The sequence below is a fragment of the Electrophorus electricus genome, chromosome 8 (assembly GCF_013358815.1).
Source record: "Electrophorus electricus isolate fEleEle1 chromosome 8, fEleEle1.pri, whole genome shotgun sequence".
Taxonomy (NCBI): Eukaryota; Metazoa; Chordata; class Actinopteri; order Gymnotiformes; family Gymnotidae; genus Electrophorus; species Electrophorus electricus.
In genome coordinates, this window is record NC_049542.1 from 21235204 (window position 1) to 21379382 (window position 144179).

Genomic DNA, 144179 nt, shown 5'->3' on the forward strand with positions numbered 1-144179 from the left:
AGGGATTTCACTTGTTTATTTCTACATGTAGCTCTTTATTAGAACATCTGTCTTTTGGTTTCTTAGAGTTTGGGTGTCATAAAAATGTTTAGTGGTACCATGTCATTTTTATGTTAATAATAATTATTGCACACATTTGGAAAGTGATGACATTTTGTTATGGAGGTCTGTGTGTCTTGCTCTTGAGCGAGGTGAGAACAACTAACTGAGAGCATGTTCCAACCCTTAGGATAGATCCCACTGGTACTAGCCTGTAATCTAACACTGTTGTCTTTCATTTAAGTCAGGAAAAGAGGAGATTCCCTTTACCTGTTAATGCTGTTTTTAATGTGGTTTTAATCCAGTTTGAGACCTTTAGCCAGGCCACATTTTTGTGTCCCATCTCTCAACCTTCTTAAATCATATAATCAAGGGACACACAACTTCTGATCACCTAGCTCAGTGTGTTGGGAGGTAGAATAGACATGTGTGCATTGTCCAGGTCTCCAAAGGCCACACTAGGAACCACTAAATGTAATAAAGTTACATTTTCTCTGTGTTGCTGTAGGCTTGAGCACACCCTGCTTCATTTGCTTTCCTGTAGCGTTAGTCTTATGTTGCTCCACTGCTGCCCATTATTCAGCCAGACCAAGTCCATGTAAGGACTAGGGATTAGAAATTACACTGAAATCGTAATGTAAAAGCACTATAAATTGATAGGTTGCAATGATTCCTTGTCTACCAATAGAGCTGTGTGAAATATCGTGTCATTTCTGCAGGTGTCAACAATTTGTAAGAGATATTTTAATTATATTTTATGCTTATATAGGAAAACCTTGATGGAATATATATAGATTTTTTGTCTTGAAGGAGCGATTCAGAGATGCGTATTTTAATAATGTATACATAAAGTGAACATTCCAAAATATACATAATATATTGTAGTTAGAGTAATGTGGAAGATGCTGTTGTGGTTGTTTAAGGCTTGGGCCAGCAGGCATTTTCCTGTCAGTACACAAAATTTGTGTAACACTAAAGGCTTGTGCTTCGAAGCTGCTGTAATCCAGGATCTTGCTGCTTTAGTCTAAGATCTTGCTGATCTCTCCCCCACTTGTTTTAAAAGCACTTTTCCCCCCATGGAGATGGTGTTTTTCTGGAGCTTTTGTTTTCTGTCCCAAAATGTTTAGTGTACCAGAGATGTTTTTAAAAAGCACTCACTTTCTTACATGTCCACAATATTTGACAGTGACGTCTTTGTCAGGACTGCAGGCAAAATGATCTAAAGCTTGTAAAACTGAATATATAGAGTGTAATTTTACACTATGCATTTTTGTTTTTGACATCATTGTTTAGTGCAGTACTTGACCTGTTGTGTGATCTTGAAGCTGCATTTCCTTAAATATGTAGGTGCCCTTGTTTCATTATTTACTTTTTTCCTTTGAAGGCCAACTATTTGTAAATGTAAAAGGATGCTTTTCTCTGAATGTGTTACATTGACTCTGTGTAATAACTGTTTTTACCCATGCCAGCAGAAAAAGTCAGCTTGCACGTGCTGTTTTGTATGTCTGCTGCTAAATAAAGCACAAGTTATATATTCAGAGTTCTTCATTCTTTTAAATGACCGCCAAGTTAGGCAATGTACAGCTACACTTCGTGTGTTGCGTTACTTTTATAGAACACTAGATGGCAGTCTAATGTATGCAACCAGGCCTTTCTTTTTTTTAATCGTTCCGTTAATGCGCTTTCTGCAGCAATTTACAAAAGAGCTGCACCTGGCCTCCCATTTAACATATCAAGGCCTGAAATTAATTCATTTACAAATTAGAAATGTTAATCATATTAGCAATAATGGAGTCTATAGAATGATCTGGTCCTCTGGTTACCATGTTTGTGTACATACCATCTGTGCAACACAAAAAGAATGACGGATCCCCTGGCCAATCAGAAGAATGGAAAGTAAAGCTTTTGAATATAGCATTGACCAATAACAGAATGAGATTGTGTAGTAGGTGTGAAGACATTCTGTATTCTGTCATATGAATACATATGTGTACAATACGCAAATGAATATGACCAAGATTATACAGGAGATAAAACAATATATGTGACTATTCTCAAATAGGGAAGCCATAAACACTGTTGACATTTGTAAATCACTAGGGATCAATGTATAACTCTACCCTCAATTAAATTATTAATGAGGGAAGGTGGTATTATGAGCCCCAGATCACCTTCAGAATGTTAGCAGGATACTGTAGGACACTTAATGCAACATTTCTTTTGTATATTGGTGGGTTTTTATGGCCCTAGCACTGGTTACAGTGTTATCAGTCCTATCTGTGCATGATGAAATGTTCAGTCAAACCCCTTTGTCTTCATAAAAAATAAATAATGCCTGGGATGGACACATTGAGTCTGGAAAAAGTGCATGATCTCCAGAATATCCACCAAGCCATTAGCATTAAGAAATCATTATCAGCTATAGCATATGTGTAAGCCCCATATTGTCTGTCATATAGTTACTTTGTGTATTAATAACTTATTGCAGGGCAGTTTTTGGTATTTTATCATAAAGTGTTAAATATTATCATTTTTGTGGAAATACCTTTTGTTTTAATATTCGATGTATGCCAGCACATAAATTACTTTTCACTATCTTTTTAATTTTACTAAATACAGAATGATCCATGATCGCAATGAATCCAACGTGGGTTTTCTTTTCTTTCCCATGTAGCAAGACAATTATTATCCAGCCTGGCTAATCAGAGTGGACTGCACCATTGTGTTATTGGTGTGTAGATAAATGAATACACTAGAGCAAACACAGTGTACTAAACAGCTGCCAAAAGCTTTTATTGTTCTGTGACCAGTACGTCTGAGCTCCTAGTAACAAGAGCATCTCTGAAAGGTCATATTTACACCAAAAGAAACATCAACAGCGGCACTGACAAGCACCAGGACACTGTCACCGTAGCACGAATACAACGGCAGTCTCTATGTACACACAGCTTTGAGTAAAAACTAGCACAGCCTGTGAGTGAGGCGATAACAGTCACTAAGTGCGTTCTCTTCCAAGAGAACAAGAATTAAAAAAGTAACCAAAAAAGAAGGAATAAAGCAGGGGTTCCCAAACATTTTATTCAGACAAATCTTTATATCCCAGTTCATGCCAAAATGCTTTCAGGATGGAGGTCTGTTTGTGGGATTAATTTTTACAATTCAGTTGTGAGCTCTAAATTGCACTGACAGATAGAAATATCCACTAACAATATTTTAGCTAAAAAGTTCAAAAACGTTTTAAGAAGTGTCATATATTTTTCTCTCCTGTTTTGCTGGAGAACCTTGCCTCTGCCTGCTGAGAGCCTGGAGTCCCCAGTTCAGTTTGGGAACCACTGCAACACAATTAACAAGAGATATTGTACACAAGTGCTTCTGTTTGTAGTTGGTATTGCATTTACCTTAACAATCCTAGATAAGAGGGGGAAAAAGCATCTCTTACACTGTCAACTCTCGGTCATGACTGTCCAACCTTTTCTTCTAGATTGGCCTGTGAATGTATGAAGTGCGTATTAATTTGAATTTAAGGAAATTGAATTGAAAATTTGTCTAGGTTGGTCCAGGTGTACCTGCACTAAAAGCAATGAATTGCAAATTTTATAAGTGGAACAGTAATGCTGTGTGATTAAGTCTATTAAAATATTGCTCTACTATGCTGTGCAAATGTTTAACACAAATGTTTAACACCACTTTTGATTACAGGACTACAATTTTGATTTCACTGAATTGTTACTGAAACTTCTGAACTGTATTCATTAGCATTCATCATCTTTCGAAGAAATGTCTGTGGAACTCTAACCCACAGTAACCCATGTCTTCTGTTATGTCTTCTGCTGATACTGAGAATGAAGAGAGAGCAGAAATGAGAGTGCATTCCATGATGGTTCACGTGGCCCCAAGACAAGCGCTCTCTTAGCACAGGGCCCCTGGGAGCACATAGGCATGTCATTCAATGCAGAGGTGCAGCAGACACATCCTTGTGCTCACTGTGTGAAGCCCAGGATAAGGTAACCTTAGTGCAAGGAGATCCACTCAAGTGGTGGTGCTGTTCCCTCAATGACAGCTGCACACACCCTAGTATTTAACAGGCTGAGGAAGCGACCCATTGTTCTAGAGCACTTACTGCTTCAGGGAGTGAGTCAGAGAGTCAGAAAACCTAAACACAGGTTCCTTGGGGAGAGCCAGGTGAGGGCACTGTTAATGAGTAGCTGGGGTGAGCAGAGGTCCCTGCAGAGCAGACGCCACAAGTCTCACCATGCCCAGGCATTCTAAATGGCCAGTATAAGCCACATATCTAATGCATCTGCAACCCCAAACTTGAGCCACTGCTTTAAAAGGCAGACACAGAAGCCCCATTTCTGTATGTGGAAGCATGCCAGGAGTTGATTTTGTTTGGCTGTGTGACATATAACAATGCTCACAGCAAACAGTATAATGTGCTCTAAGTTTAGCTGAAATGTTTAGTTACTGCCACAGCTTGCACAACATTTCTGCTCCATGTAGACATGAATCTACACCTAAAATGCCTCTCAGCCGAGTTAAATTGATCTGTTTCTTCTGTGGCCGTCTACTTTACCAGCAACAACACCAGGACAAAACAGAGTATAACATCTGAATAATATTTGGAGTTGCCATCTGGTGTTGTGGAGTATAATAGGTCACTAATAAAATATCAGAAACAAAAAAACAAAAACAAAGAGATGAAGAACACAACTGTGCATGCAAAAGAGCCTTAGCTAGATGCAGTCAATGGTTTGTGTTCTTGTAACCTGCGTGAACTTTATATTTCTACAGTTGTGGGTGAATACCCACGGTGTAAACAGAAATTACTGTCCATTTGTGGCTTTCATAATGGATTCAAACAAATACCTGTAATATTTTAACATTGTGAAAAATATTGAAAATATTCTACTTAAATAAAACTGAATTTTAAAACAAACATTGCATTGAGTTGACAGTGTTTGAGAAGCCAGTTCACAAGGGTTTTGGGGTCCATAATCTTTGCTTTTTCTCCAAGGTTTCTGAGGAAGTGGCCCATAAATATGCTGTTCTGAAAATTGAAAGTTTCCATTACTGTAAAATATGTAGAGAAAACAGCTTGTCCATGTGAAAGCATTTAACAGCTGTTAAATGTGAATGATATATGAATATGTGATGAACTAATTGCTTTCTTGGTTCAACTCAGCATTGTGTTTGAGGGATGTTTGAGGTGCTGGGGTGTAATAAACTTGGTAAACACCAAGGGCCACTCTAAAGAGTTGGCTTCTATGGCTTTAGGGTTCTATTGCAGCAACTATATATGGCATGTAATGATGAAAAGCTCTCTTTTTGTCCCAGTTTGCTGTAAACACAGTATACCCACATGTGCACAGAGCATCATATGCTCCCTCTACTCTATTCCATTTGTAGTGCTTCAAATGTACTTCCAAAGGAGTAACAGTAGAACAAAGATAAAATAAAAATGTTTCTTAAAGCCTAGTTTGGACTCGCCACAGAGAAGGAGCAGGAGCAGGCAGTTGCCATTATGTAGTCATACATATGTCGTGGTCCTCTGTTTTATCAGCCCTAGTGAGCAGTACTTATGGGTTCCCTTTCTGAGTCCACTGTAATCACTTCACCCAGTAAGGATATATGTCATATCTTTTATCATCGGCAGGCTTTTATGGCAGCTACATCTTATTTGTTTATTGCTCCACCACACCCCCACCCACACCATCACCACATGTCATGAAATCACTCAATTCATGCCCATGCTGTTAGATATAGAGTGGGCTTAAAAATGGAGCCAGTGAGCTCTGGCCTTTTGCCCAAACCTTAGACAATGGCAACTACTGGCATAGAGGACCTACAGTTCCTGTACAATTATGTACTGCATCCTGCCTGCTCTTTGCCCGTTTTGTAGACAAAACACAGTATACACATTTATAAATTCAGTTCATATTTCTATTTTCTTCAGCATGCACATGCAGTATTAAAAATACAGTCCAAGTATGTTAAAAAGTGTAAAAATCCAGTGCGACAGTCTTTGAGTTCTTGAGGTTAACATGGTCATTGACAAGAGCAGCGACATAATTCATTACAGATTACCATGCCTACAGTTCCCATGCTTCATTGGTTGTGGGAATCTTATTTTTTTAGATATCAAGTATTTGATATAAATTGCAATGCAGTATAATTGTGACAATATAGGCAAGTTTTATTAAATTCCTGTCACTTCAACAGGCAGATAAAAGAGACACTATAGCCCAAAGATATATTTAATTTTCAAATATGTACCAACTTGCCTATGAAGTCCAATGAGTGTACTGAGAGACACAAGTAAGTCTTTGGGTTTGAGAGGGCCTGTCACTGTGCTTACCTCACTACTGCATGGCTGCATTGCTTCTGTAAGGCGTGTTTCTGACTACAATGAATGATCTCACTGATTTAACATCTTGTAGGAAAAAAGTCTTCTGCGTTCCCAAAACATAGACATCATAAACCAACTCAGCATAGATCAAAATGCCGATTTAAACATATCTATGTTTTGGAATCCAGATAAACACAACAAAGAACTACAGTACTGCAGTTGAAACGTGATTACAAAGCACAAGTGGGGAAAAGACACCCCTTAGCATTACAATTGTGAAAATGTTTTCACTAAAAAACTAAAGAAAAGAGAAAATGGGCTCCTACATCCACCCAGTTTAATTAGTACAAAATGAAGAACTCAGACAAGCCGACACTTGTATACATTCCTTTGCTTTCTGTGCATGTCCACACACACGTCAATCCTTACCAAGGCACAATTAGGCTCCAGTGTGTCCCCAAATACCACATTCCTGACAGCGGACAGCGGTGCAGCCCTCAGCCACACACACACCCCAGTGAGATCCTCTGATCCCCTCGCTGAGCAAAAACAGGCAGCCACATCAAGACTTAGTCATGTTCATTTGGGACATGGAGGCCAATACGTTGGTTGAATGCATTGCAGAACCCCATCACAAGTCATATTCAGCCTTTTTAAAGGCACTACCATGACAGCTGCGATTTGAAGCCCTCTACAACACTGAGAAGTTTATTCTGGTGGTAAACTGGGACGGTGCAGCTCGTTTTGAACAGAAAAGTACTCTCAAGGCTTTGCCTTTCACATTTGTCACACATGCACACCTTTTTTGTATGCTCAAGGACACACGCACGCACACACACACACTCACACTCATTTTCTTTAACACTTTCTATGGCCTCATCTCATGTTTGTAGTTTGCTAAGGTTGATGTGCACTCTCACACAAACACAAACACACACAGTTATGTAAGGAAAGAGCTGTGAAGCCAAAGGGCTCCATCCTGCCAGGGGTGTAGAGGCAGCCAGAGTAACTACTGTCCTCTGGTTGCAATGCCTGCATCAGGCTAACTCAAACAAGGCCATGCACATGAAACCTGAACAACTGCACAAATCATACGGTGATAGCAGTGGAAAATGCATGCAAAGGTTTGGCTTTAGATCAGGTTACATTTGAGTCGGGTAAAAATCCACAATGGCAAAATGATAATTATATATAGAGAGCTCATAGTCACATACATGTAGAAGTCACTTATACATTGAATAAACAGTCATATTTTGAATAGGAGATTAGTATGATTTGTTAAACCTTGGATATTACGCTGTATTTTTTAAAAAAAAAAATTTTTTTACACAGAGTAACAGAAGAAGTGATTTGGAAGGCTTGAGATAAGTGAGACTAAAAGCTTTTATCGCATTTGGCAATTTCTGCTTCATACTGCACATGTGACATGGACCAAAGCTGCTGTTTTAGTGGACCACACTAGTATTAAAAATGGCTGTTTAATATGTAGCTATATAGGAATATCTACTGTAGTTACATGATATATACCACAACCTGTCATAGTCAGGATATTTGTTACAATGGTAGAGTACAGACAGGGTGAGAAATAGGAAGAATGCAAATATGGAAAGAAACCGTGTTGTTGCTTGAAAACTTTACTTAAGATGGACGTTAATCATGTTTATTTTCATGTACTTCAGAGTAACAGAGGCTGTTGCACATAGGAACACCTCTACTGAAAGAAAGGAACTAGCAATGACTGACAACTGGTGGCCAGCTAATGAAATGGCAGTCAAAACATATATAAACACCATGATGACAGATAGGGCTATGTGACATATCATGAGAAAATCAGTATTTATATTGCAATTTTTAGTGACAGAATCACCCAACAGCTAATCCACGGTAGGTGCCATTATCTCTAGGTTGGTATTCATAGCAATAATGTATCCCAACTAATGTGAGAGAGCACCCAAGCTTAACCTCGTGATTTCAGTGAAATTTCATAAATAGTTGAGATGGTTTAAAGTTTTTTTCCGTGTAAACAATAGAGCATGCCTGCTTGCCCCGTACATTAACACCTGTGAGGGGCGTCAGCCCCTTTGGTCTATGGTAGCACCAGGGGACCAGTAAGGGGTAGCGTTAGGTAGCAAGCACCAGCTTCTATGGCATTCTCCACACACTGACCTCTGTCAAAACTTCTCAAAGCTAATCATACTGTATATATCAGAAGAATATAAGACCATAAACACTGCAGCAAGGTTAAGTTCTAAGGCTAATTCTGAAGAGTTCTGATGCCACTGATGCCACAGTGATAGAGCCCTTGAATAGCTCTCGTGGGTTTGACTTTAATATAGCTCTGTTTGCACTATATGTTCAGAACTTGCCCAACAAGAAGGCAAGGAGGACTAGGATTACAATTCTGGAATTCAGTCAGAAGAATGGGGAAAAAATGTAAACAGAAAAAAGGAGAAATTTATGAAAGCAAGATGCAAAAACAGGCAAAGTATGACTTATCATTTAGAGATAACATATAAACATGAATTCTGCACTTTATATTTATATATAGGTATATATACTTTCTTAAAGCAACAAAGAAATTCACATATAATGGCAGTTTTCTTTTATCTTAAAGTATTATGTACTCTGTAACATCATTTAAAATGAATGCATAATGATTTTTGAGAAACAAATTTTCATTCAAAATTATCTTTAACAAAGAAACACACGCCTTTTTTGTTCACTTGGTGCAATAACCTGTCTCTGCTACTTCCGAGGAAAGACATTTAGCTTAGATTAGGACGACATACGTAAACATCCTGAGAGGGATAAAGAACCATTTCAGGGCTAAAGGAGAAGTGATATGGATGAAGGGCTGAGGGACAAAGCTGTAGTGTCTGTGTATCTGTGTGTGTGAATGTGTGTGTGTGTGTGTGTGTGTGTGTGTGTGTGTGTGTGTGTGTACATATGAAGTGAGATTCCAAGCTGGTGCGACTGCAGTGTGTTTTGGATGGTTTCACGCGATACTGCATTGTAGCAAAAACAGCGCCAGAGGACTTACAACTGCCTGCTAAGCAGCCATTTTCTTCTTGCATAAAACTTGAGGAGAGACTTCGGTGCTGGCATCACCAAGGCCATGGGCCCCAGGAGGAAGTGCAGCCACAGGACTGCCCTAAGCTGTTTTTTTTGTGCAGTCCCCATCGTCCGGAGTACTGTGTAGGAAGGCCCTCTGTGAACAAGGCCCTCTCCTCCTGTCGCGAGTGCAGCAAGCGGTGCAGTAACACAATGCTCCTCAATCACAGGTGAATAAGAAAACTTTGCTTCCAGCATCACGCTTGGAGCTCACACGCTGGCAGGGGTAGAGGCAGGGGAGGGGCTGGCCTGGGGCAGACGTGGCAAGTGCTGCAACTTTTATTACTTCCTGTTTAAATTGTGAGGTCAGGTTAAGGGTGAGAGGAGGGGGAGCTCTTCGACCCAGAGAGGCACGGGGGCCACCTCTCAAAGCCCCCAGCACATGCAAAACCACGCGCTCAGGCCAGGTGGTTGAATGTCTGTGGGTGGCGACACCAGGCTGCTGTGCTGGGGTGTAATCAGCGTATCAGACTTTGCACTTTATCATATATAACCAAGTACAGAAACAAAAAGCAAAAAAGAAAAATGGCACATCAAACAAACAAAAAATACTAAAAACAATCCTTTTTGGTTGCAGGTAGACACTCCTGTGACACAAAAACCATTACCTTCACTGTTGTTAAATGTAGCTGCTGGTTTTGCTTTCACTGATTGCATCCCTGAAAGAAATTATAAATATAATACTGAGATAGAAAATGATCTTTCCCTCATGGGTCTAATTGCTTGTGATGATATGGAAGAAAGAGAGAAGCTGAAAGTGTCATATCCACTTTGCATTTTTTTTTGTATTGTTTTGTTTTGTTTTTTTGCATCGATCCTTTTCCACTAGAGGGAGCTCTCTCTCCCATCTCCCCTACCCCACCATACCCTCAAAAGTCCCCAAAGAAGAACAGGGACTCTAGTGGAGTCTGACTGGCAAACCATGAGTTTTGCTGAAATGTAGGCGTGGAAAAGTGTTCAGGGAAAACAAGAACCCCACACACCCCTCCACCCCAACTTCATCTTTTAACACTCTCAAAGAAAGTCTTTTCTTTCAGAAATAAATTCGGCAGTGATTGGTCCCACCACTGGTTCCTCTGCAACTCACAAGAATGTTTTATAGCCAGAGCTTCAAAAACAAAAAGAAAAAAGACAAAGAGATCACATGACGTTTTCTCAGGTTTTTTTTTCGTTTGTTTTTTGATTTTGTTTTTTTTTTTGCAGAGCTGCTCGCTTCTCTCTCCATTTTGGTGGGAGGGGCAGAAGCACTGGATAGGGAGGGAATGTTTGAAGAAGAACACAGGTCCTGGTTCCAGGCCAGGAAGTGAGGGAACACGGTGTAGGAGGCGGGGCAGAAACAGAGTTACAAGGGTTTGAGTGAAGCTATGCATGCAAGAGAAGCCCCACCCCCACTTCCGTGGCAGCCAGACCCGGCTTAGTCCACAAACCTCTGGCAGGCTTTCTTCCAGCGGCAAGCAGTGCACCACATGTCTCTGTTTTCCATCCCGTACACCTTACGGCATTTCTTACCCTCGCCCCGGGACTTCCTGCTGGATAAAACCGAAAAGACAACAATCCTCAGAGCCCCAACCAGTGAGAGAAAACACTGCACAGACACGTCTCAACCAGCATGGTCTACACAAAATACACAAAGTGCAGTTGGAGGTGCTGACAAGTGCAGAAGTAGCAGTGCAGAAGTGTGTGCGTGTGTGTGTGAGTGAGTTCGGGAGGGCAGTACCTGAGTGAGCCTGCAGCTCGTGGGGGAGACGAGAGCACAGTGATGGTCTGAGAGCGCTGTTCACTGAAGCCCTGTGTCCGGCCATGAGTGGGAGAGGCCTGTAACACAATCCAGCTTATTTACTATAGCCGGGACAGACTGCTGTTTACTGAATGGACAAGGCATAGAGGTGAGCTTCTAAAAACCTTTCATCTCACAAAACTGAATGGGAAAAGTCTATCAATTAAAACAACTATGAGCAAATGTACATAGTACTGACTATGTGAACATCTTACTCAAAAGTGGTGTAGAGAAACACTGGAATTTGCACTTGGTTAAAGCATATATGGGTACGACAGCAGGGTAACCAACTGGCCCTGGCTTTGAGCCTTGGTGACCCCGATATTGTTATCTCACAGACTACACTACAGTTCAGCTGTGATGGCCTCTGTGTGCGGAGATGATGAGCACTAAGGTGAGCCTAGTTCCAAGACTGCGCTCAGAGGTTCTGTGATGGGGATCGAGTCGCATGGGCACATTGGATACTGGCAGAGCAGCAGTGAGCATCCATGAGTGCGCCCGTCTTCTTAGGTCTGGGTCAGGGTGACCTACCGCAGGGAGCGGTGAAGGCCACACAACGGGAGTCCTTGCGAATGTATGCATGCCAGACAGGACACACAGGAAGACAACCGCAACCTGGGTAGTGTTGTGGGTGCTTGAGTGTGTCTGATCGTGAGCTTGTGTACTCACAGGTGTGCCAGTGAAGGTGACGGGTGGGGACTGCCAGGAGATGCTGCAGCTGGTGGAGGGGGTGAAGCCAGCGGTGTGGGTGGAGGGGGTGGAGCAAGCAGTGCTAGTGCAGGGGATGTTGACAGGGGCTGTGGCCTGTGAAGGGGACAGCAAGGGGCTGCAAGTCACACTGAGCTATGCTGGCCTACATTGGGGCAGAGCTAAGCAAAGCTGTTGGGCAAGCTCTCCCAGTAACTCCCTGTTCCAGCAGGACAGGCTACTTAGGACTGCTTGGTTTGTCATGATTGTCTACCCAGTTTTGTCTAAAGCTGTGATTTATATCTTAATACTATGTTGTGGAAATCACTCCAAAAAGAATTACAGAAAAAGAGATGATGTGTGACTATCTGAGTGTGATTTTAGTAACGCACTACTTAGGCAAACAACTCACTACAGGCATTAACCTGTGCCTGAGATGAGATAATTTACTTGTTATGACAGGGTTGGCAGAGCTGGTTTTACATTAACTTCAAAGTATACCAGCTGAATCTTAAACACCAAAATAAAGGGTCTTGATTTCAAAGTTAAAAAAGAATAAACTCTTTAATTCTTTAATGCCATGGCTCCTGTGTGCTGCATTCAGAAGATTCAATAGTACAGCAGTTCAGAACGTTCAGGGTCAGGGATGCCCATTTAGGTGCTCTGAGCTAGTGAGTCGTAATGAAGTGTGCTCAAAGTGAATGCTCACAAGGGTGCTTGGGTGTTACCTGGTAGGCGTGGTCTGCATGCACCAGGTACAGCGTGCTGGGGGCGGAGCGGCTCAGTGGAGTGGAGCTGCTGCTCTCGTTCCTGGACCCGGCTGTGCTGCCGGAAGTGTCGGGCTTCCTATGCTCAAAAGAGGGCGGTGGAGACAGCACAGACGGAGACACAGGGGACAGGCTGCTCAGGCCGTCTGCCACCGAATCAGTGTTGAGCTTGATCTCGGTGTAGTAAAAATCCTCCTCGCCATCACTGCACTCAGAGTCGCAGTTGCGGCTAAGGAGGACAGGGAGAACACCATCTCATTAGTGCACTGATTCATTTGGCTCTCTACTCTAATTAGTTTTATGACCAGCACGTCATTTTCCATCATCAATTATTTGGCAATTACTCTCAGTTTAACGGGTGTCTACTATTAGAGCCTATATTAAACTATAGGCAAATACAATTAAAAGGCTTTGAATGTTTTGTAAGGTACAGTGTATTTCATTAAAACTGTGAGGAAAATCTCTTATATGCCTTAAGTGCCACAACACGATGCACTTAAAGCCTTCATGAAATCATGAAGTATTCATTTAATACTGTTCTGCTGGAGGTAAACTATAGATGGATGTAGCATGTTATTAGTGTGTCCTTGACTTACAATATCCTGTCATTACTCTACTTTGCAGGTGTCAAACCCGAGTTCTACAGTGGCAGTGTAGCACAGCATATCATACTCCTTGAATCAACACACTTGACTTATTAGGGGCTCTGTAATGATCTCATATGCTTAATCAAATGTGTTGAAGCAGAGACACTAAACTAAGCCTTACTGACTATTGTGCAATGCCCTGACCCTCACTGGACTACTGCACACTGTTCCGACCCTCACTGGAGAGCTGTGCAGTGTTCTGACCCTCAACTGAGTATTGTGTAGTGTTCTGATCCTCACTGCTACACACAGCCCTGAGCTTCTAGCACTGGAGTTCTGACACTCCTGCTATCGTACAGCCATCTGTAAAACTGTAACTGCTTGAATCTTTTGACACACATTGATAAGGAACAGTGTGCAGAATTTCTCTCTATAAAATGTATCAAGAGTTCACTGTGATGACTGTCAGTTAGTTCTCATTTCCTAGCTGTGTGTGTGTGTGTGTGTATGTGTGTACCTGATCATGACAGTAAGCACATTATTTCTACTGCAAGTTTACTCACTATGATTTTTTTTTAATTAAATGTCTAATAAAAAGATTTGTGCATCCTTTAGTATTGGAGTGATGGCTTTAGATTTGTTTCCATTATGCAATGAGCTTGAGGGCTGTAATACACCATACTGTACCCGTGCGTCTTACCCAAGATGGACAGTGCGAATGTGCCTTTGGATGCCTGCCGCTGTGCTCAGGACCTTGCCGCAGTTCTTCCACAGACACTTGAACATCACCTTCATGGAGTTCTGCCCGAAACAAAGGATCAGTGTAGCAGTGTGAGCCCACCTTTCTGCTCCAGAGCCCCCACTCCCCTGCTCCCCCTCTCCCGCTGTACTTCCACACAAAGGAGGGTTGCGAAGAAAGAGGCACTTCATCTCATTCTTCCTCCAGTAGCCCCTGGAGCTCAGAGAGTGGGGCAGACGCCTGCCCTACTGCGGCCGGAGAGCCTGCTAATTGGCGGGCAGCAAGATTGACACTACACGTGCGGCCGTCATAACCCATGTGACTTCTAGCCCAACCTGGCCACACTAATTACAGTGGCCCCTTTGAGGAACCACTGCTTCTATACACACCAATTGGTTTTTTTTTGCTGAAAGCCAGAAGGACAAAGAATACCTCAGTCCCCGACCATATGCTATTGTGATGTGCATCACACTGCTACCTGTTTACTGTGTCGAGGCACTAATTTAATTTCCACGAGGAGGTGACGGTTCTAGTTGGAAACACAAAGCAGTCATTTCTTGTTCCTGGGTGACAAAAACACTCCAGCTCCCACTGCCAGGTTAATGGCATCTAATTAATAGATGAAAACCCAAACCAAGTGTTTTCTTGTGCAAAACCTAGCACTGCATGACAGGGAAGGTAGAACTTATGCTGAAAGAAACACCAAAGAAACACACTAGAGGACATCACTGGCCTGTGGCAGCAAATGAACTCAGTCTTTTTTATGGATTTAGCAACTACAAAAAAGTGTCTTTTTTTCCTTCATTTTGGTGCAATAAGGTGATTTATTAAGCCGAGATAAGGACTGTTACTTTCCCCTGAATTTCACTATCGCTTCCTAGCTCTCTCTCTCTCTCTCTCTCTCTCTCTCTCTCTCTCTCTCTATCACTTCTTTAAGATCAGCATATCAGCATTTATTTACATCCTCAACAGGCAGGGGAGCACTTTACTGATCTGGATGAATCTCCAAGTGCAATTTAATGTTTGCTACGGAAGATCAACAGCAAGACGGCTGCTGCCCCATGTTACGGTGCCTGAGATGAGGCAGGGACAAAGGAGCCGTTCACTTCCATAAATAAAGGAAGAGAGGCAGAAGCTGGGATCAATGTGAGGGAAGCTGAGATCAGTGTAACGGAAGCTGGCATCAGTGTGACCGAAGCTGGCATCAGTATGACATAAGGTGGCATCAGCATGATGAAAGCTGGAATGCTTCAAGCCTTCCAGTCTGCCCCTCTGCACTCTGCATAAGGGGGGCATTGATATTCGAAAGTTGGTTGTCACAGGGAGTGGCCCGCACCCTCCACAGCTTCACATCACCTCACTAACATGAGCTTATGACAGCAGGAAACACAGCTTCAACTTGCAACACCCCACAACTGTACTGAAGAAGGAGGGGTGATCATGCATAAAAGAAGAGAAATACACACACACACACACACACACACACACACACACACACACAAAAACACATACATTCTGGGCTCCCTCACAATACATATAATAATAAAACTGACTGATTCAAAATGAACTTTGTCTCTTTCAAAATTACATTAGCATTTCAATACTTCCCGATCAGGGTGTAGTAGCAGGGATGGTAGAACTCCACGTTGCCGCGGTGCTGATCATTATTATGCAAACTATTCTTCCTCCCAGTTCACTTAGTGATGGGAAGGGGGGGGGGGGGGGTCACCTTGCGCTTGCGGGGAATGGGCTCGTCAAACAGCAGGCTCCCTGCATCCTGCTCGTCCAGCGCGTCGTCAGGTGGCCCACTGAGACTGCCTGCACGGAAGGGCTTGAAGCTGTCAGCTGACAGCGGCGGCGAGGGTGTGGAGGGGTTGGAGTGGTCGCTCGGAGCACTCCAGCTCCAGTAGCCGCTGCTGCTGTAGCTGGATGGCATAAAGCCTCCATCCTTCCAGGAGCCATTTAGACCCTCTGCAGGAGGATAGCAGATACATGATTTGGTCATGGAAAGAGCTCTGTCATTCATATAATAACAGCCTATATTTTGGTTCTTATCCAGTAGAAACAAAACATGTGCAAAAACATGGTGTATTAAAACCAGGTTAAAAGGCTAAGTGTAGTTTATTTTAAACTTACAGAAATATATATATATATATATTCCAAGTGCTGTCTAGTCAACAAGGAATTTTTCCTGAAATGATTCTGTCATAGCAGTAGCAGCTAAATCATAAGGGGAAGAACCAGCTCCAGTGTGCAGCAGGGTCAAGGCTGCATTAGAGCACAAACAGGAAACTGCTGAGGGGAAACCCTGTGCTGCTCTATGTGCTGCTGCTGAGTGCAGGAGGGGGTCAGGTCGTGTAAGCTGGCTTTTCTGCCAGTGCAGTGCACTTACCACCCATTTTTACTGGGGGACTCCGCACCAGGGGGCTAGTGGACAGGCTGGTCAACACCATGGCAGCAGTCACTTTGTCCATGTCCACCTCCTCCTCTGATTTCCTGTTAAAAGAACACAAAAGAAACTTGGGTTTACTGTAGCATAGATCACTTTTTTTCAGAATGAAAAAACGCTCATCTGTGCATTTGTGCAACAGATTCACAGAAGAGTATTCTGTACTCTTTTTGAAAATTTTGTGATAGAATGATTGAGAATTTGTGCCAGCATATGATGCAACTTCACACTGCCATAGCATCATACCATTTCTATGCCATTACAATTAAAAGTGAAGATTTCCTTCAGGTAAACAAGACCTGGTCCAGATTTAAGCCTGGCTTACATGAAAAACAAAGTGGAGAACAAGGAACAAGGTCGTCAGGCAGTTTTCTAATGCAGGGAAGGTCGCCACCAAGCTGCACACTGGCGCATGCTTTATTGTTATCAAAGGACGGTGAATGGAGCCATCGGTGTGTGAAGACTGTAATCAATCTGGTCACCTGTCAGCTCTCACAAACACAGTGTCCCATGGGACCCCCGAGCCGACTCTGTCAGCAGTAGAGCAGTGGCTACCTGGGTCTGGGGCCTGGGGCCTGAGGCTTAGGGCACGGGGCAAAGATAAAGACCACGGGCTAGCAAACAAGTTTGTGAACCTCGATTAAATTTATGTGCCCCTCGCAGGATGAAAATGTCATTATAGTGTCTGTATAAATAAGCACAGGCAGCTGTGCATTCGCATAGGTAGATTCTGTGTGTTTTTGCACAGATAGCTGTGTGTTTGCGCTGGCACTGTTCCCAGGACCCCATCACTATGCCACTTCCTGGTCACCTTGGGAAGGGGGTGCTGAGGGTGGAACAACAAAACCCAGCCTTGAGTTGCCAGAAGCGTCCCTGAACAGCACCTAATTAGCACCCTCAATACCCCTGCGCCACTGATATATTGTACAGAAATACAATAGATTCTTTGTAATTAACATGTGATTTATTGCTACCCTCCAAAACAGGTATTTAAAGGTCCCTATCACATTTGACTTTAGTGGCCCTATAAAGACATATGGAGCGACCCATCACCGTACTTATGAGATGGTCATTAAAAAACTTGGTGAGTGAAACATCTAGCTGTACATGATGCTTTCAACAAGTGCTGTCTGTGATGGGAGTATGAATCCCAGTTAGTATGATGGTTGATTTTAGATGGAATAGAGTGGTCTGGCACGGGAAGATTTTTTACATTTCAAAATTTCTGGAGGCTTTGTGACATCATCTAAATTAAACATTAATATGTGTAACATATTAATATGTGTAACATATGTGTAACATTGAGAGGTGGGGCCAGGGAACCCCACTCTTCCCTTACAGCAAACTGGAAACAGACATCAACCCTTTCATTTTACGTCAGCCTTCTCCTTCTTTGATGGGGGGGGGGGGGGGGGGGGGACAACAGAACTGACATGCTCTCATCATACACAGATCCCACCAGCACCCAAACCTTATACCCTCTCGCCATCAAACAACTCACAGAGGTATGAAATAATGACCCAAGGGAAAAATAAGTGCAGGTATAAATTACCCAAGGGTGCATGCCCAAGGCCGCCCCTCTAGTGCAGCAGGCCAAGTGTGTGGTGCGTGCTCTGTTGTGGGGGGGGTTGGGGGCGAGTGTTTTGGCAGAGGACATAAACAGGCAAGATGGCAGTCTGCTGACATCTGCTGCAGCATGTCAGGCAGATGTGTCGACTTTCTGTGCCTGTCCAAACTCCCAAGACAAACGGCAGAAGCTGGCAACGGGTGAAATGCAATCCCTGCACCCCCATCCCAACACACTGCCTTCGCAGACATCTGGGCCTTTGTGTGTAAGGGTCCCTTTGAGGAGCCCAGAGCCCCCCATGCCATGGAGCTAGGGAGAGGGCTCCAGTTCCAAGAACAGCACTGGCTCTGGGGGGGAGATAATAACAACAAGGACTGATTGTGTTACCATGGTCCCAGCTTTCTGTCACCTGTTGTATCTCCACCACCGATAGTGTTTGTACTATGCTCGAGAAGAGAACACAAGAAGAGGCGCATGCACCACCAACCCACCCACATAAACCCTGGCAAGGCTCACAGTATGACAGTGTCATTATTTTTACATAAGAACGCACTTATTTCAACTTTGAGTTCCCTGCGTAGCCTTTCCAGACAGACTATGGCAACCTCACAATGTAAGGTTCAACATAATAGCTTCTGTGATGTCATGTACTTCATGTAATTTTAACATCACCCTTTAGAACACATTTCATATTTTTCATATGAAAAACATATATATCAGTGTTCATTCAGAATCATATCTTTGCTATTCTTCAACACTCCTGAATGCTCATTGCTTAAAAATAACAACAGGGGATTCCCCTGAAATCCCAACCATCATGCCTGCCCCTCCCCCTCCCCCTCCACCCCTACTCCACCCACCTCCACCCACACAACCACCTCCACCCACACCTCCACCTACACCTCCACTCCTCCCCCTCCATCCTACTCCACCTCCACCCACACCTCCACTCCTCCTCCACACCGCTTTAATTTGAGAGAAGAAGCAAAGAGCAGGAGGCAGGAACATTTGAAGCCCACTTTGGCTGCGACAGCCATCGCTCATTACAGCCACTGGGCTATGACGCTCATTTCCTCCTGAATAATGGATAATAAATCTGAGCCATCCAACAAGGCCACCTCAGGCCTCCTACATTTTTGTTAGAACAGTTGTGATACAGCCATCCACACTCCAAACTCTACATATTACACAGACCAAAACTGCAATGAAGGATAAACCGTTACAATTAATGAAGAGAGCGTAGGTCTCTGCGCTGAAGCAGCAAATCATTTAAATGGCAATGTTTCATGTATAAGACATTTACAACCAATTTTTAAAATTTCTTGTAGAGTTGCACTATCATTGCAAAAGCAAGTTTTGGAATAAAGCTGGTAGAGATTTCTCTTCTTCTTGAAGAGTCAGCATACTGTGACATATATAACAAGTCCATCAGTGCACAAAGTATTTCATTCACCCCAGTTCACTTAACACATAAAAGGATTATGTCTTTTTTTTTCCTTTCATGAGATGCACATATTGAGGTGCGAGTTGTAGAAACTCGGTGCAGGATCAAGTGTTTGCAGAGGAATGTACCCAGCCACACACTGGACCTCACGCTGTGCCACATGCCATAGGGCTGGGGGAAATAAAAGCCAGGACACATGCAGGGGTAGCTCATGCACAGGATGGTGCTAACCGCCATACCAGGTTGCACACGGCCATGTTTTCCATGTCGGGAACGTTAACCAAGGCTTTTATTGCCCCTCTGGAACCAACAAGTATCTGTTAAGAGATGGTGAACAATCTCCAGTTTAACTGACTGTAAGAACCCATCCCACCCTCTGATCCACTACCAGACAACCAACCCATTTCTGTGGTACATGCTGGTGCTTTCCTCATATGTGCATTATATGCTGAAACCTGCTACACTCATGTTTAGAGTCTCATATGACAAAATTACCATCATGAGAAAAAGAAAATCAACACAGAAGACATGAGGTGAGGTAACATAATTCGAAGCCAGCCTGAATCCAAACTACCAAATGGCTCCATTGAGAGAATAGTTAATCCAAAGAATCTGTGAGTCTCACTCATAATATCCCCTCTGCAAGGTCTGGTTAAAACAAGGATTAATGAATTCATTAGCTATTAACTCGCATTACTGAAGGCCTCCCCTGGCATGTTCCCACAGAGAACAGAAGTGTATATCTGCTCTTTGTTCCCAGTGCCCTGTTTGGCACAGGTCTGTCCCTACCCCACCACATCCCACCCTTGCACAGTGCCCCCCAGAGACTTTCTCCCGCGCATACTGGCAGAGGGACAGCATACGCCTGCACAGAGCACAGGGCCCTGGGGATACTGCTGATCATCACACGGCAGCTCAAGGACACAACACATGCAGTGACATGCAGTCAGATGGAGTTCACCCTAGCAGGGATGAACTGTGGGGCTGGAAGCCTCAAGCCGAACAAAGATTTCATTTTAAGATTTGATATGCTTGTGTTCTTTCCGATCTGCAGGCAGTCAAAACACAGCACAGCTCTGTGCTGTCTTGCTTGGCCTCTATTTATAATCCACTCCCTCCCCCACACCCCCACCGGTGCTGTTTTCGCCATCAGCCGCACACTCATTGCGAACGGCGCAGTGTCATTCACGAGCCCTCAGCTCTCCGATTTCCAAAGACGCAGGAAACGGAAGGCTGGTGCTGGCGCTGGTGCACACACTCAGAGAGCAGCACGCTGAACTCGCTGGGCAGCTTGGCGGTGACATCACACTCGAGAGTGAACAAAGAAATGACAGCTTGTGTTATGGATCATTCGGCATCAAAACAGCTCAGCAATAGAAGCCAACGCCTGAAGCCTTGTAGAACAAAACAAAAACTACAGTGAAAACACAGATATATGACACACGAGCAAAAATGACCAAGTCCATTAAAAATAAGGGCCAATTATTCCTCAGGTGAACATTTTAGTGGACAGGCATGTGGATAAACACATACATCCATGATATATTAAAGGACGGATGTGTATGAAAGCTGATATGTATTACACACCACAACAAGATGTCACACTAGCCCACTTATCAGTCTCCCACCTAACGCGGTTCACAACAGGGACAGCTTTGATAAAGCATGCCACCAATAGCAGGAGTGGAGGGGCAGCCCTGCTGGGGCCGCCACTCTTGGGCCGCAGCGCATGCTGTGTCTGTGGCTCAGCGGACTACCTGAAGGCTGGAAACAAAGCAAGCTCTGGGGCCGTGTAGCACGGCAAAGTCGCTTCCTTCAGAGATCTGCAGACAATGAATGTTTCTGTCTGGCTTAATGAGCAGTGGGAATACGGAGCCGAATCTGCTGTGAGCAGTTCGCTCGGCCGGCACTTTTGCTCCTGAGGGGGGAGGGGGAAGGGGGGTGAGAAAGACAAGAAGAGGGAGATGGGCAGAAAGGCAGCGATGGGAACAAAGGCAACGGCTGAACGCGTCATTATGATGTCGCTGGAAACTGCTGCTCCCACACTCTCACACCCAAGGCAGCGCTGCCTCCCCATAACAGAGCTGACCCTCTGACCTGCGTGCTGCAGGCCGAGAGCAGCCGAGAAGCTGGTGTCACCAGCCCTCACCTCGTTCCAGGGCTGTGTGATGGATGTGAGCACATGCAGCAGTGGCCGTGTCACCCTTATTCTTCCCGCGCTCCAACAGATTGACAGCCTGATTGCAACGCCCCTTCACCTCTCACCCTTTGGTCTCTGGAGCCTGCTCTCCTGTTAATAGCCTGGTCTCTTTGCCAGGCAGACCGAACACCCATGACCTCTCTGTAACAACATGCTGGTTCTAAAACCCTCAGCACCCCACACCCCCCAACACCCCAAGAGAGTCATCTCTGGGATGTAGAGGTGGGGGTTGCAGCATAGGAGCTTGAAAGTGCCTCATAAAACATGCTCAGACTCCATCACACAGGGGAGGGCACGTTATGGCTTCTATCTAACAGTATCATATCCACATTGACTGTGTCAGGACAAAGATCCTGTCATTTACATTTATCTACAGGATAAGGGCTTTTTCTAACAGGTTATGTGTTCTGTAAGGGATGTTACTGTGGCTGCTTCAGGGCTTAATGTGTCCCACTCCCTGCACAAAGTCGCCTTCAGGGTGTGGTGAAGATAGCAGCAATACATTTAGTGGTGAAGAGTCGCCTATGATTTGAACCAGCAGTGGGAATACGGGAATATGATTTGAACCTCTGCTTCTATCCAGGAGAGATCACCATATGATTAATTTACCATCACTGGAAGAGACCACTACCCCCATTCAGCCCAACCCCCACCCACCCCACCTAAGCACAGCCAATAGCAGCACAATGCTGAGATTTATCTACTGTTGCTTAGGGTTTCGGTGGAGTCCATGTACTCAATGGGGGTGAGAGAGCACCAACAACGAGCAGTGCCTTGAAGAAGACACTTATCATCCAGTTATTGCTAACCAGCGAGCTCTGGGTGGCTTTCAGTGTTCAAAATCACCTGATCCCTCCATCTTTACAAAGCACAATTTTTTAAAAAAAATTGCAGGGAGACGATAGTGAGTGAAAAACATCACATAAATGACAGCGAAAACAAAAACGGCAACTTAGCAATGCGGGCAAGCTAGTGTGTTGACGCTGGTGCTAATCGGCAGCAGATGCAGCGGTCAAGGTGCCGCCAGGAGGCTGGTGCTCCCGCCCGGCACCCCGGGGGAGATACACGGGGTAGAGGAGGCGCGGCACGACGTCCCGCACAGTGGAGGACAAATGCCTCTCCTGCAGAGCAGGAAAACGTGAGCCAGGAGACAAAGGGAGAGAGGGAGCAAGAGAGGAAAGGGAGAGAGAAGGAGGAAGGAGGGGCAATTCATCCACACTGTTGGAGATAGGGAGGTAAGGAGGGAGGGAGGGTGGGAGAAAGAGAGCGGGAGAGAGGGAAGGAGGAGGGTCCGCAGCTCTTATTGTCTCGGATTGCGCCTGCACGAAGATGGGTGATGTTTTTATGGCCACCACGTCCTGGCTGTCTCTGTGAGACAACGAGCTGAGACGACGATGAGAGGTGCTGAGCTGGACGCGAGCCTCTGACGAACTTGGCCACCAGAGCGACACGAAACAAAACACACTTGACCAGGGCATGACTCTCGCTACAATCAAAAATCCAGCATGGCAGCAGTAGCCCTGTTTGTGCATATGGTGGTGTTTGTATAAAAGAGAGCGACTGTAGGAGTGAGCAGGTGAATAAGAACGTGACTACACAGTGTGAAAAGGTTTTTGATATATACCAACTCGGTATGGTGTTGCAGCAAGCACATGTGCCAGCGTGGAAAGTGTGTGCGTGCTCGCAGGACAGCAGAACAAAAACCTGCACAACAGCGACAGTGACATGTCAACACAGCTGTCAAGCACATGCAACATAGGGTGTAGTGGGTGAACAAGTGACAGGGAAAAGAAGAAGAAAGGTGGGACAAAGAAAAAGAAAAAGAGGGCAAAATGAAGCAGAGGAGCGAGCGGGGCGGCGCCTCCTGCCACGGCACGCTTTGGGGGAATGCCAAAGCCCCCTCCCTTTCAGCTCCTTCGGTTCCACAGGCACCATCAACACACACAGCCACCCTGCGCTCTGAAAGGAGGCTGTGCTCTAGTTTGGCATGGTGCACACAGCATTGCTTCCAAGCAGAGCAAAGTTCAGCATGTGCACCAAAGCCACTGCCCCTTCCACACGCGCGTGCACATGCAGACACACACAAATGCACACACTCATTCACAGAAACACGAATTCACACACACACACACACACACACACACACACACACACACACACACACACCAAAACACACACACGCGTGCGCTGCTGCTGCCTCTGTTCCTCCTCACGTGACTGCTCCATTGTTTACTTGGCTGAGATGATCCAGTTGCAGTCAGCTCGGACAAGCCTCGTCGCTCGGTGGGGAGGAACACAAGGTGGCCTGTATATAAAGTGGGGCATGGGGGACCGGCAACAGCTGTCACCTCCACTGAACCAGGCCATGGTAAAAGCACCTCACTGGAAACCAATGTGATCATAAACAGACGAGCGATGACACAGGCAACTCAGGGGCAGCACAGGCCATCGAAATGCTAACTCACCCTCACCCTATGTCCCTGTTGCCATGGCACTCCCCTTCACTGACTCTTAGAGGAAATCTGGGTGAGGAAGGTCAGGGCAGCCCAGAGAATGGAGGAGGGGATGTATATTTCTCTCCTATAACCATACAAACACACACGAGAAGGTGAGCACCTTGGATCTCACACCCACCAACCCACCCACCCACACACACAAAGACACACACTATTTCTTCCTGCTCTGTCAGCCATTTCCATATTTGAATTTCAGTTCACATTAAATATTTATGTTATACTCCAAAGTCAACTTACTACATAAAACATCTTAAATTTGCACAAGAAAGAAAAAAAAACCCAACATGATCACTTTACTAAGCCATGAAATGCTTCATTACATGTGGGCTCTGTCACTGGTCTCTGTTGCTAAACAATTTTCCTGTCTGAACAAAAGGGGAAAAGACCTTAAACAAAGGCTTTGTATTCCACAGAACCAAAATCAATACATATACATTTATTCATGTATATACATGCATAAATGCATATACATACACACATACAATGTCATGTATATGCATTTATTCATATCTACACTTCTTGACCTTTAGTGCTCTCGTATATAATCACGTCACTGCAATTTGAGTTATACTCTGCACCTGTAGATCCTCCTCCAAAGAAAATGTTGTACTCTCCTTCAGAAGCCTTTCTCTATGTCCCTCTCTGCTGGGAGTATTCATCTGTACACTTGCCATTTAACACATTCTGTACCACAAACTGTAGGTAGTTTATCACAGGCAGTTGGCTGACCTTTTTTTTTTTTCATGGTCCGAATCATGTCATCCACAGAAACAAAAAGACGCTCCATATGTAAATGGAGCAAAGATCAATATCTTCACTGCAAATGTTAGAGAAACGAGGCTTTGACACACAGGAAAACACAATCAGTACATGTGATTGTCAGTTAGGCTAAGTCCAGGGAATCCTGTCTGTGTGATTGTGCAATAGAAAAAAGTCAAAGGAACCAAAAGCAGAATTGGCTGCTGTCAAGTAGCCATTGCTCAACACGCTAGACCAATGCATCTCTCAGTGACCCTGAGCCCTGAGTACAGAACCAGCCATAATGAGAGCTGTCTGCAAAGGCCATTGGCTTACGTTTAATGCATAAGCCATTCCAGCAAGTATTCTCCTAACATCTGGCACATTACTCTTCCTACATGCTTCCTACTAAGTTGTTTATGGTCTTGACACTTTCATGTGCTCAAGTAGGGTAACCTTGACCTGTGCGGGTTATGATGAGAGCCTCCTGAAGGGGGTCCTCCCTAAAGCCACTGGCTGTGTGTGTGACTAATGTCAAGGTTGAGTTACAGAGCCCCCTTTACCCCAGTACATATAAATAAATCGAGTCTATAAACATGCAGTGTTTAAACAACCGCCAGTGTCCATTTAGCACATCGTACCTTGGTTTCTAAATACACATGTGAGGGAGGAGTACTGATCTCTGACATGCTGTTCTTATCACTTGAACATGCCCGATGCCTGCATCTTAGCCTCCCTAGCAAAGGCGTCACTAATGAGTATAAAGTAGGGGTCTGAAACCCTCTCTGTTTCATGTGATAATTTCTGAGATACCATAAGAGGAATTCAATTTATTGCAGTTAATTATTTTCTCTGGCCTTTATGAAATCAGCTATGCAGCTGGATAAAGATAATGTCATAAAAATACATATTTTTAAAAAAAGATGGTATACTCAGGGTTAACATTTTTATTTGTGAAAACTTAAGGAACCTATAAACTCCTCTGATGTGGCATTCTTCTTAGTGTAAGCAGAGGTATTCCACTTAGTGGGACCAGCATCTGGTCAAAGGGCCCTCTCAATGCAATCCGCATGGGCACCCTCTCAATGCTGGACTGTTCTTCTGGAGACCTCTCCGCTCTCAGCCTGCCAAGCTGTGATAAAAATTGATGAGGGAAACCTAAATTAAATGGAAGTCAATTATGACAGTCACATGTAGTGATCTTAATTAGTATATCTCCATTTAATTAATAAAGGCCATCAATTTGACAGAGATCAATAATTTGTGTCACCAACTATGCTGTCAAAATTGAAAGGTATAATTAGAAATGGCAAAACTGTTTTGCAGGTTTTGTATGAACAAGATTTGTGCAACCTGACAAAATGCCAAATTGCCAGGCTGACTTTGCCCCAAACTCAGAGCTCAGTCCACATGTCTAGTACTGGACTGGCCTGGGCATGTTCTGTACATACTAAGTATTTTCTGCTGATGTAATGAACAGCTAAATACAGAGAACCTCACACCCTTGTCACCTTTTTCTGTGACAGAACAATAAATAAAACAGCAAAGTACATACAGCAAATAAAATCAGCATTTTTATACTTGCCTGACTAAGGTGCACAAATGCATTGAGAATACAGCTTTCACAGCTGCGGTTTCTATCCATGTTTCAAGCACTAGAACATGATCTCATAATTGATGTGATAAAGCATACCTAGTAGGTTTCCCAGAGCTGACCATTAAAATTGTCCGTCTGTGTGACAATTTACTGCATTACTTTGTATTTAATTCATATATTGTATTTAAAATATCCATTAAACAGACACTGGTTATTTCAAAATTTGCATCTTAATAAAGCATCTTATTAACTATCATAACTAAATATGTACTAAGGCAGTATTCAGTTAATCAGAATCTTTTGTGAAAAAAACTGTGAGAGTGAAAATGTTGATGGGCAGGCACTATGCTCTGCTAATAAACTAACTGAATTAATAGTGTGAATACTGATGATGAAATGTCTGGCCTGTTACACTATGTTAATCATTAAGCAAATGCATCTTACATATCCAAACTAGGAGCACACAAGACATTAAACTACTTTATGATTCCCAGCACCTTTAAATTTATTTCCATAATTAGTTTATAGTTTATTTCCAGAATTATATAAACTGTTATTTTTTAATCAAGCAATAAGGTAGCCTTATAATTTATTGACATTTCTATAAATGTATTAGTTTTTATGAAGTAGTTTCAAAGCAGTTAGCTGAACGATATTTCTACCTTCCTGGTTACTTTTAAGTAGCCTGATATAATGGCAATGTCATTATATCTAAAAGCCTCTATACAGCCTTCTACTCAGCTACCAGAACCTCAAATTTAAAAAATGACATTATTGCTCAGTGATATGAGAGGAATTCTTCAGGAACAGCCTTCCTGGCCTCAGTTTTAAGATCATAAAAGCAACTTGTTTTAAGCAATTCTGCATATTTGAAAATCTTCTGTTTAATGTTTTATTGTATTGTTTTGAATCATGCAATCATAATATGAACAATCATAATATAAACAGCAGAACTGTAGCCAACAGCCACCAGCCTTAATGATGAGAGTCTTTACTTTCAGTCTGATGTTCAGGTTGTGGTCTACCATGTATTTTTCACAGCTTCTTGTGGGCAGATCCGATCTGATACAGACTTCAAAAATATTTCAATCATGGTACAATTCAGAGAAGTCACTTAAGGGAGAAAAAATAGCATTAAAAAAAGGACCAAAAGAAGCCCTGCACTAGTGGGCTGCTGAGGAGTTTTCTGGGAGTGAACTGTAACGTGTCCAGCATCAAAGAACTCCAGGCTTTGGAGAATGAGGGGCTTTTCAGATGCTAATCACATGCTCCCCAACCCTGCGCTCCAAGCACAGTCCCCCTCTTAGAGGGAAATTATTTTCTTTGGCAGAGGCTGAACTGCTCTTCTGAGAAACCACACTGCTCAGGCCGAGCCTCCCCTTTCTCCGTCTGATTCACACTCCTCTTTTAACACTGTATGTCTCACCACTGTGGCAGGGCAGAGAAAAGATAAAAGGAAAAGAAAAAGAAAATCCTAGTTGTGAAGGAGAAGAGGGGAATAACAAAGCTGTCACCACATTACCGTGGTTGCAGAGGTTGTAAGAGATCTCATGACGGGGTACCTTTCTTTCCTGAGCTTACCACTGTGCAGCTAAATAGCAGTCTTAGCAAAGGATGTTTTTTCAAAGGGTCTTGAATGCTGTGGATCTGTGCCAACCAATTACCGGTTACTGTATAATCCTACATTTTAAGTTACCTCTGATATACTGTATAGTTTTAATTTTAATTTGACTCTGGGTTAACAGAACTGCAAAGGAGATATAATAAAAAAGAACAATTTCAGTAGGTCAGATTAAAGAATAACGCACATGACACACACGGCCCCATATGTGCAGCAGAAAGCCGAAAGACATCTGCTCCAGCCTCAAACCTGAGAGCTGAGAGCCTGTTGCTGTTTCTACTTCTCAAAACCAAGTTGTGCATTTTCAGTACTTCCCCTAAACCATGCTTCACTTCCTCCACTTGCAATTAGTTGTCTGAAAGCCATTCATCAAAATTTCAGAGCTAGTATGCCACAAGTCAGGTCATCAGCTCTCATTACAATTGGTCATTTCCTGCTATGGGTAAAACACATAACCAAGGGCCCACATCTGCCCCAGAGGAAGGGCATATCTACAGAGCCAGCATGCTTTGGGTAGATTAATACAAAGTATCGAATTATGGACAAACAGAAAACAGTAAACCTCAAATTAGACCACGTTCATATTTTAAAGATGCTACAATTTAATAAAATATTTTCATAAAATTCTCTCTCTAGGGAAGACAGTCAAAGGAAAAAATAGGTCAGTCATCAAACGGAGTCTATTGATTTTTTTCCTGCTGTCAAAATGCTGAATTAGTGTAAACAAATATGACGATCAAAGTTGTACAGCTAAATAACAAGAGCCAAAAAAAAAAGAAAAGAAAGAAAAGCTGACAATGGAGTAAAAGTGAAAGTTGCACATTCACCTCTCCATGGCCATGCAGGACTAGCGTCTGCACAAACATGCATTCTTCCCCATTTGTGCAGTAATTGAACACACCTCAAGCAGCCCCACACTGCTGCCCACTGAGGTTAAAGTGCCTCAGTATCTAGGTTACCGATGGCTGGTATGCAATCACAAGCTCAAGGGTGTGTGGCCGAATCTTTTTAGTCACAATCAGAGAGGGCAAAGTGCACTTAAATTCCTCACGGTCCTATACCTCTAAGGTTCCCGGGCGCCAGTGTTCTAATCTATGCACTCAAAATTCCATCCCTTCTGCACCAAGGTGGATGCAATGCTCATTTCAGAGCAATAGATCATGGTTTCAGGGTAATAATAGTCATCCACTCCTGAGATTACTCCTGAGGTCAGACGAGATGAACTTGAACTTAAATCTGCTCCTTGTGATTATCAAGGGACTCTAGCCATTCTTTCATTCAAGTGCTGTGCGCTCATGTAATTTCACAAAAACCACCAGAACCTCAAGGGCTTGAGCCCACACATTGATCACTCTCCATGTTTCAAACACAAAACAGTGTAAAACTCTGCTTATGGATATGGATGTGTGACAGATGTACTCTGCTCTCTAGTAGTTCTATTGCAACAGGAACTGGGAAAGAACAGAAAACTGAAAAACACACCAATGTATCCATTGCTAAGTCTGTGTTTGTCTGATGCTTCATGCCAGGGGAAAGCCACAATTGTCCATGTGGGAAGTGATAATTGGGATATGGTCCTGTAACTCATCCAAAACTATGTCAGAAAGACTACAAGGGCTTCTGTACACATATTTTAGAGATTCCCATTGGCCAAAAATAGCCAGGTCCTCACTGGTGAAATCTGGTTCTTCACTAAAGTGAGCCACCAAGAGACTGAATGACTGTCATTTTTGTGTAAAGCTTGCACATGTTTCAAAGCTGGTGTGGGAAAGACTGAAATGACACATGATTATGGAATGTGATCCAAATGAAACATGGAAGGGAACACTGGATCTAAACCCAGTGAATGATACAGGCTGCCCTATTAGACCCAAACATAAAAATATGTTACAATTGGCTCAGATATAATTAAATGATTTGATAATTGCTCTGTTCTAGCTCTAACATTGTTCATTTGTGCAGCACCAAACTGTATCAAAACATCAAAGCATAATAAGTCACATAATGAATTTAAAACAGGGACCACTGAAATAATGGGTTGGATTCCTTAGGTTGGATTCCTTCAACTTTAGTTGGTGGCTCAAAGTAAGTCATTATTCAAGGCTTTTTGTGAGGTAAAATCCAGGAAATTGTTTGGAATAACCTGATTACTATTTGTGCTGGATATGTATTTATTTCTTTTATGGTACAGCTTCTAAGCCAATACTCAAGGATATGCTAGTTCAGGACACAGAGCATCCTAAAATTATATTTGTACTGTTCTGGGTCAAACAATTTGGTGGATGTGGATAGTTAAAAATGTATACCTTACTAATAAACTTGGGTAAAATAATTAACATCTCTACACATAAAACAAACACACTCACTTGACATTTTATTACAAAAACACTATTTGCAAACACTAAAATCTAAAATCTAAAAGCCATCTGGAGCCAAATACAATTTGTGTTAGCCATCCTCATGCCATTCTTCGGTGGTCAGCTCGTGAAAGTAGGACCAGTGCAGATATTTTTGGATGTTAGACCTCTCTTAACATAGCACGATTTATATCATCTATCGACTAGCTATTAATCAATGGCTTGGACTATTGGATGTTTTTTGGCAACAGGCCACTGTTAGTTAGCAGCAACACTAACACATGTTTAAAAAAAAAACAATAAACAAGCAAAGAAACAAACAAAAAGCAAGAAATCCAGAAAGATCAGTGTCTGACAAAAGTGTCTACCTCAACACCTACAGTTATGCTGCTACCATGATAGCATTAATGCTGAGATGAGAATGGTTTGTCATCATAGCAACACACATAGCAACACACAATTCATTTAATGGATCAACAGAAAGTGAATTGTGCAAGGAGATCAATACTTCATCAACAAATAGATATCCTGAACTGAATTAAAGTAAGAGACTTGCATATCTATATATTATTTATATATGATTTATATATTATTCTTCTTTGCTGAATTGCACACAACATCAAAAAATAGAGAGATTCTAAAAACCCAAACAGCCACCAGTTTAGACAATAACTTAAAGTTCATACTGATGTAGGGGCCTTGAGTGAGAGCTGTCCTGTTCTAAACTAATCTGTGGCCATATCAGTGTTGCCAGTGTAATGGAAAACAACAGCAGGAGGGTGAATGACTGAGCTTTAATGAAATGCAACATGCCTCTTCCCCTGCATGTACTGCACACCTCATAGCCCACAACTAATCAATCATTCACACAGGCCTCTACCTTCCACATAGCTCTTTTTAACTGGGTCCAATACATGATATGTATTGTTGAGTCTTTTCATCTTAATTAGCAAAAATTTAAGATTAAGCAACTGTTTTTGGTGCCGAGGTCTGACACAGTTGTTTACAGCAAATCTTTGAGCATAAAGTTTTTTAAGCATAAAACTTTGAGTTCAATAATAGAATAATTACTACCATGTTTTGCTGTATTTCAACAAAATCAACCATGATGGAGGACCAAACTTTAAAAATCATTAGAAAAAAGTTTTAGACAATCTGTGGAAGATAACCCATATTTTAATCTTTGAATCCAATTTATTAAAGTATTAAAAGCAAATGTTAAACACAAATATACATTAAATAATTTAAGAATCTTTAGAATACTGTAATGAGGCTGATTTTTTCTGTACTAAAAATACTTTTGTCTGCAAATATTTTTTCCTGTCCTTTACTCAGACATTTACAATGAACAAGTATATACTGTATTTATACACATCTATAGATACAAAGATGTTTATAAGATGCTTATGAAAAGATGTTTATAAAACCTCCTCTCAGGCAGGTTATATACAGAAGGCAGGTCAAAATAGATCAGCCTTAGTATCAGCATCACTCTTACAATTCTTATGCCTGCCTGTGAGGAACGCTGTGTCTGTTGCGTGATCCTACCTGGCATGGGGCACATCGATGCTGGAGGAGACCACCTTGCGCTTCTGCTCCAGCAAAGAGACAGAACGGGTGTGGTCCTTGTCCTGCTCGGGTGCCCGGCCCAGCCGCCTGGGTTCTTCAGGGCCCTCGCGTCCAAGCGGGGTGCTCTCGCTCCTCTGCACACTTGGGCACACTGCTGGCCCATCCCGCTGGCTGCCGTTACAGGAATTCTGCAGAGGGAAACAGACGCAGTCCAGTGAGTGGAAGAAAACATCTCCCGCCCATGCAACATCCGCCACAAACACTTTCTCCCCTGTAAGCGGTGCCAGGCACTACAGGCTTGTTTACCTTTCTGGCAAGTAATGATCCAATCGCCTACTACAGCTCGTTTGTTTGCAAATGCAAGGCTGAGAGAGACATACACCAGCAAATTCACTGCTGTGGGGGCCATTAATGTTTTAATACTAATAGTGTTCAATACTCACACTGGAGCAAGAAACTGGATCAAGACATTTCCTTCCCCAGACAGCAGACCTATTTGTTCAGTGCAGAGCATCTGCGCAGATCGCTGCACTGCTGACAAAGAGAGATTAAATCCCTCTGCACTCCCACTTCCCCGCTGTGCACAAAAGCCGTCGGTGGCGCCGCTGTGGCCGAGCCGAGCACTCCTCTTCTCCTCTGCGCCCACTCACCACAGCAACCATGCACGCCTCAACTACATCCGTGACTAACCCTCATGGGGTCCCAAGACAGCCCCCCCCCCGCCCCACACAGCACCCAGAACCACTGATCCTATTGCAAGGACCACACCATCCAGATCATTATCTCCTATTAATGAGATGAGTGTGACACAGGGTAAAGCCTTAGACAGTTCATCATGCAATACCTTGAGCTTTTTTGAGTTTGATTTAATAAAATAAAAAGGAATAGAAGGCTGTACACAAAAAACTCACCCATATACCAGATTGCTGCACTAAAGCATACACATTACTCATTCAGTGAGAGGGCTGTTGATCTTAAAGACATTATACTGGATGTCCATATGTTTAACTCCATCATACAGCTCCCAGGGAATAAGCATAACGATATTTCATAAAAGTAAGAAATTAAAGAACATTGGGTTCCAAGATCAGGTTAGGCATGTCAAAACTGTCCTCTACTGTGAAACATGTATGTCAAAACATAAAAGAGTTTGCAAGTTCATATTTATATTTATCACGCCATCAGTCTCAGTTCTACTGCAACTCTCTCCCTCCCTCCCTAACTCTTTCTCTACCACCCAAAATGACAGTCAAAAATACTTCATTCCTTACCCTCCCTCAGGTAAAACTTTGTACCAACCAGAGTGTACACACTTTAAAATGATCAAATGGGCCTGTGTCATAATTTAATTGTGTCAGTCAATCAATTCGTAATCCAATGTGCACAGACAGATTTTGTTTATCAAGTTTGAATTAAATTAAACACATTTTAATTCTATAGATTTAATTGGACTTGAGTGCATGATGCATATAGATGAGTGTTCCATTTATAATTTTTAATTCCATTTATAATCTTCATTTATAATTTATAGATTAAACAAAGAAAAGCATGCCCTCGTTGTACATTTCTCACATAGGTTACTGTGGCACGCATTTCCAGACAGAACATACTGGGAACACACTTAATGCTGGTTAGAGACCACCCTCATTTCGGTCAGACACCACCCTCCATTTTGGCTCAGACTTTGATTTAATCTAACAAAGAAGCACTTAAGACTTGCAACTAAATATTTATTTCTCTCTCTCAGTTGAGCAAGCCTTCACCCTAGCAATGGGTTATGGTTATGGTCTATAGTAAAGTCTAGCAATGGGTTATGGTTATGGTCTATAGTAAATCTAGCTGTTAAGGCACATCAATGACCACAGCGCTGTCCGTCTGCCGTGGTCAGATCACTCATCCATCACGGCCCAGTCTAGGCTCACACCCCATGCATGCTGTTCTGTGCCTTAACAATGACATGCAGAAAGAAGCATCACTTCCCAAAGCCCATTAATGGAATTACACAGTGGAAATGAAAACAGGGACAAAACAACAACAACTGTCCTCCTTTGTCTTGAGGGCTTGCATATATCGACATTCGAAGCAAAGCCCCTCCCCACACGAGTCAACAAGTGGCATTCCCCTAGGCTGAACAAGGCTGAGGCAGGCTTCCGGGCACCCTGCCAGGGACACGGGCTCCCACACACACGCCCAATGAAGCGCTTCGCCTTGCTGGCACACCACAGCTGCTGCTCTGGGACGCCCTGTCCCACCTGAGTTTCACATCCTCAGTCATCCCCCTTCTCATTGTGCTTCCTATAGTCCGACTTTTAATTTGGCCCTAGCACTACAGCACAAAAACAGTGAACTTTGAATAGACCACAGCTCCTAAGCACACGCAAAGTAGTGCCTAGTTTGCTGGCGGGCAATCCAACATGTCTCGTTTGAGGTTCAACTCCAGGGATGTCTGGACTAATGTACCTTTAATCAATGTTGCTTTTAATGTTAATCACGGGAGGGAGCCATAGTGCTCCATGAACAAATAAACCAAAAATACAAACCAAATTTGGCACCTCAAATGTGCCTGTCTGAATGTTGGTAATGATTCTTTGCAATCATGGAACCCATAATGAGACACTGACAAATGTCCAACAGTTGCTGTGATCAAGTGGCATTTTGGTTATTTATAGTTAGCCATTTTTATTACATTTTTGCTCATCGTTGTTTTGACCTTTTGTGAGACAACATGCTGCACCTTTAAAATTAAGTCAATTGGGTCATTTAAAGTCTTTGTTTAGCTATCAATTCCAGACTAAGTGCCGTCCTACACTTGGTTAAGCTTGCAAACATCACCATGCATTACAATTCCTGAACACATAACTTGCTTTTTGTTATTAAAAGATGGATTAATAATGTCTAACACAAAATATTATAACTACAGCAGTAAGAAATTAGATCTTTTACAAGAAACAAAATCATAACTAGCCGGTTTCGATGTGAGGAGGAAGATGAGAATGGAGGTTGTTATGAACAAACATAGATGCTGTTGTTGTCCAGAATGCTGCAGAGCGTGTTTGCCAGTTATCTACCCAGTAGGTCAAAAATAAACAGCACAGAGCTCATAGGACACTTCTCGCAATATCAACTGTTACACGTTACTCTAAAGATTTTTTACAATGTATTACTAGCATACGTTGCTCCATTAAGTACAAACACCGCTCTCATTGTTAAAGTATAAGGCAGCCCAGTGCAACGGCGAGTACAGTGACCGATGCGTAGACTGGCACAAGGCTCGGTGTAGATAATGCTGCAAAACAAAAACAAGCTGAGGTGGTCACACACCTTCAAGCTCGACTTCAGCGGTCCCTTTGCGGCCATCTGAGCAGATCCAATGGCAATTTCTTCTTCGGAATACTCTTTCAGGCTTCCGTCTTGCATGAGCACGGTATAAACATTGCACCGATGTCCGGCTGAAGCGTCTCTGTTGTCTTGTTTGACAGCCTGCACCACTCCGGTGAGCGGCGCCGCGTCCCCCGTTGGACCCGGCGCGTAGACTCGGCTTCCGATTATAGAGCGTTTTACGAGGCGCCTGGTATGCATAGCTAGATTATGATGTCCTAAATCACAAATTTTAAACGTGTTGATGAGTACACACGTTGTTTTAATACGGGGAAGTGTCGAAATTAAGATGGCAAAACCGCAGCTGAATGAATGCGCGCTCTTCAAATGCAAAACGAACACAGGACGACAACATTTTTAGCGGCATTCGTTTCGCCATTTGATCCGAGCTACAATAAGGCGCCTATAATGTAAAGGGGCTTTTTAATTAATGCAAAATGCTATGCAAAATTCGGATACATAAGCTAGCAGTTCTTTGCTCGATAACCCCTTCGTCCGACCGGCAACCGATCTTTTTTCTTTCGACCTGTTTGTTTTCCTAGCCGTCCCCTTAAACTCGCGAGATTACAAGAAAACACGGAACGGCAAATTCGTTTCGGACCGCAAAGGACATTACATGAGTTTACCAGTGAAAAGTGTAGGCTGGTAATATAAACTGCGTCGAATACCAGACTTCAGACTTGTACAAAACATCGGCGATTCAATGAGATGTCATTCGTCCTGCAATGGCATGCAGTATGTAGTCTAACTCCGGACGCAAACGAAGAAAGGCTCCATTCCGTACTGTCGTCCACGAGCCTGTGTCTCTACCGGCGGAATTCTGGCTACGAACATGTGCGGTTTCGCGGCAGACATGCGCTTCCATTGGCTGAGTGCGCACACGCCTCCGCGGGTTTACGCTCTCCTCCGTGTGTCAGTTTCCCTCCTGATACAAAGTAACGGAAGGCAGAACGGGAGCTCCATTCAAAACAATGACGCAAGGCCAGAGCGGAGCTTAGGTGCAAGGGCGAAGCAATGCACAACATGTTAACACGTTCATCCGCCTCGACTAGACTAGGTATGTCCAATTCGAGGCGATAGTACATGAACTTTGGCTTCAGCGAATGAATGACAAGCTCCTGGTATTGGAATCACTAACGTTTTCGGTGTTAAAGCTGTAGATGTTTTTATCTACGCAACTGATTCTGTCGTACGCTTGTTCACCTGCAGGGGAAGTGGTAGTATAAAGCGCTGTTTCGAGTATTAAACAGCCCTGTTTCGAAGGCCTACTGAACAGATATAAAAATCATAAACATTACGGTTAGTCATGTTTATATTGGCTACTAAATTATTACTAAGGGTATTCGATATTTTTTTTAATATGTAAGATTTGCACCATACCCATAAATTTAATTGCAGTAAATTTAACTGCATTAAATTGCATTACATTTACGTTACAGGTAATGTACTTCTAGAAGTTAAAAATCATTATGTCTACAATCTATTATGTGTCCCATGTTGTGCAAGACTGTAATACCTGGCTTTATGGAGCACAAACTGCAAAAGTTATGTTCTGAGAGAACAGACACTAAAGAATTTGTCTTCTTGTTTTAGTACTTTTTATAGTGCAGTAGGTGTGGACATATAAAACACTGGTATTAGTCCAACATGGCTGCAGTATTTATTTGGCAAACAATACTTTAAAAAGATTATGATATAATCAAATGTAATCATACATACGTTTTACAATGAAGATACACTGAATTCACAAGCAAAACGTTTCACCATGATATTAGATAAAGGAAGTACCCTCACAATGCAGAATTTGTACCAAAAAAGTGTACCATTATTGCAAAACAATGACAGACAACACTGCATTTCACCAAACAGGATCCAATGTATAGTGCACCTGATCTATCAATCATACTTCAGGCAGTGTATGTATATATTTTTTTGATGTTCACAAAACGTGCAGAATTCCCTTTAGGCAATCATAGCACATCCACAATACTATGCCAGTATGTGTGCTTCACCAGCCAGAGAGAAACACAAAACACACTGAAACCTTTATTTAGAGTCAAATGATTAAACTGTTCATATATCATACTATGTTAAAACCAATCAAAGTTATAGGTAAACAAGTCTGAGCATGTTTTTGCCACATGCAGTGTCTATGTAGGATATGATTTTGAATCTGAAATTAAAACAGCTCATCAACAGGGACTATTTAAACTGAACATGAACATATAGTTGCCAGATGATTGTTATGTAGCAGTACCATGGAGTTTCTTTGTTTTACAGCTTTAGAATTTTACCCATTTTAGGCAACAGAAATGTCTCAAAATAGTGAATGTATTCGATACATTTAATCAATACTGCTAAATTAAACAACTTTGATTATTCTTTTTTCACACACACACACACACACACACACACTTCCAAATACATTCAACATCACAAATAATTTATGAATAGTTTACAGAATTCTAAAACTTACCAGCAGGAAATATGGTTTTACCATGATTATCAGCCTTGAAAAAATAAGCAGTTCTGTATGTACCATAAGAGGTGATTTTATAATCAGCACCTCTCACTTTGAACTCCACGGACACATTGTGACCGCAAATGACACATTTAAAAAAAACAAAAACCAAAAACAAACAAACAAAAAAAAAACATGGTTTAATTTATATTCATTGCATGCTCTATGTTTTAAATGCCTTCTGCACATAGACTAGCTGTATGTTGGTGCTGCGGCAGGGAGCGGGCGGGTGGGCAGCCCAGCCTGGGTCAGAGCACAGAGCACAACTTGGCTCCTCTATCAGAGAGCACACTTATCAGTGTGCAGTGCATGAATAAAGCGTCGTAATGACAGCACAGCATCCCTTTGTAGTACCCAAATATTCACATAACCATCACACTAAAATTCTTTAAGATAGTTGTGGCAGTCACAAAACTGAAGCTTCTGTATCAAAATGGAATGAAAAACAAATAATCAAGAATCCATTTGTGCTACTAATGGCATATTAACCAGTGGCCCCACTGAAAAAGAAACTCATTGCCCCCTGCTCCCATAAATATATATGGGGCCCAAATATATGTATGTATGTATGTATGTATGTATGTATAATGAACAAAAAAGGTGTAATTTGCTTATTTTCTTGCTATTTTTGTAAAGTCTATTTAAGTCAATGCTCTTAAGGCCTGCACTCGCTGAGTTGAAGTTCATGTGATGTGTCTTGTACTCAGCAAAATCATCCAATAGACTTCAAGTCCAAATTCCAGTCTCTGACATTTTCAATTCAATTCAACAGTTGTACTCTCTCCTGGCTACTGAAGCAAGCATCTATTTTAAGAAGCTTGTTTAATTCAGTCATGCTTTTCGCTTATGAGCTCTGCTTTTGTGGCTGGATTTACTTAGCATCTTCAAAGCTACTACCAGTACAGCACAGAATACATAAAAATTCAAAGCCTCCATTAACCTAAATGTTAACCTAAATGTTTGAGCTAGACTACTTATTTGAATTGCAATAAATATATATGTCATTGCTAATGTGATTCTGGCCAAATAAGTATTTTTCTGAGAATTACTATGCTATGTGCATATTTTCATAAAATACATATTTTGATATATTTTAATGGAATTACTTTCATGTTTTAGGATTTTGGAGTTCTAAACAATGAATATATCATGTTTGAAAGAACAATTTGACCATTTGTCTACCATGGATGAGACACTTTATGAAGGGCATAAATGAATGTCAGGGCAGGCTGGTGAGGGATATTATTAAGTTTAAGGATCTGACTGGGCATTATACATGTTTGGTCCTGCATGTTTTCCCTGACGGAAAACATCCATCTGGAATAGTAACGAGCCCATTCACCCCCGTGTAACGTGTGTTACACTACTGGCCACAGCACATCAGATCAGAAAGATGTCTTGGGTCAAATCATTTCTTATTAGGAAACGAACACAATGCGTGTGGCAGCATGACCTCAAAGTATGTAGCAATGTATAATTACTTGGGTGGGTAAGTGCTAAACTGAGTCAGTACGAGTAGAAATCCCGTTTTTGAACACGAAGGCCTGCTGACAGGCAGTGCTGTGTTGCCCTCAGAGGCGGGATGTCTCCCTGTTCAGGCCCAGCTCTCCCACGGTCTCATAGTCAGGTTCCGCCTGCCCGTTTGCCTGCTGCTCTTCCTCTGGAGCCTTGGGAATCCTGATGGTTTCATATCCAGGGTCCACGCTCTCCACAGCCTCCTCGAGGGGTTGCTCGCCTGGTGGCGATGGGCACACATCCCTCACAGTGGCGTACAGGTCGCTGGAGGTGGACTCTGACCCCAGACCTGTGATATCTGCGATGCAGCTGTAGTCGTGCTCTTTCTCCTCTGCCACTGGCTTATCTACTGTGGAGTAAACAGCTGAGAGCTGCATGTGAAGAGGAAGGAGACGTGAGTAAGGAATCTTTCCCTGAGGAGCCAAATCCTCTTCTGGCCTCTCTGTCTAATTCATTTATAGAGACCATACAGGACAGGAAGTAAAGTAAAGGTGGCACGCTATTACTCTGTTGGTTTACACTGGCAATTATTGACTTTATTTCTGTTTTAATAGGCCTAACACTTTATTTTAATACACCATAAATACTTAATCTCTGGGCAGCTCGAGATCTAAATCAGTATAAAACAAGGACTTAAACAGAAAACGGCTCAGAGGTAACCTACCTCGTGGTCTGAAGATACAAAATCCTCGGGGTCTTGAGGGCTTGACAATAGTGAATGTGACTGTAAAACAATAACACATTACCTCATTAGTGAGAATTTATCTCCATTTTATCTGTTTACACACAGCAAAGGAAGCCTTATACACACACTTCTATTCAGCTCTCATTAAAGTGAACTGTAGTGACACATTCCTTATTTAACAGTCTCCTGTACTTGAATACTCATTCCCTATCTTGGCGATCGTCATTGTACCCACACAAAGGAGATCGATATGTGAGTCATTAATTAAGAAACTAAATCCTACAGTCAGTCAATAATGAACACCTTGCATGTCTGCAAAGGTATATCAATTTTGGAGCCAGTGATTTGCCCATCATGGAATATACAGTTAAAGTGCACTTTGCTGTCAGTGTGCTGAGATTAACAATGGCTTAATACGAAAATACGAAATTCAGTTTCTCACAAAGTAGCAGGGAAGGGTCATTTGTGAGATTAAGGCACCTTGTCTCAGTGAACTTGAAAGTGTGTTTACATGGATACAAATTATCCAAAGTGCACAGGCTCAGAGATGTGCTTTGATATTGGTTCAATTAGCAAACCAATTAATTTAATAGCCTGTGATATGCTTGGCTGTGGAAAAGGGGCATGTGTGAAAGAGATGAGAGACAGGCCATTAGGAATGACAGGCCGATGTAGGAGAGCATTGGGTAAGGGGACCGTGCCTGGAATAATGCTTTCAGCTATGTCAGTTAATGAAAATAAAAGTCTGGTTTTCACACTGATATAAGAACACATGCTCATATATGGCAGCACAGTGTGCTCAGGCAATGACAAACTGGAGTCCTGACATGGTGATATGCAGTATAATGTGAGGGGCATCACAGATGGTGGGGGGAGAAGGGGTCCCTGCATCACAGCCCACAACCTGCCACACTTTTTACATCACCACCACACAGCGTTTATGCTAGAAATAAATAAAATAACTTCTCCTCCACTCTGCAGCTTCATGACAGTTTTATTGGTTTGGTTCGTTGGTTACAGAACTACAGAGGCACAGTTCCATCCGACAGGTGGGCCACCTGCCAGCATGCCCAAAAAGTAAATCTTGATGAGCCATTCTGCAAAGGTGCATTTGATGTTGGTTTTTAATAAACGAAGGGATTCCCTTGCCGTGCCAACCACCCCTTGAGCTGCAGCTCATTAAGAAGTTCTCCCACCAGCAACCCACACAGCCATACACCCCTAAATCTCACATACACTCCTACACATACACATTATTCACACCTGGTCTATGCTGTTGTGTGGCTTTTTAATTTCCCCTTGCTGTTTGAAATGTGTATGACCTGGTGAATATGGAAACTAAGCAATGTATGAATGAGAAGTAGTTTGTGAAGGAGGCAACGCCCTTATATGAGGACTGTAAACTTAATTTCACACAACCTTTCAAAATCCTGGCATCCTTGAACGAGTTCTCATGAGAATATATGATGGAACACTGATCAGCTTAACATGAAGCTATTACTCTTATGCGTGTTTCTGTGTGTGCACCTGTGTACTTGTGTACACAGCACTCCTGATGCCGTGTGTGTGTGTGTGTGTGTGTGTGTGTGTGTGTCCCACTGCTATTTGACAAGGTCTCACACACAAACACGGACCCCACACGCAGAAACACTCCTCCATCCCATTCATCATGGAGGCAGGCTGTCAGTCAGACGGCAGGGCTGCTCCAGGGGCTGCGTGCAAGCCCGACGCTTGTCCAGAGCGCTCCAAAAGCCTGGCTAGCACAAGACTCCCTCCCAGCCACAAGATCACATCTCTAGGGCTGCTGATTAGGTGTGAATGTGATTACTAACAGAGGACATTGCCTTTGATTCAGAGCAGCATTGCTGTTGCGAAAAAGGATCACTGTGGGAGAGAATTTGAGACGTAACAAGCAGTCTTGTAATGCTTCATATACACTGAAAAATCCTCCAACTGCAACAGGACTGCACTGTGCCCTAACCCCAGCTAAAGATCCCCACATACTGCAGTGCTCCAAATGAGCTGGCTAGCATCTTGCCATGTGACATTAATATGTTCCCAACACACACGAGCACACACTACAAAATCACCACCAGTCCTCTCATGCATGCATGCAGACATCGCAGTAAAGGTCAAGCCTAAACGCAGCGCAGGCCGTATGGGTGCGGAGGGAGGGGAAGCAAGCACGGACTGCACCGCGCAACGGAGGGAAGTGCTGACTTTATAGCACATGAGGTCCACGAGGGGGGAAGTCATGCTGGAAAGCATCAGGTGCCCATGTGCAGGAACAAGAGCAGAGGGGCAGGCCTGGCTGTCAGACCGCCAAATCCTTTATTACCAATGAACTAATTGGATAGAGGAACGAAGACAAAAGTGGGAAGGAGGGCCGGAGACAAAGGGAAGACCAAAGCTATTTTGGTGCCAATGGAGGGATGTGGGGTTTTTTGTGTGTGTGTGTGTGTGTGTGTGTGTGTGTGTGTGTGTGTGTCTGTGCATGTGTGTGTGCGCGTGTATGTGCATGCATATGTCTGTGTGTGTGTGTGTGTGTGTGTGTGTGTGTGTGTGTGTCTGTGTGTGTGCACGCACAGGCATTTTTGGGCCTAAAGCCCATCCCAAGAACCCCACACAGTTCTGCTGGCAGGTGCAGGAGGAGGTGTCCTCACCCCTCTGCAGATGGCTTCATTCAGAAACTGCAGCCATGTAAAAGCTTGTAATTAAGCAGCTGGTGCGAGCTATTGTTCTCTATTCACATCGAACTCCAGCTCCCACCGCTGTGGGACAGAAGAAACCCTAACTCCACCAACAACCATGTTCTCTGCCTGCACGGATGCCATACACCGCTCCAGGCTCCCTCACCTGGCCGTTGTGCAGGCCATTGATCTGCTGGCTCTCGGTCTTGTCCAGCACTTTGTGCGGTATGGGTGGAGGTTTCTCTTCCTCTGGCTCCTCAGGAGGCATACTGGCTGCTGAGCGCCGTGCTTCCACCTCAGCACTGTAGCGGCTCTTCTTTTTGAGGTTGACAGAGGCGTATTCAGCACCATTGGGTAGGGCATGGTGCTCGGGCGTAGCCGGCGCATGACTTGGGAGATCATTGGCCAGGTCAGCAGGGTCTTCCGCAGCACTGGGTGGAGCCAGGCCCTTCAGCTCCTTCACTGTTTCATAGAGGGAGTCCTCAACACTGGCATCGCGCGATGTGCCATCCTTCAGCACCTCATAGGTGCCATCACCGGAGGCCCCGGGCCCATTGGTTGGCACCACCGACCCCTGCAGGGTGCTGGAGGCTGGAATGCTGGGCAGCTCGCGGTCCTGAGGGCACTTGGAGGAGCGGAGCTCCGACAGGCTGGACAGCATCTCCTCTGAAGGGTGCGGACTGGTGTCCATGGCGTCGGTGAGTACTACCGCCAAAGAAGAAAACAAAGACTGAAATTGAAGCAGGTCCAGTTCAAACCAGCAACAAGTATCAATCTCTTCCTCACACCACTGTATTAAAAATACTTTGTACTTGTACACCTGCAACCATGCTACCTTATTGAGAATGGTCCAGCACCTAATAATACCAGCCACAGTGCTCCTGCAGTCAGAAACTAACCAGTGACGAATAGAGCAGAGGGTGGCTGACAAGTTTGGCATGCTAATAGAAAACTAAGAATCAGAAAACTAATCAGTCTAATCAAATACAAAAACAGGTGTATCCCTTCCAAAGGTCAGTGAGTATAGGTACAAGTTGGGTGGCTCTCAAAGTGGCTGTTGAATTTGCTTGAGTCAGAGCAGGGCACATGCATATTGTGTGTATAATAAGAAAATTGTACTTGGAAATATTATGAATTAATAAGGGCATTTTACCTGTACCACTTGTAAGAGGTCCATTGTGGGAGCTACTGGCCACCAGATCAGTGCCATGACTGCCTGTTTCTGCTGACTGGCTACATGTCTCTTTTTCTGATACCTGCATTAAGACATTAAGATTGATGAAGTCAAATCAAATGGTATCCTTACTGTTAGAAATCCACACAGCCTAAAAAACAATTAGGACAAAAGCAAGAAGATGAAGTGTTTTGTTTTCAAACCGTAGCCAGAAAGTGACTCTGGCTCCACCTAGTGGCACTGCTAGCAGGGTGATTAAGTCCCACTGAGGCTGGAGATTAAAGCAAATAGGCACTCTGCTCGTCAGGGGAAGACAAAGACCCCATTTAACCCATCATCCTGTGACAGACACTGCCATTTAAAAGAACACTTCCTCAGCATTTTCCATGACGAGGCATACATTATTATATAAAGGCTGCCCACTAGATATCCATCACTATTAAAAAAAGGTTTCCACTCCCTTTGGGCTTCGTATTCACATACTACAGGGTGTGATTAGAGAGAGATTACATCAAATTCTCACCAAAGGCTTTACCACTGTCCATACAACCTCACTTTACATTATCCTGGCATGGTCCTTTAGCCACCTAAATCTTGCAACTTAATTCCATATTTACATAAAACAGAAAATACTTAAGATAAATAAGAAAATAATTTTAAGACTGACATAGGCTGTGGAGCTGGCAGCAAAACAGTGTGGTAAATGTCAGTATGTATGACCAAAAGGTGAGAGGGTTTCTTCCTTCATATGTGAGACTCCTTTCTTTATCGGTCCGTAATATGTCTCCTCAGAAGAATCTTACCAAAATGTTTTGGTGGCAGGTAGCACTGAGCTGAGCCCATAGTCCCCATTCAGTAGACAGTCATCAGAAAATTAACCACTTAGAGATGGTTATGGCCAACAACTAAACATCTCTCTCTCTCTCTGTCTCTGTGTGTGTGTGTGTGTGTGTGTGTGTGTGTGTGTGTGTGTGTGTGTGTGTCTCTGTCTGTGTGTGTGTGTGTCTGTGTGTGTGTGTGTGTGTGTAAGTGAGCGAGAGAAAGAAAAAAGTCCAATGTGATTGTCATAGATGCTCCCTGCTGAACAGTGCTGAACCTTCGCCTCCCTGCAGAAGACTCACCCTCATGGACAGGCTTCTCAAACCCAAGCTTGTCCTGGCCAAACCATGAAGCAAAGTAAACTTTCCTGCCTCATGCTTTTACCCTGGGCAAGAGCTTCAGGAAGTCCCATCATTCTGTCCCCAATCTGCAAACCCTCCACCCCACGTGCCCACCACAACAGGACCAGCCCCTCACTACTGTACAACACCACAGATCAACTCTCTCCCCATGCAGCTCAAACACGCCCTTTGCCAGGGCCCTTTAATCATAATCCTTTTTGGAAAATGCCTTTGCGCTGATGAGAAGAAAAGTACTTCATAAGGTATGACGAGCCTCAGTCAGCACAGAGTGAGCTGAAATGCAGAAAATCCTTGATGTGAAATGTGCCCCAAAATACCCCATTCATCAGGTTCTCATGGTCTCCAGGAAGTTGGTTTGCCTTCTTCTGCCTGGGGAAAAAAAAAGAGAAGGACGACTACTGAAAAAACATTGATTAAACCTGTAATTTGAACCTATAGGATGCTGCCCTAGCACATGTGGATTAATTACCTTGATCCATACGTTTGAAGATAAAGAACTAGTTTGGAATTACATGCCAATTTGCCTGTACCAATTTTCCAATGGGCATGTACTATAGTAATACTGAATTGCTTACAGTAAATGTGATGCAGTGTACAGGGATGGTGTACCATGTACAACGTGGTACACTATTCAGTTCCATTGAACTGTCTATTGTTAAATGTACTTTAAAAATACATTGTTCATAAGCAGCTTTAGGAACCAGAGCCAGAACCCCAGGAAGGCAGGTCCACACACTTTATGGAAGAGGTTAGACCATGTGTGCTGAAGCTGTGGATGTCCACACTGACTGGTGGAGCTGGGCGGGTACTCACCCCTGGCATCCAGCACACAGAAGCAGGAGCAAGGTGAGGAGCAGGAAAGCCGAGAGCACGGCAAGCGGGCCCACCAGAGCAAGCTCTCTGCTGGCCGGTGCCGTCCATCCGCCAACCTCTGACCCTGTGACCTCTGATCCCCATGGAGTGCCCAGTGCAGGAGCCATTACACATCACAGTGAGGAGCAAAGTGCACCTGCCAAGCAGAGCTTACTGGAGAAGCTAAAGGGGGGTGGGGGGAGAAAGAGAGAAAGAAAGAGAGAGAGACAAATTTAAACAAAAGTGAAGTCAAGTAAACATTTATCACATGTCAAATAGGCTACATCATTCACATCATCATGTGCTCCATCAGCATGAACATTTAGCACATCACAGTAAATATTTACATCAGGTACTTTTGGCCATGGTGAGAAAACCACAGTTCCTGTCTGAAACTTCCATTTCAGGAAGGTATTAAATTAACATTTAAACATCACCATGCAATATAGGTGTTGTTTGCAAATCATATTTCATTTACCACAAGGGGGAGCACAAAGGCAGACCCAGTACACGAGTCTCAAAAATGCCATGCGTAGCCCTTATGCCATATATTGCAGTCTAAGAATCCACCTAAACAAATGGCTGCTGGGTGTTTCAACAAGCAGCCCCCACACGTAGGCCAGTTTGAACTGACAATGGTCCAAAGGCTCAGGGCAGTCTCAATAGAGCTGCTGTTGCGGGTTATTTTTAGGCAGGGAGGGTAGCAGAGAATACCCCACCTCCATAAACTGAATGAACAGATAAGGATCAGATGGCAGGCATCCCAGAGAGTGGCAGAGGCCCAAGCTCTTTTGTGTCAGAGCTGAGAGAGAAGAGGAAGACAGCAAGGCAGGATCTGTGAGGAAAGAGCCTGTCCTGGGCATGGCTGCTCCCGCGCTCCCTCACCCTCTTCAACATTAGAGTGCAGGGAGCAGACAGCCTTGGAAAACATCATTAAAATCCCACAAAGCACTGGCAGCTTGGCAGCTGACAGCCTTATTTTAATATATTTGGCTTTTTGGTTCTAAATAGAAAGCTCACTTGGGTTGTGTGTGTGTTTTGAAAAAGCCTATTATACTACTCAAGAATGTATGCAAATGTAGCAGGAAGATTCGATATGTACACTCACATCAAGCAAAGATCACAACACAGTATGTCAACAAAAAGCCCAAAGAAGGTTTCTAAAAACCTGACATATGCCTTGTTCTTCCAGTTACTTGAATATGAACAGAGGACATTAGCAAAGCTTGGACATTTAAGGATATACATATATAGTGCAAGATAAACAAGAGCAATGTTTGGTTAAATCAGCTTCAAAACAATTTTACATACCGACATATATACATGTATTGGTGTGTGAGTACATATGCATACATGTGTTAAGTTCTTGTTGAAGTCAATAAAGGCATTGTTGGGGGGTGCTTCAAAGCAGAACATTTCCTTGAACACCTACCATCACAGATTCTTCCATTAAAGAGAGGAGATCATGCTAGATACATACCAGATGCATCCATTACAGCAAAAAAAACCAAAACAAAAACACAGTCTCCTGCACAAGCTAGGAAATGTCTTTGCCATCCTACACAGACACTCAGTTGGCTAAGATATAGGCAGATAAAGCCGATTCGTGGCCGGGAGAAGCTTAGCACAAGGCAGTGCCCAGCAGAAAGCCGGCCACCCTGCCTGGCCCGACGAGTCACAGTGATGGATGCCCTGATATGATAACAACATGACATCATGCGGTTCTGCATCTTCCCTGATGGTACGGGCTCTCTGCGAGTAATGAAAACACTTCCTCTAGGGCCCAGGATGAGGGTGCTGCCAAAGCTGTGTGGGGCACCATGTTCTCAAGCTCGCAGCATGCGCTCACCTCCGTCTGCTAAGAACCATGTACGAGAGCCACTGTGTCACATGTGTGTCCATAAACAGATTTGTGTTCATGAATGTGTGCATGTGCATGTAAGAGGGAGACATTACTAAAGAAAAAGCACTGAACAGCTTGTTCATAAGTCCTCTGGTACAGATACAGAATTGCCATAGTGACGATGCACTAATCATAGCTCCTGCAATCATTTGCTCTAATGAATGTGCTATATCACACTGGAAGGAATGCACCACAACTGCTGAACAAAATAAATACAGTGTGTGTGTCTACATGCATATTTATTGCAAGACTTACAACCCAAGAGTTCATAGAGGAAGCGGACTTTTTTCCTTGGGAACATCATAACAGTACTTTTCATGCCATTGAAAATAAGAGAATGTAAAAGCCATTTGAGAAGGAATGTTTGGAGAGACTGAGATCTGTAGCTGGGGTTCCCCCCAACACAGGGCATACAGACAGCTTGTTCCAGCCCCACCTCTGCCCCAACCCAACCACACCACCCAGAACACTTGCAAGAACCAGCCCCTCTCTGGAACTCTTTCCTTTAGGCTGCTAGTCTCTTCTAAGCTTTGGATTTGTCAGCATGCTGGGTGTTGGCTGTAGTGGATTAGAAGATATGAAGTGTGAAAACGTGCTGTGTTTGGGAATGCCTACAACACCCCATCCAAGCCTCCCAGAGTGCAACCATGGAGTGAGTGTGTGAGGGTTTAGTGGAAGAGCCCAGCTGGACAGCCCCTGAGAACACATCCGCTGCAGTGTTCTCATATTACCACCACATGCATGTCTGGAATAAATAACTGGATTTGGGGAGGGGTAACATAATAAGCATTTTTAGCTTCATTATTTTAAGATTTGCTGATGTCCCACATTACAGGCACAAGGCTTAATCTAAAAGCCCAAGTAATGCACTTCAGTCAAGTTCTACTAGTGAAATATAAGCAATATCTCTGTCGTTAGGAGATCTCATAGACCAAGAGAGCAAATCCAGTAAGCAGCAGGTACCCTAGCTGGTTTTTCCCGGTGGTAAATGGTTTCTGTGGGTTGTGAGGGAGAATGCCAGTCACCTCCTCTTTCCCCTCATGTGTTTGAACTGGATTTTTAAAAAAGAGACAGCTATAAGATCTGGTTTACCATTCTCCTGCTGTGATTGGGTGAGAGCAGAGAGCAAGGGAGGGGTGGAGGAGACCATGTCCCACCTTGCGACTCTGCCTGTTAGATGTTTGCATGCAGACAGGGGTTGTGGCCTTGGCGAGTGCTGTCCAAAACGCTCCCATCACATTGCTTAATGAACTTTGGCTGGTTTCATTATGAGCATTGCCTCTGTGTGGTCCAGAGGGCAGGGAGAGAACTCTGGCAAGTGACCCGCCAATCAGCGTCCCCCTTGCGTAAGCATTGTGTCGGGCGCTTCCAATTAAAACTGCTCCCATTAAGGCAGCTGCCTCTTTGTTTCCATGGCAATGGCGCTCATCCCAGGGGTTAATCATCTGGTGTGAAAATTGATCCCCCAATGGCATGCATGTGACGGGAGGCTGTGTACATTGTTTCCACCTCCTCATTAGTGAGCTGATCCACGTGGAGGTCAGAGCGCATGGATCTGAGGGGTCACAGCACAGGGAGCACAGCTGAATGGGGAGAATGAGCAAACAGGCACTTGTTGAAGGCTTCTACCAGGACTAGCCAGAGCCAGGAGTCCCTGCTCATCTTTGACATGCCCATCATAACACTGAAAAGGGGGAAGCGGGAATATCTCCATGCTGAAGACAGCAGCTGTGCTTGCATGAGAGTAGAAGAATTGCTGAAGCAGATATGCAATTTCCCCACAGAGACTAGGAGAGGCGAAGTGTTAATCACACTCAGCTACCACGAGTGCTTCATTCTGTGGCACTTGGCGGAGCAGTGTTGCTTTATAATACTATGCACCCATAGTAGTGACTGATAAACACTGACATATTGCCATGGTTAATCCAACTGCTCCCTTATAACACACTCAGATGGCATAAGAGTTATTAATAAACCATCCCAACTATCCAAAAGATTTGGCAAAACTTTTGCTTGTTTGATTGTTTCAAACAGGCTCCAGAAAGGCAGCAGATGGGGAGAGAGATGAGACGTGATGAGCTGGCACTGGCTTCACCTTTGAACTCTACATGTGCAGAGTGCTAAAGCTTCCCATACTGATAGAGCACCTGTGTCTACACATGATCAGAACCACAACTCATTATCTGGCAGTATAAAGTCCCTTGACAGTGGCGGTGGTGACAGGCTTTGAGACAGACTGCGTACCTCCTCTCCCATGCTCTTTAATGCAAAATGGAGATGAGAGGCAGAGAGAGGGGGCTGTGCGTGCCCCAGCCAGGCCTCCTCACCCTCCCTTATCAGGGGTGCAGCTGGGCAGAAAAAGGGATTAGTGGCCCTTATAGCAGGAGCCTGTGCTTTCCACTCTTCACATGGAAGGCCACTGAGTGGATGAATTGCAATGCATCCTCCAGTGCTGTACCTGCACTTTCAAGCAACACTAGCACCCTGCTATGGCTGTGATATCATCAGCATCATCCAAACTAGCCACAAACCAAGTGTCTCAACGCCTGCCTCTGTAGACTGGAGGGAAGTACTGGGGGAAGTGAAAAGGGAGTGCAAAGACGAAATGGAAATGTGATACTGTTTTACATCCAGCCAATGTGCATCAAAGCAATTTATTAAAGCTCACAGAACTCTCTGTAGAGGTATATAGTGCACTGGAATTACAACCCCTGGGTTATTAGTTATTCCCATAGAGACATATCCACCTTACAAAATAGAACTGCACTAAATAGAAATGCATTAATTGTGATCTTTTGTAATCAGCTCGTTAACTGGGAAATTAGTTTAAAAAAAATCCCAGTTTTGATTGATGCATGATTACCTGGGCAGTCTATGGTGAGAGCATTACAAGGTTTTATTTGAATTCAGTGGAGAACGGAGGGCCATGTCACCTCTCCCCTCCTCCAGGGCTGATCTGAGATGGGGGTGGAGCCGCCCTGCACTGCGAGGAGTATTCCCACCCCCGCTTGATTTATTTAACTTGGGACACAGCGAGAAGGGTGTCAGCGAAATAAGTGTATTTGTGCATGCCAGGTATAGGGGTGTAGGGAGGGTTACTGCATAGCTGATGCTTACAGTGACCTTTCTAGCACACCATTTATCAGAGATCCTCCACAGGGAAGGAATCCATAATGTGCTTATTTGAATGTCTTTCTCTTCTCTTGCAGCACATTCTAACATTGCACAATATGCATCAGTGAATAATTCTGTTCATCACCCTGTGAAATTATGGTCGGATATGGAGGCTGTTGCACTGTGGCGTAACCAGCGGAACAAATCCGGGGTTGACTGAATGACAAAGAGGGACCCAGGCACGGCTGAAGACCTGAAGCACTCCTCTATTAACAAATCCACTCCATTGCATATATGCCTTTTTAAAATGTGTTGCTTTCAAATACCTCCATCTCTAAATTGCAGCTATGGCTGTGTGGCTTTCTTCCACTGCAGTAAACACATAATGCTTAGATAAGACACAACTGAACACTTGCAGAAAGCATTAGTGGGTAAACAGAATGAAAACTGCTCAGACCCAATAAAATGGAGCAGTTATGGTGAGGTGGCAAAGGCATCTCAGAATAGAAATGAACCAATTAGAAGAGGCGTCTGCCACACAGCTATGCATGTGCAGCAGAATACATTAGCAAGCCGTGTCAGCCATGCAGGTTCATGGGACTCTTAAGTGTTGTGGTGGCTGCAGGCAAAGCCAAGGATAGGCATCTGGGGCTTATGGAGCAGTTAGAGAAGGGGACAAGTTTTGGGAGGCTCAGGCTCACAAGTGGGCCTGTGGTGCTCCCCATCTTGCTGCCTGGGTAGCTCAGCGACAGATCTCCTCTAGTCCTGCCTGCAGCTGCCCTGCCCGACAGCTCCTAATCACCTCTCTATGTGCCTGCAACTCATTCATTAGTAGTAATTACCTGTCAATCGGCTATCGTCTTTTTTCATTAGAGCATTAAGGCCAAATAAATTCAGCACACACACAAACACACACAAATCTGCAGTCAATATTTCCCTTTCTCCTTTGGCAATGACATATAGGCCCATCATGTCTGTCTGGCTGACTGCCTGATCGCTCTATCAGAGTGTAATTTGAGCCCGAACTCAGAGACAAAGTCGTTAGCATGAAATATGATGAAACACCAGAGCCATGCTGCACTATCCAGCAGCAATGCTCTTTTTCATACATCTCTCAACCCTCCCGTGGGGTCATCAATAATTCTCTTAGAATGGGTACACAGTGGCTATCACGAACTCATCGGCTTAAGCTGTAGAATCTCATCTTTGTTGAGGTTGTAACCTCAAGATGGGATGGAGCCGTGCTCTCCAAGTGTGAAGCATGTTGGGAACAGCACGTAAAGAGGAAGGAAATTGTGAATGGGCTTTGAGGGGTGAAGGTGAGGTCAGACTTTCTCCCGAGTTACTCTATAAAATCGTTATCAAAACATAAGCAATCAACGGGGAAATTCTAATTAAGCATTGCGAAGAATAATCACTTTTTTTTCTTGTCATAAGCTGCCTGTTTCTCAGAAAGGGCAAATATATTCCCTGAAATAATTCCAAAGAAAATAAGTGAAATCCTTAGGAAAACACTGCCATATAAACAACATTTAACATAAATACATAAGTGCCACAGACAGGCAGAGCCTACTACTCTTATGGTGACTGTATTGATTGGATTCTATACACAGAGAGCTTGACTGCACTACTACATGTTTATCCATTAAAATTCCTTGGGGCTGGACACAAGAAGGCAAACAGCATGATAGAGGTGCTTCTCACAGAGCTGTCCCTGCCCACAGAGCTGCTGTAGATGGCTTGGTTATGGTGGAGTGAGCCATCTATATGCCCATGCTAGCATGAACATTTTCTTCAGCTGTTCCAAGCTCTCAGACGGTCATCTTCCAGCCCAAGGGCTTAGGGAGGTATTTCAATCAACTGGACAGGGTTCAGGCCACAGGAAGCACTGGCCAAGATGCAGGCAGAATTCCCTCCTCAAAAACAAGCTCCCCCCCCCCCCCCATGTCCCAGAGAAGGACATGAATGGGATCAGGACCACAATTTGGCTGTAGCAATTGCGGGACCTTGCCATGTGTTCAGTCCATAGCTGAGAGCTTCTGTACCACTGATGTATCAGCAGGTAGAAAGGATATATGGAAGAACCGCTTTGGTGAAACAAAGAACTGGAGCTTCCCTTTTCTTCTTTTGTTTTGCTATGCAGCTTTTATTTTACAATCTGATACTAATATGTTTCAATTTATACATGCAGAACCAGTTCCTTTTTCAGTTGGGGTCATTGCACCACATTTCTAAAAGAGAACAAGTCAGTGCTCTGAAGTGCCATGTTGTAAAGCCATGTCTGTGTGGACTGGGATTATGAGTGCATTCTGCTAGGCAACAGCCACCATATTTTTTTAATGCCAAAAACAATTGGTGTGACTCTACAGTCAAGTAAACCTCATAGGTTAATTACCTAAAATTATGATTTTAACCAATATCTTCTTCTATGGCTAATTACAAAATGGGACAATTGGCACTGGAAAAATTCTGTAAAAAATACCTCAGCATATATAAACTTTATTCTTTCATTAATTCATTTTAGATGTCACAGTTTATCAAACCAAAAAGGTTTTAAAAGATTAAACTCATCAATTTCCAACTTTGGATGTGTAATCAAAATTCACGAAAGCAAATAAATATCATGTACACAATCATTTTGTCCTGGAACCTGGGTTAATGCAATAACTCACCCCCAAGCTTTTCTGGCACTATTCCACATGTGCATGCTTCTCAATATACTGTCACAAAGTTCACACGCTCATTACTTGTAAAAATAATTTTCAAATTCACTGTGCTGTTCTACATCAAATGAACACCAGAAGGTTGTATACAGAGTTAATTGAACAGCTGCATAATCACAACCAGGTGTGGTGTGTCTGACAGAAAATCTTAAGAGTGGCAGTAAAAATCTCCACCTGTAACAAGGACTAAGAGAAGGCTTTGATGTCGGGCCTTCAAGATGAGAATGCGGGAGCAGCAGAGAGAAACAGAAGAGTAGGAAAACATATGTGGGAGAGAGACAGAAAGAAAGAAAAGTGGGAGAGAGCCAAAGAGAGAGATCGTGCAAGACTTAGATGCTGAGCAAGGCTTATTTAAGTTCCCTTCAAAATGAGAGAAGGAAAGACAGACATGAAACTACCACAACTGCTGGCCTTTGCCAGATTTCACTTCTCACCAAATAAACAGATCACATGTTCAGGATATATTTTGCTGCTTAACGTGGGGAAATGCAAATCATTTGAGTAATTTTTAGTTTACCCACTAAAAACTCACAGATGTCAATAGCTCAATGCTGGTGAAATGTTGCAGGGCAGGTATCTTAAAGTGAATGTAAATACTAAAAGAGCTATTCAAGTCTGTTTGCACATCAAATAAAAACAAGTTTTACATCCCTCATTTGAGTCATGGTTATGACTCTTGGACACCAAACATCAACATAACCTTACATAACTAAACTATGAGGTCATATAGTAATAAATGCAAATATGCTTAAGGAAGTAGGACCTAATGGCAACCAACAGTTCGCCTATTTACATCAGTCAAGGGTAGCTTCTGTACACCAAGACCATGTGACAGGCTGCATAGTGAACAGGACAGCTAAAACAGATGTCAAGCCCCTCAAAAATCCATGAGATTGTGCTCCTTGGTGTCAGTTCTTATATGAGTGACCAGACAATTTTCTTTTTTTCACCATCCCTCTTCCTCATTCTGATGGGTTTGTTGACTGCTGGGAATGTGTGTAAAATGGCATGTAAAGATGACCCCACACTGAGGGCCTTGGGGAAGAACATCAAAGCTTTCCAGTGCATTTATGCACAGTCATTATGAGTAAACAGCCATAATCGCTGAAAGACATGAAATCACACACTGCTTCCTGCCCGCAGAGGAAATGTGTGCAGTAAAAAAAAAAATTTAAAAAAAGCCACACTATTATTCTTCACTGCATTGTGATTGCTGCCATCAAAGTGTTCCACTGTGAATAACTATTGAATTGCAAAGTATTTGAAAGAAACCAGGTTGCTGCATAGCAAGCTCTGCAGGTTATGTAAGGTTATAAGATGACTTTCCCAGCACATTCCACATCGATATGGAAGCAACAAATAGGAGTGACCAGGCAACAGCTATATAATCTGCACCATCCAGTCACCTGGAACCTTTTGCTTTGCCTGACACAAACTAACCTCCTGGAAAGAACCAATGCCAATGCTTATTCATAACAGTCCTGAAAAAAAGGTGACGAGTGATGAGTTTAGAAAACCCAACCTGATGCAGGTGAGGCCTAAGGCATCCTCACCAGTCAGAATCTTCTGGTGGACATGAGATTAAAATACACAGAAGAAATATGTGGCTCAGGCAAGGAAGAAAGTTAAGTAAAAATAAGGCATGGTCACAATCTTATTGGCAAAACCCAGTTAGTTATAAACTACAGCTATACAAACACACTGAAAAAGTAGCAATTAAAGATATAAAATAAAGAAAACAACAAATGTGGGTTTTAATTAGGTGTTTATGTGTATAAGAATATTTTCAAACATCTGAGATCTCTTTAGCTACCAATTCTGAATGAAGCACTGTAGTAGGCTTCTTGTTCTTTTGTTACACCTTAACTTGTGCAGCACTTGCCTCAATTTTCTGTCCACCTTAAATCTCACAGAAGATACAACTAAATAGTCAACTTTAGTTTCATGAATGACACAAAATGTATTTGAAATGGTAGGACAGAAATATATTTGCTTCAAATGGCTTACTCTTTCTGACAGACCAACTGTAAGGTGCTGCCAAAAAAAATCTAACAACTCTAATACAATTACTAATGCAAATAATACTACCTACAGAATTCTCAACTAGGACAGGATATAAACAATATTAACCTCATATTTTAAAGGCAAGTGAAAACACTGAGTAAAAAAATCTGTTCCTTCTTGACCACACCCTGTGCACTGGCAGCTTGTGCTAGGCCTTATTGCTGTGGGCTGGTCTCATCTCTCACTCTTCCTCCAAGTGGCTCAGTGAGGTCCCATGTACTGACTGGCATGCAACTGGCACCAATCTGACCATCCGTCACCCAGCAATTCCGTCACTCGGAGTCAGCATGAAAAACGGATCAGTCTGAGTCCTACTGAACACTCCCTACCAGCTATAATCCAGATGGACTGGGTTGCTTCTGAATCCCAATAAGGCCAGGATTCACTCTACACACATCAATAAGGAAATATTTGTCAACTGAGATCAGTGTGGAAATGTACCATTTCACAAACATCAGTTAAATATCAATAATACTATGCACACCAGATAGTTTATTGTATTTTCAGATCATCTTTAGTTGATATTGAAAATGTACTATTAAGAGGTTTTGTTCAGGTCTTGGCCCTATTTGAATTCTGATCTTCCAGCCACTCAATCACTGTGACTTTCTGATGGCATCTGTGCCTTGTGCTGGTCATTCTGCTGTGGGACTGTCACTGGGAGCCTAGCCCAAAAGCACTGCCTGGAGCTTCTGTGTCAATTATTTTGCCTCATTACTACTAGAGCGGCTGCAGCAACTGGGATGGAGCTGAAGGGACGAGAGAAAAAAAAGGGGTAGAGAGAGAGAGAGAGAGAGAGAGAGAGAGAGAGAGAGAGAGAGAGAGATGCATGAACTGACTGCTATGTAAATCATTTATAGACACTGTGGTGACTATGGCTTATTGAGCTACTGGTGAGCCATGGTAAAAAGGTTACTAGAAGATCTGCATGGCTTCACAACAATTTGCATAGTATTTTTTTTTCTATTATTGGCCACAAACTATTCAATCACAGGCATCAGTTCCCAGGCTTATAAAGTCTGATTTAGGCTGTGCCTGTGTCATCTGTATGGATGCCAGAGAGAAAAGGTCTCTAAGGAACAGACAGGAATTTACTGAGGCATGAAAGAGAAGAGTGTAAAATGGTTGGAGAACTGCACATATTCACAGACGTTTCATGTCTCAAATGGTAAAGAAAAGTGATAGCTTAATCAATCCCTATAATGAATAAAATGAAAAGGAAAGTTAGTTGATGGTTCCACCATTAATGTGAGAATCCCATGAACTATACACAAACCAAGTGCCATGATTCCTTTAGCAAATCTGTCAAAATGGTCCTGCAGCACATGGCCTATTCAACTGGCAACCTTCTGCATATCGTGACATGTACATCTCTCCTCCTAATTCCCTTATGTATCCAAGATGGGGCTGCATCTCAGCGGTCTCTCCCAGCACATTCCATTACAAGAGGGATTTCACATCCTGTTCCAGTGTGCTTTCTACAGGCACTTCCCACAACTTTCCTGGGACCTTGGTTTGCCTTGCAGCAGCCACTCTCAAGTCCCTGCTAGGCCTCTTATTTCCTGTTCACCAGTTGTTTTCCATCTGCCACCATACGTCTGCAGTCCCACTGTCATGCCACATGCCACCTCCTGCTCTTTCTTTCTTCCTTTCAATGTTTTGTGCTAGCCACTCTTGGTCAGTCCCCAGCACATGGTAGTTAGCATCATGTGACCACACATGGCTCCCTTGCACATTTGCAATGCATGGTGCATGGCCACTACTAATCATGAATCAGCTGCCTAGGCCATTCAGGGGTCATTAAGCAGCTGCTGGGCTAACTTCTTTGCTACTCACTATTCCCTATGGTTCTGTGTGCCAGTAAGAATTTAAAATCATCGTCACCATTTCTCTTCACTGTACCAGCACAGCTTTCACTCTCACTTCACTTCTAATTTTCCACTTTTGTCTACCCCAACACTTCTACACTGAGATCAGCACTTTGCTGGAAGACATAATCTCTTCCCTCTAGGTCATTTTGCTACAAATCCATCTTTCTCCCCTCTGGACATTTCAAGCTGTCTGGCCTCCATATTAGATGGAGATTTAGCTTTCCAGGATTATTAAAAGTTAACAGTTATTCACTCTTGGCAAAGTGGTGAGGCCAGAGAATGTGAGCGCCTTTTTTCCTGTGGAATTCTAAAAATGGCAATACTCTGACAAATGATTTAAAAGTGCAAAGAGTCAAATCTCATGAGATCCAGGTTTCATGGAAGGTGGAGGTTTTGTTGCAGCATAAATTCAAATGAGGCAGCCAGAAACAGAAGACTGCACTCTTTTGGGTCTGGCGCATCTATCAGATCCATGTAGACAGATGAAAGAGCCTAAAGCGAGTGAGCAAGCGAGCGAGTGAGAGATGGGCACTCCACTGGCCCCCAATGCGCCCTCACTGACAGCAGTTTCATTTGGATAGAATATTCTGACAGACACTCATAAGACAGACACGAGAGAGAGAGAGGGAGAGAGAGAGATGCCTTTCTTATTCACATAATCACATTGGCATAATCCTCTCTCTCATATATTACAGCCTTCCTTTAACATGACTGCTTATTATGATGGTGAGAGGCTATAATAACAGGATAGATAAACAGTGACTGTAATTATGGTAATAATGACTATGAAGCAGGGGGTGTCAGCAAAATCAGCCTGCACACAAAAAGCTCCATAGAAGGATTTTTATAGCTACTATTGCTCAGAGAACAAATACGGTACAAGGTACTTTAAGATTTAAAATAACTGACTCACTAAAGACATTTCATATCAAGGAATCACCATGGTTCCCCTTTTGTCTCTCTTCTATGAAAATGAAAACTAAGAGAAAAGAAAATAAGACAAAGTCAGTGGTGTGTTATTTTCTCATCTTCAGAGCCTGGCCATTCAAAACATGTCCTCCATGGGACTAGGTCTTCCTTGGAACATTACCACCTATAATTTTACTAAAAAAGTGATTCTCAACACTGACATCTTTGGAGACAGTGTTAATATCCTGCCTGTCCACAGCCTATGAGACAGGCACAAAATACTGAATAAAATTGTTCATTTAATTATTATGGGACCTAATCACACAGAGCTGCCACGCTGCCATTTCTGGTGTGCTCTTAGACCGAACTTGGTAAGCAGTCAAAAGAGAGGAGTTCCCTTGTGACCTGTCAGGCTTCAATAAGAATATTCAGTAGCAGGTCATGTCTTGTGGCAGAGTAATGTCTGTGTGAGTGGATAGTGGGTTTGTTTCCATGAAGATGTGGGCTGAGGTGATGGGCTTAGAGCATATGTTATGGATTCTCTACAGTTACAACCACTCATTGGTGCGCTTTAACCTCAGTACTCAGACTCAAATCAGAGGCATTTTTCTCATGATGACACAAACCATAAACTATTTTTAAACATCTCTAAGCAATGTGTCAGAGCTGAAGCTATGTTTCTCCTTTCTTTTTTTAAAGTAAACTTTCTGTTCTTGATAAAACCTCCTAAGAATACATCTCAAGAGTGTTCTTTAAAGGTGGCTGAGCACAAACCTCTGGCAGCCTTTTGTTAGGTGCCTAATGTATTTTTGAGGTTTTTTTAATTAATATGCCCTTTGCAGATAAAAAGCCCATTTCCTAAATACTTGCAGTGAACAGGAAGGGGGAGGGCCAGGTTAATTGTGAAAAGTGTATTTTGGGTAGAGCAAAAATATTAGACGTGCCCTTTCACTTCCACCCATCCAAGGCTGAGCTGCCAGAGATGAGGGTGACTGGGAAGCTTCAGGGAGTGCCACAGGGAGTGGAGTAAAGTCCACATGCCCCATTGATGAGCCACTTACCCAACCATCACATGACTTATCTGGTCTCCCTCTCTTTGCCACTTCAACATATCTGAACTTTGACCTTATGTGATTTTGACCTTATGTAACCTTGTCTCACTCTGAGGACATTCTGCTGTGGGCGAGTACGTAAATATGTTCCCCTCCCCCGATCTCCTCTGAAAACAAACACAACACAAAGACATCGGTATGACAGTCATACGCCATAGCTTCAAGGGAAGTGTTGATTTGCATTTAGGATCCTCAATCTTCAAGAATAGCAACTGGTGCTACATTAAAAAAAACAAAATGACAATGACATCCTCTGTTTATCCACTTCCATCAGCAGTGACACAAGTGACGGACATGCCAGTGTCTCAGGCTCAGTGCTGCATGCTTGCAGCTAAGGCCCACCTGTGTGACCCACAACCATGCAGAAACAGGAATCTGACACACAGCCCTGAATCTGTGGAGCTGGCTAGCATGCTGCATGATCAGAAGTGGAATCAGTTAGCTATGGTGTGCCTGGGAGAGAGCTGTGCAGCAGGACAGGGGCCTCATGGGGCCCCAAGGCTGTCCTTCTTAGAACATGCTCTGCAGAGCAGAGGCCTCCATCACTTTTGCATCCTGCACTTTTGCATTCGTGAAATCACAACAGCAGGGAGGCTGAAGACAGCTTTCTGCTATTCAGGACAGTTGTTAAGGGAGAAAGTGACATTGCGGTTACATTAAAAATGTTTATTTTACTTGTTTTAGTGGAATCAATTCTTCAGTTGATTTCATATTTAGTATCTACAACAAGAGCACTCACTGCAGAATGATTACAAAATCAATGCTACATAGAAAAAGATATTAATGTGAAATCTACTTGTGTTGTATTACGGGAATGAGATAATGATGACACATTCTGCAATCACACCCAAAGAGGAACCACCGGTAATTCCCTCAATCGTTGCCTGCGGCTTTGTAATACTACAGTTAACATCTCGAGTGTATGCAGGATTACTGCCAGACCCTGCCCCAGTGACCATGAGACAGAGGCTATTGACGTGTGGGGTGTGTGTGCGCGCTGGGTGTCAATATGTCAAGAGATGCAACTCCCCCAGGGGCCCATCCTATTTCCCCACACCACTCTGCCAATTTGCTTTAAACAAATTTGCTTTTTTCACTGGAAAACTCTCGCACTGGCTCTACAGAATGTTGGTCTGAGATGTGAAAACCAAGAGCAGCCAACAAAATAATAATCAGCCACAATTCACATATGTCTGTGGTTCTGAGAAAATTGCTATGGGACCCTTGCTTGATAACAGAGCATGCACTGCTGAGCAAGCTTAGACCTGTTGTGTCTGGACAACCTTGTCTGACTGCCACCGACCTTGTCAGCATTACATGTAATCATCAGTGAATCAACATTCCAGTATTATATCTGAGTACCTAATTAAGCTAGGCATCTACAAGGCCCTTGCTGAACAAGTCCAGTGACTCAAGTCTTCTCTCTGCACCTGCTGTTTGGCACTGACTGTGCAGTTGTTTCCCTTGCATATTATATTAAAAATACTTTCAAGTCTGTGAAGTCATCCAGGTCACTGAATCTGGTAAACTTAATATAGTTCCCTTGAATCACATAGGCAATTTAATTTATGTTTCACAGAATATTTTCATATTTCACACATCGTGTAAAAAAATGATATCCATGCCCATACATCAGACATGATTTGTAGTTCACAAAAAATTGTGTTGTCTTGTTTAATTTAGTACTTGAATAATGTTCTACTTAATTCACTTGTGGTGCTGTTGCTGACTTCAAGTTACACATTTAAATGAAGTGAGGAGTGAAGAGAGGTCAGTTGATTCAGTTGCATGAAGAACCATTTACTTTGAGACACTATATACAAATGTTCAGTGTAGTTTCCCTGGGAGATCATATTTGAAATTTCTGTACATTAGCCCTCAGATATATTTGTGTATCTGTAGCATTTGATTCTGTTGCCTTGGATACCAAACAGCTGTGACTCATCCCCATTTCCCCATAAGAAATTTTACTTCAAATGTATTCAAAATCATCATGAATATCATGAATACTGCATATTAAATGAATGAAAACTAAACTAAAATAGGTGGACACTATGGTAGATTTTACACTGAATTCAAATTTGGATTTAGAATATTTCTATTGCATATGGTTTTTAGACAGGGCAATTCAATTTTATATTACTTATTCATAAATAAGCCTGTAATTAAATGTAAAATATGTGCAAGTCTACTTCTAAATGTAAAATGTATGGTTATTTCTGATATTAGGTCTCAGGAACATCCCTCTTCACTATCCAGCAGTAGTCTGCCAACATAGAGGGGATCCACTTTATGTGGTATTGCTTTTCCTTACTATATATAATGATACAAGAGTGTACTGGAACAAACAAACTATTGGTATTAGAGAAAATCTTATAACATATTTGTATCCAGTGTTCAAATATACATAATAAACAAATAAGTAAATAATAATAATAATAATAATAACAAGCAAAATCATTGCATTCAGCTAAAATATTGCAGTCATCTTTCAAAGGGCTTTTTTGCTGGCATTGTTAGGTTATTTTCAGATGCACGACTGGAAACGAACCCTTGCTAGATGCATACGTTGCGGTGAACTCCCCAATTTTAATGTGTTAGTTTTGTTTCCATGACTGAGTGCACACACAGCATTAGTTTTCTGCACCTGTCTAGGTGCTCTAGTAATCATTACATGGCAGACACATCAAAATTTCTATCTAACATATTTGCATCGAGACAAAGATAGGACTCAGCAGATGACATTTTACTACAGCAGTGTTGTCTAGAACACTCTTTACTTATTTAAATACACACTGTGGCATTTAAAAACGGGAGGACAGTGTTCTTCCAAATTTCAAAGCCAATAAAAAAAATCAATCTGCCATGAGTCAATAATTTTGAGACGATTCTGAAGTGCATCAGCCCAATCAATGCTTCATCTAAGGAACATCATTAAGTGTCTCTCCCTGGGCTTAAGGTCCTCTGCTTCTGGTTACTTCTGCATACCAATGATTCAGTTCTGGAACAACTGTGGTGCTACAGAAATAACCTGTTAGTGTCATATATATTGTGTGCGCAGAAATATTTTACTGTGAATATCTTTAAAGAGCATACTTTTTTGTTGTCAAAAATGTAAAATGTCCTCCCGAGGTTTTTTTTTTTTATTAATGGTATTTACAGTACAAAAATGCTCACATAGCATATTTTAAATAGTACACATTTTTATTACTTGTAATTATCATCATCATCATCATGATCATCTTATTAGCTTGGGCATTGCAGACAATGTAACTGAGGAAGTATAGAATTTAATAGCTCAAGAGTACTTCCCATTTCCGTGACTACTGCAGTACTGGGGACATTCACTGGGTGGCTGCCAAACCAAAACACCGTCAGGTCACACCTGGCTGAGTGTGGATGTTCTCACTGAGCACTGAGTAATGAGTAAAAATGTCATTCACAGCGAATTTCACTGAAGCTTTTGCACACTGTTTGCCATTTCACTACCTCGACGTGGATTATATTCAAATTTAGAAGTAATTCAAAATACTTTGTGTTTTCCAAAAGAAAGAGCCAGAGAGGCTCGTGTTAAGCACTGGGACGCAGTTCACTGTTAATACACAGTATGTCCCTTCATGTGTTGTGGTTAAAATTGCATTCAAACACATTACCCATCACTGTGTGCCAAAAGCCCACTTTGGCAGCTTTTAGCAGCCTCCTGCTAACTGCTAAACCCAATCTGAGAAACCCTCTTAAAGAAAATGTGTCACAGCTGGAGAAACATCCAGGCAAATACATGCAGTTGGGCTTGACACAGGCAGAGTGTTCAGCCACAAGAATGTACAAAGGCCTCAGCTGCTGCTCAGAAAAGCTTAGTCTGTAAACTTTCTCAGCACATAGTTTATGAGCAAAGAAGTTCTCAATAAGCACATTATTCATCATTATATATTTTACATGTGGTAAACTAAGATCACTGTTAACACAAGGGCTGATCCTTTCAAAAGGAAGCCCTGACCAGTTCTCAGATACATTCCACAACTGATGTTAAAGAAATTTGGCAAGAAACCCAAGCTCTCTTACACCTTCATTTCTACTTGATGTTTCACTGTAGCTGCAGTAGCCAGTCTTTCCCCTGCCTGACAGGCCTATAATAAGGACCACTGAGTTTTGGTTTCAATCCTCGGCAACATGACACAACACAAACCTAAAAAAAAAAAAAAAAGTATTAATCTTTCTCAAAACCATTAAATCTGGTCCTTGCGATATAACCATTTGTAAGGAGATCAGTGTAAATTACTGAAGTGGCTTAATGTCTTTAAACTACCAACCAGAAAGACAGGTGCAGTTGCTGAGTGTGTGAAACCCTCCAGCACAGCAGAGCACACAGTGCCAGCAGAGCAAATAAGCCTGCAGCCCAGCTCTGTCAAGCAAAACAGCACCACAGGCCTAATAAGGCTGAGGGGACGGCCCCCGGCAAATCTCCAGCATGACCCCAATCCCACAGTTTTGTTTTTCAGCGCTCCAGTGATGTGGGAAAAATGAGCGGGGTTTAAGAGAATCCACTGTTAGCCGACTTAAACAGACCAGACAGCAGGTTTATTGAGCAGTTACTCCACATATAAGTAATCTAATGTATTTAATTATTTAGTTTTACCGATATAACATGATCTGTTGTACTGGCCATAACAAACCAGCAAATAAGCTGCGTAGACTGACAATGTGTGTGAAGCATTTGCTTTGAGACATGATAAACTATCAGTAATTATTCTTTTTCAGAGAACCAAGGGACCCAATGATTAACAGATTTTAAAAACAGCATTCGATTTATTAGTAGACTAAAATAAGAATCAAAATTTTTCATAACTTTTTATTCTCCTAACATTTTAAACAGGAACTGCATTACTTTTCTCTCCATTTTTTGATTAATATATCAAACTAAATAGGCAATATTTTTAGATGAGCTATGTTCACCTGAATTTTACAATAGTAAATTTTATATATAGTTTAATTCGTTTTACATCTCTAAGACTCTAAGAAACAATTCTTAGCAGATTCGTTAAAAATTTTCAGCTTTAGTAGGCATGGTGTTTTTAAATGAAACAATACAGCCAAACGCCTCTATAGGCAAACTTGGTATTTTATATACCAAAGTGTTACTGTAGCTTATAAGAACTCCATCAATGTCACCAAGAACTGCCGATCACCAGGCCTTCCAATAGTTACACAGCTATATTGCAATTCTCGTGGATATTTTTGAATAATCTGTCACCAAGACAGAATTACAATTCCACAGCATTCCATAACATTTATAGGTGGGTGTGTAAGGAATAATGAATTCACACACAGCACTGCGCTTTGCCGAAGAGCGCGCTCCTTTCTGGAATGCTGCGGCACAAAATGAACATGGTGAAACTGTACCTCACTTGTCGTAGGAGTCCCGTGTGCGATTGTTACCGTTATGATTATTTTCATGAATTTGTTTAAAAATTTGACTTTTTCTGCTAGGTTATTTAGAATATATAGGAGATCACTCACCCCAAACGACCATCCATAGAACCGCGAACAGCTGCGACTCTAATAAGTGCGATCCCGTTAGACCACCCAACAACAGTTAAAATCTTATTTGTAAAAATCGGTCGTCTGTTTTCACTGCGTTACACAGGAGGACAGGGCAGTTGTTCTGAGAGCTGAGGCACGCAAACCAACGCGTCCTAGACATACCATACCGGTGCTGAGCTACGCAGACTCTAGCCAGCCTACTCTGCCAGTGCTCTGATATAGGGCTGGAGTGACGTGTTGCAGCCGCGCAATGGTTTTTGGTATGTGGAGTTTTAATGCCTATATACACGGTCGGCACGGCAGGCTATATTTTAATTACACCAGCCATATTTTTCTGTGCATAGCCCTACATAGGTCTAAGTTAACAAATGAACAAATGAAAACAATAAAGGTAAATCATGTTTTAAGGTGACTTTAAGCTGACATTTTAAGTACTGCTTTTAAGGAATGCATAAACATTGCGTTGCTTGCTTCTAAGACCTTATTGTTGCATATTGAAACTACTGTGAAAGCATCAAACCCTACTCAGATACAGATAATTTCAGAAGGTCTCATCCTGCTGAACTGGCCGCACATTGCCTGTTCATTAAATGGAAGTGGCAGATTTCTGGCTTTCTGACATGCTCCTATAGTAGAGAGGAGTGGCTAGAGAGTGAATCAGCGACTGAAAATATATTTAGCACATAAAGCATTGAAAATCAACCCCTATTCTTAAAGGCTGACCCCAAATACTAAGAGTGTGGATGCATTGTTTGTGGGTCTTTTTGGCTGCTTAACCTTAACTCATTTTGGACAATATGAAGCAACTCCCAGTAGTACTAATTATTATTGTTTTTGAGAAGAGGAACTAGCTTACAGAGGCTGTTTCATAGGAAACACGGTCTTCAGCACTTGTTCTAAATATAGTTCTTATTATGGGCACATACAAGGGACCTTGGTTATCAGAAACTATGACACACATGGGGTAGGCCAAGTAGAAAACTACGGTGTGGGGAGTGACAAAAGCTTTTTTTCAACAATACAAATTACCTTTGTTGTGAAGAATGCAACTAACTAACTAAATTCATTCATTCCTTCATTAGTTTTAAATTATGATAAATAACAATAAAGTTCAAATAAGGTTTTTATTTGTTGGTGAACACACCACTTTCATTAAGTCTCATTTGTGTGCTGTATTAGAACCATATTGGTGGATATACAATGATAAAAATAAACAGGGCTATCATGTGTTATCATAAATTCCAGTGAAGTTTACATTTAGTGTGATTTTACTGTGGGAGCTGAATGAAAGAAGAATGGAACAAAATGCACAAAGGAGGAAGGCAGTGAGTCCCATCTTGTCATCTCCTGTCGGTATTTAATTCATCTAGAAAATGCCTGACTTTCTTTCTGCCAAATAGAATGACTAGTACTGCTACAGTGGTGCTATTTCTCCTGGAACTTAGAACAAGTGGGGTGGTGCAACCATAGTCTTACTTGAGTTTAGATCATTACAATGATTAGGATGTAAAGATACGTTTGTTTTCTGAATTTGGTGCCATGCTTTGTATGTGATTACACATATATATATATATATATATATATATATATATATATATATATATATATATATATATATATATATATATATATATATATATATATATATATTTATCCTGATGTGTTTGCATATTTTACCACTACTCTATCTTAGGGCATCACTACAACACTACTCCAATGAGCTCACCTCAACCAAACATAGTATGAATTCACTTTTAGACATTTTAGATTTATTTTAGACTGTTTTGCATCTTGCCTGTTTTATTATTCACTTTTTTTATTTGGGTATTGAAATTTTGTATTCACCACACAGTATTACCTATTCCAAGAAAAGATCGTTTTTTGCATTGCAGAGCCTAAATTCAGCACTATTGACATGTAATTAAGACCTAACAAAATATTTTGAGGGAACACGCCAAGCACCAACACAATATTTTACAAATTTGCAATGAGATAACTTAGGAAATGGACTATACCTTGTGGCATGTGGAATTAGCTGATAGGGTAAATAAATTGATTATACTCAGTATTAGTAAAATTCAAAAGAAAGAGAATGCAACAGGTCTGTCAAATACAGGTAATGATTCGCAATTTTCTTTTGCCACAATAAAGGTTACGTTCAGTTGTTAAAAACATTTTTGATAAAGAAACACGGGAAGGCACGTCATGTAATATGCTATGTAACTTGCGTCATCTAGTGGTCACGACCCTTACTAACAAAGCCCGCGTTGGATACCACGCACTTTTTTACGTCTAATACATTTAATGTTCTGTTATGTTAACATTTAACAAATATACGTAAGCTACGTCTACAAGTCAAATGTACATTCATTAAAGTCTTATATTTCTGAAAACCTAAAAGCTTCTCTGTCTAAATCAGCAAGCGCTTTCGTGAAGCTTTCTGGATCCGAAAACATCATAGTTCAAAGTTCACAGACAAGAAAGATGGCAGCTTCCAGGGGAGCTGTGGTGCTAAAAGCGGTTAAGAAAATAGTTGTGCAGTTCTGCCCATTTGAATCCAATGTTTGTTCGACACGGTAAGAATGCACGTTTGTTAATCAAATATATCTGAAATTTGTGTCATGTGTTAATAGGATATTTATCGTGGAAGAAATTGGCTGCTGGGTTTTCATCGTGTCAACCTTCAGCTTGGTTCGCTAGCTCGTTGTAGTGCGTGAAAGTCTGTTTAATTAACCTCGAGAGTTTTGCATTTGATGAACGATCGCTTATGGGAATTACGGGGGATAAAGTATGCATACTATAATTTATTTAATGTATAGTGTATGTAATCTTAGCGTTAGGTTAGCTAACATAGCTATCGTTATAGTTCCGCGACGTGGTTAGCTACTTTAGCTAGCTAGTGGACGTCGTCGCTATTTTTTTTATAGCAGCTTTGCATTGAACCAGTGGGAGAATCTCATTGTCTCTTTTGCTTGCTTGTGTATATGCTTAAGTTCATAATTAAGTCAAGGCTGTCGAGTACATTGCTCCGGATCAGCTTGGCGTTGGCTCCTCCTTTACAGCAAGTTATTAATTAAGTTAGAATTTTTGCGGTTCACATTGAATGATGCTGCAAATACGATATTTCGCCTGTAGAAGGCACTCATTAATCATTTTCAAGCAACTAATCGGCGCCGTGGTCTAACGCAGAAAGGCCATCATTAGGGTTGCAAGCATAGACTGTATATACAGTTTATGGACCCAGGCAAGAAGTGTTTGTAATCTGTGTGTGTGTGTGCGCGGGCTCACAGCAATCACCCAACTCATTGAAATTAAATTAAACAGGATATGATGCACATACACAAATAATGCCAATTAATTGTGACTTAATTTGTAAAAAAAAAAAAAAAAAAGAAAATCTTACCTTGAATACTTTGTATTATTATTTGAATATATCTTAAATATCTTCACATTATAGCTCTTCACACTCAGCACAGCATCATACACTCATCAGTACTGTTGTAATTGAATTTTTTAAATTAATTTTTAGATGCCACCTTTATAATTGCATAAAGGTTGTGTCCATTTTTATGAACACTAAATTATTGTGAATATTTGGATCCTTATCACACATTTTCTGATGAGGTCATTTTAAGAAAAAAACTGTTTTGTTTTGGGTTTTGTTTCCATGGTTTGCTGTGACTTATATCATATGCTGCTATTGTTCCCCAGGAGACTGGGTTAAAGAGTATGACACAAGTCACGAGCAGACAGGAACTGTAACCTTAACTATAGGTAGGGACCTAACTACTAACCTCAAGTACATAAGTCTGAGTATGCACATCAATCTTTGCAGACCTTCATCAGTAGGGAGCATTATAAAATGAATATGACTTTTCCAAACCACCCAAAATGCATGAACTCCTAAGATAAAATTCATAGCTTCACTAATCTTCATTGTCACTATCCAAATACTTATGAACCTAACTGTAAGTGACAATTTAGTGAGCATTGATGTGGAATATTTTTTGAGAGTCACCTTCGATACTGTGTTGGAGTTTGTCAAACCTTTGCTGCCACATAGAGTTGATGGTTAGGTATGCACACCACTGAGCTGCATTGGCAGCATCATTTACACAGTAGGCTATGTAATCTTTTGATCACTAAAATATTTTGAAAATCTTCCATTGTTAGAAAAAATGTAAAACCATCAGATGCATGAGATTTATGGTTATGGGCTTCTAATGTCATAGTATTGCTTTGTTCCTTAGAGACTTTCTCATTTTTGTTGGATCTGAAAAGGCTAGAGCTACGAATATGAACTGTGATATCATAACAGAAGTGAAACATGACCAGTCAGAGCCTGTGATTGATGTCACATTCAGTGAGTGAACTGAAATTGTTTTTTTTCTTCATGTATACTCGAACACGGTAATAACAGTCTTAGGATAGCCTAATAATTGATTGTACATAAATGTTGATTATTCACTTTTGTGTATTTGTAACATATTTGTACTTTTTTGCAGTTGATGGAGAAAGATTAGTGATGAAAGGATCCAAACTGACAAGCCAAGAGATGCTTGCTGCCTTACAGACACGATGCAGGGCAAAGGATCCCCAGTCTAAGAAATAAATATGCTTTATATTTTGTAAAAAAAAAAAAAAAAAAAATCATTAAATGCAATGACTGTGTCTGAAGTTGTTTGTATTATGTAAGATTAAAAGAATAAATAATGAAACAAACATTTCAGGTGTGTATGTGTCTGAAGTTGTTTGTATTACGTAGGATTAAAAGAATAAAAAAACAAAACAAACATTACAGTTTGTGTGTGTCTCTCTCTCTCTCTCTCGCTCTCTCTCTCTCTCTCTCTCTCTCTGTGTATGTGTTAGTGTGTGTTAGTGTGTGCGCGCGCGTGCGCTCGTCTTATTGAGAGTTAGAAAAATTTCTATTGCTTTCCGGTGAATAATCAAATGTGCAAGTCAACATTTATGTTCACGCAGTACACTTGTTTTGTACGCGCGTAACCTATTGACCTGTTTTGTGACACAAAAATTGACTTACGTGAAACTTTCCTTCGTCTTTCATTGCCGTGCGCGTAAAAGAATGAGGAATACTCTTAAATGACGTTAAAAGCGTTGATTGGGTCGCTTAATCGCTCACGTGCAATAGAAACGCCATAAAAGCATAGAGCCACTGTCCGGCTGGTCAGTTTGTGTCGTGTGAGTTACCGTAGAGTTAGGTCTCTATTATCAACAATCCAGGTGTAAAGATGGTTGAGAATTTTGTGGGATCTTGGAAGATGATTACCAGCGAGAACTTTGACGAATATATGAAGGCTCTGGGTATGATCAGTTTTTAAAAATCTATATATCCAGACTAACCTTAAATTAAACTTAGGTAACTAAAGATGTTTGATCTGTGCGGTACATTTCTTGTCACTATTAAAAAAAAATTTCCCCGGGTGGGACTGCCGTAAAAATTGTATAGATATTAATTATTTTAACTGTTCAAGACTAGACACATTAAGCCGTATGTGTGACATGATATGTTTTAGGTGTGGGTTTTGCCACCCGTCAAGTAGGGAACAGGACCAAGCCCAACCTTATAGTTGGAGTGGACGGTGATGGATGGATATGCATGAAGACACAGAGCGCATTCAAAAATACCGAGATAAAGTTCAGACTAAATGAGGCATTTGAGGAGACCACTGCTGACGACAGAAAGACAACGGTCAGCTGTCAGATATTTTGGAGAAGTAGCTTAACCTGTGCCTTGTATGGACTTGACGGAGATTCCCTTTCTTTATCTGCAGACTATTGTAACCCTTGAGAATGGCAAACTTGTGCAAAAACAGTCCTGGGACGGCAAAGAGACAGCAATAGAGAGGGAAATGATTGACGGAAAATTAATAGCGGTAAGAATATTTTAAATTGGATTCATTTATAATCTATTTATGAGACTTATGTTGAGCTTTCGATTTCTTATATTTGGACTAATACATTAATATGCTATCCATATAGTATACTGTAGCCTGAAGTAAATACAGTTTTGAGGTTATTGTTGTTGGTTTTTTGTTGTTGTTTGTTTTTTGGTAATTTAAGATTGTGCTCTCATTTGGTGGGTTGGTTGTAATGATCTCTTCATATCTTATGTTACCTGTATTGAAGTGTTGGTCTGAGACATATAGCTGCGGCACTGACTTTCTATTTTAACATCTCTTTTCCTACAGACATGCAAGATGGGAAACGTGGTGGCAGTGAGAACTTATGAGAGAGAGAAAACACGTTAACGCCTGATTTGATTTGAGGATGCCTGGCTCAGTTTAATGAGCAGTAAGACCACAGGGTCCTTTTATCTCTCTTGTTTCTTTGTTTTTTTTTTCATCTTTGACAACAAAGCCAATGCATGCAGTGCATTTTTAAGACACATTTAGCATTAAATCTGATGTCTTAAATAAAAGTTTTATTTTACTGGTGTTTACTGGTAGTGTTTATTCTGTTATAAAATCTGTCTTAATCTGTTTTAAACTGTTTTAAGACAATCTAAAGAAAGCTAAAAGATTTAAGATGCTTTGAAGCATAAGCCTTTCACATCTAAGATGAAAATTTAATATATATGCTTAATAGACCTTACGATTAAATAATTCACGCACACTTTTATTGTACTAGCCTAGAAAATGTTGAATGAAGAACACTATAAAGTGAATCATAATGATAATACCTGAAAGCCACTATAACCAGTATTTGGTGGTTATCTGCTCATTGTAGCGAAATATACATTCGATGTTGTAGTGTTTTCCAGTGTTTCAGACATCAAACTAATCAACCCAAACTATCAGTATTTACCTTGATTTCCAAAATATACATTATTTTTAAAATTCTATTGGAAAATGGGGATTAACTGGTTAACTCTCTTTCTGGGGTCTCACATTCTGTACTCAAACACATTTAGTGTCCGGAGTCCATAAGTATTTTTAAACAGTTCATAGTACAGTAGTTAAAGTTAAAAAAACAGGCTTACAGTACTTTATTATAAGTTCATAATCAGGCTAACAGTACTTTATTATAAGTTCATAATCAGACTAACATTATTATAAGTTGCAGTGATGAAAGATGCCTTTTATTTTTGCAACACATTAATAGCAACAAAGTGCCTTCGCAACTTGGTCAACATTTGGCATTGGTGACCACTAGTCAGGGGAGTGAAAATGTCTCAATACATCTATGAAGAGGTGCCATTATACAAATTGAGGTGCATTGGTCAATAGGGGGCACTACAGCATGGACAAAAAAGCTCATGCACACCCATGCCTGATCCTCTCTAAAATGAACAAGTCAATCTGGTTTTAGGCTGGCACAAGGTGGTATAATAATTATAAACTATTTTACAATATGATACTCAGATCAATCAGGTAAAGTGAATAAAAGCTGAATAGTGATTTAATTAGTGGTGGACAGAAACAAATTATATGTACTTCATTACTATATTCAAATACTATCTTGATGTATTTAATTAACTTTTACATTTACATTTCACAATACAAATTTATACTTTTTACCCCGTTACATTTATGTAACACCTTTTGTTCCTTGTTACTTTTTAAGTGAAAATTAATTGTATAAACAGTGGATGTTAATGATTATCATGCTCTTGCAAACTAAAGAACACCAATCAGGGCACAGCATATGTTTTTTAATTGGCTAACTTGCTTTTGCATGTTCAACAGCAGCCTAACTGCTTGGGCAACACATGACATCATACAAGCCTACTTGGAAGTTTGATAAAAGCTTAGAAAAAAAAAATCAGAATATCCAGCATCTTCCTCATGTCATTATAAGGGGTTTTTCAATTAATAAAAATTGTGAATATAAATGGTTTAAAAAGTAAACCACAGTTCACTAGCACCAAGATGAAATAGAATTAGCTGCTGCTCAGTCAGCAGACAATCATCAAGTGACTACAACTCCCATCTCACCAACCTCTACCTTCTGTTCTACACCCACCTAAATACAGGAAGCCCCACCCTGGGCTAAACCAATATCTCAGGCAGGTGGCTCTACAGAAGAACAATAAAATCAGTCTCAATATATTACAAAGTTTCAATGTCCCGTGCACTCTACAGCTGCTCTACTAGAAAGGTTTGGAATGAACGTATGGTACCAGCCAACCAGTCCCAGAAATGATGGCACTCTCCTCTTGGTCGTTGGCGCAGGGCACCCCTTCACTCCCTTGACTTGCAGGAGGATGACTCCTCCCCCTAGGACATAAACCAGGTTTGCCCCTTGCGAGGTGACACTTGGTTGGGTTAGCTGTCAACTCCATGTGTGCGATCCGCTGCAGTACTGTCCCTACATGTTGTACATGTTCAGCCCACATCATGCTGTAGATGACATCATCAATATATGTGGCTGCAAAGTCTTCTGTGCCTTTGAGCACCTTGTTTATTAGCTGCTGAAATGTCGTTGCTGCTCCATGAAGGATGAAATACAAAACCATGAAGTTGTACAGGCCACTTGGTGTGCAGAATACTGTCAATTCTTTTGCTTTTGGCATCAGTGGAACTTGCCAATATCCCTTACACAGGTCTAATGTCATCAAATACTTCACCACCAGACTACACCACTCACTCCATGATGGCTCACAGCTAAAGCATTGTTTCTACCTATTTCTTAAGCTCTGGCTTCAGGTGTGCTGGCACTCTGCACTTCACCTGTCTCATGGGCTCGTCCTTTAGAAGACATATTTCAAATCAAATCAGTTTGTCACATACATAGTCATACACAGTATAATTGGCAGTGAAATGTTGTGCTGCATGACATCAGTCTTGCCTGGCTCTGAAGAGATCTGATGGGATGACTCTTTGTTGTGGCTTTAGGTGTGACAGGTCGAGTGACATACTCTCCCCTCCTTTTGAAGGAAAGTATTGCTCCCACGACTCTTCTTCCATGGATCTAATCCACATTTGCTCTGCAACATCTTTTCTGGGCTCTTTCCATGCTCTGAGCATGTTAATGTGGAATGTCTATTTCTACTTCTTTTGGTCAGGAAGAAGTAGCTTGTATGACATCTGTTCAATCTGCTGCAAGACCTTGTATGGTCACTGCCACTTTGCTAGGAGGCTGGTGTCTGATGGCAAAAGAACAAAGGCTTTTTCTCCTGGAATGAGCTTTCTGTTCTTCACTGCTCTGTCCTACCCCTCCTTTTGATGATTCTGGGCTTTCTCTGTGTTCTCATGGACCCTCTCTGTCAGTGATACCATCTTCTCCCTCATCTTAAGAATATAGGACAGGCTGTTGAGTTTTTGGTTCATGTTGTGACCTTCCCATGCCTCTTTCAGTATATCCAGTGGACCTCTAACTTCACTGCCATGGAGCATTTGGAACAGAGAGAATCTGGTGGATTGTGGCACTTCTTTGTAAGCAAAGAACAAATATGGGAGTCATGTATCCCAGTCGGTGCCTGTATCTGCAACAAACTTCTTCAGCATGCTCTTGTTGAATCTTTCAATGAGGCTGTTGGTCTGAATGTGGTAAGGTATAGTTCTTATCCCCTTTATCCCTAGTATCTTAAACACCTCCCTGAACTGCTTGGATGTCAAATTAGTGCCTTGGTCTGTGAATGTTTCTCTTGGTATCCCTACTCAGGAAAAGAACTGCATCAGATCACTGACTAACTGGTGTGTTTTTACTTTCCTTAGAGGAAATGCTTCTGGGTAGCGAGTTGTAGTCAAAGATTATTAGTATGTATTGGTTTCCTGACTGGCTTCTTGGTAAGGGACAGACTATATCCATCGCAATCCGGGTGAATGGAGTCTTTTATGGGTAGGTTTATCAGTGGTACTCTGTCTGATTTTTTTGCTGGAGCTGTAAGTTAGCACTCTGGGCAAGTCCTGCAGAACTACCTATTGACTAAGCCAGTAAAAGCTACATGCTGCTCTGTCAAGTGTTTTAGTGTGTCCTAAATGTCCTGCCCATGGTTCTGAATGTGCTAGTCTTATGACGTCCAGCTTTTTGGTACTTGGTCACCTTTAACCCTGTAGAGGATGTTGTCTTTTAAAATGAGACAGTTTTGCACTTTAGCTTGTCTATGACACATTTTAAATGCGACTCATCTTGGCTCTGCAGCTGTGCTGAATTATTTGGTAGAACCTCATTCTGTATACTTGTGTTCTAAATTTTCAACCAAAACTGTGCCCTATACGTTGTCTTGCCTTTGATCTCTTTTTAGTTTTTCTTCTAGGCTCTTCTAGTTTTCTTCTAGTTTTTGTTCTAGACTCTGTGCTGAATGGAATTTCCTTCAGCTAAGCTTTGTTTTCTTGTTTTCTGAGCCTTTTCCCTTTAGGTTTGTAGCCTGGTTGCTACCATCACATCAGTTACTCTCTGTTGCTCAGTTAAAAGATCTACTAAGGTTGGTACATCTCTTCATAAAATGACAGCATATGAGAAGCTCTGCATAGTCCCTACCCTAAGAATGTATGTTTGGCCCTTAATTTCTATGCTGATATTAGATGCTGGGTAAACTTGCTCATCCCCATGTATACATTTTACCCTTATTGTACCAGAATAGTTCAGCTCAGTCTCAGGTAAACAGTCCATTGAAACCATAGACTGGCTAGGGCTTTTAATTGTTTCCCTCTGATTTTTACAGGCACAATGCTATCTGTACTTTTTTTCATGTAGCTCGACACTTCTTTCCGTTTTAGGGATAAAACACAGTCTATTAAATTTATTCTCAAGCTTAGGGCATATCTCACAATTATAAAACCTTACTGTCCCTTCTGCTTATTGGTGTTTGTTACGACCCTATCGCTATTTCTACAGGTACAGCAGCAACCCTGAGTAATGAAGTGGTCTGTTGTTGCTTCCAAACTGATATTCTCCCTTGGTTTGTCTGGTCCCCAGGAATGCTTCTGTCATCTCCATAGCTTGGTCTTCCGAAGTTGGGCTGAGCTTTTATCCAGTTCTTCTCAGTTCTGGTTTCACCATGCTCGGGTATTTTTCCAGGATGATGGTGTCTCCAGCTTCTTCCTTGGATTTTTCTTTCAGCATCATCTACTTCTCATAGAGACCCTTTAACCTTGTGTAGAGCTCTCTTGGCATCTTTAACGGTAAAGTTCCAGACTCATTGTCAGTAGATTTCTTTATTTCATATTTCTTTAATATTGACTCCTTGACAATGTCAAAATTGTCAAATTTTTTTGGAACTAGGTGTAGTCCCCATATCTCCTTCAGCCATCTTGTAACTTGCACTATCTGCACGAACATCGTGAGGAAGGCTGAATGTCGTCTATTTGAGTGTTGGCATTCTCGATGTAAGTAGCATTGTGTGTAAATCTTGGAGATTCATTCCAACTTTGCCATGTTCTTGGTGTCTCATCTCTGCTTTGTAGGATCTGAGTGCTCGAAGACCCCATGACTTCTCCACTTTTACTCTCCTCATGTTGCCTTTCAGGCAGGTTCCTCCTCAGTTCCTCCTGAAACAGCCCAAACTGGTGATGCAGTGAATGCCGTCTTTGATCATGCTTCACTGCTTCACGTTGAAGGTGTTCGTCCTTTTCCTGTTGCACTCTGTAGGCCATTTGCAGGGATGTCTGTGTCATAACATCTTCCAATCTTCAACACTGCTGCCACCAACTGTGAAAAATTCCCCATCAGAGGATGATATAATCCTTAGGAATCCCAGGATTTATGCATGGTTTTGCATCAAGGACGGAATACAGGGTTCAAAACACCAAAGGTACAGGACACCTCCAGATAAGTGTAGTGTGTTCAATTTATTAGTAAAATCTGTGAAAACAAAGAAAAAACATAATAAATAGATTTAAAAGTAAACAGTTCAGTAGGACTCTAATGTTCCTCAAACAACAGTCCTATTAACACTGTGTAATATCTTTTCATGGGGCCCAAAATCCCTGGTGACACCCTTATCAAGCAATATGGCATATTGAGCAATATTGAATAAAGAATTAATTGTTTGTTCATTATGTGTACTCCAACACATTTAAACTGCTGCGTTGACTTTCTAGGATCTCTTTCCCTGCAGACAAGGAAGATGCGGAATGTGCCACAGTGAGGACCTATGAGAGAAAGCCAAGATGTTAACCCGCATTGATGTCAAAGCATGCAGTATATTGTAAGATGAATTGTGGTGCTTTAAATAAATGCTTAATTTAACTGGTGTGTTGCTTTACATAGTCTATTTTAGCCCTTGTCAGAAGGAAGGATGCTTTGAATCCTTTCATATCTAAGAAAGCTGACCTTTATTTTTATAATTATTTTTATTTTTTATAATTATTTTTAACCACTCACTTTTTTGTGTGCTAGTGTAGAAAATATTGTGCAAATTGATAGAACAGATGATTAACAGGTTAAATCTCATTATCAGTTCTGATTGGCTCTAATTTAGATTTAATGTCTCAAACACTTGCTGTTATCGAGCTTTTAATGAGATGAACCATATCCCAAAAATGGTGAGTCCCTTGAACTAGAGTCAATAAGGTTTCTTCTTTTTTTTCTTTTTAAACAGTTTATTATACAGTAGTCAAACTACAAAAAAACTGGCTTACAGTATTTTTTTTTAACAGTCATGTTAAGAGGCATTTTATTTTTCTATCCCATCAGTACCAACATATGTATTCAGTACAGTAATGCATTTTATTGAGTGCCTGTATTTAAAACATAGTTGAAAGCATGTGGCTAACTTGTGTTTTGATTTAGCTTAGACTGAGACCACTAGTAGCACATAAAAACAGAGCCATGAAAGTATGATGTGTTGAGTGCCACAGAGGATGCCCTTTTCTTTCCTGGGAGGTGATGGTGGGAGGTGCTGGAAACCATAGCTTAACTCATGATAATAGAGGACGTGTCACATTTTGCAGCGTTTGATTGCATAAGTCTGTTAGAGTCTCTTATCCATGCTGAGATCAAAGGAAGAGAACATATGAACTTGATTTGCTTCAGAGATATCTGTTGTGCTATTGCAATGGAGACCCATTAAAGAATGCGAGATTGCTACTGATGTATCTTAGGACAATATGGTGTATGCGTGCTTTTGCAGAATTAAGTAAAATGTAACGTGAGAGTTTGGTGGGAGTTTGTGATGCAAGTCAGCAGTCAGAAAGAACATTATATGTTAGAGTTAAGAGGTATATTTTAGAAGAAAAAGGGAAAACACATTTTTAAGATGGAGGAGAGGGTAATAAACTAAAGAGAATATTCCATATTCTCTTTCTTTTTAAAGATGTAATAACAATATGGTCCCTATATGGGCAGTGGTAGCTCAATGGTTAAGGTACTTCACTTGCAATTGGAAGGTTTCTGGTTCAAGCCCCACCACTGCTAAGATGCCACTGTTGGGCCCCTGAGCAAGACCCTTAACCCTCAATTGTTCAAGTTATACACAGTCATAATTGTAAGTTTCTTTGGATAAAAGCATCAGATAAATGTAAAGAATTCTTGCAAGAACAAATATTTAGCCTACAAAATAAATATGCCCTATTTCTTTCTTTATTTTTAATTCACACTGGTAAAAAAAGGACTAAAGGTACACTATACTGTGAATATATTTTGTAGTTATATCTATTGTCAGCACTGCAATTAGAGATATCATTGGGGGACATTTTCTTTAAGAAATGTTTTATTGGTTTGACTTTATATAATGACAGACTTCTATTATTAAGAGACCATTTCAAAAATGTTGCAAAACATTCTACACAGTGCACCTCTATCTAATCTGTGCATCGCACCATAGGATTACACACATGGCAGGATGTTGAGGTATTGTGTGTTATTGACACAGTAGTGTACTGTTTTATCACTTTGACTTGAAATCTGTTTTGCCTGGACCCATAGTAGCCTATGGGAATGAAGTCATATCCTTTGGGTAACATCTGGTGGGCTGCTCTGCAGGACATCATGTACACCCTTCCCGTGAACTTCCTTAATCTCAGTTACACAATGCTGTTATACAACCAAGTGTGGCTGTGTCTAAGGATGAGGCCAAGGCTACTGTCTTCCATCCTTCAGTTTCCCAGCATCCTCTGGTCATAAAGTTCATAAAGGCCTCAAGCATTGTTAGATTATTATTATTACCTGTGCATGTTCAATAATCCTACAATGTCCTTTAATGAAGTAAATGTCCAAATTAAATACCTGTTAACCTCTCTGTAGTATACTTTTAATTATGTTAACATCAGTCATGAAAACATTTAGCTCAACATTCATGTCTTGGGTGATTGGGTGACTTAGTCAACAAATGAATAGAAAAGGCTTTCACTTCCTTTTAGTTACACACTGAGAGCCAGTGACAAAGACTGCTGTGTCATTTATGGTGCTGTCTCTTTCAGCAGGACTGCTGGGTAGCTTGTTACCATGCAACAAGCCTTTATTGTCCTCTAAAGGCAGTTACATGGGAGATGGCAACTGAGCACTATAACAGATTTGAAAACACTCTTCAATCTGTTTAAGGAAAAGGGGTCTCTTCCAACATGAAGCACTCTAGTGCTATAGTCATGCACTAAATTAGTTTTTTAGGCCCCTACATATACTATAGGAAAGGTACCTCCAATGTCATGGAAGTATCTTGAAAGATTCTTTGGTATTTTGATCAAGGTCAGTTATGGTGATGTTTTTAAGCTTTAATGCAAATTTGAGAATGACTGGTTGACACAGGAATACCTAAAGTATTTGTGATGAATGAGACCAAGCCCTTAAATGTTTTACCCTTGATAATGGAATTATTTTCCGTGTTACTGGGAATAAAAGAAAATTATGCTCTTGAATTCACTTCCCACTTTCAGTCATGGGATATTATCAATAACCCTCTGTATGTGGTTAGTGCAGCATGTATCTGTTCTGTTCTTTGGTCACTGTATACTAAAACAACACCATAGGAGTACAGAACAGTGCAGACAGAACAATAGCATTGTGGTACAGACTCCATTTACTTCAAAGTGGGTGCCCTCCCACCACTTTAATTTACATGACAAGCTTGATTTTACTATAATCTATAAAGGAAAACCTTTAATATTTCATAGGTCTACATCCATTTAAATATTTTGGAATCTCTCAAGAGCAGTGCTTTGATGGAAAATTTGTCACTTAATTTATGCTCATGTTTTAAAGGAAACATTTGCTGTCGCTGGCTCTAACAACTTTTGAGCTAAATAACATGTCAGGACTTTCAATTCTGATGCTGGAAATTGGTGTCATAACAGCTATGAGAAAGACATGCAGGTGAATTGTCACACATTCTCCACTTATGTGGGTGTTTTTCAGCACAGGTTTACTTTATATAAAAACAGGCAAGTTTTAAACTTTTGGCAAAAAGTGTCATGGTTAAGGAAATATAATGCCTGTGACAATTTGTCCCAGTTCCTTTAAGGCTTTGGTTACCTGAATAATAATAATAATAATAATAATAATAATAATAATAATAATAATAATAATAATAATAATAATATATTTAAAACTAGAGACACATATGAACTATAAATCAGTAATGGACCAGAAAATCTAATAATCTTATCAGATAATGAACAGAAAGCTGAGTGAGTTTTCTTAAATCACATAAGCATTGCAAAAATAAACGTAACAAAACAATGCACAAGGATCATCTGAGGACATTTGATTGCATTTTATTTTTTGGGTGGGGTAATTCCTTAGTCCACCATAAAGTTTTTGGAATAAAGAAAGTGATCTGTTGTCCATGCTTCACTGTGTTGTTGCATATAAGAATGCAGAATCCATGCCAGAATGACTCAACAGCATCTCCTGATGCCTATCAGTATTATAGAACTGCAGTGTGGAACAAAAGGCAGCGGAGATGGATATGGGAAATGCACGACTGTATTCAGACTGTCCAAGCATACTGCCCGCTTCACTCCGCTGTCAGGGAACGCTCGCCTCTCACGAGTCACGTGGTTTGCCGCGTGCAGTGGGAGGGTATTGTTTGTTTATTTGTAACCTCGCCTGCACACACATACACCTGGTTAGTGTTTTGGCTTTGTGTATTTAAACCCATGTCATTGTGTGCAGCGCTGTCGGTCATTGCCGTTGTTCAAGTTCATGGCGTTTAAATGCTTCTTCTCGTTGTCAATGTTAAACGTATTCGCATTCATATTCACCGCTTGTGTTATATGTGAGTGCCGTTGTCTTCGTATGTCAATAAATATCTGTCCACGTCGATGGAGTCTGTGCATCCTGCTCCTCGCCCTGCGGCACTTAGGCCGTCACATCAACAGTGATTAACTTCTAATTTGGTTATGTGCCCCCGGGCACAGTAGTGTTTGTGCCCACAAGAGATGTATGTTTGAATAACTGCAAATAAAAAGTTTACTATAACTATTAGTTAGTTTGATAGCAAATAGTTACAGCTGACGTGTATGCTGCCAGTGTTGAACTATATTGCTGAATGATTTTAAAATCTTTAAAATATATTTTGTAATATATTAAAACGACGACTAATGTGTTTTGCAATACAAGTTTAAGATCCTGTGGGACCTCTAGATCTGGGTAATAAGTAAGTGTTGGCAAACCAACTAGACATTGTTATATTAAATAAGATGCAGAAAATAGAAGATGTGGTAGTCTCAGGTGATGTAAACATTAAAGGAAAGGAATATGAAAAGGTGGGAAAATAACAGTGACTGAACAAAGAAACAGAGAAAACGTGGAATGAGAACAAGAATATGAAATGCACATTTTTTTTCTGTGAACTTTGTAACTAGTGAGATTGTGTCAGCAGAGGTCTGTGGGCTGTCTGGTCATAGGGGTTTGGGGAAGAACACATCAGGTCTCACAGACTTTCTCTGCCTCAGAGGACTAATCTGGTTGTACCACATGTGTGCAAATCATTCAGCAAATCAGGTAATACTGTTGGCCAGTTTGATGCAAATTAAATGCTGCCGAGCTACTTGAGAAGCAAAGAAAGGTGAATATTGTGTAGCATCAGACACTTTTCAGATATTTTCTCTTCCAGAGAGCCAGGATGTTTTGGACAGAGATCCCTTCTTGCTTGCAAAGCTAATGAAATACTACTGTCAGAAACATCTTGTTTATCTGGAAACATGATTTCACTTTGTCATTTTGGGTCATTGCTTAGACTGATGTGTAAAAATGGCACCTATATACATTCAAAATCAATTCCACAAGACAATAAACTGTGTAGCAAGTAAAGGGCTGTACAACAATGAGACTAAATGAAGAGCCTTAGAACTGTTGAACTGGAAGTGCTGTCATGTGTGATGGAATTTTGTGGGGGGGATATTGTTGGCATATATGTTCACTGCGAATGGTTCTAAGGAAGCACTCTGGCCCACACACTGCAGCAGATAAGGCAAAAGGGAGGAACCTGAGGAATCTGGCATGTTTTGGGGAATATGGTAGTTTGGCAGGAAAGACTACACAACAATCTCAGCCTTACAAAACAATCTTGACTTACTGTCAAAATAGGCACCAAGAAAAAATAAGAAATGTAAATAAACTGACATAATAACGCAAAGATTTTCCCATTGAAAGGGCCATTTAAAATGAGCCTATCACAACCAATGGAAATCTCTATTTTTTACCTTAAACCAAGCACAGTGAAATCATATTTTGCACAGAAATATACAATTACTATAACTTTTGTGGGAGTTCCCACTTAAAATAGTCAGCTGCTATACAATGTCCTAATGAAATCATCTACATTATGGATACATCTTCGTATTTTGTTTGAGAATGTGAAAAGCAGGAAAAATGCGAGAACAGCAGTTGCTCAGAGCCATAAAATACAGAACTTTATATATTACATTTAACTTTGCATGTGAAAGCCATCATCAACTACAAAATGGAAAAGCAGTAAAAGTGTGTTTATCCAGTTAATAGTTTTAATTCCACTAGCAGTGAACTGTTTGATACTGCACATCGTCACTCTGACTGTACTTGTTACAGGATTTAGTCTCTTTCTTCTTTGTCTTCTTTTTCTGTGGTCTCCTCTGCTATATTTTGTTACACCCACCACGCTACATGATGGCAATCCACAAATGTAGAATTTTAAACATCAGGAATTAAGTGTTTATGTTTGTAACTACTATACACTCTACACTGTGGCAGAACTCGATTTTGCCACTGACCCTACTGACCTTATACATGTGGACAGTATGGATGTCTAACTGAACTTAAATCCAATCCAGTTCATTATCATAATTCTTCCAGTTGCTGGAAAATGCAGCACTGAAGGAGAGCATAGGTGCTAGTCATGACAGCACAATAACAAGCACTAAGCACTAAGTCAATAGAAGTAGATACACCAAACATGACACATGGTACACATTGTAATAAGAAGCCCCTGTGACAATCCAGCATCTAGTAGTAGGGTGCAAGATGCTTGTGGGAACAACATACACTGAGAGACAAGTGGCAGGAATCATATATAGAAACATGTGCAAAGCAAATGAGCTGGACAGCCCCAAAGAGCTCCCTAAATAGAAGCAACCACTGAGTGGTGAAACAGCAAAAGACCCTGTGGATCCTACAGACAACCCTGTAATAGAGAACCATCTAGTGAAAGTAGAAAACAGAAAATGCAGAAAACAGCAGTTGAAATACACATGGTAATCCCAAGTGATGGAAACACACAAAGCAATATGCTAAAAGAAGAAATGTGGAAGTGACCAAAGAATGTGAACGGTTAATAGCAGGAATGTGAAAGGTTAATAGCAAGGTTGTCCCTGTAGTGATAGGGGTACTTGGGGCTCTGATCTCTGAGATGGAGGAGTGGCTCCAACAGATCCCAGGAATGCAAACATCAATCTCAATCCAGAAGAATGCAATCCTGGAAACAGCAAAAATACTGCAGCGCACCCTCAAACTCCCATGCTCCCATCCCCTTGTCACTGGTTTCAATAATAACTAAACCACACTGACCAAACCTATACTCATCCTTGCAGGTCATTGTCAGGAAGATGTAAGAGCCCCGATGCTTGTTACACAAGCCTGAATTTATCTTTTCTTTTTTAGAATGAATGTCCCTGAGAATCTAATACTAGACACCAATGAGTTAAAGCTAATTACTAATTACACAAATTATACATCACACCATTTTATTCAGTGCCTTTGTTTTACTGATTCCAGTTCAAATAATTAATAAGATATTTTTCCTGTAGGAAAGAGAAACAAAATATGTGCAAGTTAACATGTAAATATACAGTCGGTGTGTTTTTCCTTGTTATTGATACCTTTCAATACACTTGTGAATAGTAGTAATCTTAACCTTTACTATAAATAAAATCCTGAGTTTGAAAACAATGGTTCTGTGAACACCCCCCCCCCCCTTCGATTACTCTGCTACACAACACGCACTTCCACACACTGTGTGGGAAAGATAACATTGGCTTGTGATAGTTTAGAGGAAATAGGAAGCCATCAGTCATTTACTAACTTTCATTTCCTTGCTTATGATTAAGACTGACCATTCTCCATTTAAACTGCAACTCTAATTTAACATCACAAACAAAACTACTTTGGTCTGGGGCATCCACTGCAAAGAAAATAAATAAGTTAAGTCAGAAATGCAACATGGCCCATTGCTCAAGAGAATGACTTACAGCAGCATGTCTGACACAGCACACTGACAAGCTCTTTGAAATGAAGGCTACTCAAGTTTCACTACAGCACAGCTGTGAGTAAAAAAAACAAACATCATTGTCAGTGGCTCAGAAGCTTCAGGGTGCTCTTTGGCTTATTTCTGTGGCTTTTGATCCAGAAAAGAAGGGGGAAGGAGTGGCTCATGTGACTTCCATACAGACAGGCCCACATGTAGGGCAGCATGCAGCTTTCGCAAGATCAAAAAAGGAGGTTGTGGGAGGTATATATGAGCTCTGACCATGGGATGCTAACTAAGAATAGTGCTTGCCTCTGATTCTTGAGAACCAGAGTTCAGTTAATTGTGGATTTGTGTCAAAGGTACATGGGAGGTATACATTTCGAAATTACTTTTCTCAAATTGAAAATGTACTCAGTTGGGTAACCAAAGTTTTGTTTTTCAGTTTTCTTTATAAATAGTATATCAAAAACCTTTAAACATAGCAATGGTCTAGTAGGTATAGAATAAACACAATCCTTTATGTTTTCTAACTACTAGTATAAATGAGTAGATACTGAACAAGGTTGCAGGAAAAAAAGAATGAATGTAGTTGTGTTGATATGTTTTAAAATTACGAATATGAAAGTTTTTTTTCTGAGTTTAAAGTATTTGAAATTAGCCACATTATGCAGCTTTATGGATTGCTTATTCAAGTTGGATTAATTTCCATGGGATTCCTCTGAAAGAGTCTGTAAGGGTCAATAATGAAGAAGTAGCATTTAATTTGTATCAATTTGTGGCCAACAGTAATACCCAAATTGCTGAATGATTTGCACACATGTGACACAACAGATGAGGCCTAGAGAAAGTATGTGAGACCTGGTGTGTTCTTCCCCACACCCCTATGACCAGACAGCCCACAGACCTCTGCTGACACAATCTCACTAGTTACAAAGTTCACAGAAGAAAATAAAAAAGTATTTCACAAACATTTGTCTCTCATCTGGATTCTTATCCTCAGTTGTAGTTTTGAAGATGAAAAGATTTAACCACAGTGCTCTGACCATTATCAACTTTAAGCTCAGTCACTATGATTGACAGAATCTCAACAGCAAACACACACACACACACACACACACACACACACACACACACACACACACACACACAGACACACACACACACACAAATAAATTAAAAATAAATAAATAAATATTATTCATCCATAATCCTCGGCCGTTGGACGGTTCCATTCAGTGTTTGTTGGACCACTTTTTCCTTTTACCTCGATTATTTACATGCAAGTCACCCATGGTTACTTCTCGCCCTATTAACTGAGTCATTATGCCTACAGTCAAATGTAAAAGGGAAGTGTATAGTTATTTATATACATTCTGCATGCGAATAAAGGAAATCGGTGAGTGCTGGGTGAATCGCGCTCTCGCATTTAAAAATGTGCTCAGGACAGTTACCAGGGAAATAACATGCACAAGTGATACTGAGGCTACGTCTATTAATAGGACTAGATCTTAGGTGTAGGCCTCCCAGGCTATAAACAATTGGGCTGGAATTCCCACCAGCTAAACTGAATCTCTGGTCTACAACACGAAATGATTAATAGCTAATTTTTGCATACCACATATCATTTTTTATTCTATGGCTTCCTTTCGTTGAGTTTAGATAAAGCTCGTATTCAAACGTATGTACCAGAATATGAAATACCCAAATACCCATAAGGTAACCTAGGAAAGACACTACTGCCCCCTTGCGGTTATCCCCTAAAAGAATTAAGCATTATAACTACGTTTCACTTGTTTGTTTGTTTGTTTTATTGAATTGATTGATAAGTTTAACTTGTTTGTTTGATTTTTTTAAAGTAACCCTGTGGTTTACATTGGTCTCATCGAGTTCCTTCGTTAATTTTCATTCGTATTTCTTGAACAATTAACTGTTTGATTTCAGCACATTTCGATATTTTATCACTTAAATTTCCTGTAACGTCCACTTTCGGTAATCTATTTGGAAAGAAGGGAAAATGTACGTTTGTGAAAATGTCTGTGGTCTACACCATTGATAACTCTTACAGGTGTGCCATTCAATTTGAGTGTTTGTAAAACATTGTCTTTATTTCTTCGCCCACAGTTTGTTATACATTTTATTTTAATTTTGTCAAACTTGAACTTTAAGAATACGACAATAGTCCCATGTGCGGACAGTCTACTTACGATAGTTATCTATTTATTCAACAAAAAAAAAAACATGGTAGCGTCCAAGTCGGAGCGAGGATTAGCATGGCCGATGCTGGTAGTGCGATTAGCTTCTCGTTTGAGGTAACGGTAATCAGTAACATTTAAACTGACTAAGAATGGCTACAATGAAAACTGAAGAGGAAAGAAAAACGGATGGCGACAGACTCAACGGAGATAATCATATTTCAAGAACAGACTACTGCAGGAAGTTACAAGAGTGGATGTGGCACTATTACTGTGGCTATGCTAACTGGCAGAGCTGGATGTTTATGTCGGCGCTTCCATTCCCTCCTTGTTATCCGCCGCCACAAGGGAGCCAGGCGTCCAACACGGCTCACTATCCATTTGTCCCGACCTCCTCAGACATCGCCCGCTGGTATAATCATCTTACCAATCCAACTCAAACTAATAACACGTCTGGTTCTCAGTCTGGGAGCCCCTTGTCCACAACCCCAGCGGCTACAAGCACAGCACAGCCAAATGGAAATGCTGCCCCGCAAGCAGGTAACAACTTAGTTGCTAGCTAGCCAGATAGCCGGTCAGTTAGCTAGCTAGCTATCTAGCAACTAAGTCAGGTGTCTGTCTGGCTAGCTAAAGTAGCTAACCTAGCTATCTAGCTTTTCACAATGTTGAATATTGCCAAGTAGTTAGTAGCTAGCTAGCTAAGTTGTCTAGCTAGTTAGCCAACTTGGTTAGCTAGATGACTAAATGTTAACTGTTAAAACTAGACTATAGCTAGCTAACTACCCAATAAAATGAAGGGGAACTCAAAATAGATAACCAGTTAATGTGGTTATCTATAGCACGTTTTCTGGATATAGCCTAGGTATGAATATTTGAGGTAGGAGTGGCTAACCTTGAAGCCTCCAGCCACCTGGATTTCGGGGACGTGGTATTTAATCTGACTATACGAGTAATGTCCAAGGCAAGGGTCGTTTTTGTTTTGGTTTGCCCACCCATATTGTTTTTTCTGTTTTAGGTAGAGAATACAATATTCCCTCCCCTTTACACAGATTTCTAGCTGAAATGGTAGACTTCTTCATCCTCTTCTGTGTTAAAGCTACCATAGTTTTGTGGATCATGCACCTAAGTGGAATGAAGTAAGTCACAATTTACAATACTTTCCTGTCACTTCTCATAAAAGCAAAAACTGCTGGTGTTATGCCAGTGGAATGATGCTTATTCCATCATTATTGAACATTATTAAGAACTGTGTTTTCATGAGTAGTTAACACACGTTTAGCTAACCACTATGATCATGTCTGTCATCAGGGACATTTCCAAAATTGTAATGCAGTTTGTAGTTGAAGAGATAGATGAGAACACCTCTCTGGAGGACCTGCAGAAAATGATGGCAGTGGCTCTGGTGTACAGAGTTCTGGTTTGTTTCTATGAGGTGAGTGAGGGGCCTGAGGGCATGCTTCTCTCTCATTCAAGTACTTCAAAGCTGTAACTTGATCTTCATGCTCTGTGTAAAGCTGCTATTTTAGCATACACCATGAGTGTGTCTATAGAATAATTTAAACTGAATTGCACATACACTGAACATATTTAATATGACCAGATATCACAGACGTTTGTCAAGTAGTTATATAAATAAAAGGCAAATCAGTCTTTTGTTTTATATTGTGCTTACAACTTTTCAGAAATTTCCTCTGCATTTCTAACAAATCTTTAATAGTTGTCTCATTTATAGTGTTCCCTTGCTATGTTTCACTTATGTGAACTGTATCTATGAAGCCATTTGTGTTTTGATTAGGTCTCTTGAGTTTTGTATGGTAATTCACACTCAATTATATGCTTATATAATGTTTTATTTTTTAAGACACTTATTGTATTTGTGCCTATAATGATACAGTGTGATGTATGTTTAATTTTCAGGGTCCTTAAACAGATGTTAACTTTCTATCTTCACTTTTCTCCCCTGAAGATCATCTGTATTTGGGGAGCAGGCGGAGCCACTCCTGGGAAATTTCTGCTTGGTCTGCGAGTTGTCACCTGTGACTCTATAGTCTTGGTACGACCCAACCGTGTCCTGGTGGTACCAGCGTCTAATGTCACCTTATCCGCGTGAGTAAAATCGTCACAGCTATAAGGGTTCCATCATGTGGTCAAAGTATCATCACTATCTACAACAAATCACTATCTACAACAAATGTGATATGTTTTACAGTGTATTAAAAACAGAGCAATGAACTGTTTCTGTGATTGGCCAAGTATATTTCTGATTATTTAAGTTTTGTTTAATCAGAACGCTGTTGAAACACTTTCAAGATTGTGACTTGTCAGAATGGTCATAGATCACCAAAAAAGTAATTTGTTAGTGGATGTATTTGCATATTGTGGCCTACTACAATATCAGTATTGAAAAGGCCAAGATTATGCCAGTGATTTAACAAATGATGTACAGTCTATCCCTTTTTAATGTGTACAAATCCGCTAACAAGAGATTACATTTCTGCATTAATGCTTGCACTGATTTTGCAATAACCTGTTTCGTCCTATGGCTGTTTTTCACCCACAGTTCCACAGTACGCGCTTTGAATAAGAACTTATCCATCGCATTCCTCTTCCCAGTCTTCATCACACTGCTCTTCTTCCAGCACAACAGGACTGTGTATGACATTGTGGCCGGAACTATCGTGGTCCGGCGTAGGGGCGCTAGATGACCAGGGCTGGGGATCCAAAACAGACCTATCTAAATATATCTTTATAGTGTTGATGATGAGGGAGTCATAACTTTACTGAAGCCAAACGGGGCTTCAGGGTTTTTGACAGTATTTTGATGTATTAGATAGGGATATAACAATATACATGTTTTAAATGTTCCAAATGATTTTTGATTCTGACGTCATGAATTCGTTCAAATTTTGTTATAAAATGTTATTGATTCTACAGAGTTGTCATTATATACTACATAATTTGTTTTGGCTCAATATATACATTTAATTTTGAAAACAAAAGATGGCAAAGTATAACCTAGTGCAAAAAAGTAATAAATCTTATAACTATAAAAATGCAAGAACCTTTGCTGCCTGGTATAAGACCTTTTATATACAATATGAGAGGCCCTCAAAAGAGAATGAGGAGAGCACTGAAAATACAGCTAAAGTTATTCTTCTGTTCTTTGAAACTTTTGCTTGTTTCACTATTTGTATTTGATAAGTGCATACTATTGTAAGTTAATGATTAACATTTTAGTTGTTAAATGCTATGGTGCTTGTTATTTCTAGCACCAAAAATATTTGAAAAAGAAACTTTTAATGGATGGGTCATAAATATGCTTTGCCTGTTTATGTAGGTTTCATGATGAAAGTTGTGGATAATGCATATATCTGAAATGGATAAACAGTTTACACTTTATTTACCAATGAGGTTGCATTAGTATTATCCAGGGTCTGACCATACAGCCTGACCAGACCCAGCTATTATTTATTGTACTGAAGTTGGGGAGTTTAGCCTGACATCTGGTAAATGTCTGCCTGGCCCCTGCCTTCAGTTTGTGGAATATATTACTTCTTTCAACTGCCACTGTCTGGAGTGTTCTTCTCTTGTAAAGGCCAATAATGTTTGGGAGGCTGTGAACATGGCTGCCTGCCTACCCCATTGTATCTTGTATGCTCTCTCTATTCAAAAGCTCTATAACACAAACAGCAGTGTGTTGCATGTATATTGTTCCCTTTAGGAAGCTCACTAAAGTGGTTGCTGATGATTATTCTGGATTGCAGTGTACATGATCTGTTGGCACAACTTTTATGGGTTCTTTTTTTTTTTTTTGCTAATGATGTTTCAAGATAATAAATGCATAATATAAGGAACTCATTATTTCACTCTTGATTTGTGCACTGTAGTAAAAGAGAGGGGGGGGGGGGGGGTTTGTTGTTTTTTTATAATGAACCAGAGTGCATTAACCAGTGGAAAATCCTGTTCCCTGTTTACTGTAAACTGATTTTAATTTTTTTCTTGTTTATCCTTCAGCAGATTTTCTTTAGATTTCAATTTGGAAAGTGAGCATTGTAATTCTTTGTCAGTTCAGGAGCTAAAGAAAAATAATATTGCCCCTGTGTGAACCAATATATGATGGATATATATACAGCAGTTAAAGCTTAGAAAAGTGTTGCTACCTGTATTTGCATCTAGAGCTCTGCTGTAAATTTTGATTTTCCAGCTTTAACACAATTGGAATTAGTTGTGTGGTGGGGGAGGTTCATTCTGAATGATACTATAATCTGTCTCATTTGAGTCAGTATGAAGTCTCACAATGTTACTTTGATATACACTAGGGGGTGATATTTACACATAAGTTGCCAAAAGGCTCTTTGGGTTAACATTCAAATGCCTTGCTGTAACAGACTCAATTTGCCATGTCCATTGTGACATCTCTGAATCAAGCCTACAAAATAAGCTTTCCTTTTCCTATAATGACAAATCAGGAAGAATTACTGTGAAAGCAATTCTTAATATTTTGACATAAAGAATCCTTAATCTAGCATGCTTGCTTTATTTTTCTTCGGTTTCCCTAGACTTTCTGGAGATCTCTCATTCCTTCTCAGGGGTCAGATGAAGAAAATGGGGACAGGTGCTTTAAAACATCAGTCATTTGTATACAGTAACAGAAATATGAAGTTATTTGCTATGGCTGCAAATCAACATGTAAATGGGACAAAAATTACTAATCTGTTGCCATATATTGTGCATTTGCATTAATCTAATACATTTAGCTCATTTGCATTATTCATCTAAGAGCTTTTATGCATGCATCAAGTTGGCTGCTTTACAAATGTATTAGACATGCTTGGATCTCTATCACCATCTAGTATGTACTGTAGGTGATGCAGCATGCATTCTGATAACTACAGGGGATTTTTCTCATTTGATAATCTCAACTAAACAACCTGTACACCACCCACTACGCCATCAATTTTTTTCTAATAAGCATTCTTACGGAACTGAACATCTCCTTGATCATGGAGCCAGGAAGGACTGCTTTATTTCCAGTTGCTGGTTCATTCCTTGTCATCATTGTTGGGGTTTAAAGTTGTCCCAGTAGGCAGTGCTTCAGATGGCATATTTCAATGTACAATTACAAATGCTTTTTATAATCTACATAAGGGGTAAAATAAATGCCCGAACCTGTGAATGCCTTGTGATTAATGATGGTTTATTTTACATGTTCTGCATCAAGCCCCTACAAATACAATAGTGTCTTGCAAAAGTACTCAATACCATTTAAAGTCATAGGATTCATCTGGATTACCAATGACACTGTGTTGTGTCAAAATTATTTTTAATCTATCCATAAAAGGTGACTAAAAGTTCATCTTTTTTAGATAGAAGGCACCTTTAATTTAAGGATTGTTTGTCAGAAAGTCAGTCTTATGGAAAATGATGACCAAAGAGACCTGTGGAAATTAGATATAGACATGCACAAGATAGGACAAGACTACACAACAGGAAATCCAAGTGTTTGGATAGCCACCTGATCAACTGGGTGAAAAATGGAAGTTGTATCATACTACCCATATGCTGCATAGACAAGGCTGTCCCTCAAATCACAGGTAGAACAAGAAGACATATGAAGGAAGCCACAGAGAGGCCAACAATTACTTTAAAGGTGATAGAGTTCAGTGACAGACGAGCTCTACACACAACTTGTCTCTATGGTCGTATGGATAGAAAGGAGCCATTACTAAAGAAAAACACATCGAAGCACATTTGGAGTTTGCTGGAAACATCAGAGTGACCCAGATAAAATGTGGGTTAAGATTATGTGTTTGGAGAAGGAAAAAAACTGAGCTATTTGACCAAAATTCAAAACACCATGTGCAATGCAAACCTAGAACTGCCCTTTCCTCAACAAATATAATCATCCCAACAGTGAAGTGTGTGTCAGTGTCATGAGCAGTCATGAAGGCAGCGGAGTCTGCTGAGGATGCTTTTCCTCACCAGACTGAGCATCTCATTAAAAGCTCAAAATACAGGGAGATACAGCGAGACGAACTGCTTTGGTCTGCTAAAAAAAAAAAAAAAAAAGTTTGGGAGAAACTTCACCTTTTGACAGGACAATGTTCCCAAGAACAAGGCTAAAGCAACACAGTAGGCATTGAACATTAAAAAGGTGAATGTTCTGCATTCTAAAGGCCAGATCTCAGTGCAATCGAGCATCTTTTGCACTATCCAACCAACCTGAACAACTTCAAGCAAATCTGCAAGAAGAATGTACAAAATGACTTCCAAACATTATTCAAAGCTGATAGTAACTTAACCTAACAGACTTAAAACTACTACAATTACTACAGCAAAAAAAAAAGTGGTTCTTCCGAGTACTGGTCTGAAAGGGTTTACTATTTATGCAAGCAGCATTTTTAGTTCTTATTATTTAAGCTATATCATATCTGCCAACAAGCAACAAATTTTGAAGAATTGCTTTAACAGCATATAGGTTTGCAATAAACATACTGTTTGAACAATGTATATGTTTGTAATCCAGACTAATCTGTTTGTAAGGGAAGTTGAATAATTCTGCAAGACACATTTCATGCTGTTTTTGTTTCAGCAGTTGTCATCTTACTTGATTTAATATCTGAACAGTGAATTCCTAGAATGTGATATGCAATTATCTTAAAATATTAAAAAATATTTACTTTGTCAGTAAGAACATTAAATATGTCATGTGCCTTATGTATAGTGAGTTTCCAGAGAGCTCACTTAACCTTTTCCTTGTTTAAACATGGCAACATGTCATCAAATGAAGATTCAATTAGATCTGTTTCTGAAATAGTTGAAAAGGTCTCATTAAACTGACTATTGTTTTATGTTGTGGCATTGTGTGTTATCATCTGTCAGGTAAGAGGAGCATTCCAGAGAATGGTCTAATCAGGAGATATCACAGAGGTGATAATGAGAAATTCTCTGACAATAACAACTCCTCCCAACACAGGAAGGAACTATCCTGCACGAAATTCCCCTGGAAGTGCTGATACAACAATCCAAGCTATTTACTGAGGCCTCTAATTATCTAACTCTTTCTTATAGTGGAGAATAATATGGAGCAGATCTTTACATGACTAACATGCTTTATTTGATCCCATTTGTCTGTGGCAGAAAGCATGTGCAGCATCACCAGTAAGTTAACTGGTTAATCTTGAATTCTGATGAAACTTTATGTGTGTCTTAGTTCTTCATAATCACCAAATTATCTTTATTTTATAGTAATCAAATCATTTTCTCTCTCATACACACAGTAAAGTCAAAGCCTCAAATCCATACTGCCTTTCACAAACCTCCCTTTACCTGATGTAGACCAGGCCATTGTGGCCAACTGTCAGTGAGCTCTTCCTGCAAAACTGTGGATTACTCTTCTCTAGCTGAAAAGCAGAACTGGTGGGCTCAAGTCTCCTCAAGTTGCTTGCTGTGAGACAGGATAGGGATTCAAGCCTCTGTCAAAGGAACGAGTCGTGGGTGAAAGACCTGTAACACTGGGCTGTGCTGATGATGCCCTCATGAGGCTGATCTGGCTTACATCCTCCACCCTATGCACTGCTGGCTTAAAAGAGGAGAGTGGTATCAGACCCAAGTATTTTTAAGCGTCCAGAGCCACAGACAGCCTTGTCAGACACAGGAAAAAGTATACCCTGTGATAAGACAGCTCCCAAAGTTAGACCCCCAGAATCCTAATGAGACTGTGAGCAGGAGTCTGCTCCCTCACCCACAGTGTACACTGGCAGAATGGGAGTGCACTACTCTGATAGGCATCCAGGCGCCTGCCTCTCTATGGCACTCGCACCCAGGGATACAGCTCACCCTGGAGCTCCTGTAGGTGACAAAGTATTTGTTGTCATCCCTCACACAAATACAAATGGTTGGTTGGTCCTCTGTGATTGTGGGTCAAATAAGGAAAAAGAGCAGAGAATGCCCAAAAGTAAAGCTGAAAAATGAACTGGGCTAAACAGGCTGGTAGCTGCACAGTAATATTCTCTTCGGTCTTGTAGCTGGGAAAACAGAAGGTGTGGAATGTCCTGCACAGAAACATTAAGATTCAGGGAGATCATGAAAGCTGACAGTTACATAAGAATTGAATGCAAGTCAGTTCTGCCTCTGCCTTATTCAATAATATGTGCTTTGTGAAGATTTGGGAATAGAAAGGGGCTACAATTAGAAATGAAGTGCTGTAGACTCACGGATTTTTCTTCTATACCTGACCGTGTAACGTTGACCGGTAAGGAGGCGGACACGTGCGGAGAAGAGCGATATTTAATAGGGGCAAACCCAAAATCAGAGTCGTTAAGGCAGTCCAGGGTCAAAGAGCCGACAAGGAAAGTACGTGGATATAACTAAGGCTAGGAAAACACTCGGGGCTAAACAAGACAGGCTAACAAAAATTAAGGCTTTGGAACACAGAGTCCAGAAACAACCACAACGAAACACATTCACAAATTCAAATGAACTGCCAAACAGTGGGCTCCAGACAGGGTTTAAATACATGAACTTAATACTAGAAATGAGGGACAGGTTTAGAAAATCAAACGAGGGGAGGAGAAAACGAAACCATGGAACCCGGGAGGGACTGATTGTGACAGACTGTATTTAAAATATGTGCTAACCAGACAACCTCATCAGGCACAGGGAAAAGTCCATCCTGTTATATAGCATCTTCCATGTATTAAATATCTGAGAAAAATAAACATCTGAATCTGCCTGTCTAAACAGAATTTTATTTCTATTAATTTCTATTAATTATTTCTATTATTAATTTCTTTAACATTAATTCATTCTAAATTTGTTATGAATATACTATATGAAAGTAAGTAGATTTATTTATTTTATTTTATGTGATTAACAGTGTAACCTTGACAATGCAACTCAACCCCAGGTGTGACAACATAAAACTTGAGGCTTGCAGGCAGCCTTATCACTTCACGCTAATGCAGGTGATCTTACTAAACTGATGTTCATAGATAATGTGTTCATATTCTGCCGGCTTGATAGGTGTGAGCTTCAGGACCTCGAGTAACCCCTTGCTGCTTGCTTTAGCAGGTCAATGTCTAGGATCAGCTTTAGAACAAAGCCCTTAAATGGCACCCTGGACAAAGGGCTTACGTGGCAGCTGTTTTTATCTGTGATCCATTCTGTAAAAGTTCACTCCCCCTACCTCTCCTCACCCTCCCATCCTGGGTATCATGTTCAGTGTCTGTTTACCATGAAGACGTACAGCATACCTGCTGTTTACCAAACAGACACACTAGCTTGGCCCATACTGTTTCCATATTTATAGTCTTAAAAGTGCAGCACACTTTAGATCCAGTAGATGGAGTCAATAAGCAAGCACAAGGCTGTAGGGCTATAGCAATAACCAATGTACTGCATGAATGATAACTGAAATTTATATAAATCGCTTGATTGAGAACAAGAGAAAAAAATGTCTCTCACATCTAAAAAAAGATGCTCCATTAATACAAAGAGTATAATATAGGGTATGTTTCACATTCTGTTTTTACAGTCTCATTAGACAAATAAGCATTTGTATCTTCTTCCAATGTGCTGATGGATTTGTTCCATCTGACTTCGGCTAAAAACACAAAAATCACAGCAGTGATCCGGTATCTGGTCCCGGTGCTTTATATTGTGAGATGCTTTGGACATCTCTTACTCCCAGTGTGTTCCAAGGCCTTTAAAATGAGCTGAAAATGGAATGAAAAGCAATACCAGTCTGGCAGTGGCACAGTGTATCTGTACTGAAACAGATGAGTGAAGAGGTTCAGAGCAACATGGGGTGATTCACAGATGTCGAAATGAGAGAGACAGAGGGTCCAGAGCCCCAACACAAGAAAGCTAGCTGGCCAGTGTGGGATTGACTGCTGGCAGGACTGTGTGTGTGTTTGTGTCTCTGTGTGTGTGTATGTGTGTGTGTGTGTGTGTGTGTGTGTGGACGTATTTGTGTATAAATGAGAGTCTTTATGAATCTGTTTGAAGAAGAAATAAAGAGAGTGGGAGTGCTCATACTGAATTAATGGATGCCCTGAAAGAACCTGGGAAAGCAATCTATGAAAATAATAGGAAAGTTTGTGTCACATAGTTTAAGATGCAAAATTAATTGGGAAACCACTACTAAATTTCAGTTAAATGTCAGTTTAATATCTGTGTGGGTTTTGCAGACTGCAGTTGCTCTAGAGTCTATAACACTGAGTTGTCCTGGACCCAGCTACCAATTATCTACTTCCTCTTCTTTGCTGTTCCTCCAAGCATGTGCCTCATTGGCTGTCTCCAAAGCTCATGTCAGAGGCTCCCCCACCAATCAGAATGCTTCTGGGGCACAAACATCTGAAGTAGTAATAATGTGGAATGTGCTGTCTCGGCATGTGCTGTCAGCTGAGGCGCGTAGTACTATCAGCACCCAGGCCTGGCTGAGGAAAGAAGCAGAGAGGGAGACTGAAAAAGGAGGGGGTGCTGAGTGCTTGAAGACAGATCTATAGTGTTTCTGTGCTTAAAGCTACAGCCTCAGCTATGCTACATTTTCTCTTGATTTAATAAGAGCTCTTGCCCCAAGCACAGACAAAATATTCCAAATTGCTGCTGGACCAATTAGATATCACTTGCCTACTCCTCACATATTCATCCATATGAAAAAAAGTTTCTGTGCTGTACCAAGACCCTGACCTACTTTTCTAGCCTACTCTGCAAGAAGTATTGAGCAGAAATATGAAAATGATTCTGGCTGTTTTTTTTTTTTTTTTTTTTTTTTTTTTTTTTTGCAGTACCAAGGCATTTCTTCCTTATTGTGAGTGTGGAAATCTCCATTAATGTGTAAAAGCCACTTTTATATAACTGTCTTGCTGCTCTCACCATCAGTCAGGTTGCAGAGATTCATCAAGGGCACCTGTCAGTCTAGACACATTTTAACTACTGATAGATGAGACATGCAGAGAAGATATAATAACCGTGTAAATATGTGTGTATATGTGTGTCAGACAGAGGGGGAGCTTTCAGAGTGTGTGTATAAGTGTGTGCATGCGGTGGGCTCATTGGTCTCATCTTCCTAGAGTGAGCTGATAATACTGTTTACACAGCCATTAGAGCCCCTCACTCTCCAGTGCCCCCCTCTCTGCCACCTTGGCTGGCCTCTCCTTCACTCTGCACTAATGAATGTCTCACACGCCTCACACACCTTACAAAAACGGCTCAGCACAGACTTTGTTTGAGACAGTCTGCACTTGTGCCCCTGACTGTTTTCCAAGTACTAAATCCCTCCTTTGAGGTTTTTGCATGTCCACTATAAGCCATATGTAACCCACAGAAGAGTCACAAACAATTTTTCCACATTAAAAGAAAGCAGTGTTGGCCAGGCCTCTTGTCAGGCTGACCGAATGTTTTGGAGTCCTGTGGAGGTGCTTCATTAAAGACAGCTAGCTTCAGTGACAAGGTCACAAGGGAGCTCATTTCTGTGGGTCTAACTATTGACGCAGTCCGGTCAATAGACAGGGATTGGTTGAATGTACCCTCAACCTCCAGGCATCCTGCCCACAACCAGGGAGCAGGCTGAGGTGTATGGCCCAGGATTAGTGAGCCTTTACAGACATGGCACCTGGTTCAGCTAGCCGGAGGTATGTACTGTATGCTAGGGAGCCTGTGGCTCATGTCTCTAAAATAATCACCAGTAGGAGGGGTAGAAAGGAGAGGGCATTTACCCAGAGGGGAGGGGACTGTGGGTAGGGAGCATATGGGGACAGACACCACACAGGGGGAATGTCACCACTGAAGAGGGAGGGACTCTTCATGCATGGGTCACCTGTATAGCCCAGGTCACTTTTTATAGCGCTGTATGGGAAACATAAGCTCATTAATCATTGTGTGAGCATGTGTGAGTATGCAAAGCTAGGTAAGTCTGTATGTGTGTGTGTGTGTGTGTGTGTGTGTGTGTGTGTGTGTGTGTGTGTGTGTGTGTGTGTGTGTGTGTGTGTGTGCGTGTGTGTGCGCATGCATGTTTGTGTTCCCAATATGGCTATGTAGGTCAGCTTTTCTATAGTTTTTACATAGACAGCAGCCATAGCAGATAGCAGTATGTTTTGCATACTATGGCAGCTTTGCTGGCACAGATGCATCACATGGTTCACAACATAGCCCTTTGAGGCCCAATGTCCATGCAGTAAAAGATGATACTGTATGTGAAATGTAATACAGTCACAGATGGTTGAAAAACAGTCTAATCTGTGAGCCTGCTGACTGACAGCATGCATTTAAGCATGGGGGCATGCTGTTAGGCCTTTTAAAAATAGCCCAGCAAGATGGGTCTAGGGACCACACAAATAATACATCCAGCAGAAGCCTGCCATCTGTGTGTATATATGTTAGCGATAGTGTGCGCATGTGCGTATGTGGTGTGTGTGTGTGTGTGTGTGTCCAGTCTCCGTGACCCATGGTCTGCTACGTGCTGTAGGAGTCTCTGGGGAGAAGCAGTAGTAAGTGCTGACAGACTCTTGAGCAACTCTCTGCAGTAAAGCTGGGGCTAGACGGTGTCTCATGGTACCCACCCACTGATAGCACTTCACCTTAATACTGTATGATTGCCCAGTGACAACACACCATTTTATACAGTTCATAGCAGTATAGGAAGAACTTATATGAAGATGATGTGTAGACACTGAGTATAGTATTGCAGAGAGTCTAAATGTGTAACTGTGTGCAGAGTATTGTATCAAGTTTACATCTGCGGAATGTTGATTGTCCAAGGCCACATTGTAGACACAGAGATGAGAGATCGTATGACAATGCATAATGAATCCCATAGAACTTTCTTTAGTGCAGTATTGTACTTTTTCCTCTCCAGGGTGAACCGTACAGAGCAAGGATATGCAGAGGTAAATGCTGTAAGATGAATGGTTAGAGGAAATGGTTGACCAAACACAAGCACTAAAGCATAGTGCATAGAGGAACGTACAGACAGAAAAAGGAGTGGGAACAGCTCAGCCATGCGGCCATAAAGGGTCATACAATATTCTCTCTCGCTCTCTCTGTCTCTCTCTCTCTCTCTCTCTCTCTCTGTCTCTCTCTCTCTCTCTCTCTTTCTCTCTCTCTCTCTCTCTCTCTCTCTCTCTCTCTCTCTCACACACACACACACACACACACACACACTGTCTCTTGCCCCATCTCTCTCTCCCTTCTTACTTCTCTCTCTCTTTATCTGCACACAAGCATATGCACATACACACACTCACACACACACACACACACACACACACACACACACACACACACAATATCTTACTAGTGACTCAAGTCTCTTGGGGCATGTGTGAGAATGTGCACGTCTGAGTGTAACCTTTGTGTACATGGTCACTGCCCCCCCACCCAGTTCAACAGCCTTTGTTTATTCCATTCTCTCAGTCATGTTACAAAGCCAAAACTCTTTCCCAAACACAGCAAATACACATCAACTCCCACAATCCCAATCCCTGGCAGCTGTGTTCCAACTGGCGTGTGAGGCTGTTTTCGCATCCACAATTCACATTTACATCCCTCCCACTCTGGTGTAAGGTTAAAACAAGTTATTCAACTAGACTGTGCCACAGTCACGTTACATAACTCACTGGAGGATACATAGTTAGGAGTGCATAGTAGCAGAACACACCCACTCACTGAACGCCATTGTGAGCAATAGTTTATGTGTAAGTGTGTGTGTGTGTGTGTGTAGGTATGCATGAATGTGTGCTCTTGATATGTGCGTGTGTGGGTGAGAGACCCAGGATCTCAGTAGAAGCTTGATTTCTTTTGTGGGATTATGGGAGTCCGAGCTACAGTTGGCTGTCTGCCACAGGGACAGCCCTTGACCTAGAAAATAAGTCAAAGAAAAAAAATAAAGGTGAAAAGTCAATGCAGCAGCTATGTAACATTACTCAAGCATGGCACAGAGGGATTAAACACTGCTGGTGAGCCCCTCACCTGATATGACATGCAGGAGACATTTGATTCACTTCTGAGACCCAGTTCACTTTGGGCTTTATTCCAAGTCCACAGACATATTGCATAGAGCTGAATCCATAGTTATCAGCAAGTACACAAATCCCAATTACGTGGGCCTCACAGATGGTGAAAAGATTGTAGATGCATGCAGGTTCTTGCCTTGCCTCTTGCTCCATTCTGTACCTTCTCACCTTAAAAGAGTTGTGAGCTGGTAACACATCATATGCTGTTTTACTCATGAGGCCTTGTAATAACATGGTGCAGAAAGCACACACTGCTGCTCTTCATAGTGGAATTCAGCATGCTGATGGCCTCAGGAATGCAGGCTGATTTACTCTGAACAGAGAAACCTTGCAGTAGTGGAGCTGACAGGCTTTTCACCAGCACCTCTCCCTATTCAGAGCTCATGTGTGATTTTTAAGTGCTTTGGGTATGTAGTAGGAGGTGCATGTGCTGGGCCATTGAAGCTGAGTGCCCTTGTGCTCCTGGCTAACTGAAGAGCCTTAGTAACTCTCCAACTCCTATATGAGCAGAGACTGCAGTGTACTTTCAAAAATAATTAAATAAATTACTGCACTCATTCAACATTTCTTTTGCTGAATGTCTACCATTTTGTTTCTTAATTTGTCTCTTACTGAAGAGTAAAGAGAAAAATCTCATACCAAGTCTTTTATATTTACTAATGATGAATTAATCAGAATCTAGTCATTAATCGTTTCCATATTTACTCTATTATCTATTATTATCCATTATTATCTATTAATCTATTATTTATTTTATTTACATTTTTCATTCTAGTTTAGCACTTAATTATTAGAAAGAATTACTTGAATTCTGAGGCCAGAATCATGTCAGAAAATGTAAAGTACGATATTTAATAGTTTCCTGAACACGATTCTTGCTTCAATGCACAGAACTACACTTACTGAATGATTCTAGTCATACTAATCTCATGTTGCAATTCCAGAATCAGGTTTTCCATAGTGTGGTATGCTAGACATGACCCTTGAGGTTTGGTAGACCTCTTTGAATTTGTCCTTAAAAGAATATTCAGAGACAGTAGTCTTGCTAATTTCGCACAGTATGTTGTCACTTCAAATCTTTCCAGTGAGGTGAGCTGACTCCTCCCATGTATACACACATACCTTGTATGGTTCAGAAGTTGATGACATCAAATGCTGAATGGTGATCATGGGGCCTGTGTACCATTTCATGACTGATAGGAATGAGAGATAGGGGTGAAAATGCAATGGTGTGATAGAGTATCTCTTGGCTTGCTCACATATCTACACGCACATCACCAGGCAGTGGACAAAATATACAAGGGATCACGAGTCTGCCAATCCTTGTTCCTGGAAATGTGTATGCAGATGATGTTTAACTGTTTGTGACAAACACTGAAGGTGTTACAAACAGTATGCTGTGACTCTGAGCAGGGCAGGGCTCGGCCAATGTTACTGGAACACGATGAATATCTACCACATAGCAAGACTGATTTAGTTTGTCTCTAATGCATTAGACAGGTGGGTGCGGTACTGCTCCTCTGCCCTCTGCAGCAGCTATGTGCAAACTTTACGAGTACCAAAAGATCACAAGGAGAAGAAGAGAATATAATAGGAGGGAACATGTGTAAATGCTTTCTTTCTTTTTTTCTCTCTCTATCTATCTCTCTCTCTCTCTCTCTCTCTCTCTCTCTCTCTCTCTCTCTCTCTCTCTCTCTCTGTCTCTCCTGACCTTCTTTTATTTCCTTAGCCTCTCTTCTACAAAAGTGTCATTAGTTGTAATGGGGGCAGAAGTAAACTCACAGTAATGAGGATGATTAATGGCAGTTTGTAAGTGTATGTGTGTGTGTGTGTGTGTGTGTGTGTGTGTGTGTGTTTGTGTGTGTGTGTGTGTGTGTGTGTGTGTGTGTGTGCATGTGCATGCGTGCGTGTGTGTGTGTATGTGTTTAGCTAGTTGCTTAACTCATTCATCCATCATCTGAATGAAAGCATTGCGCCCTCCCGCACACACCTCCCCCAACTCCACATGATTTTAGCCTTTGAACCTCATTGAATTGGAGCTGTGATCGGCCCTCCACTGGTTACTTGTGATGCTTTGAAAACTGACTCTCATTTTGTTCTTTAGTTTGCTCATCCATAATTCAACTGCCCCTCATGCGACCCCACTATCACAGGAACAAAGTTTAGAACGTGCTGATGGAACTCAACAGTGTGTGTGTGTGTGTGTGTGTGTGTGTGTGTGTGTGTGTGTGTGTGTGTGTGTGTGTGTGTGTGTGTGTGAGTGTAGGTAGGTAGGTAGGTGGGGAGTGGCCAGTATTTCCTTATAGTTGCTCTTCTTCTATTCAATATTTAACCAGTACCAGTCTCAAGTACAGAAACAACAACAATGACATGTTCAATGAATACACACCTCCAACAATACCAGATTGAGTACTTTTTAAAGTTTTATATTGATATCTTCATTATTGAAATGAACCTGTGCACTGTGGCTAGTACCTTATTCATATCATTGCCAACATTTCTATCTTTCCTAAGTCTGTCTAGTCATTGCATACTATGAACTGTTCATTACAGCATAGCAATGTGAAGAAAATCACAGATGAGCTTCTGGAGTAAGATTAACAGAGATACACTGATTCCCTTCAGAATAGAAGGGAAAGTGCACTTCACTTTCACTTCAGGTCAGGAGCATGTTAGATCTGAAAGGTGAATCAGTGTCAGGTCCCCGAAGGCTTAATTTAGTGATGTATGAACTATGTGCCCTTGCTCTGTATTCTTCACTCAACCTCATTTCAGCATATTCCTGCTGGTGAGAACAGCTACAGCACCGTGAAACATAAAGACAAATCTGCAGGATGAGAAGTCAGGCTCTTGGGCTTTGGCTCCTCCATTCAGCAGTACTGGATGCCTTGTGACAAGTGCAAGATGAGTTCCTTTTGATCTACTGGATAATGCGTCATTCAGGTGTTGTCACCCACCTGTTCTATCTAGGTTTAGAAAAGGGAAGATTTTTTGCAAACATCGCATGCTGTGATGGACTACCAACTACTAATTAGAGCTAAACTTTCTAAAGATAATGTTACATGCTTCAAAATTAAAGCTAATCTATCAATGCTTAAAGAGTTGATTGAATTGTGTGCTCTTAATACTGAGATTAGGAACTCTCCATGTCTAGACTTGGAACTTTTCTTCCCTCACTGCTTAATAATGTGAAGGATGTAAGAAAAAGGTCAGCTGATTCTGCTGCTGGGAAAGATTAATAAGAAATCCTTTTTTTTTTTTAAGTAACTTACATGTCTATAAATACACCATAGACTGTACTTTAGGACATTATGACCTGACAGCTTTCAGATTTCTTATAATCCCCTGAAATGGCAGGACTGTGTATAAAAAAGGATTTGAATTACATGTGGTTCATCCAATATACATGAAAATCTTTGCAAATTAAAACAGACTTTAGCACTTTAACCTCATAGTCATTATTTCATTTCAAATCAAATCCCCTGGGAAACCAGGCCAAAACACCCACAGTCGCTTCTGTCCAGTTGCTTCTGAGCTCCGCTGCAGGGTTTATACGTTGAACGCTGGAGGACCTAGGACTGTGGATGTGGAACACAGCATCACTACTCAGTCAATGATGCCATCCTACATGATCACTCTGCCATGTGATCTGGCATCACATATTTGACTCTGTCACTGCCTGTCCACCCACTCCTGCTGCCCGAATCATGTCACAAAGTAACCCTTGTAGCAGCCGCTCTATGCAAAGCACTAGATGTTCTGTGCCTATATGCCAGCTGAGCTGTTGCATGGATTGTGCCCTATTAGATGCCCCAGTAAGTGTCATATCCACTACCGAGATTTAATCCTGATATACATGTATCAGCTTTGTAAATGCCTACTTCCTCATATACATATACTCTATGTATAAATTATGCAGCCATATGAAAAAGTATTGATATTAAACAGGCCCTTAAAATACAGAAACTGAATCCACATCTGTTAGAATGAGTGCTCAATGTTTGTATTAAAGATTCCAGAGAATTCTAACTAAAGGGTAGAGGATATGACTTTGACTGACCTTTGTGGAATTAATTTATTATTTAAAGTAAACTGAAAAGGAAAAGGTCCAGCCTCTATCAGGGAAAATACTTCCTGAGAGTGTTCAGAGAAATGAAACGAGAATAATGAAATGAAAACACAAATGTGGTGGTTATACAACACTATTTCTCTATTTCTCCCTTAAAATAGTCTAATATAATGGTTCTCTCAAAGATGCTAAGGGTTATGTACTGGTTATGCTTTTAAAAATTAATTTTTATTTATATAAAATTAATTTATATTATTTTTTATTATTTTTTTATCATTGAGATCATGTCTTGTTTGACAATAGTTACAACTGCTTTCACTGTAAACATTAATGATAAAAAACTAACCGATAAAGACTTAGAATAGTTAAAACTCATTTAAAGAGGTGATTCCTTATATATGCTAGCTGGAATATATTTCTATTACATGATTACATGCATGTATTTCTATGCATTATGCACCAGCAGAGATTAAAAATGTATTGAAAGCATGTATTGTCAAGAAACAATTACAAGGATGATATATTTTCGTAATGTCATGGAAGCGATTCAGTCTGGTTCTGAAAGCGGAACAAGAATTATTTAATACGTCATGACATTTGTGGTAATTCTTGATTTGTCCAGTAGAGGGGGTGCAACCTCGGGTATATGTAAATGTTGGGCCGGACTAAACTGCTGTACCAACAATATAGCACGAGAGCGAGGCACTACATTAATTACACTCTTTCATATAGGAATCGACAGGCGCCTTGATAACTACTCTGCAAGCAGTATTAAGAGGTGAAAGAAAGAAAGAAAGAAAGTTGTTTGCAGATCAGGATGATTGCTGTACAGTCTAATCCTCAAACAGATTTCTGACGCGGTCAAACGCAGAGGAATGTGTAGCTGCCCTGTGAGTGCAGGTTGACGCCCACTACCTGGACACGGTCTGACTCAGACACAGACAGCTCCGCCTGAGAGAATTCCCTTCACATAACATGTCAAATGCATCACTATGATTGAATATGTCTTTTTTTTTTTTGAACCCATGGACGCTTTGAGCTAGGAGCCCTGCTTTGATCTTCCATCTGGATGTGTGTAGAGTAAGATTAGTGACTTATCACGGAGGTATTTCTGCAACGCTATAGTCTGTAAACTAGTGGCATGCTGCAGAAACCGCAGCTCTCTTGTTCACAGGTGAACAGCAGCCCAGGAGATAAGGCACAAACACACACAGACACACAATTGTTCTAGGTGTTTTTGTAAATCCTGAGACTAACCCCATGTGTAGCAAAGATCTGACCACAAAGACTTTACTTTTTCTTCTATAGCTTTAGCTATGTTTAAGTTGCAATAACATTACAACTCTTTGGCACAGTTCAGCATAATTTTCCTCATTCATCCCTCAGTCATTTTGTGTGTGTGTTTGACAAATATGTTGAGGACAATTCCCTCACACACAGCATACTGGTAATCCAAATAATGATGAATTTATATATATATATATATACTCTCATTTGCTCAATTTCTCTATTTTTAAGATAGGGCCATTTAGTTTGTAATTTCTGCCTTTAAAATATTTTTGTTTATGTGTTTAAATACTGAAATCCAAAGAAGGTGATTCTAAAGTTCTGTTAACTCCCGTTAACTCCCATATCCTCCGGTCAGTACATCCAAACTGTCCATAAAAGATAATACATTCTCAGGTGAGAGTCTTAGAGAATCTGGTTTCCATAGTAGCACAAGCACAAACACTTCAGTAAGTCCCGTCTAAGTCATATTTAAGAAAGAGTGACACCAATTCTGCAAATATCACTCTACTTACGTTACATTTCTGCTGTAAATGGAATGTTCTAAATGTTCTATTTATGGGATTTAAGCATGAGCATTGGTCTTCACACTAGCTCATACCCACTGTGCTCTTTCACAGTGCTGCCACTGGTAATTACGTGCACCACCATTCAGCTGTGTTTCTTGAACATTTCTGAGGAAGGACCTTTATTCATCTGTTATCAGCCACCGAGGAAGGATTTAAACCAGAGTGGTGATAGCATTTGGGAAAGCATTATAGTTCACTCTTGAATGAGGGAGTAAAAAATCTACTTAAAATTCATAGTCCGAGCTATGAATTCAAAACCAGGTGCTGACTTAAAAGACCTCCAAAAACTCTAAATATTTTGTTTATCTACATTGTCTGCAAATATCTCTTCATACATGTCCTAAAAACAATAGACTAGAGAAAAATAATACTTCTGTTCTGTTATTTTGATTTCTAATGATTAGTGCATAAGATATAGAATTTCCGTTTGGTTTTGGTTAACTGAATTTTATATCAGCCAAAGGCATCACCCATCCCCCGTTTTTCATAATACAGTGTAGGCTTCGAAGCCTTAGCTAACAGGGCCGGCCAACTGCTCCATATTTGGGTTACACATTCACACACATACACACGCCTTCTCTCCGTCGCTCTCTCTCTCTTTCTCACACATACGCACTCACTCGGTCACACACGGGAGGTGGGAGCAGAGAGCGATATTAGCTCGGCTGCAGCAGACATCGTTGCACTAGTAGAGGGGAGACGATTCCACCGGCGAAGCGGGCGCAGGGAGCCCTGGTAACAAGGAGAGCCACACACTTCATTGCCCATTACACCATACAGTAAGTCATTTCATAGCCAACTGCTTTCTTCTACTTTATAACTCAAAATAGATATAAATGTATGTGGGAAAATGGCTAGAAGGAAAACTCGTGTCGGATTAGAGACTGACATTAATTTTAAAAAAAACTCTGAAAATTGTTTAGTCTACTTTGTCACTTGCTCGGAATCGGATGGTTTTATGCAGTCGGGTGGACTGTCTATAATGTCCCAGTACTTTTCATGTGAATCGAAAATATACAACTGTTATCAAGTGAAACATGGGAGAGCGCTAATTTGTTTAATCTGAGCCCAGGCAGGGAGCGCTGTTGCCGGGGTCGGAGTAAAGCAAGAACGCTACCTATCTGCGCCACTACAGCTGGTACAGACTCAAATTCCCGTAAACGCAGTTTTCGTGGTGGTGTACATCGCTTGCCCTGCTTTTCAGTTGTCGGTCTTTCGATGTGGCTTTTTGCACTTTTGCTGAGTCAACATGGTTGTGGGAACGGCTTTGACCATGAAATACAATCGCGGAAGTGTACGCTATTTTCTAGTAGAAATAGCCTCCTCGACTTCAAACCGTTCAGTGACACGGGTGCATGGAGATACCGACCATAAGTGAGGAATATTGCGTGTTTTGTGTCCGCTCATCCTATTTCAACAATTACGTCCAAGTTCAAACATGCTCAGAGTGAGTGACACTCCGTTGACGCTCGCGCTTCTGCGCTGATTGTGATGTCATAGGGTCCAGCTCTGCGGGTTATATAACGGGCTGCTGGGATCCCTGCTCATGCTTTCGGGTTTTGTCCACTTTGTTTACATTCACATCATTTATACTTTATTCGTTACGAGACATGGGCATTGGAGTTTTTGGAAAGGTTACTTCTTTATTGTAAATAAATAACATTTATGCAGCTATTGACAGTTTTTACTCGCTCAGTCAAGCGTTATGTAGCCGAAGTGGGTGCTCATTTTAGGTGCACAAGTTGGCAGTGGATAATTGAATCGAAGCTGCAGGAGATATGTTGTTTCCAAGCAGAACATTTCTTATTCTCACGAGTCTAACAGGGAGACGTCAGTGCATCTAGCAACCAAATAGGCAGTGTTGCTAATAGACATACTTGAAGCAATTATACAAGCCTTTCGATGCAACAGAGCAAGACGTGTTTTATTCATTGAAAAGCTGTTTGCCTCTGACTAACCTACAAATATATTATTAGATAACAAAATTATCCCAGGAGCATGCTTCCCTAAGGCTTTCATATGTGGTTATGGCGTGTTGCACTGTGTCAAACTTGCTGTGTTAATCCATCCTCAACACCACTTACTTTTACATGCTAATGAGTAGTAATTAAAACACAAAGTGTTGTCTAATCGCGAGCGTTCTTGTACGTCAGCTCATTTGTCTGAGTAACACACAGACACATCTGCCACGGGCTCCTTGGCGCTCATTCTTGTCAGTATTTCTCTTTAACTGCAAGTGCACTTCTAAAGGCACTAAAAGTGTTGTAACGGGCTCAATTTGCTGAACCATGCCGTGCAGGCGAGGCTAACCTTTCACGCTCGAGTGCCTGTGAAATATGGACACACCTCCACCTGCAGATACTGCTTACATAATGACACTGTGATTGACAGGGACAGTCTCAGCCAATGGCCAAGGAGAGCCAGCTGAACCAGAAATTTGTTTACACATCAGAAGGGAAAGCCCAATAGCAATCTGGCTTCACCTTATTCTTAAGAACATTATAAAACTAGGCCTATCCAGACAAGCTTTAAGCACACACTCCCTCACAGGTATGCGTGCAAAAGCTGATCAGGCCAGCCACACATTCTATTTTATCAGTACCCAAAAGCTCTGCTCAGTAGTGCACATTACTTCATAGTAGCTTCACTTCTTCATAGTATCAAAGAGCAAAGAGCTTGTAATAGGGACCAGGGGTGGGGGTTTGGGGTGGAATCAATGGTGCTGCTTCCAGACCTCTCCAGGACACTTTTATCTCAGCTTTATTCATTTGCTCCCCCTCCACTGGTGAAATACACAGACGCAAACTGCTTTTGTACTACACGGTTAGAGAGAGGTTTTTGATGTCAAGATGAAAAACATTCCTCGCTCCAGTGAGTGGAAGTCGGCATGCGGGTCATTTCTCTTCCTCGCAGCTCCCAGTGAGGACATTATACGCACATTCAATTTAAGCTCTTACTTTGTTGCAGAACAGAACAATGAAACAGCCTTAAATGGTAAAAAGACTATAAGAACTTTTATTTAGAAGATTTTATGGCCTACATATCAGCGAGTACTACCCTAGGTATACCATCCCTAATGAATCTATACCACGATGCAAAGTGTATTAAGACAGGACAGTGTCTGCGCTATGTGCTGTAAATCAGTGGAAATGATCATCTGAATAAAACATGCACATGTGAGTCTATCCATGTTTTACCTTACCACTGCAAAATATTACACAGTAATGACAGTAACTGTTGAAGTAGCCACATTAGCAAAATGTTTGGCTGGACCTCTATCTGTGGCTTGTGAGTTGCCTTTTTATTCTGTCATGCAGCAGTGAAAGTGGTAACGATGTTGGTCTGTAATGAATGTTATTGAGGCAGTGCTCATAGCTGGACCTCTGTGTACTTTACTTCAAACTAATTCTAGTGCTAATCCATATCGCCACGCTTCTTCATCCTTACTGTTGGCCTTGATACATATTTGATAATGTTCGCTTTACTATGATGGGCAGGGCAAACCTCCCAGCTGCCAAGGCCTCTGTGTATAATGAGGAACTTGCAGTGGAAAAACATGACATAAAACAGCCAGCTATTTTTAACTGGTTTACCATCAGTCTTCTGTTTCACTTGCTCATTCCAACAATTTTGGTAGTATTCACATGTGACCAAATTACTCTCAGTATCTTTGTTGTCAATATCTCTGTTCCTCTTTTGACAAAAAGGAATACACTGGTTATGTCCCCTAGATCAAACTTTGTTACACAAACAACAAACCTTATTAGATTATTTAATTCTGATGGATACTGTTGAAATGGAAACTTGGTCCTGTTGTTTGATATGTACAGAGGATATAGCTGATAAACAGGGACCAGCACTGTCATGGTGCTGAATAAATTCATTGACGTGCAATGAGCCCCCAAGATGCAAAAAAGTGAGGACAATTGTACATGAGCCAATGTGTTTTTCTTCCTGATGCATTCATCAGTCAAGTGGGGGCACCAAAGACCAGTTGCCACCACGACCCCAAAGGTTTCTACTCCCTCCCTCATCAGCTCCTGTCGACCTCAGACCCATCCCCCTCTTTACATCAAGCTGGGAAATAGATATTCTGTGCTATCACAGTAGGATTACAGGCTTGAATCTGACTGACAGGCCTCAGCCTGTGGTTTCAGACCAGCCAGAGGAGAGGAGGTGTGTAGCCAGTGGGAATGTAGGAACATCCTAGTCCAGGGAGCCGCTAAGCTGTCAAGGGTCGGGCCTGCATGCTGGGATACGCCGCTACCATGCAGAGCCAGCCTTATCCAAAGCATGAGCGCCCAATGTGTCCTGTGCAAAGGAGGATATGCATTGAGAAAGGAATTCAGGAATAACAGGAAAACAGCACTGATACAAACAATCTGTGGAATAGCGAAACCCACCCTTACAAATGTTATTTTTGGCATGGTATAAATTTTCCTTATTATGCGTGCTTTAGTATGACTGTGACACCCACTGACCTGCAGTTGAGTCATCTTGAGGTGCTTACGTTATTGGAAAGACAAAACCAGCAGCATTCCAGGAAGCATGTTAGGGGGCTTTTTCCCTTCAAGCTTTACTTAATGAACTCACACTATGTGGTTTGGACAACAGGAGAAGCACTAGAGAAATGATGACAGGCTGATGTTAAGTAAAGTACTGGGTACCATGATAAGAGGCGGGCTAAAACGCTGCTCTGTGCTGCCCCACACCTCCTCTTTGGTGATGTCATCAGGGAAAGGAGCGAGAGTGTCTGGGTTTAGAATGAGATTCCCCCCCCCCCCACCCAGCCTGCCACGTGTCTTGTCTCTGAAGTCCTCCCAGAGAGCGAGTGAAGGGAGACTGCATGAGAGGCATGCCTGTCCTCCACTTCTCTGCAGAGCTTTTCCCCTTTTCCATTCTCCTTTCCAAAAACATGTGCAATAGACAGCCAAGGGTACATCAAACATAGATAAAACTGAAATGCAACATTCATGGAATTCCTGTCATCAAGCTTAATATAACACCCACCTTAGTAGAGCATTGCAGATTTCATTTATAATCTTCATTTGTGTGAATAATGAATTCTTCCATTGTCATTAATATTTTTTGTAACTTTGGCCACATTGAATTTTTGAGAATATTGGGCTGCTAGGGCTGAGGTTCTGGCAGTGATGAATGGTGTGTTCTGCGGTAAAGAGGCTGCCTCTGATATGCGGCGCGTCAATAGTTGTGTGAGTAGCTGCAGCGCTCAGATGGAGAGGCAGGTTGACTGAGCAGCAGACTGTGGACTAATGAGGCCTGACACAGATAAATGTGGCTAATCCAAGGGGCCACACTGTGATGCTCTTTTCCAGGCATTAGCACGGAGACAGAGACGGAGTACTTTACTCATACACTGCTGGAGAATGACTCTAGATGTGTGACTGTCTGTGAAGCAGTTGATCCCCCCCCAAGTTTATTATGATAAACTGTGTATCCTGTAAACAATGTACAGTGATTTCATGATAATATAAACTAAGAGGTACAGCGTTTGTTGACTTTTTTAAGGGAGATTTATTGGTTGAAGTTACTTACGGGAGGATTAAAAGATCAGAAAATACATTTAGGATGTATATTGATATTATCATATTCAATTTTGTTTGCACCAACTAACAAGTAATTTTGGAGTATGGAGAGTGCTGTATATAACAAAGTAGGTTTGGGCCATTTTCCAGGGGTGCAAATATCACTGTCATCACAACCCATAGCTAGTCAGCTTGTGATAAGTCCATACTGACCTTAGTGCCCTCTGACCCTCTCTATTCCGCAAGCTTCATAGAAATCCACATTTAGTGTAGTAAAATAAAATTCCAGTTTCTAGTTGAACTGCATCCAGCAGTGATGTTGTCCGGGGTGTCGCATGCACAGGTGGGACTGGCCAAGGAGAGCTGACAGCTCATGCTGTGAAGGTTCCGCATTTCCTAATGTCAGTGTGTTGAGTGCCAGTCAGAGGGACCACCCCGAACGCACATTCATACTGCGGCCTCTAATGTCACGCATTTGTCCTTCATAGTAGGAGAAGGGAAGGAGTGCAGAGAGGAGGATCATTATGAACAGAGCTTTGGTCTGCATCAGAACAAGGGGATGCCCGGCCCTTTCTCTCCTGATAAGAGAAGTGGCAGTGAAGGACAGAAACTGTTGTCCTGCTTGTTGAACACTGCTGAGCACTCCCACAGAGGGAGATCGTGTTCACTGTTTAGTGTCACAAGAGGGTGGGATTCCAGACACAGTTGAAGTGCAGGCCACAATGAAGTGCTTTCAGTGGAGCCATGCCATGGATTAAGGCTTATTCTGTCTATAGTAATTTGACCCAAGACATTTTTCTTTCCTGTGCAAGAATTGGTGATTCTGTCTAGATTTAGCTCTGCTTGCTAATGTTGCACAGCATGTCATTACCACAGTTACCCCTGAAGCATGCCCTCCAACCACACAAACTTGCATACACACACAGACATTTATAGTGGGTGGTTTTATAGAGGCTGGCTGTTATAGTGAAAATAAGATGCACTTTAGTGGCTGGCTTGTATAGCATGTGTAGGAAGAGTGTCTAGGCAGATGGATGAGCAGGAGGGTGGGGGTAGCCATACATGCCATTTTGATGTGACCATGTGGCTGAACCTATCAGTCCTGAAAACTTTGCAAACATATTGCTCAGACGTGTTGGACCTATTAAGCATAACATAAATATTTTACATCTTCCTGCCTGGAAAGCTAAGTGTGTCCTAGACTTCCTGTCCCTTTTCACAGAAACAGATTCATCTGCCCCAGCCCAGCTGGAGAAGCACTTTTTCCAGGGAACACCCTTCTGTGCGACTCTGGGGTCCAGGGTCACCAGTGGTGAAGGTGCAGGGAGATGGCTGCTGCTCTAGTCACTCTGGAGATTACATCAGAACATGCATGCCACAAAGGGGCTGGAGGAGCCTCTTTTTCCTGTGGGGGAAATTATTTGATTTTGAATGCTTATATTGCCATAAACTCATTTAGTCTTAACACAAGCCCTACTTGGCCACAATCATGGTGTGAGGAGAGCTTTGGCTATTCTAACACAGCTGCTAATAGATGGGTAACCGGCTACCAGTATTTAGCAAAGTAGGATCACATCTATGTAGTGTTTTCACAGAACATTTGACAGCCACCCTGTTAGCAAAAAAAAAAAAAAAAAAAAAAAAAAAATTACAGGCTGGATTCCCACTTTCAGGTCATGACTCCGAGAGTTCACAGAAAACGGCAGCTTCCAGAGCAAAATCTGCCAATTATATGTTCCACATCTTGCATGGAATACTAGGAAACTGCTGGATTAGAATGTTTTATTGAACTCTTTCAAAATAGGCTCTGGGTCTTAAGACTATTTGCCAAATGCAGAATCTGACTGTTCCATCAGTTGTAGCATTACTCAATCCTATCTGTTCCGGTTTATGCATTCAGGTACGTGCTGTTGTTGTTATTGTTGATTTTCATCTCCTACATTTTTTAATGCTTTGTTGTAAAGGCATTGCTCATCATTACATAGGTTTCCTGCTTTAGTATTTCTAAACTGGAGGCAAAATCCACCATAGCAAGAATTATTTTACTTGAATGGGGGGTGTTTGCTTTTATCATGGTAAAAGGTTGCCTGGCCTCACAGTTTGTTTATTGACTGTTGAACAGCGCAGTGTCCAAGTTACACTCCTTTTTTTTTTCTCCCGCTCCTTTTCTTTGAATTTTGTTGAAACTCACGGACAGTTTCCAGCTGACTCTGTGGTTGGCTAATGCCTTCACACATTCCAAAAGATGACACGAAGTGATACCGAACTGTCACTCGCTCAAAGCATGACACATGCTTTTCTCACGCAGCCAGTTTTATAGTTTGGATCATGCAGTTTGCCACTACTGTACAATCACATTTGCTAGCTGACGTACCAGAGGTCAGACTGACAAGGTTCTACCATTTTGATTAATAATGATGTTTTATTCATTGAACAGGTTGTTTAAGAAAAGCAGGCGATGCACATCTAGATGATTTTTGCATTGTTCTTGGGAGCATGGCAGACACCATAGCTGCATTTGTTGAAAGCACAGAGCAGCCTTCTCATAGTTAATTAAAGGGTTCCAGATCCTTCCCACCATTGCATATCAGTTACCTCGCTGCTCCTAGAAGCCTCTGTACCACTGATCAGGGCTCTACTACAGTGATGTGGCTTGTTGGAAGAGAATCGAGCCTTTACGTTTCATATTCAGGATGGAATGGCAGGGAGGACATAGATGTATGTGTGTGTTTGTGTCTATGTGTAGTTTTAGTTCATGAGTATTCTGTATGCCTTTGGGTTGGAGATGATGTGTGATCCATGTCGTGTAGCATGTGGAAAGTTGTGGCAGGTGTCTGCGCCAGGCCTGAAGGGAGTTCTGCAGGGGGCTGCCAGCCAGGGTTCTTCTCAAGGTGAAGTACAACATCTTTACACTGTAGGGGCAGAGTTCATCGACAGCACTCGTCTTCTGCTCCAGTGTTCTCCTGACAAGGGCCCGTCTCATTTTATTGAGTCACCACCCACACATTCCAGCTACAGGATGTCATTGTCCTCCCCTCACTTACACACACACACATGTACGCATGCATGCAAACACATGCACGCAAGCACATGCGCAAACATACACCAACTGGGTGCTATCTTCTGAACACCGGCTGTAGTTAATTGAAGATAGCCATTGTCCCCCAGGGCCCTTGAGAAAGTTTTCAGGCTTTGACGATTATGCTGAAATCCAGGAGGCCTCACATCTCAGTAGATATCATTGGTCCCAGTGTGCATTAAGGAACAGCATTGTTGTTCAGCAGGGAATGCAAAACAGCTCTCCTGTGTGTAAGTGTGTGCATATGTGCGTGTGTGTCTGTGCTCATGTGTATGTGTGTGTGTGTGTGTGTGTGTGTGTGTGTGTGTACGTGTGTGAGGATGTGTGTTTGTGCATGTATGTGTATGTGTATGTACACAAGCGCATCCTCCTGTCACCTCAACCTTCATTACACAAGCAGGGTCATCATATACAAGTCTCAGGGGAGAAGAAGGATGACTGCCTTTGACATGTCTCATGTACAGCACCACACATACACAGGCACAGTTGGGTAGAGAAATTGAAGGACAGACATGCTCTTTACAGCTTTAGTTTTAAGTACATTTACTAGGAGCTGTAGTGAAACACTGATGCAGATGAGACTACAGGGTTAGTAAGGGTTAGAAGAGGAACTCTGCTGTGGAATATGCAGAATGACTCACTGCCTGCAAGTGTCATCTATTGCTAACAAAAACAAAGGCTATTTTCTTCCTGATAAAAAATCCATAAGTTCATAGTGCATTCATTAGTCATTGGGTTACCCTTAGCTTCATGCTGCAAAATGCATGCACAACATCTGTAGATGGCATTGTATCATGACCTACATTAGTTACGATTTCTGGGCATGTCACTTCCCTATTCCTGTGCACTATGTAAATCTGTGGTTTTAAATAAAGGACATGCTGTGTGTGGTTGGACTCTTTCCAGACTTACAGTACTCTGGAATGTTTTTAAGATGAGCTGTTGAATTGCTGTATACATTGTCCTGAATGCATTGTGCTGAGAGAGAGAGAGAGTAAGAGTGAGAGAGAGACATGCAGGACACATTGCAAGAATACAGAGATTTTCAGTGAAAGATACATAAACATTCAGTTATACCATTCATTGGCAGAGACTCTTGATCTGAAGATTATAAAAGTATAGAAGAGCTTTGGTGGTGTAGTCACGTATACACTGTCTCTCTCTCTAAGTCTTTCTCTCTCTCTCTCTCAGCACAATGCATTCGGGACAGTGCATTCAGCAATTCACACACACACACACACACACACACACACACACACACACACACACACACACACACACACACACACACACACACAGACAGACAGACAGACAGTGCTAGTACTATTACTACGATAGAGTGCCATTAGCTGCAGCAGGGATCATACACATCAGTGGGCTCTAGGGTGTCTCGGTCTGACTGGCCACCACCTAAGATGAACTCAGCGTACGGTATGTGGACAAGAGACCTTCCTGACGCACATGTGCGTGGAAGCTCTGTCTCATTTATCATCCATCACCAGTAACAGAGGCATGGCAAGCACGGGATGTGGAGAGAAAGAGGAAGCAGGAGTTGGAGTCAGGGTCACGGAAGAGAGAATGTTTCTCTATTAAAAAGACACAGCTGGGAAGGGAAGTGGAGTCTCGCCAATATGAGACAGATTGAATAAATTGAGCATGTAGGAGTTGCTTTTTCTGCTGGTGGGGTGGGCAAAGACTGAGGTCTGGATGACTATCACAAAATCTACTCACTGTCTTTAGTGTGAGCTGTATTATAGCAGTGGAGAGAAAGACATAGGAACAAGCTCACAGAGTAAGACACTGTCTCCTCTGGTGACTCCTCCCTCCAGTTGAATTGCATGAATGGAAACCCTGTTTCCTGAGCAAGGACAGCCCTTGTTGTTGCTGTGTGTGTGTGTGTGTGTGTGTGTGTGTGTATGTGTGTGTGTGTGTGTGTGTGTGTGTGTGTGTGTGTGTGTGTGTGTGTGTGTGTGTGTGTAAGAGAGAGAGAGAGAGATCCCAGCAGACCTCTGTGCTGGTCATCGGGATGGGCTACTGTATCAGAGCCTTGTGTTAGAGATCTCTGCTCAGTGTGGAGTGCTGGGTAACCCCGTCAAGTGATGCTGGTGGAGACTGTCTGACTAATCGTGCTAATACTGCTCTGCTGGCATTCTCCATCTCTCCCCCTGTGTCCCTCTCGCTCTGTTAAGGTGCTTTTGTAATTAGTCCCGATTGGCCCAGACTCCATGACTTCTGAGGTGTCCGCCCTCTTTTACCCCATCTTACCCCCAAGTGCTTTTGCTCTGGCAGTGAGCAGCAATCTGCCCCCCTTTCCTGGCCCCAACGTTTGGTTCAGTGGGTGAGAGCAGCATAGCAAATGACACACACTCATCTGGGCTGTCAGTAGTTCTCTGTTCTCTGCTTTGTTATGTTGTCAGTTAACATTGTGGATATGACTTTGTGTGTGTGTGTGTGTGTGTGTGTGTGTGTGTGTGTGTGTGTGCGCGGAGTGGAGTGAAGTTTTGCAGTAGAGCATATGGTCTTGTCAGGTGTGTCTGCAGGTCCCACAGGTCAGAGGTCAGCCATCTGGTCAAGGGGCAGAACTTTCACCTGGTTGATAGGGCGTATGCTGTTTAATGTGGTTAAAGCCTAGTGTGTGAGTGAGGCTGGTCGAAGCTCCTGGACTTTGCCTTGCTTGATCAGTAACTGCTGTAACTGGAAAACTGGATGTGTGTTCTTTTTGTGCAGGATTCTCATACTGCCACTGGAGAAACTGGACCTTCTCCCTTCCACAAACACCCAGCATCTGTGTTGAAAAAGCCAGCTGTGTGCTCCTGTATTTGCAATATCAGCTGCTAGTGGGGTTTCACACTGAGGGTTGCGTCTGCGTCAAAATAAGATGACATTTTGAGGCCTGCTCAAAAAAGAGATTATTTTGCTGAGAGGGACATATGCAATTCCAGAAAGATCTGGGCAGTTCTTGTCTCGGTATGGAATCCTCTCATTTTATCTATCTCTCACTCTTTCTGTCTTCATTTAGATTTTGGTAACATCATACTACAGTATTGGCAGTTTTTTCATTGTTTTTTTAGTTTTACAGTTTTGGCCAACAGATATAGGTCGGAGTTGATCGTAATCAAAGAGCTATCTTATACTGTGCTTCTCAGACAGATCACCAGAGACAGAGATGGAGGGAAAGGGAGGAACAGGGAGGGAGAAATTGAGAGAGAGTATGATACAGAGAGAGGGAGAGTGGAAAACGCAGAGAGAGGGAGAGTGGAAAACGCAGAGAGAGGGAGAGTGGAAAACGCAGAGAGAGGGAGAGACCAGGCTCTTTGGCAAAATTGTACCTGATACAGTCATGCTAATAAAACTAACTTGAATTGAATTGAATTGAATTGAATTGAATTGAAGTGACAGGGAGAGAAGGTTTAGAGTGAGGGAGAAGAAGGAACAATAGAAAAGAGTGATAGACAGGACAGAGGGAGCAGAAAAGACTAAATGTGTGAGAATGAGAGCCTGTTAATGGGCGTGAGAGAGAAAAGGTTGAGGGCAAAGCACTCTTGGCCCATCTTTCAGTAATATAAACACAGCTGCTTATGTGCACAGGAGATGAACTTGACTGTGCTGTGAATCTTTCCTCACGGAGGGAAAACCCTTAGGAGCCAGACACGCACACACATACAAACACACACATCAGCTGTAGAAGGGCGTGCAACTGTGTTTACAGAGGACTGAAGCTCCTGTCTTGCCCTCTTTCTTTTTTCAGAATGATACTTTGATACACTAGATAAGAGTGGAGAGCTACTATTGTTCGTAGACTTCTTATTCATGGCTCTCACTGGGTTTTAGTACAATATCCAGGTGACTCTGTAGCTGTGCATACATTAGTTGGTTACAGGTAGCCAGCAGCTATGACTAGCTTTAGTTAGTTAGTAGGTATGACTAACATGTTAGTGTTAATCAGTTCACTGAGGTATAATGGGCTGACACCATAAAGGAACTATATAAATAGATAAATTACTAGTTTAAAGTATGTAACCTAAAGAGAGAGGATGACCCTCCACAACTGCCAAGCCATGACACATGAAGTTCTTAATGGCAAAATAAGTGAATGGGACTCATGTTGCTATTTTCTGAAAGCACAGCAGTGGTGTCATGGTGTATGTGCCCAGAATGATATAAGTCTAACCCAAAAGCTGTCACAAACTTGGAGACATAAGAAAGAGAATGGAACAGGAGCCAAAGGTTCTACAGTGTCTACAGTGTCTACAGTACAGACAGTACAGACCTACAGTGTCTTTCTGCAGAGTTGCCTTGGCTACTGTCTTATGTGACCTGTCATTGGTTGACTCGCTCTGTTCTAGCAACAGACAGTCTGATGGCATAGGAACAGAAAGAGAGTTGAATGTCAGTTAACTGATGGTCTCATCTAAGCATTCACTGGAAAGTTTTTGTGAAGTTTTTAAAAACACTTTAAACCCATCTGTTATACTAAGTTTTTAGTGAAATTCCCTCATGATCTTCAGCTGTATGAAGCATTCCGGCTTCCTCTGCACAGACATTTGTGGTTTTACTGAGTATTTTCAAAACTTCACAGTATCCTCTGGCATGTTTTTTTTTCTGTGTATGCCTTTTAGAATAATAGCTTTTCCATACTCACTCACGCACTCAAATTGTGAAGTGGGAGGAGTTTTATTGACTGCAGTTTACTATTACAGAGGTGTGATTGTATGGGAAGTGGGAGTGGCATACTATATGTCTACTCTGCTTGTTCATCTAGTCAGGTTTTTATGGAACTCTCAGTGTGAAATGAAACTGCTACCTACAGTTGTGGTGTCAGAAAAAAGAGGGCCTTTGCATGCGTGTATGTGTGTGTGTTTGTGTGGGCGTGCATGCATGTGTGTATGTATGTGTGTGTGTGTATGTGTGTGTGTGTGTGTGTGTGTGTGTGTGTGTGTGTGTGTGTGTATGTGTATGTGTGTATGTGTATGTGTATGTGTGTGTATGTGTATGTGTGTGTGCGTGTGTGTGTGCGTATGTGTGTGTATGTGTATGTGTGTGTGCGTATGTATGTGTGTGTGTGTGTGTGTGTGTGTGTGTGTGTGTGTGTATATGTGTGTGCATGTCTGTCTGTCTGTCTGTCTTATCTATTGCAGTTGCTCTTGTCCCTCCCTCCACAGTGTTGCAGAAGTAAACTTTGTTACTAGCTTAGTGGAATTAAGGTTATCTTGCTCTTCGATTAATTTCTCAGAACTGTGTCAAGGGGCAGAGGGGAAAAAAGCCAGCGTGCATGTTCACACACACACACACACACACACACACACACACACATACACACACACATACACACACACACATACATACACACATGCATGCACGCCCACACAAACACACACACATTGCAGATTATTCAAAGTGGGAGTATTGATGAAGAATCCATATAATTCTGATTTTTCTTTTGAATCGGATTCTGAGATCTCCCTCAAAGAAAGAAAAAAAGAAGCAAAAATTCTGTATCTCTGAGTTTGAGGGGAGATCTACATAAGCTTTATTAAAGTAGGTGCTGGTATACCTGTGTTGGTAGGACACCATATCCACCTTATCCGTTTCCATGGAAAAGCTCATATTCTTTCCCCCCAAGCGCTAGGTTTGCCTGATTGAGCTATCCTTTCCCTGCCTCTGTCCAAGATGTTACCTTAATCACTACGAGAGAAGCCAGGTAACCGAGGCAGCAGCTCTAGACTTGAACAGCCAAAGTAATGCATAGCTTACTGTGCCTTTTGTCATCTCGCACAACTCATTTCAAACAATTAGCAGTTTACTCTTTTTCGTCTCCCAGGACATCTCTGTTCCAACATCTCCCTTGACAAATGCAGCTCCTGCATTCCCTGCTTTCCGCTTCATGGGCTATGGCTTTGGAACATAACTGTGGTTCACTCAGAAAGCCTTTTACATAAATTCAGCAACTGGTAAGCAAACCTGTAACAACAGAGGTTTTAGTGCTGAGATCAAGTCTGGAACATTTACATGGCATTTAGCTGAGACTCTTATCCAAAGAGAGTTACAATTATGACAGTTGAGAGTTAAGGGCCTTGCTCAGGGGCCCAACAGTGGCAGCTCGGCAGTGGTGGGGCTTGAACTGTCAACCTTCCGATTACAAGTCAAATACCTTAACCACTGAGCTACACTACCCCAATATGAATATACGAATATTCATATGAATAGCAAGCAACCTAAATCAGACTCTTGCCTTTGAAGGAAACATTGGTTTGGAAAGAAGTGAACCCACTTGTGTTTCTGCAAAGAGCAGAAATAGTTTCTGACTCAAACAAACAAAGAGTGGTAACCATGCCGACAGCCACCTATAAATAGGGGCCAGTGTTTGTTTTGTGAATGCCCCCTCCCTTGGGACCTTCAGAGTCTCTCTCAGCCCTGATTGAGACTCTGGAAAAGAAGCATTCCCTCTCAGTGCACACCTTCAGAATGGAGAGGGTGTGGGGGGAAGGGGGTCTGGAATTGGAGTGGACTTAAAGTAGAAGTATTCAATCTCTGGTTTCCCATTCCATTCCAGGTTTTTGTTCTGCTACAGCTCCCAGCACATCCTGTCTTGATGATCAAGTGCCCTGCAGCCCATGATTGTCACTGGTATGAGGACCTGGGACAAATCAAAAACCTGAAATGTTTGCAGGATTGCGGAGGGGGTATGAGGACGTTACCTTTTTTGTTAGAGGACCTAAATGTCAATTGTATGGGAAAGATATGTTACAACTCTACTGCTTATAAAACTCACCATACTCTTGTGCATACTAGGACATCTCTTCTAGAAGATAACATAGATTATTGAGTATTGGTGTTTAGTGCTCAACTCAGCATTTAACATACTAAACACACAGCATTTAACGCACTGAACTGTCTCACAACAATCCTAGATTGCCCTGTACAATCACACCTTAACCCTTCTCTGTCATTCAGACCACAAATGACACATGTATTCACACAAGCCCCAACAAGCTGAACCAGTGCAGAAACCAGCCTGCATCTTCTTCCTGGCATGTGCATCTCTGTAGCCCAGGCCAGGGCATGGGTTAGACACAGCAACTCCGGACTCAGCATTCAGAGTTTGTCACTGTCCACTGAAAGAACGCCTTGATAATCTTACCTGTGGGGTCCAGTCTAAGTGGTGTGGTGATGGGTAGAGCTGGCCTGCTGCCTGGGCAGTGCTGGGGTCTCTGGTGACTGTGTCAAGCCAGGTGGCAAGAGCTCAACCTCTGGTCACAGGTCTGTGGAAATGATCAGCATGGCTATTTCTCCTCCTTCTCCTCCTCCTCCTCCCTACCACATGCCGTCTCTCTAACATGGTCTCACTGAGATCTTAAGCTACCTTCTTGCCTGCCTTTGGTCCACCTATTCTCTTTGTGCTTGTTACCTCTACTTTGCTTGATCACTTTCAGAAAGTTCCCGTGTGCTTTGGTTTGCACTTTCTCGACCTTCTTCTTCTTTCTTGGTGCTTGTCTGCATCTGCTCTCTTGCTGTTTCACCTTCACATGTCTCTGAGCTCGTTCCGCCCCCCAGATTTCACTTCTTTCTCTTCACCTTTTTCCTTCGTTCATCATTCTGTGTTTACTGGTCAACAGTGGCTGAGTGACTCATTAGCTTTTCTCTGTGGATGTGTGAGCAAAGCCAGTGCTGTTGCTGAAATCATCTTCCTGCTATATGCTCTCTTCTATAGTGTACCTTAATATTTAGTGGAACTAAGCAGAAAAGAAGGGGTGGTGGTGCGGTGGGGTGGTGGGGGCCCACCTATACCTCCCTCTATCCCGAGTGGCACCCTGCATCTGGGGGAAGAATAGGCCTGCGTCAGTGGACATGTTAAATGTAGACAACACATGAATCTGATAACTGCGTGTGTGCCCTACAGAGTCTGTGTAGAGCAGCATCTTGGGGTAGGGTGGGGTGGGGTGGGGTGAGGTGGGGTGGGGGTGGGGGTGATCCATGGTGGTTGTGGATCCAGCTGTAGTTGTAGCCAGCAGGGCGTAGATAAATCTTTCATGCTGATATTCCTGACTTCTGATAGATCATACTTTTTCTCTTTGGCTCCCACTCTCTCTCTCCTCCTCTCTGACTGTCTGTCTGTCTGTCTGTCTCTTACTCTCCCTCCCTCCCTGGTGAGCTTGCTCTCTCTTTTCATTCCATCTGAATGGATAGCAGCTCAACCACCTCCCTTCTTTCTTCCATTCTCTGTGTCTTATCTCCAGCGCCTCTTTCATTTGTCTCCAGTAGTGATCACTGCCAAGAAAGCCACTCATTCACTGGAATGCTCTGCTCAGTTCTGACTGCACACGCTGTCACAGAAACTCTTGCTATGCTTGCTTGTTTTCTTTCTGTCTCCTCCCTTCCCCAATCCGAACTTGAGCAAACCCTCTGATGTTATGTGTATAGTATGTCAGTTTGAGTGTGGAAACTGTGACTGACTGCTAGACCTGAGGGCCTGAGCGTGGAGCCCCTCTCCTCAGCCACTGTGCTCCAGTTTGCCACAGCTGTCAGTGCCTCAGAGTACCCAGAGCAATCCACCCCTAAGCAAACACAAACACACAGTCTCGCAACCCTGATGTTTGGCTTCCCCCTGGACAAAATGCTTTCTCTGGATGCTCACTCTGTTTTCCACCCTTGTCCTGGGTATGCTTATGTTTTTTCTCCCACTCATCCTCACACATTCATTCTCTCTCTCTCTCTCTCTCTTTCTTTGCATCTAATTGCTAAACAATGAGTTAATTACCTGTGCCAGGGCTTATGAATTTATTCATATAATCTGTAATTACCAAAGCCTTGTGGAGTGCTGAGCAGTAAGGTTCTCAGTTCACAAAGGGGCTGTTCATGTCTTCATTATGGGAGTGAGTGGCTCTGTATCCATTAGGTGGCATGGGAAAGAAAGGTGCTTCTCTTGGATACTCACTATAATCTGAGAACACACATCCCTCCATCCTGCCAAAAGTACATCAGGGTTCTTTTTCTTTGTCTTTACAAATGTCACCTATGAAAATCATCTATGGCATTTCAGTTAAGATGGGGAGCCGTCTTAACTACAAGCCACCAAGAAAAAGATATCCACTGTTTAAAAAAGGAAAATATTTGTCCTATTGATTTTATTCTGTTGTTTTATAAAAGGTAGATATCAGGTCAAAGTATATATAGAGTATAGCTGTGTGGATGTCTGTAGATTTGAGGAGATCTCCATCGATTGGCTAGTTTCCAATTAGAAACAGACCCATTGTGTTGCTCAAATGAACACCATTCCTGAAGCACCCAAGTAGGCTAGCAGTCCATGTTCATGTCTATGGAAATGCAGGGTAGGTCAGAGTCAGAGTTCTCGCACATTAAGGCTGTGTTTCCATTAGCGACATGACATCCAGCGCTGAGTGATGATCTTTAATATCTCTGTCTGCTCATGGGCTCAGGAGGAGCTAAACACTCCTCTGCAGCTGCAGTGCTGTGGGGAGAAAAAAAACTCCACAATATGCCTTCAGGAAATTTAGCTTATGAATCTTTTTTTCTTTTCAGGAGAAATGAATACAAGCCAGCTGCATATTCTTACTGTTTTGTAGTCACTCAGATCTGGGGCTGAGGAGATGCTGGGTAATTAGCCTAGTCCATATGAAAGTGTTGTATAGTGGCTAATGATGATCAACAAGTGGATGCCTTGTGCATAAATTAGAGTAGTTTTGGCCATGTAGTCTTTGGATAGAGCCTGGAGGAAAGGCTAGCCATAAGCCAGACAAGCTGGTCATGCTATCTGTGTGGGCAAATGGGATCAAAATAGTTGTTCTCAGCCTCTACATTTGCATTTGTAATGGTCTGTTCTCACAGTCATTGTTGTATGAGGCTACAGGTCTCGTGATCAGGAGGAATCCTGATCTTAGAGGCAGGAGCTCAGGTCCTAGTAGTTCCTCCTGTGGTAATTGGCTATGTTATCTCCAATGGCTTTCGCTTGCTCTTGGCTATCTTATCGTCACCTGTCTCTGCACGGCAATGAATTTACATTAATTTACATGTCGTCCCCTTTCCATTCATTCCATGCTGCTCTGATTTTTCATTTCTTGTTAAAAGGTGGAGCATGCCCAAACAGCTATTGGAAACAGCAGGAGTGATGACAGGCTGATGAAAAAAGTAATAATTGTGGCAGTAGTGTGGTGCTGATTTATAAACCCATTTTAATTTTCAAGGGTCCTTCCTTGCTCCTGTGTTTCTTAACTAAGTACAGTTTTCTACATAGGAGGAGCCAGTGGCCCATTGTGTTGGCCCAGGCTTCTGACTAGAAAGTGCTAGTGTAGAATTCTCTCTGCCTACACACTGCTTGCCTGCATGTATAACGTCCTCTACTTCTTAGAAGCAAACAACCAGGTTAAATAGGAAATCTTGCAACATGTCATCCAGTAACATTCCATAATGGATATAATTGGAGCATGTTTGGTACATGCTCCACGCTTATCCACTATAGCATGTTCCACCTTTATACGCTATGGAATGTTACACATGCCTTTAACATGTCTCAAATGGCCCCTATTATTTATGAAAGTGGTATTTGATATTTGCAGTGGGACACACCAGGTTGGCCCCTGGACTCTGTTGAGGTAATCTTCAGAACATGTTTAGTCAGTGCTGTTCATTGGGCTGGGCTCTCTGACTGTCAGGAGTAGAGGCAGAAGCGGGAGGCCCGGCCCCAAAGCCTTTCCAGAGGGTCGTGTTGTTGGCCGTGGGTGAGCAGCATGGGGGTGCATGGCTTTCTCCCTCTGCACAGTCTCCAACACCTACTGCCAGATACTTGCGGCCTCCCTGACTGATGTAGCTCCCAGAGTGACAGATACTGCTGGCTTTGATGCCTTCAGTGGAGGGGAGGAAACCATAGTTTCTCCCTCTCTCTCTCTCCATCACTTTCTCTCATTCCTTCTCTCCCTGTAGCACATAGTGTGTGTTTTTCTCTGTTCTTCTCCTGTGCTCACTGGCTCTCTGTCTATCTTATGTAAAGGGAAACTTGACATGATTGACTGTCAGAGACACGTAGTTCTTGGAATGTGGACTCAAGCAGCGTGTGCAGTTCTGTCACACCCTGAAGACAGGCCGAAGACACTATGAACTTTGCACACTTGTAATCGTGTTTGAACAACACATGTACCAACACATACACAGTCAGTAGTCTCTCTATCTCTTCCTCTCTTTCCCTGTCCTTCTTCATCTCTGCCTTTTCTCTCATTTTCCATCTTCTTTTACTCTCTTTTGTCTTCTCTTTTTTCTGTATCTCTCACTCTTTCTATCATACACCAACATGTAAGCCTGTAGGAGACACCAGAAAGAATTCAGAGATCAGCAGAGTATCTCTCTAAGATGGAATGATTCATTGTCACACATTCTTTCTCACATGCACGTACGCACGCACACACACACATACACATAGGAGAGCTTGGGAGCAGGGTATTTTTAGAGCACGTTGGCAGAGAGAGCTGGGCGTGTTTGTGTTTGTGTGTGCGTGCATGTGCGCATGCGTTCGAGAGTACTACACACAAAACCAGAGTGTGATCAAAGGAATGAAGTGACATCACAGAGGGTGACTCAGTGTGCATGTTCTCCATGCCTTCCCATGCTGGAGTGGCAGCAGCACAGACACAGAAAGCACTACTGACCCAGCACCATGGCTCTCAGTCAACCCACACACCTCTTTAACTCGTACAGCAGACTGTGCCAGCCTTCCACTGCTGTTATGCAAGCCCCCTCCTTTTTACTGTGCAACAGAGAGCCACAGCGCAGGATGGTGTCAGTGGAGACATACCAGGCTGGTGCAAGGGACATTCCATTCTGGTGTAAGCAAATGCTGAATTTGAGTTACTGAAGTGTCTTTGCAGCTGTCTGGCCATGCCGTGGGTCTGCACCCAGCCCGGACTGCTCAGGCAGGGTTGGGTACAGAGACAGGGGGAGATTAGTGGGCAGCTAATCGCGGAGGCAGAGTGGTGCTTTGTAGCCGGTTAGAGAGACATCCTGAGTGCATCAGCATAATGAACTGAGGGTCTGGTATTCTTGCTCTAATGATTACAGGACACTTTAACTCATTTACCTTGCATGATGCTAATGTCAGGACATGTGGTCAGCACAAGAAGTGGGTGTGTGTTCTGTTCATCTATGTTCTGTTCATGTGTATGTATACACACTATCCAAAGAGGTTTAATGGTGTTTGGCATCTGCGTTTGATTCTGTGTTTGTGTGTGTACAGTTGTGGCCAAAAGTTTTGAAACTGACATAAATTTTGGTTTTCACAAAATTTACTGCCTCAGTTTTTGTTTTGTTTTTCTTGTCAGATGTTCATATGGTGTAGTGAAGTACAATTATAAGCGTTTCATAAGTTTTTTAACTTTGCATTGACAAATACATCCAGTTTAAGAAAAGACTTAATATTTACTGTGTTGACCCTTCTTTTTTAAGACTTCTGGTCAAAATCTTGACTGATGGCAACCCATTCTTGCCTAATCAGTGCTTGGAGTTGATCACAGTTTCTGTGTTTTTGTTTGTCCACCCAATTTTCAAGGATTGCCCACAGGTTCTCAATGGGATTTAGATCTGGGGAGTTTCCTGGCCATGGACCCAAAATTTCAATGTTTTGTTCACTGAGCCACTTGGTTATCACTTTTGCCTTGTGACATAGTGCTCCGTCATGCTGGAAAAAGCATCTGACAAAAAAACTGAGCAAGTAAACTTTGTAAAAACCAAAATTTGTCAGTCTCAAAACATTTGGCCACAACTGTATATATGTACTTAAAATCCAGAAGCACTTGTGTGTGTGCTCCATATCCAAGGCTGTTTATGTGGCTTTGTGATGTATTGGTTGTCATACCGTGAATAATGGCAGCCCTCCAGGATTCTTTTCCTGTGTTCTCAATGTGTCCATAAGCCACTAAGGCAGAGGCTTTGCTAAAGGAATAGTGCAGTGTTGTTTCCTCAAAACAACACTGTATTTTTTGCCTTTTTCACTGTTGTAGAACTTCATCCAGTTCTGAGTTCTAAATGATCTTTTACAGCTGCAAGCATAAAGACTGTTCAACATCCTGTTAAATGTTTTTAATTCATGGGTTATGTGAATTATTAATGGGCATTATTCCATAAATAATAATTATTTACCAATTAGCTTGATAGCCTGTGTTATGGCATTTCTACAGTCAGTTCCCTCTGCTCCTGTGCAATTCTCTCATCTGTGGTGAAAGCAATGATGCCTCACTAGCCACAACATTCAAATCAATGTGAAGCAGTAAAATAGTTTCAGCTGAGTTAGATTACATGTATTCTTCCCCTTTTCAGGTCTTACGATAAGATTTAAATTACTGCACTGAGGATATGCCTCATCCTGTACACTATGGAAGGATTTTGTCTTTATATCTTACTTCACCAGCACATATTTCACAAAAATACAGTCAAACCCTTTGAAAATAATTTAATTGTGCAAAATATGTTTTTGAGGTTTTTTTTTCCTAGAACACACCTGCCTGTGTGGTGTACTGTGCACTAATCTCTTTCCCTCTCTAAAACACAATCTTTCCCTCCATGGTTCTTTTGCGGATTATTCCCTGCCACACACAGCCATCATACCAGCACCACCACCAGAACCACCACCCTGCCTTCACAGAGCCCCATCAGCCATTCACTGTGTCTCCTCCTCCCAAACTCGCCCTGTCTCAGCTCTACCTCACTGCTATCTGGAGCCATCTGAAGCACACACCTCATGACCTACCAGGGTGGAGCAGAAGAACACGATGTCAGGCATGTCTGACCCAAAGGAGATGGAGCCCTAGTGTGGTTGCCTGTCGGCCCACTCGCCAGGTGGTGTTCTAGCACATTCAGGCACGACACCCTTGGCATGAGCGCACCAGGAATGGTGCTGTCACTGATAAGGAAAGTGAAAAATGAAGGGGCTGCAGCCTGTGTTGTCTTTTACATATCAGAATCCCCACCCCCAGAGTGAAAGCACCCCACCCAGTTGAAACCCTGCTGTGGGGAGAGAGCAGGCAGCAGCTTGGTTAGCCTTGCCATGTCCCAGTGTGCCCGTGCTCATGTTTGAGGTGTGGCTGATGAAAAGACATCACTGAACGCTTCTCAGATCGAGACTTCATCTATTTTAGGGGCAGACGTTACCACATATGCAAAAAGAGGTGTGGGAGTGCTGTGGTTATTGTATGCTCTCTTTGTCTCCATGGCAGTGTGGTAAGGGAAGGCTTGGAGCAGCAGCCCTAGAAATGGCAGCCATCATGGGGAGAGGAGTCAGGCAGGGCATGGTGAGTTCTTTCCTAATAACATGAATAAGATGGATGAAAGGATGGCAACAGAGTACTGAGTAATCAAGCCAGCAACTGACTCTTAATACCCCCCCCCCCACACTCCCTTCCCTTCTCTTCCTCTCCATTTCTCCTCTTATATTAATCTGTCAGTGCCTTATACACTTGAATTTTCTCTCATTAATTTTTTTTTTTTAACTAATTGTAAGAAGCTGCTGTTTATTCAGCTGTTACAACCCTTTATGGAGACACTCTGAAGAGCTCCCTCTGCTGTCTGTGTATGGCATAGAAAGAGAGCAAGGAAAGCCTCCATCAAAGTCGCAGCACAACACCATCTTGTTTTCATAAGGACACTAATACTAGTCATTGGTTAGATGGCACCCTCAAGAAGATTACAAGCTGAGAGCATGATACATGATTGTTTTCCAATATTTACAACAGTCAACAACACTGTCATGTAGTACCAAAGAGGTGCTAGTATGACACTTATAAGCAGCATCCATTTTTTTCAAAGCTGTGTTTTCTAAAAACAGATATGGTATACAGATGATATGCACTAAAGATCTGATTTCTGTGGCTGGTGGCACAGCATGTTTAAATGCATTAGAAGCTAATAGAGTCACAGTGGTACACATGCTGCAAGCTCAGAGGTTAGAAAGCCCACAGGCGGAGAGGGCCCAGGCAGAGAGAACTTACGTCTAATTATATCTATATTACATCTCTGCACAATACATACGTGATGTTACCTCACATTCTGACAAGGTATAAAAAGAAATGTGTGTGTGTGCGTGTGTGATTTTATTTCCCCAAATGGTATGATAATTTCTCGATTTTGTAGAATACAATTCTTTTAGACTAGTTTCAGAAAGTGATTTTTTTTTTTCCAATGTTTTTTGATGTGAGCAGTCATTGAGTGCTCACATCAAGTACCTGCAGTCCTGGCATTGCACAGGTAGAGTAAGTTACCAGCCTTTTCTGGACTGCATGTTTGAGATGTTTTGTATTGGTTTTTTGCAGTGCATAGCAGCATACAACAAAGGCTCTTCAGTTATGGTGGGTGCTGAGTATTTAGTAATCAGCAGACACCCTGATCTGTCTCCTGCAAGCCCAGATAGAAAGCACGGTGAACTATGCATGTGTGTGCGGTTGGGAATCTCTCCTCCAGACTGTGGGTGAGATCTGAGCTCTTGTAGAGTTGCTACTTTATGTCTAAAAATATGATGTGAGTTCACAGCTTAGATGGAGGTTTTCACCGTTGATCACATGGATGAAGTTCCTTGTGAGCCAGAAGCTTTGAGGGTGAACTGAGCATGCCAGAGGAATAGAAGGGCACAGCGGGTGCTGGGTGTGCCTGTCGATCAGCAAGATTCGGTGAACCTGCCACCGTTTTGGCGTGTTTGTTTGTAGTATCGTACGTTGAAGGCGTGTGTTGTATAGCATGTTTTTGGAGTTTATTTTTGTGATTTTAAAGGCTGGTAATAACAGAAGTCTGAAGCCAAATTTATTTATTTAACGAACAGGATTGACGTAATCCAAGGTCAGCCCACGAAGCCTCATGTTTGGACAGTGTCACATACCAACTAAGTGTCATATTGGGCAGAAGCACTGCAACACTGATCAGTTCACCTTGCAGTGGTGGCCACTTATCTCATGGGCTGTGGGAGGAGTTGATGTCACTGCAGTGAATGAGCACCTTGGCCATCCTGCCATTCAGGTTTATGCCCCTTGCTGCCCAAATCCCCCACGCTGTGTCTGCTCCAGTGACTCTAATCCCCTGAGGCAACAGTGGATCCTCTTTTGGACAAATGGTGCTGGTGTTTTAGATACATCTGCATACATATCAGAGTGAGATGTGGAGTGCATAGGTGCTGCTCTGCAGATGGTGGGTGATGCCCACATGGTTATACAATGTGAATTGTGTAATGCAGAGAAATCGCCTACCGGTATGTCCCCAAGCCCTCTGTTTTGCTTTCCCTCATGGTCTCTCCCATTCGTTCTGTGCATCTCTCTCTGTCTCCCCCCTCCCGGTGTGAGAACACTGTACTCTCTTGGCAGCATGCAGCCATGTCACACTCACTGAGCCTCTGACTAGGCATTACAAAGAGCCGCTACCTGTCAGTGTGTGTACACATAATGGGCCTCCCCCACCACAACTCTCTCTCTCTCTCTCTCTGCAAAAACACGGTAGGCCCGCCCTCTTTCACTCCTCGTAGGAATGAGGTGGAACCTTCTCTGATGGAAGATTTAAAAGAAACTGTTTCAGTCAAGTCACAGACACAAGTAAATAGACCTTTGTACTGAATTCCTAGCTGAGGTGGGGGGGAGCTGAGATGGGTAGATGCAGAGTGTACAGCTGTGCCCGAGGGACTGTGGGTAAAGGCAGCTGGCCTACTCCTTACATGTGTGGTCATATTTATATGGTATCTACATGTTTTGTTTTTTTTTAATGTTCGTTGCAAGGTAACATTCTTTCATTCTTTTAGTATGAAGTGCTGGATGAAAGAGGAATGTTTTTAACTTTTCTTGTTGTATTTAGATTTTAATGGCTTTCTTATTTTGTGTGTTAGCTTAATACACATATGCGCATGCATAATCATTCCTCATCATTTATGGATTTGATTATTGTCATTAATGGCTTCAGTGAGAACATGCCACCCCTGCACAGTCATTTATCTGTGCATAAATGCTATATAATTTAGTGGACGTGGTCATGACAATGACATCATCGGAAGGTAGACTGTGTGTTGCCAAGGTTTCCAGGCTGTGTGTATAGATTGGAGTCTCTAGTGCAGAGGTTGTTCATTATTCTTTGATGTGGAGTGTCGAATACTTGAGAGGGACTGCTGTGGAAGGTTCTGGGAAGTCTACTTGACAGCGATGGCAACTGCAGATAGTGGAGGTGGGAGTGGATGGTGGAGGCAAGAGCCTGTAAGTCACAGCTGGAGTGCCTGTCTGGATGGACGCACCACCACAGTCCACTGAAGAGGGGGCCAGGGAAAGAGAACAAGAGTCAGGCTTCTGACCACTCTCTCCTGCCCTGCTCAACAAGCCTGTTGGCCGGTATGTCGGATGGTCTGTCAGTTGGTCTATCAGTCTGTTGGCCGGTTTGACGGCTTGTTTGTCAGTTTGTCTGTCGATCAGTCTATCAGATGGTTTGTCAGTCAGTCATTCAGGATAGCTTGGTATAGTTTTGCTTGCTGTGAGGCAATGTGAAGCTCCTGGTCAATTAGCCTGTATTCAGTAATTCAGTATCACATGACTGGTGCACAAACAGAAATTTTGTGTCCACAAACTATGTAGAAAGCAGTGCTATATAGCCCCTCCCTGAGTGGCTAATACGCTTCCTTTAGTCTGGCTCTGCTGAGGCTCAGGTTCCATGTGAGAGGGCAAGAGGGACTTATCTGTCATACATTGTCATTCATATACATTGGTATATGAAGATCTGAAGGGATACTCAGACAGTGGGCATTTCTTTACTGTTGCTCACTCTTGGGGTAATACTAGAGCCTGTCCTTAGCCCTGCTGTACACCCACATGCACACGTGCACACACACAACCCAACCAACTTTCTATCTGTTCCTTTCTCTCTCTCTCTAATCTCTCTCTCTCTCTCTCTCTCTCTCTCTCTCTCTCTCTCTCTCTCTGTGTGTGTGTGTGTGTGTCCCTCGAGAGAGATACAAGAGGAAGAAGGGGAAAGAGGAACAGAGACATAGGTATATGTGCAGCAAATTGTATATTCTGTAAAAGATATATACCAATATGGCAAGGTACACTCTGTCTGCCCCCACCCCCCCACCCTCCATCTCTCACACACACACACACACACACACACACAAACATACACACACACCTCTGCCTCCCCATGCCTGTGCTCCCTGTCCCCCTGCAGTGTGCAGGTTGGGATTAAAGAGCGTGGGAGTCTGGCAGTTTTACTGCTACCTTGGACTTTCTGCAACACTGAACACCCAGCACCACACCAAGGTTAGCGACGGATGTGTGTGTCTGTGCATGTGTACTTGTGATATGCATGAGTATTTGATTTGTATTGGAGTGCCTGATTTGTGTTTTCTGTGTGCTTTCATGTGTGTGTGTGTGTGTGTGTTTGTGTGTGTGTGTGTGTGTGTGTGCATGTGTGTGTTTGTGTGCATGTTTGTTTGGGTGTGTGTGACTTGAGAGGAAGGTGGAGCAGATTTGACTGAGAATTAACAGTGTGCACTTGCAGGCAACCTCCATGTTGTGTGCCTGTGGAATGCATGGATCCTAATGCAGCTGTATTATCACAGGCACTGGCCCATTAACAATTGCATGTGTAATTTCTTCCCTCTCCTGAGTCCAGCCCACTCCTGCATGGGTGGATTAGGTGTGCTGGGCAGTTTTGTCAAACTCTGGAGATCCCTAAACTGTTTCACATAGGGTGATGGTACCTACAGGGACAACTCATTATGACTCGCTGTAATCCCCCTGTAATCCCTGTGGATGGTCCAACTCCTACACTAAACTGTTGCATCTGAGACATATCAAGTGACTGTAAATCGAAATTCACAGAAATGCGTATATGTTTCCTGCATTGTTTTCGGAAAACCACTAACCATTCCAAATTGTGGATAAATGAGAGTAGCTCTGCGAGTGCGTAGGCAGCCCGGATCTTTGCTTTCATGAATGCAGAGAAATGTAGAGCAGCATTTCCCCTACCCCACCAGCCAAGTGTGTGAGTTAGTGAGTGAGTGAGTGATTGCATGAGTGAGTGACCGCTTGAGTGAGTGAGTGCATGAGTGTGTGAGTGAGTGAGTGAGTGTGCAAGCAGGAATGTGGGGGAAAAGGAGCATGAGGCTCAGGTGTCGCTTTGACTCTGGACTGCTCCTCCCCCACACCATCCAACAACACCCCACTCCAACTCCCACAAAACACCACCCCACACCACTCCCCAAGGTTTGGGAACTTAGTTCATGTTGATTAGTTCACAAATAGCTCTAAGTAGAAGGATTGGGCCTTATTAATGACAGCTCTAGTTAATGACCTCCCCACTTTAATACATTATGGCCAGTGGCTGAGGTCCAACTTAGTTTAGTAAAGAACACATGCTAAGCTAGGTTTTGTCATTTGTTTGTTCATGACAATGCAACATACAAGAAAAAAGAAGAATTATCATTATACATTGATTCTAAAGGAATATTTGATGTTGGATATGGTGTTTTAAAGTTTCCTATTATAGTTCTACAGTTCTGTGTAGCGAAGCATGAAAATGGAGTAAGAGTTATGATATCGGTGTTTTACACATTTTCTGCTTCTGTGTTATGCCATTCGCTTTCTGAGTTCCCTGTGCACCACAGGCGGTGAGGGGCAGGGCAGGCCACGGGAGATCAGAAAGGGCAGATCATGTGGGCTGAGGGCTGTTTTGTTTGAAGGTGGACTGTGCGTTCCTGAGTTTGGCTGGACCATTGGACAGCTTAATGTGAAGATCAGAGCAGCCTGGGTGGAACATGCTGTGTGGAGAGAATGTCCTTAATGGAGGTGTACCTGACACACTCCAGAAAACTGAACTCTTTTACTTAAACATGGCCACTGATACCAAGGTTAATGTTAATGCATGCAGGCACACGCTCAGCCTCGCGAAAACGTACACACATGCACGCACGCATACGCACACACACACACACACACACACACACACACACACACACACTGTCTTAGTGAGTGTAATTAATCCTCCTGCTGTGTCACGCAGTGACTCATCACATACACATACGGCCAGCCTCACTTTGCTAGAGTACACACAGTACTGCTAAATGGCTTCCACACACACATGCTGCATGTAGGCAACTGCACACACACACAAATACGCACATACACACTCCTCTGGCGATAACAGACGATGGAGTATAGTGATAGCATCACAGTCACACATGTACACATTTAATATTTGTCCCTCCCATCATGCAGACACACATGCGCACACACAATATTAAATGGTAAGCCACAGCAGGAAGCTCTTTGTGCAACCACCCAACGTATGTAAATGAGGAGCGAGTGGGGTGTGAGTGCTCAGCTCCCATGCAAATGTAATGGAGACCTCAACCACAGAGGTTATAAATAGACACCCAGTGTGTGACTGCCTCAATGAGCTGTGGCTCTTAAAGATACACACCTCATCCTCTCCTGGCCCCTTACCTCACCTGGACCGCCATGGATCACTCAGTAACCTGGCCGACATGCAGATGGGAACAGAACAGATGGGAGCAGAACGTGGTGGGGGTAGGGCTGGGCGCGTGGCAGTGCAGACGTGTGGTATGAGCTGCTTCTGCACTGATGTCTCAGGATCGTTGGGGAGGGAGTGTATGTGACGTATATGAAGGATCACATTTACTTAGTTTTTTCTCAGGCAGGCCTGACTCCTTCTGTCTGTTGGCTAACAAGAATGAGAGAGTGAGAGTTTAGAAAAGTGGGGTAATAAGGCCTGAGATTACATTAACCCAACGAAGAAATCTCTCCAACAGTGATTGAGACTTTGTCAAACAGCCTTGCACTCTAATGTAAGCAGTGTTTTATGCCTTACTGTCTGCTTTCCTCACAAATCCGGACTGTCCCAAACTCACCTTGTTAAAATGTCACACATTGTGTGTGAGGTGTGCTTTTCATACTTTTCTGTCAGTTTCCATGCAAGTGTTTGTATGTGTTGGTTCACATGGACGTATGTGGATGTGAATGTGTGTATGCTTGTGTGTGTGTGTGTGTGTGTATGTGTGTGTGTGTGTCTGTATGCTGACTTCATATGTGCTTTTGTGGTCCCATTATCATCATGTAATAGAGATATTTAGTTAAATATTGTCATTTTACACATAGTGTTAACTTTTCTCAAACTTCCTCTTCATTTAACCATCTCTATGTGTTTGTGAAGCCCGTGTATGCATGTACAGTGTTTGTACAGAGTATGTTTGTGTAGAGTATGTGCTTGTATAGTGTGTTTGTGTAGAATATGTTTGTGCAGAGTGTGTGTTTGTGTAGAGTATGTTTGTGCAGAGTATGTATTTGTGTAGAGTATGTTTGTGTAGAGTATGTTTGTATAGTGTGTGTTTGTACAGAGTATGTGTTTGTGTAGTGTGTGTTTGTACAGAGTATGTGCTTGTATAGTGTGTGTTTGTGAAGAGTATGTGTTTGTGTAGAATATGTTTGTGCAGAGTGTGTGTTTGTGTAGAGTATGTTTGTGCAGAGTATGTATTTGTGTAGAGTATGTTTGTGTAGAGTATGTGTTTGTATAGTGTGTGTTTGTACAGAGTATGTGTTTGTGTAGTGTGTGTTTGTACAGAGTATGTGCTTGTATAGTGTGTGTTTGTGAAGAGTATGTGTTTGTGTAGAATATGTTTGTGCAGAGTATGTGTGTGTTTGTGCAGAGTATTTGTTTGTGTAGAGTGTGTGCGCAGGGTGTGTGTTTGTGCAGAGTGTGTGTTTGTGAAGAGTATGTGCTTGTGTATACTATGTTCTTGTATAGTGTATTTGTGTAGAGTATGTTTGTGCAGAGTGTGTTTGTGTAGAGTATGTTTGTGTAGAGTGTGTGTTTGTGCAGTGAAGTTGGTGACTTGCTTCAGCATGGTTTCTTAATTAGGTTTCCATCTACTTGCAGTAGGGCACTGCACAACAACCCTACGATCTGTAACCATGCAACCAGATCTTTATGTGACTGTGTTACCAGGCAACTTAGTGTCCCAGTGGTGAGGTAACAGTGTAAAATTGTCATAGGTGACTGTCTCTTTGCTCAGACTCTGATGATGACCAAATCTTAAAGAGGCACTGGGCCAGAATACATGATGTTTGTCCACATGATAGAAGAAGCAAACATAATCTCAGGTCAGTCATCTCTTTTGGTGATGGGACCTTCAGTTTCTATTCAGTGAGCCCAGAACTCAGGTTTGCTTGACTCTGGAAGTATAATGTGTTTATTATAGTTTCAATTCAGTTTCCTCTGTGATACACTTGATTACAAATAAAACATAATTTGCTTGTCCTGTACTGCTACAGTTTAGAGTAGGAGAGCTGTAGCAGATCCAAATGGATTAGGAGGTTCTGCTCATTCTCCTATCTACTTCCTGAATGCCTGACTGGATTTTCGCCCTGATCCCTGAACATCGGGAGGATCTTGTTTGGATTCCCAACATACGCTACTGAACAGCGCCATCTGCCTGTGAAAAACATCTTTTGCTGGAATTTGACTTTGCCCAGGGTCCATGTGCACTAAATGATGAGCAAACTACAAGACAACACCTTTTTAATATCTCCAGAATGTTCGAACTTTGCATCTTTTGGCTGCCTAGGCAAGTGTCGACTGCAAATGGAAATGTTTCATATTGCGAGTTGTTTTTTTTTTTGTTTTGTTTTTTTCCTGTTAGCACAAAGCTAGCACTGTCTGTTTTCTGGCGTGTCTCGCAGTGGGGGTCATGGGGAATGGCAGTCCCACACTGCTTCCAGGAGGCTCTCCCTGGGGCTTGGAAGAGATGGGGCTGGCAGAATGCAGGAGAAAAAGATTAATTTCTCTCTCTCTGTAGATGTCTGCAGGAATCCTTTTCTGTCCTTGTGCACTTACCTCTCCGTGTTAGTCTGTGTCTGTCAGTCTGTAACTGGTTGTATGTGGCTGTGTGTAGTGTGAAGACTGTGTGCTTTTCTGTGTCTGTTAGATGTGTATATCTTCCATTTCAGTGTAAGGTTATCTCCTCCCATCCTAAACCTACTATTTAAGAACCCACTACTTATTTACTTTTTTTTATTCCAGGATGATTCTAATGGTTAAGAAAAGCAAGATCTTCACAAGAGCACCTTTGCATGAGACAGTAAACTGATCACCAATCTCCTAGTAAGAAAAAGATCACTTTATGTCAATGCAGGATAGTAATGTACACCCACTACATGAGTGGCTTTGTATGATTGGTGGACAATGGTGTCAGTCAAGCCAGACCTAGAACAGGAGCTCAAAACCACAATATGATGCCCTCACTATGGGAGACAAATAAAGAGGGGTTGTTCCAGTGCAGCGTGGTAATTTGAGAGAGGTAGTGCGATCTGCTTACTGCTGCCTTTGTCCTGGCTGATATGGTAGCAGAGACAGGAGAAATGAAGCAAGGACATGGCTATTGCTGCATCACCCCGACACACCCACAGAGGTCACCAAGCTCAGCAAAGGGCTGAGTGAAGCTGACTCCCATCCACTCCAGCTGCTCCAGGTAGGCAGAAGAGCTGGAGATAGCTGTTTAGGCTTTAGGGAGAGAGAAAGTATGTGTACATTTGTATACATGCATGTGTATGTGCACATGTGCATGAGTGTGTGTGTGTGTGTGTTTAATTGAGTATGAGGTATCCTCTTCACAACCTTTTGTTCAACCTCAGTATCACGGAGGAACAAAGGAGAGGGATTGAATGGTAATTGGCAATCGAATGACGTGCTTTGAGATCGCAAGACAAGAGACTAGTGTAAGGCAGAGTGCTGTCAAGGCTTGCTCTCAATGTAAACGATGCCTTCTTGGGATGGAAGTGTGTGTCGCTGTGGCGACAGAAGGAATGAATACAGTTTATTGTCACTGAGGAAGCTGGTAGCATCCCTCAGTGCATGAATGGCTGTGTAAAGTCATCCCTCATCATTAAAAGCCGGCCTGACTCACTGCTCGGCTGCCTCTACCGCTTAGAAGTGCAGAAGACAAATGGAGGGGAGAGCTGTCTGATCAGCTGCTGCAGGCTGGGTTAGCTTATGTTTTGGTGGGGGGCGTGCCTGTGCACTCCCCTGTATGATGGAATTACCCTGGCAGCCTAGCATGGGCACACGGGCAGGCACATATTCAAACACATGCACAGGCACACACATGGGCACACGTGTATGCTGGCATTGTCAGGTCTTGGCTGGGAAGATGAGCTCATGGCCTGTAGCAACTCTATTGATCCAGTCGACAGCGGCAGAGTAGTAATGATGTCATCCCCGGCTACTCCCTCATTCTCACACTCGCGGCCTCACAACCATGACCTTGAATGGACCAACCATGAGAGGGAGTGTGTTTTTGTGTGTGTGTGTGTGTGTGTGTCTGTCTGTGTGTGTGTGTGTGTGTGTGTGTGTGTGTAAGGAAAAAAGAGAAAGATAAAGGAAGAGATAGAGAGACAGGAAGAGATTTGCTCGACTCTAAGGGATGAAAGGAGGATCTGTACTGTGTGCATGCACACACACTCACACACCACCACCACCAGGTTGCTTTGGGCCACTCCATCTCATCTTTATTTAGAGAGGAGAGTAGCCATATCTGATATTATTTATCCATCTAAAAGTGAAGAAGAGGTCACGTGACCGGTCAGTATGCTTTATAAGCCCTTCTCTTGATTTAATACCAGATGGCTTGTGTCATTAAAGAGCATCTTGACTTATTAGTTATGTCAAACATTACAACATCTACCTATTTTATTTCTTTTACCATGTGTTTCTATATCAACGTGATCCATATACTGCATGAATGTAGTCAAGCTGTGTCCAAAGAATCCGATTGTTCATCTCTCTCTCTCTCTCTCACACTTTCACATGCTCTCATTCACATGCATATAGACACACACATACACAGGACAGCTGTGAATGTGCCTGGAAGTTGAGGAATGTATAGCAGTAAATCACCAGCCAGTGAAGAGTGTGAGGAGACTGGCTGGTCCCTAAGCGTCAGCTGCACTCAGCTTTCTCCATCCCTCTGTTTCCTTTTCCACTCCTACTGTTACTACTTGGTTATTCCCTTTTAAGCACCTGGACACAGTCCATAGACATTTGTAGAATATAGTTGATACAGGTTGATGTTTTCTTTACAGTATCTGCTTGTAGTTGTTCCCAAAGGGAATATATATATAGAACAGTGCTCTCTTTGCAACTTTCTGATTGGTGAAACAAAAATGAGCTCTTTGAAAGTCCATTCTCCTGAAATCTTAAAGGCTAACAACATGTTTGTTTGAGGAAAAATGTGCTTTGAATGGAAGTTTAATCCATTAGTGAAAGAAGTATTTTAACTGCTGATACAGTTTGGAGCTCCACTTTAAAACGCTCAAAATTGCCCTCCTTACTAAATAATGGTTAAAATATTTTTTAAAGTCAGCCTCTTTCCTTTTGTTCTGCGCTGTCTCTCTAGCTTTCCTTGCTGTGTGTCTCAGTATTGTGTTGTCCTACTACTTGTGTTATTTTAGGTCTTTGTCTTCATGGGACTGTTCAGTGCTGATAGCGCTGTTCAGTTAGGCATAAACAGGGGTGGACACATAAGAAAATACCAACTCAGTGAAATGTCTCCATGCCATAAGCCAATAGATTATTTGGTGTCATGAAGATGACAGTAGAGCAACAGAAATAACCTATTCCAAGAACCAGATGTACCATGATGCTAGTAGAGGACTGGAGTACAGGCTGAGGTGATGAAAGCTTGTGTCTGTAAATACCTCTCAGATTTGTGGTCAGTCACGCTTAGAAGGCCACATATGCTTTTTTATTTTCACAAATGTAGAGAGACAGTAAAATCATTACCACTGCCTCAACCCCAGAGAGTGTTTTTAGTAGAACTTTCCCATAGTCGATATTAGTTATGCCACACCCCTTCAACACACACACACACACACACACACCTTCGCAACTGTACTTACATTGAACTTTCTTGATAAGTGTTAATCTGTTGAAAGAGCAAGTCAAAGTGTGTGAGTGTACGTGTGTGTGCACTGGGTGTGTGTTTGTTATGGATGAAAATATATGGCACATACTATCTTAGAACTTATGCACATTGTGTTTTAGAATTTTTCTGAAATTATGTAGTAGTGTGTATGTGGTATGTGAAAGCTATTTGGTGTATGAATGTGTAAAGCACTCACGTTACTTCCTCCACTGCGTGGGTGTTTTTGACTCTGTGTGTGCACTGCGAAAACCCTCCCAGGACCTAATGTATTTACAACAGAGAACAGGGAAAACAGCTGTTACTATTCAGACAATAGGTGAAAAAATATACAATAAAATCAAGTGCACAACATTGTATATGGTGATACTTATAGCACAGCAGTTGACACTGTTTTTCACTTTGTGTGTATGACTGTGTTGGAGAGACAAAGAGAGAGAGACAGAGAGAGAGAGAGAGAGAGAGAGAGAGAGGCGTGCTGAAGTAGAGAGAGATGCTTTACCTTAATGGTATGTGTTTTAGAGAATATGTGGTTAATTGTACGCATGCCTACTTTCCTGTTCTCGTCTCTCTGGGCGCTGCTTGTGTCCTCAGCCTGGGAGCTGGTGTGTTGCAGGAGCTGGTGTGCTGAGGGGCACTGTGTTCAGCAGGGCCTGTCGCCATTCTCTCCATTCTCCACACAGGCAGGTGTGCAGGAGACTTGGCATATTTATGTGGCTCAAATGAAGATTGAAAGTGTGTGTGTGTGTGTGTGTGTGTGTGTGTGTGTGTGTGTGTGTGTGTGTGTGTGTGTGTGTGTGTGTGTGTGTGTGTGTGTGTGTGTGTGTGCATATGTGTGTGAACATTCTAGTCTTCCAGGCTTCCCTGGTCAACAGTGCTGTAAAAACAATCTTTGGAAAACAACTGTAGTGGAGAATTCCACTACAGAATTCCAATGTCATCATGTGCCCAAGTATATCTTTGAAAATATCTTTGCATGTGTGTTTGTGCATGTGTGTGTTTGTGTGTGACTGCATGTGTGTGTGTGTTGTATTGTATTTATGTCTATTTCCTTCTGTCTCATTCACCTTCTAGCTGTGCTTGTGGGTGGTAAAGCTTGTATTCTATTATGGAGTTTCGAGGTGTGCCTTTTTTCAGAGTTGGAGCATAGTGATGGAGCACAGTGAAGCATAGTGATGTGGTACACCCTCAATTCCATTTCATTTATGCTGATAGAGCAATTGAAGTGAAAAATAGTATACAACTACAAAACGTGCTCTCACTTTATATATAGAGTATTTTTCCATGTCTTTTCCATTTTCAATTACACCTCAAATATCAGCTCCTCTCATAAATCCTTACTAAATATCTTTCATAAGTCCTAACCAAGGAAGTTTCTCCTTTCTTTAGTCTCTTAAAATAAAAAAGGCTACATTTAAAAAGTGTGTGCTGGGACTTGTGTAGACTCGGCTGGATGAGATGCAGGGCTCGCCCTGAGGTATTGTACAGCCTTCTGAGGTATGTCCTTGTGGCCTGGCAAACTACAGAATGCCTGGAAAGAATGCTGTTGGGCGTTCTTCTCTCCGGGCGATCCATCAGACTGGGAACACATGTAGCACTGTACAGATAAAATCAGCCTCTAATGTGGAGGGAACGCAGGCCTAGCTTCCACTGCAGACATGAGGAGAGCAGAGAGCTCTGCTTTACATTGTGCAGCTGGAAAAAAAAGAAAACTTAAAATAAAAAATATTATTAGGGAATAATAGTATCCTAAATATTATTATGGAATCCTATGGAAAAAAAATCTAAAATTATTATATACATGTAACCTCATTCCACTGTTGATCTAATTACATAACTGAGACTGTTAATTTGACAATATGAAACTAGCCTTAACATTATGATTTTAAAAAGCATAACCTTAACTTATGATTAAAAACAAACAAACAAACAAAAAAACTTTAAAATCTTTTTTTAAATTGTCACTCATTCGTCCAGTGCATTGCTTACAGCTTTGAGTGTGTTTGCCTTTGTGAACCTTTCTGAGTAAACTGAACTCTACATACCAATTTTAACCTAACCAAACAGCTGAATGATCATTGCCAGCAGAAGTGTTTTCACATGTTCTGAAAGTGCCTGTGTGGTTGTTTTCCTGCAGTGGATCGTAACTCCTAGCACTGCAGCAGGCATGCCAGGCCCAGACAAACAGAGGCTGGCAGGCTGAGGTTGGCAAGCAAGGCAACACTGGATATGTTTACTGCTTGTAGCCTCAGCCATTAGATTAAAAACATTACATTAAAAATGAGCATCGCCTGCTCGTTTAATGCAACACCATGTCTGGTTTTACAGTGCATTTAGTACTGTAGTCAAGCTCAGTTAAATAAGAGCTAGAAGTCCAGTTCAGCATTCCATCAACAGAATAGAAAAGAGGGTGATGCACAGGGTTTTTAACTAGCAGCTTTTCAGGAATGTAGGCCACAGAACTGCTTGGTTATCCACTGTCTAATGAATTCAGTATAATGAATCTACCACGCATAACCACATGGAGTCATCCCCACAGAGTGAGATGACTTTAATTGTTCCACAA

At 41.9% G+C, this 144179-nt stretch overlaps 6 protein-coding genes across 17 annotated transcripts in view; 4 read left to right on the forward strand and 2 right to left on the reverse strand.

The window, feature by feature from the left end:
* Positions 1-2806: 2806 nt before the first annotated feature.
* znf704 (zinc finger protein 704) lies at positions 2807-36687 on the reverse strand. 6 transcript variants are annotated; one of them, XM_035528915.1, is made up of 11 exons: positions 35433-36687; positions 32091-32299; positions 16446-16549; positions 15783-16024; positions 14015-14115; positions 12689-12956; positions 11943-12077; positions 11214-11311; positions 10924-11025; positions 3479-3526; positions 2807-3371 (listed from the first exon to the last, which is right to left on the reverse strand). In XM_035528915.1, exons 1-10 carry the CDS (start codon positions 35688-35690, stop codon positions 3517-3519), a joined length of 1527 nt encoding a protein of 508 aa, XP_035384808.1. In that variant the 5' UTR covers positions 35691-36687; the 3' UTR covers positions 2807-3371; positions 3479-3516. The 6 variants fall into 6 exon arrangements, 5 of the variants coding, with proteins under 5 accessions (XP_035384808.1, XP_035384807.1, XP_026862136.2 ...); XR_004776364.1 differs by having other exon boundaries at positions 3479-11025; XM_035528914.1 differs by having other exon boundaries at positions 2807-3526.
* A 439-nt stretch (positions 36688-37126) lies between these two features.
* On the reverse strand, positions 37127-65600 carry pag1 (phosphoprotein membrane anchor with glycosphingolipid microdomains 1). The gene is made up of 7 exons (XM_027006364.2): positions 65321-65600; positions 46069-46290; positions 45573-45624; positions 44054-44156; positions 43067-43605; positions 40190-40249; positions 37127-39896 (listed from the first exon to the last, which is right to left on the reverse strand). The coding sequence occupies exons 2-7, from the start codon at positions 46233-46235 to the stop codon at positions 39582-39584; spliced, it is 1236 nt and encodes a 411-aa protein (XP_026862165.2). The 5' UTR covers positions 46236-46290; positions 65321-65600; the 3' UTR covers positions 37127-39581.
* Positions 65601-67789: 2189 nt separating this feature from the next.
* mrpl53 (mitochondrial ribosomal protein L53) lies at positions 67790-70071 on the forward strand. Its single transcript, XM_027006345.2, has 3 exons — positions 67790-67920; positions 69595-69707; positions 69850-70071. Exons 1-3 carry the CDS (start codon positions 67829-67831, stop codon positions 69954-69956), a joined length of 312 nt encoding a protein of 103 aa, XP_026862146.2. The 5' UTR covers positions 67790-67828; the 3' UTR covers positions 69957-70071.
* Positions 70072-70519: 448 nt separating this feature from the next.
* On the forward strand, positions 70520-71799 carry fabp4a (fatty acid binding protein 4a). The gene is made up of 4 exons (XM_027006409.2): positions 70520-70666; positions 70879-71054; positions 71137-71238; positions 71554-71799. Exons 1-4 carry the CDS (start codon positions 70594-70596, stop codon positions 71611-71613), a joined length of 411 nt encoding a protein of 136 aa, XP_026862210.1. The 5' UTR covers positions 70520-70593; the 3' UTR covers positions 71614-71799.
* A 15297-nt stretch (positions 71800-87096) lies between these two features.
* fam8a1a (family with sequence similarity 8 member A1a) lies at positions 87097-90954 on the forward strand. Of its 2 annotated transcripts, none has more exons than XM_027006416.2 (5): positions 87097-87512; positions 88116-88236; positions 88409-88532; positions 89067-89206; positions 89661-90954. In XM_027006416.2, exons 1-5 carry the CDS (start codon positions 87290-87292, stop codon positions 89803-89805), a joined length of 753 nt encoding a protein of 250 aa, XP_026862217.2. In that variant the 5' UTR covers positions 87097-87289; the 3' UTR covers positions 89806-90954. The 2 variants fall into 2 exon arrangements, with proteins under 2 accessions (XP_026862217.2, XP_026862216.2); XM_027006415.2 differs by having other exon boundaries at positions 87098-87640.
* A 16729-nt stretch (positions 90955-107683) lies between these two features.
* atxn1a (ataxin 1a) overlaps positions 107684-144179 on the forward strand; it is a 64276-nt gene continuing 27780 nt past the window's right edge. For 3 of the 6 annotated variants that reach the window (XM_027006311.2, XM_027006308.2, XM_027006309.2), the window contains exon 1: positions 107684-107819. The gene's annotated coding sequence lies outside the window, so the exon portion shown is untranslated. The other 3 variants (XM_035528794.1, XM_027006310.2, XM_035528795.1) reach the window with 3 other exon arrangements.

Bases quoted from the DNA above. Each gene is read 5' to 3' on its own strand.
- znf704 (XM_035528913.1), bottom strand. From the start codon at position 35,690: ATGCATACCAGGCGCCTCGTAAAACGCTCTATAATCGGAAGCCGAGTC. The intron at 12,078-12,688 runs GTAACACCCAAG...TCCCCTTCACAG, and splicing joins ATGCAGACCACGCCTACCAG to GCCACAGCCCCTGTCAACAT. The intron at 11,026-11,213 runs GTACTGCCCTCC...GGTTTTATCCAG, and splicing joins CGAGCTGCAGGCTCACTCAG to CAGGAAGTCCCGGGGCGAGG.
- fabp4a (XM_027006409.2), top strand. From the start codon at position 70,594: ATGGTTGAGAATTTTGTGGGATCTTGGAAGATGATTACCAGCGAGAAC. The intron at 70,667-70,878 runs GTATGATCAGTT...GATATGTTTTAG, and splicing joins CGAATATATGAAGGCTCTGG to GTGTGGGTTTTGCCACCCGT. The intron at 71,239-71,553 runs GTAAGAATATTT...CTTTTCCTACAG, and splicing joins TTGACGGAAAATTAATAGCG to ACATGCAAGATGGGAAACGT.
- pag1 (XM_027006364.2), bottom strand. From the start codon at position 46,235: ATGGCTCCTGCACTGGGCACTCCATGGGGATCAGAGGTCACAGGGTCA. The intron at 44,157-45,572 runs GTATTTTGGGGC...GTCTTAATGCAG, and splicing joins ATGAGAACCTGATGAATGGG to GTATCAGAAAAAGAGACATG. The intron at 40,250-43,066 runs GTGAGGGAGCCT...ATTGTTTTACAG, and splicing joins ATGGCCTGCACAACGGCCAG to TCACATTCACTATTGTCAAG.
- fam8a1a (XM_027006415.2), top strand. From the start codon at position 87,253: ATGGCTACAATGAAAACTGAAGAGGAAAGAAAAACGGATGGCGACAGA. The intron at 88,533-89,066 runs GTGAGTGAGGGG...TCTCCCCTGAAG, and splicing joins TTCTGGTTTGTTTCTATGAG to ATCATCTGTATTTGGGGAGC. The intron at 89,207-89,660 runs GTGAGTAAAATC...TTTCACCCACAG, and splicing joins TCTAATGTCACCTTATCCGC to TTCCACAGTACGCGCTTTGA.
- mrpl53 (XM_027006345.2), top strand. From the start codon at position 67,829: ATGGCAGCTTCCAGGGGAGCTGTGGTGCTAAAAGCGGTTAAGAAAATA. The intron at 67,921-69,594 runs GTAAGAATGCAC...TTTGTTCCTTAG, and splicing joins TCCAATGTTTGTTCGACACG to AGACTTTCTCATTTTTGTTG. The intron at 69,708-69,849 runs GTGAGTGAACTG...ACTTTTTTGCAG, and splicing joins TGTGATTGATGTCACATTCA to TTGATGGAGAAAGATTAGTG.